Here is a 144179-nt window from a genome sequence, read left to right on the forward strand (position 1 = left end):
ATGCACTGGGACAAGAGAAATATCGTAAAGAATAAGCAAACCAAGAAAAAAAAATAAAATTAACTTGAAGATTTTAATCTTAATATAGAAAATAATTTTTGGACCATATATTTGGGATGTTAATAAATTTTCCCTTATGCAGGCTAACTTTAAAAGAATACAAATGTCATAATCTGGATTAAAACCATTCCTACTCGATCTGAGATATACATCTCATAATCAAGAACATCCAGGTCCCCCTTTCACAGGCACTGCTATATTCCCCAGGGGTTTTCCATACTGAAGTTAACTTATGCAGGTAGAAAATTTAGACACAGTGAGACTTGGAGCACCAACATGTAGGACAGGAATCTGCATACCTGAAAAATGGATTAACTCATTTTAAAACTGATTTTGCTAGATGCACGCTGTCTCTTTAGGGCTGTCTCCTACATCTCCTGGGTTCTCAGAGCTCTCTGTGAGTTCAAAGTTGGAGCTCCTTACTGGATAATCACCAAGGCAGCTTGTGATAAGTATCATGCACAGTGATGGAAGCAGTTCAGAGTTTCTGAAGGTAAGGTAAATAGGCTTCCATTAATTGGAAAGAGGAGTCTCTAATTACTTTTCTAGCCTGGACTAGCCTATTCTAATATATATCTTAATTCAGAATTCAGTGTACTAACTAATGTCTACAGAATTTTCATTACAAAGGGTGAAGAGCTAACTCTTTTTGGAACCAAAGATACCTATGACATTAATTTTAACAAGGTCAAGAATTCACCACAGATAGATAAAGTTATTCCTGACTAGCAGTCAGTGCTTGTGTGAGCAAGGGCAAGTCACTTCTCCAGATAGCCGTGGTCTTTCCCACAGCTTGTTTTTATACTCAAACCCCATTAGCACAGGGACTGTCTCCCAGATTTGTTCGACAGGACCTAAGATGGTGGGAAGAACAGTACACAAAAGGTCTCAAAGTGGTAAAAAAAGATTAATAAAAATGATAACATAAATCTAGTATAAGATTTCTAAACACCAGACACATAAGAGCACAAATCCCATCCTGGTATAGATGACAATCTACCCAGACTGTGCCCCGTTATGCATGTTTGGACAAGCATCAGGGATGCTACAGAAGCTCCAAGCTGGGCCTTGTCTCCAGTTTACCTTCCCAGCTTCCCTCAACCAGTTTTAAAGACCCTGTGAAGCAGTTTACTTCTGAAACATATGGTTTAACAACCACCACTGGACTTCAATGAATATGTCTAATTCTTTTATTAACTCATTTTTACTATTCACTATTTTACTCTATATTTTACTTTTCCTATTCTCTGTTTCGATTATGCACTGTACAAAAAGGGAAGTTTTATTTGTTTTAAACCTAATAATTCCACTGGATCATAAAAAACAGAGCCTAATTCTTTCCTAATCACATTCTCTGCAACATTAGTTGTATTATAGGCTTCTGTCATATCCCTTCAGTTCTTTTCCAAGCTAAAACTTCCAACTCTTTCCCTTTCCATTCTACAGAGTATGGAAGGCATTCTTGCATCTGGTAAAACACATCACATCTCTCACCATCACTTTCAGGTACCTTTGTCCCTTTTGAGACAGGATTACCATAACTGCATTCAGTATTTAAGACACAGAAATGTCATGAACATGCATGATTTTTCCCTCTACTATTTACCTAATTGTTCCTAATATTCCCTTTATCTTCCTTGAGCTGACCCTTTTCAACAAGTCTTACAAATGATTTAAATATTTCTGGTTGCCTATGCCATCCTGTTCATAGATATATGGACATCAAGAGACAAGGATTTCAGGGGGTATTCCTTCTTTATACAACTACTTTGCAGTTACCACCACTTAATTTCATTTGCCCACTTAAAACACAGTCTCTCTGGATCCTGGGGTACTTCAATCAAGGCTACTAATTGAATGATGGTCCAAAGTTAATTTTGGCAGATAAAACTTTTAATAATTTTCCTTTATAATAATTGATACTATTGTAACCATCTCAACTTCGAGTCATTCAGTAATCTGACAAAGTTGCAGAGTCTCACTGGAGTTCCCACTGAAAATGCGAAGTAATATTGATGGCACAATAGATCATACTGATGTAATCTTATAGGAGCAGACAGCATACAAGAAGACACAGTTGATGCTCCATGTGGCAATTACAGAACTTAACTGCAGCACTTCGGTTGAATACTTGTACCATCTCCTGATTAAATGATTCCACTTCACAGGACAGCCATATAGTCCTCTGATTGAGTAAATAAAGGACTGTACTGACTTCATCTTAGCAAAGTTTTTTCCTTTTCTTCTTTTCCTTTTGGTCTTAGATGATCCCTCTTCTTCTACATGTATCATAAGGTAGGAAATAAAGAATGGAAAGCAATCCTGAAGAACAAGTAACATGAGATGTTATAGAACTCAGTATTCCTGTGGTACATGTATTTTCAAAAAAAAGCCAACCAAGATATCCTTAATTAATTATATCGAGTACCGCAGCCTTCTCTATATCCCAAGTAACCAGGTCCCTGATTTCTTTCTGGAGAGGGCCTGAATTTTCCTTAGTCTTCCTTTTAGCACCAGCATAACTACAGAATTTTTTCTTATTGCCCTTCACATCCCTGGCCAGATTTATTTCTATCAGGGCTTTAGCTTTCCTAACTTGATCCCTGGCTGCTCATACAATTTCTCTGTATTCCTCCCAGGCTACCTGTTCTTGCTTTCACCCTGTGTAGGCTTCCTTTTTGTGTTTGAATTTGTCCAAGAGATCTTTGCTCAACTCTGCAGGCCTCCTGGCATTTTTCCCTGACTTCCTCTTAGTTGGGATGCGCCGCTCCACAGCTTGGAGGAGCTGATCATTGAATATTAACCAGCTTTCTTGGGCTCCTCTTCCCTGCAGGGCTTTATCCCATGGTACTCTAGCAGGCAGATCCCTGAAGAGGCCAAAGTCTGCTCTCTTGAAGTCCAGGGTAGCGATCTTGTTGTGCAATCTCCTTGCTGCCCTAGGGATCTTGAACTCCACTATTTCATGGTCATTGCAGTCAAGGATGCCCTTGTGTTTCACATTCCCCGTCAGTCTCTCCTTGTCGGTGAGAACAAGGCCCAGCATAGCACCTCTGCTCGTTGGCTCCTCTGTCACTTGGAGAAGGAAATTAATCGCTAATATGCTACATTTCTTTGCTTCTGAATAAAGCAAGCTTCCATTCTTTTCCAAAAATGAAGATATATATACATGTATATATAAAACTGAAGGAAAATATTCTTCCAACACTGAGCCAAGGAAGGAGTCATTTAGCATGTAACAGCAGGAGCTTGCTGCCATCCTTCTATAGCACAGGCTATCAGCCAAAGAGCACCACACAGCTGCAGTTTTACAGAAGGATTTTTGGAGTTCTGTGGCAATTAAAAAAAAAAAAAAGTTTTCTACTTGTAGTCTCAAGACAACAGAAACTTTTCTGACGTTTTATATTTATAAAGAAATATTCTGAGCTAACATATAAATACATTATTTTTACAAATACAGATGTAATAACATACATATAAAATATACAGTTATACTTTTATAGATACGAATAAGTATACAGGTATTCTATAAGGCCTATATAAAAATAAGGGAAATTATCTACTGTAATGTCAGCCACTAAGGGAGTTATGCCCATGATGTCCTGCTAATTAATAATTTTATATGGAACACATCAGATAGGCAGGTAGTGGAAACACATGAAGAGATCATAGTTCTCTAATTGATTTGGAAACTATCAGCACATATGACATCCCATCACTCTTGGGCCAATACTTTACCATGGAAAAGGTGTGAGCCAAATCCACTACTTCTGGAACATCACTGAATTGGATGATGTGTGAATTGCTGTAGCTTTTACTATGCTTGCACATCACACAAGTTTCCTACTTTACTGGCAATTTTATTTAAAACCAAGCCTCATGCTCTATTTAGGATGCATCAGTAATTGAAACTTTTAGTCCGTAGCCTGGAACTGGCTTTTGCAAATTTGCAAATTTACCTTGTAAATGTGGAGAACCCCAAAATGAGGTTCTCCTCCTCTGTTTACAGAAAAGAAATGACACATGTGGTTTACAAAATGTTTCCCCAGAAGGAGAGCTCTAAACATCTAAGTAAGGCATGAGATTTACAAATTAAAACCTATGAAAGTGGTTTTCCAAGAGTAGCAATGATTAACACAACCCGTCAGAGCTTTATTTATTAGTTGGTCTGGATGTTCCAACTCCAACCACAAACTTGGAGGCATGAGCACACGTGCACTCATACACACATGTGCACACGCACGCACAACGCACTTGTTGTTGCAACATGCTGTTAAGATATTTCCTTCCTTTTGTATAGAAAGCATTATAGAAGATAAACCAGCTCTCCCTTTTCTTCCCAGCACACTGTGATTCTCTAAACTCAGAATTCATGTAGCCCTGAAATTCAAACTAGAGGAGGTTTTCCTCAGTCTATGCAGATCAAAGGCAAAGAGGAAGAAAAAAAATAAAAAGCCTCATATACAATGCAAGGACCTCTTCATTTCTAAGTTATGTAGATGACCTCTCTGCAAAAATAACAATCTCTAGGAACTTGGAAGAAGAAACTGTAGTCCCAGTTGCTTTGACCTAAATAAAGTGTCTGTGTAATTATCTTCAACAGGGCTTGCCAAAACATCATTTTACACTGTTCAAATGCATATTCTAAGAGGGCATGGAAATTTGAGGGACAGGATGGCAAGCAAAGTACATTTTATTTCTCTGAACAATTAGAAAGATTATAATAATACAGCAAATAATGTGCATCCTGCCACTATGTGCCATCTTCCATCCCAAAGGATCTCAAAGGGACTTGTCACTAATTCCATTTTTCTCGTTCCAAAAAATAACATGTCAACCTTTAACTATTTTGTTCCATACAGTACAATACATACTTCAATTTCCTACTTCCCTTTTCATTCTCATGAAACTGCCAATGTGCATTTGTTTCAAGTTTTTTGTTGTGTTGTGGGGTTTTGTGTGTGTGTGTCTATTTTTTTTTTCCCCAGTGACTCGGAATTCCATGCAGTCTTGATAAACAGGCATCTTTGCTCATATACAAGCCAAATGTTGCTGATAAATCATACCTTCCTTCTTCATTGCAGACATTTTGCAAAAATTTTACTTGAATATTGGAGATGATTGGGCAATTTTAGTTATGCAACAACTAAACTGATAAAATCTTATTTTTAAAGGATTTGCATGGAAACAAAATCTCATTTCCATTGGTGAAAACTGAAGAAATGAGAAGTGAGTATTTTCTTCTTTTGATCAAAATGTCAATTAAACAAACAAAGTTATTTTAAATTGATAATTCATTAAAGGCTGGTGTAAGAGTTCAATATCATAACATCCTTTTTCATTATAGAAATACAGATTGATTTGTAAGATACATGCCCCAACAACTGCCTGAAAGATAGGATATATCAAAAAAACAGAAGAAACATATTTAACATTCCAAAACATTTTCCATTTTTTTAATAAAAAACAAAGTTCTATTTCCTCAAAATTTAGAAGAACAGAAAAAAGGAATAAACATCTCAGGCTTTCTTCTTCTTATCTTAAGCTGATATTTCCTCAACCTGACAAATTAAATTTGGGAGTCTTTAGGACTTGATTATTTGTAACTTCAAGAGGGATTTTTATAGACAGAAAATTATTCCCTGACTTGGAGTCTGGCCAGGGCACTGCAGAGAGTAGCATCTCGAGAAAAAGCGATTGGGTCAAAACAAGAGATACGCTCATGCTAAATTGTTTAATATAAAACCCTCCTCCTGAAAATGAGACAAACTGTCAGACACAACCACAGTGACCATCCCAAACAAAGCAGTAAAGCATTTCATCATGGATGTTATCCCACACTGTGTAATTTCAGACAATAGACACTAGTTTGTTTGCAATGAGTTTGTGCAATTTAGCAGGAAATGTGAAAGCTGGTCAAGTAGAGAAAGGAAAAAATTTCCATCCTATTACAGAAAACCTCAATGAGAAAAGAAAAGACAGAGAAGTTCTCTCCCATGTAAGATCTTACTAGGTTGATATCTAAATGCATGGATGCATGCCTATAGTCCCTTGGTTGTAAAAGCTTTATTAGAACTCACAGTAAAAGCATAAGTAAGACAAAAAAACTGAGAACTCCAAAGTTCAAAGCACACAATAGCTGATGAACTAGCATCATCTCAAAACTACCATCAGGAGACCCTGTTGGGATCAAATGTAATCTCAGGAGAAATAATATATTTGTGAGGAAGATGCGTGTGTTGATCAGATAAAGCTTCAATCATGTAGCACAGCAGTGGCTGGGTATATTATTCACAAATATCACAGATACACACTTATTACAAACTCAGGACATTAACATGAAGGTGGTACCGAGACTCAGTCAGCAGGATGTGGAAAGGAACATAGCAGACAATCAACCAGTTAACATCAGAACAGAGTTTCAAAACACCCTGCTAACAGAAGAACCACGTACAAGCCAGTCTCTTATCATCACAAGAATAAATTGCATTGGCACCAACATCAAGATGCCTGCAAGGTAAACACAAGACTTTGTACAATACTGGCATGAAAAAAGTAACTCTTAAACCCAGAAGAAAACACCTTAATTCTCCAAGCAAGTTGGAAGCTCACAAAAACTGTAAAAGAAAGAACTTGGTATGAAGCAGTGTTAAGTTACATAATTGATGAGAATTTTAAGCTTATAAGAAAATTCTGCTAACCACATTTAATGTTGCTATGCTAAGTACAGCAAAAAGCACATTAGGAAAGACACAGTATGTGCAGGAAGGATTAAAACCTGAACTATGCACTGTTTTGGCTCTCTCTTTTTGTGCTTGAACATCAAACACCAAGGACATCACTTCACTCTTAGTTCACCTTTTTAGCTTACCTGATAAACCTTAATACTTCCTTTCAGGAAAATATAACTTCTAGGTGCTGCCTATTCTCCTTTCTTCCCATGAGTGCAGGAAAGATGAAGGTACTAATGTCCTTCAAATGAAATGACAACAGCTGTAAAAGAGAAGGCATTGTCTGGGGTTCTGAAGAGAAATGTTACTTACCACTTTCTGTGTTATCTGTTAGTGCTGTACTGACTTATTGGGTTTTTTTCTCTTTAAAGTGGATCTCACATTTTTCTCCAGCAGCTCCTTTGGCTTCTGCAGGCCTTTGTTTTGTTGTTTATTTTGTTTTTATCTGCAGGAATAATGCAGGATGTTTTTCCCATAGCGTTTTTGTATACTGTGACACAAAATCTAACACTTTCATTTCTTATTACCTACAACTGAAAATTCCAATATTTTGAATTAACTTTGCTGTTGAGACCAACCTCCTCACAGCACAGGAACAATCATGCAGCATGTCTATATGCTGTATGTGGGTAGACATGAACACTCTGCCAGTGTGCTAAGCCAGGCACACTCCAGTCAGCTGCAGTTAGCAAAACATTAAACCTGACATAATGAGCCCAGCTGATAATGAACCCAAATATGCTGACTGCAAGAAGGCAGATGACTATCCCACTGCTTACCATGTCCCATTTTTTGCAGCTCAGCAGGGTTATGTCCTCCTACATGTCAAATGAGTGTGCAGCTCACGCACCATATCAAGGTACCCACCTCCAAGAGGAAGCCAAGCCAACGGATTCATTCCATGTATCTACAGCTACTAAATATTTGCAGTGAGCTAAAACACGCATTCACATTACAGCTTTCCCCTGCTAAGACTCGTGTTTAAATAATTTTCAACTTCCTTTTTAATTATGTGCCTTAGAGTCCACTTTCCAGATTGAATCTTTACACTAGGCAGACTGGATCTTTGCTCAGCATGTCTCATTTCAGCAGGTATCTAGTTGAAGACGTCACCCAGAAAGCCAGCTGTCTTCTGCAGGGGAGGATGAAACACAAGAGAACAAAACTGATGGGCTGAGGACACCCAAACAAGCAAATGTGATGAGCAGATTTGGATATGCAGGACATGCCTGTCCAGCAGTGTTCTGGTGAGTTGAGCCTCTGATTCTCAGCCTCAGACTGCAAGGACAGCTTGCAATGGGAAAGCAACTAGAGCTAGGCTCAGCCTTCTGAGGCCAGAACTTGCCCTCTCTCAACTCAAATTCAAAAAGATAAACAAGGAAGTTGCTGTGTCCTGAATTGTTGGTCTGTCCTTTTAGAACAATGTAAATCATGTGAGAAGGATCAGATGAGGAAAGGAAGGATACAGGCAGCTCCTGTGTTAACCAACAATCCTTCCCGGCCTTCCCATTACACATCTCCACAAACCCCAGCATGTGAGGCAAGACTCAGAGGGACAAAGAAATCCATCAATTGTTTTTCCCCTGAATATGTCACTTGTCCAGTGAACTACTCTCTCCTGTACACCCTAAAAAAACATAAAGTCAGTTTTTCAGAACCTGTAAAAAGTATCACATTCCACAATCCTTACAGTACTACAATAGCTGAAGATTGGATCTGATGGATCTGATGGTTATGGGCAGAAAATTCCAAAAACCCTTTATCATTTCAGTTCTCCCTGAGTGATTTACATGAGACTGTATTAAATGATGGCTGCTTGTTGTCTAAAGTTTAATTTCCAGGAGGATTCTCTTCAAAGCTCCACTTCCAAAAATCAACAAAGAAATTTGTTTTCCCTGCTGAAAACAGCTCCTAATTTTGGGAAGTATTGGAATTGTTTATTATTAATCCTTCTATGTGAAAATTATCTCCCACAGGCAAGTAGTCACATCAGGTACCAACAGACTTCAAGTCACTCAATGTGGAAGCAGAACTGAAGAATTTCTTCATTTGGTCACAATTATTTTTTCTTTCTGCCTATCTATAGCTTTCTCTGTAGGGAAAGTGATATTTGCTGTCACAGCTTCAGCCTTGCTATGTAAGTTAAAAACATGCCCTGTCTCCATTACATGATTACAGGCAGACTTTCAATTCTGATAGTCTATGAGCCAACATCAAGGAACATGCGCCAGCTGTTACAAAACAGTTTTCCTGGAAAATAGCCACCGGACCAGCAGTCAAACTAGGACATTCTACATAGAAGGAAGAATAAAATTAAAAAGCAGCACAGCAGTACAACACATGATTTTAATAAAGGCAGGAATGCCATGAGATGTCCAGAAGAGAACATGTCTATACTAACCACTAAATTTGATGATCCATGAACATTCACTGCAAGAACGCCGTGGCACCAAAACACTCACCCCATCATCTTCGCTCTCCATTGAAATCCGTTGCAGAAATTCAGGTGTCTTTCTGTCCTGTCAAAACTTGGATACTTGCCCATCTCAGTATCTGAGGACATCACATTATGAGATGTGTCTCACATCCATCACATGTTCTTTGTTCTCTCATCATCTCCCCATGGAGAAGGAGTATGTGGCGCCAGGCCTCTTGTTTTCCTAGGGATTTTTTTTTCTGGTTTTGTCTGCACATGTTGCTGCATACTGGATAAAGCAAGGTCACAAAGCATGTCTCACACTTGGAGTGGAAGGCTGTAAGGCTTGTGATGGTCCTTAGCTTCTTAGGATTTTATTTTAATTGATGGAGATATTTCATAAGGCTGTGTTTCCTTCACAGACAAGCTTTACCCAAATTTAAGAGTGCTCTCTTGAGCCAGAAGAGCAAAATTATCAGTGTCCACTACCAGAATGCCATTTATGTAGCTTTCCACAAACTTCAGTGGATAAAACCCAGATGTCCCCTAGAGAACTCAAGTGAGGAGTTGTGTCTTGTGTCCATTTCTGATTAGAAATTACTAAGCCTAACAATCCTCATGCTATGAACCATGAGAACAAGAGAAAATATAGGTACAGTAGCTTTATACAACACCTGAAGCAACCTCTGCAACAAAAGTACAGACCATTTAATTTCAGGAGAGAGTTTTGGTGACTAAGACTGAACTCCCATGTGTTTAGAGGCTGGAGGTTCAGAGCTAGGAGCCTGTTCTTCCTCCCAGATGCCCAGGCTCTTATGTCAGTTTCTTCATACCAGCATGAACACAAATCACACCAACACTAACCACAGACCTACTCACAAATAAGAATGAACTGAAGGACTCCATTCCCTCCAGACCATAATGTTATGTAAAAACTAGGAGGAGCAGTCTCAAGATGTGACAACACCTCATGGCCATGATTGCTGGCATGTATCATGAGAGGAAGGAGGATGTTTAGTCAGCTTGTCCAGGATATATTGATAGCTGTTGGCAGCCAGGAAGGACAGTTCTGGGCAGTTGTCAGAGAAATTGCAGATGGATTAAACATTTTGGAAGGTCCGGGTGTCTGAGTTGCAGGAGAATGAACAGCTGGAGGAGAAGAGGACTGTGAGCACTCTCATCATGGCTGGAAGGTGCTTCTCTGGGACAGTTTCCACTTGACTCTGTGTGTTTTGATGGCAAAGCAAAGCCATTCTGCCATGAAGAACTGACAGTGCAGAGGACAAGGCGCACAGGAGGTCATTGCTACTTGTTTGGGCTTAGCGTTTTGATTATTCTGTTGCAAATTACTCAAAAGAACTGATGTTCCTGGTGGCTGAGGCTGGTAGTGTGGGAGTGAAAACCTCAATCACAGGGAGAATGTGGGTGTAAATACCCATACTAGCTATCCTGGAGATTCAAAACAGAATTAATTTTTCTAGAAGCAAGAAAGCTTACATTTAAGACAATGAAAACAGTGTCAGGCCACCAAGAAAAAACATAGAATCACATGTTTAGCATATGCATATAAAGGTTTTTCATGTTATCAGAAGGGAAGCTCTTTCAAGAAATGCAAAGTATCCTGATTTGGCTTGAACACAAGTATTCCCTTAGAAATGCTAATCAGTTAGGTGGAAAATCTACAGTGAAATACTTTGTCCAGATCTTTTGTCCTAGATATGTGTGAAACAGGAATAATTTCACTATGAGGTATGTACTGTGTTCCCCAAACAGGGGGGCTCTACCCTCATCCATGCTAGCACCCCTCTTGTAGTATTTTTTCATTAATATGAGCATGAACATTTTACTGTACATTTCAAGCACCATTTCAAGGCACCATATTCATGTTGTGCTTCTAACCATGCACAGATATGTTTGAACAGGGCAATAAGGGTTAATTGTATCTTTACCAGTTATATATTGCAAACAAAACACTGACAATGAAACAAGAGACAGAAAATCAATATGGTGTCAGACAAATTAATTATCAATGGTATATGGAGTCAAAAATAATGGAATGAGATCATCCACTTAGTTATTTTCAATGGTCTGCCTCTCTGTGATCCTCTTTGGAGTTTAGAAAATTCTTCATAGGTCTGCAAAAGCAGAATAATTACATGTTCAATCAAGATCCTTCCTGCACCTGCTTCTACAATGAAAATTCAAACACACTTCACCAATGGCACTCAAACACACATCACTCAGCCCTTTGCCTCAGATCATACCACTTCCCACTTTGTCGGGACCCACTGATGTTCTTATGCCTTATGATCCCACTTAGGAAATGAGTAATTCCAGTTTCCAAACCTTTTCCCACTTTCTGCTCTCATGCCCAGCACTGAAACCCACCTAACCACTCTGTTAACCTTCACCTGCCACAAAGTCCTGCTCTTTCCCACTGCCTTCACAGTATCACAGTATGTTTGGGATTGGAAGGGACCTCAAAAGATCATCTAGTCCAATCCCCCTGCTGGAGCAGGAACGCCTAGGAGAGGTCGCACACGAATGTGTCCAGGCGGGCTTTGAATGTCTCCAGGGAAGGAGACTCCACAACCTCCCTGGGCAGCCTGTTCCAGTGCTCTGTTACCCTCACTGAGAAGAAGTTTTTTCTCAAATTTAAGTGGAACCTCTTGTGTTCCAGCTTGATCCCATTGCCCCTTGTCCTATCATTGTTTGCCACTGAGAAGAGCCTGACTCCATCCTCGTGGCACTCACCCTTTATATATTTCTAAGGTCACCCCTCAGTCTTCTCTTCTCCAAACTAAAGAGCCCCAGCTCCCTCAACCTTTCTTCATAAGGGAGGTGCTCCACTCCTGGATTTCTTTCCCATGCATTCCTCATTCTCTCCTTGTTTCTTTTGTTCTAACCCCTATTTTGCATCTTCCACATCACCTGAATCTTTTCTTCAAACCTGTCTGAAGGGCTTCCATAGCTCCATCCCACCTGCAGCTCCTATAATCTCCTTTGCTTCATGCCTTTAGGCCAGGTTTCCAACTTGAATGATACAGACTGTCCCTTTCCCAAGGCAAGAGCAAATGTCTTTGGGCCAAATCCTGCACAGATATGCATCAGCTCATCCCCCCTGATTTCAGGGGAAATGTGCAGGCTCAGAGTAGCTGAGCAGCTCATACACAGCTTTGCCCTAGGGTAGGACTGTAGCACATCACACTGGAAGCAATGGCTACGACTAGTCCTGCCTAAAAGCCAAAGACGGGAGCTTGTGTATTGTGTTTTTATAGTTGTGGGTCATTCACAGTTCTGTCAGATACATAATAACCACAACAGACTTTGTTTGGCTGTTTTCAAAAACTTGGAATTGCTTGGGGGAAAAAGGGTGAAAAGTAACAAAAGGACTTAATTAAAGCGCATTCACTGAGGTCACCAAGTTATGACACATACATTTGGTTAAACAATTACATTTTTGTTCATTGTTGCAAAAACTGGCAGTTCAGATTTACAAGGCTGGTTTCTGCCTGTTAACTCTGCTGGTCTGTCTGGAGTCTCCCCTAGTGTCAGCATGTGAAAGCAGTGGCCTCTGATAACCAACATTCATGCAGAACAAAATGTGATTTTTCAGGTCCTCCTTCCTCCTGGATTACAAGCCTTTAATTAACAGGACCTACAGGTCAATAACTCAGACTTTTTGCATTATGAGACCCTTTCATCAACAAAGTACGGCTCAGATCATGCCTCCAGGTGCAGCCCCCGGAGAGCAGTAGCTGATGGTGGCAAGTCAGCCCAGCAGCAGCCCTGGGAGGCTGAGGAGCTCAGAGACAGCCCCACCAGCACACAGTCCCTCTCCTGCCTCTTCTCTGGGACAGAAAGTGCTTTCTGCCACCAGCTTCCCCCAGCAGCAGCCTGTAGCCCTTCCCCTGGCAGAACAGCCATCCCTCCGAGCCACTGCCCACACACCTGCCCGTGGGAGAGGGAAGCAGCTGAGGAGTTCCACCCGCAGCGCTGCACACCTGGGCACAGGCAGGTTCACAGTATCCTGACTCCTCTGCACGGACACATAAATCTGCCCCAACAGGTTTCTCTCCCCAGCTGCAAAATGACTGAAATATTCCACAGATGATAGGTCTCTGAGCAAGATAAATGAATTAACAGCCAGGGCCAAACCCTCAGCTGGGGATATTTAAAGACATACAGTTTTGATCCAATATGGAGATTTGCTCTTTTTTTTTTTTTTCTATTGCTTTGTCCACCAACCTTCTTTTTCGCGCCCTTCTTTTTTACACATTTTAATCTGATAGCTTTTAAATAAAAAAATCAGTGCTTATATAACTTCCAGTGTGCCATCCTGGCTGACGAAAGCCAGCAAATCTCTAAGTAAAACCCACCTGAATAATGGTGCTACAAATGAAGAAATAGAAGACACTTAGCAGAAAGTTGCCAAGAGAAGCTGAAAGATGCCAGATAAAAGCCAGGGATTTATCTGAGGAAACAAGGTAACTGCAAGAGATAAGAAGGCAGATATAAAGATTTAAGCTCAAGAAATAAAGCAGATTTTTGTAAATCAGGACAACGATATGAAGACAAAGATGAGAGGAAACCAGGAAGAACAATATTTAATTTATCAAGACAACACTGAACAAACAAAACAAAACTTGAAAGTACAGTAGTAGGAAGAAAGCACAAGAGAGGCAAATATCATTTTATTGCAGTGCTGGGAAAAAGACACAACTCTGTAAGTGACAGGGCACAAATCATTAAAAGAACTGGAGTATTCTACAGAGACTGAGAGTCCTGCATTTAGAGCAACTAGCCAAGAAAAGAGGTTTTTGCCTTCAAAAAAGTACCTCTGAAATCACAAATGAATGAAACGCGTGGCCTGACTAAAGTGTACAGTAGGTCAAGGCACTGACAGGCAGTTGCCTTTGATAGTCCGTGGAACAGCCTGTCAGACAGCAGTGTGCCCTTTCTGATGTCCGTTTAGTGTCCTGTATAAAAGGAGATGTTGGTTCCCCTTGCAGAAGCTGTTTGTCTTTCTCACAGAAATTGCCAGGGCAGTTGGCACAACTGATTTTTTGAGCAGAGGTGCCGAGACCGGACATAGAGCATGTTTCTGTGTGTGTGTGTAATGTGGACCACAGAAACAGAGATATTCTAAATGAACAAATCCAGCATCACAGTTGCAAACATACAAGATGTCCTCAACTATGAGGGCTTTTGAAGATCGTTTCAGAAAATTTTAGAATGGTGCCATGAAATGCATACACCAGTCTATAACACCAGCCATATGGATTTTTCTGTAATCCTCTGAGTATGACCATAGGAGCAATGTGTGGGATCAGAACAAAGGTCTGTATCTTCTTTCTCCAATAGTGCCCAAACACAGGTGCATCTGAAGCATCTAAAATCAAGGCAATATGTACAACATTTCTCTGAATCATCTTTCAACCTCCAGCCCCTTGTGGCTCAACAGCTTCCTAGGCCAGAGGTGGTTTCTGTGTATTCCAGAATTCTCAGAAGGTTTCTCTTCTGCAAGCTTGCAAAGCATCTCCTTTAAGGCACATAAACCTGTAGAAATATACAGCAAGGAGTTCTGCAGCTTACCTGCACACTATATGGAAAACCACTTCTGACCTTCCCCAGCCAGCATCATTTCATCCATCCCTATCCACCCACACAATTTGAGACTTCAGGTATCTCTTTCACAGTCTGAAGAGACCTTTTCTTAATTGTCGTCTTTCCATATCTTAAATCTCCCCTGGAAACCTCGTCCAAATAAGAACCATGCTAAACCACTTGAAAAAGCAAGTAACAACAATGGTCTTTGTAGATAATCTGTGATCCAACGGAAGGCAATTTCATATCAGGATTAATAGGGGGTTTTTTAGACATAGATGGGAGTAGAATGGAAAACATTATTTCTTTAAGAAAAGAGGGCAGGTGAGAGTTGAGAGTACATTTAAATTCACTTATTTGGGCCCAACACATGTGCAGATATGCAATGCGGGTGTAAGGTAGTATTTCTGTAATAGAAGTGACCTATAGAACCAGAAGGTCAGAAGAGCTCTCTTCAAGCCTCTTAAAGTCACATGTCTCTGAAGCAGCCCAGCAGACCAGGCAGAAGGTGCCAGATGTCAGACCAGCCCTTCTTCCCTTCTGTCTTACCACACTGGCCCAGGTTGCCACTGCACCAATAGTCAAAGCCCCTTAAGGATGGCAGCAAAATGTCTTCCTCCTAATGAGCAGGAGAGCATTTCAGAGCTACCTGGGCTCCTCTTACTCTACTGTTAAATTATACTCAGGGGAGGTGATTTTGCACTGCCCTTGTCTTAACCTCCATTAAACCACCTTTAACCCTACAGTGACCCTTAATTTTAATAGAGATCAACCACAGATTAAGACACTATTCAGTCCAGAAGTGACACAGCCCTCCATTTTTGCCTCTAAGAATCAAAGCCTGGGAAACTATTTCACAGCTGATACCTGTTACTTCACTCTCCCAGATATTTAAGAGGCCAGACTATTTGTTTGTAATATTAATTTATCCTAGCCTAAGCAATCAAGTGCTATCCTGCCTGGGGAGCACAGCAACACTAGCAGAACACTAATGGACAATTACAGAGTAAAACAAGAGAAAACCAAGACAAAACACTTGCAAATCCTTATATCTTCTTTAACATCACCTACAACTCTCTCTCACAAATGCCAGGGTAATTGCTGGTAGTGTGGGTATGGGCTCCAATTAGGCAATCTACAGAGGGTAAACACTTGGGCCAGATCTTGGAACTTCTGCTGATTTTTAGCAGCTAAAGATCTGGCATGGGATCTGCTGTTTACCCACGACAAAGGTGAGAAAGAGTGTGTCTTATACATCCTGTTAGCATTCAAGCAAGCATCATGTTTAATATTAGAAGCCCGTATGCATGTGGTTGCTTAGGAATAAGAAACATCCCTTCGATATGCCCTTCGATACGCACTGGGTTGCTGTGGGATGTTTTTGTGCATTCTACTTGAGCAGTTACCAGGGTCTGGAGTCCACAGGAACATGACATTGTAATCTTGGTCATGTTTTATTTATGGGGAGTAGTGCAGCGAATAGGGTGTGTTAACAAACAAAGATGATTGCTTCAGGGGCACTCTCTCGTCCTGAGGTAATTAAGACAAAGTAGTTTCACTGGTTGGGGGATTCATACTGCAGACAACCTTTCCCTTGCTAAAATGATCTGCAGCAACCAGGCCAAAAAGGCTAAATCAGAAGCAACAGGGGTAGTATTCTATCTTTGCTTAAAGGTGCATCATTAAACAGCACTGGCATAAATTATACTTCTTAAAAATCTGTGTAACATTAAAAACTACTGAGAAGAAAACTTCAGGCTCAGAGACGTGCATATTTTCAACTGAAGAAATATCTGAAGAATTGTTGCTGTGGCCAGAATCTCTTTCATGGCCTGAACTGAAAACAGTGACTGCCACCAAGGCCACCCTAACCACAAACCCTGAGAGATGCTGGCCTGACAGAACATGTAAACTTGGAGTCAGGTTCAGCTGTCAAAGAATTTCAGCATCACGAGGGAAATCTATTCCACCATCAAAGGTCATAACTCAGAGACTTACGGCTGCTCACATTTGTCAGTTATTTGCAAACTGTACAGCTGTGATCACAACCCTGCAATACTCACTCCAGAGGAACTCACACAAATACACACAAAGCACAGCGCAGGTTTTCCAGGGAATACAGGAAGATCCTCCTTGTCCATCACCTCTTCTCCTCCGACTGCAGCAAGTCCAGTAGGAAAGCTGCCCCTAGCTCCTTCTCACTCTCCATGGCACGTCAGGCTCTCCCAGTGATGGACAGGTGTATTGGGTGGCTGAGGTCAGGCAGGACATCGTGGTCCAACACAGTTGTGCTGGGGTCACCCCAAAATGGGAAGATGGCCTTGCCCCTTGCAGTTTTTAGCTGACCCATTGAAACCAGTGGGAGATTTTTCAATGACTTGGATAAGTTCTGGGTGAACCTTGTATAGAAAAAACAGATTTTCTTACACCTTCAGATGTTGCTTGCCATAATAACACATCTACCAAAGAATGGATGTTCCTTTAGGACTGAGGAACAAGATCAAAATCCACCAGAGTTGGACTCTGGAGATCTGCACAAAACTTCTGGTTACTTCACAGAATTTTTTGTATAGCCTTGAATAAATAACTATTCTATGCTTCAGATCCTTATTCATAAAGCTACTGTAATAAATTGTTTTCTCTTACTGCTGCCCAAATATGTGCTGCCCAAAGATATTAAGTCTCTCACAAAGCTGGAGGTAGCAAGCTCTACTGTTGCTTTTCTGAGACATGTATAGGCAGATGGGATATTTCAGAGGCATCAACAATAAAGTATTTCCTTTTCAGGATTCTCTGTCTTTCACTAATAAGCTGCATTTGCTGTGTAGGATGCTTACAGCAGTGCTGCTGTCTTCTGTCACCATTAACCCAGAAGAGTGGCCTGCTAAAATGAGAGACAATTTGAAAGGAAAGAATAAATATACTTAATGAAACCTGACAGGTACCTTTCACACCTTTCCAGGGAACGACATTAATTGCCCCCTTTGCTTTTAACTGTCCTACGTTGATATTTTAAAATAGATCAATATGGTATAAAACCAGTATCCTGATTGCTGGAACTGTATGTTTAATTAGACTAATTTGCATTTTTCTCTGAGTTAAATTAAGGTCTATATTTGGGTCTGGTGGAAGAAGGAGGAACTCTTTCAAAGCTTACGATGCACTAGCTTACACCAGGTCTGAATATGGTCCACAAGTCTGTCTGATAAATCCTGGGTGAAGGCAAGTGTTGCCATTGAACTCCCTTGTTTAGTAAACATTTTTAAAGAATCTTTCCTCTTTTAAGATGCCAATCAAGGGAGCCATGACCACTGATTTGTGAGGAAAGGAATGGTTTTCCAATGAAAGGATTTGAGAGTGGCATAAGGTGAAATTTCTTGTGAAAGTGAAGTGGATACATTTCTTCTGCCAGGTACCATGGAGGCATACGAAACCATGGAGGGGGAGAACATCTTTACAACATGTTTTCTCCTACTTGAGAAGAGTTATCTACCTCTTTCACTTTGGCTCCTTCTTCTGGTCTTTTTCTTTGATAAACTATCCAAATTATTTCAACGTTTCCTCATCAAACATACACTGTAGACTCCTGACCATTTTATTTTCTCCCTTCAGGACAACCTTCCAACTGGTCTGTGTTTTTCTTGAATCATAAGAACTGAACCTACAAATGGACATCTAAAGTCCCCACCGATGCTGGCCAGAGTGAGCAGACTACATTAAATCTTTTGCAGGCTACTCTCTTGTTGATACATCCCACACTGCCATCCCACATCTGCCTTTTTTTGCAACAGCGTGGTGTTGTCTTCTTGTCACTTGTGATCCTTCATATCCTTTTTTTTTCTGACTAACAGTTGTTTAGTGAGATATTAAAATCACTTTGAACACCACCACCAACCTTCAACATACTTTTGATCTCTCCCAGCTTGGTTTGATATGTAAATATAATAAGTGCTATCTCCAGGCCAACATCTAAGGTTTTAATGGAACACTGCACATAACTACTCCCAGTACTGACCTCTTAAAACCTGTTGCATTTTGAGAGTGGCTTCTACAAGACAGCTTTGTTTCCATCAGCTGTATGTCTCTTTCTCTCTCTGAACAGAAAAGGTACCCTGAAGAGAAAATCAGGAGCATATAGGGATTCAAATAAACTGAAATATGATGTGTGGTTGGTAGGCACAGAGGCAAGCCAAACAACACTTGACTTGTAGGTATGCAGGTTGTTCTAGTGTCCTTTGTACCCAGAGGATCTGAATTCATTCTTGCTTAAGCTCCTGGTTTGCTTAAGCAGCTGTGGTACGGGAGAACTGCAGAAACAGATCACCAGTCCTCTGGGCCAGGAGTGTTTCACAGGAACCAAGAAACTTCCCTTGAGGCACAATCACCTCTGCAAATTAGTTCACATTAACAGCTTAGGGGAAGCCGATGTCAAGTCTTACTTGGCCAGAGGACGAATGACCAGAGCCTCATCTGTGGGAAAACAGCATGGTGAAAAGAAACATACTGATTTTACATTGAGGAATCACTCATCACCAGGATTAAAGTGGTAACATGAAATCACATCTGAATAGCAGCTAACAAAAGAAACAGTCTCCAAGTATGGAAAATCACGTGAGCTCTGTGGCCAGAGTTTCTGCATATCAAGACAAGTACATACTTCTTGGAAAAGTTGCTTCAGAGATTATGTCAGACTGAAATGACAAAAAAGCAACTTCATCCTGCTGGCTGGTCATTCAAATACATCACAGAAGTCTCTACTGACATGCGCAGTCTACTTAATTTACCAACAGTTACTACTTTCTACTACAATCCTTTTGAGGATTGACTTACTGGGGAAGTCACAAAGCAATCAAGGTAATTTGGTTTAAGACACTTCTCGCTTTAAAAAATGTGAGAAACATGTTAGACATTTTGAAAAATATATCAGATATTAAATCCATTTACCAAGCTGGGGTGGGTATAACAGATTTGAAATTAACTCTCAGGTGATAAGTAAGCCTATCTGCCATGACAGAGCAATGCTGATTTACATCAGGAAATGTCTCATTTTAGATTGTTCCCCCCACAAAGCAGAACTAGAAAATACATTTCTCTAACTTGCTACTAAAAAAAGAAATATGATTTCATATCCACATCTGGGAAGAGAATCCATCTTCATAGACATATCCCCATTTTCGCTGGTTGCTACCCCTGTTCTGCACTTATCTGCTTTGGAACACCATAGCACCATGGATGGACAAGACATTCTACAGCCATGGTCAAACATCCATTGTAGAACAAGATGTGCCAGTTGAAATTGCACTGCTGAGATACTCTCCTCTAGTCAGACTAGCCTGATCTGTCAGCAGAGAACTGGTTGATCTACCTGACTTTGCACTAGAGTAGATGAGGAGCATCCGTGTTATCTGTCCTGAAACTCTTTTGTAGAAAGGATAAATGATGGCAGAGAAAACTGCAAATGCTTCACATATCAAACTTCAAAACTGATACATACATAGAAACATTTTCATCAGTGAACATTTGTTATACAGAGACATGATTTTTGACTCAAAATGTGTTTTCCTGAACAAGAAAGTTCATGTTGTTTGTTGCTGGTAGTTTGGGCATTTTAAATAGCAATGATTTCATGCTATTACTTTGAGAGTCTTTGCAATGTGCCAAATTATAGAGCTAAATTTGAACGTTCTGTAGATATATTTCCACTAGGGTGTCATTCCAAGAGTTTCTCCATAGGACTACTAGAACACTCATGAGGCATATTGATCTGGAAATGATACTACAGTTTTCATACCTAGTGAAATGGTTAGACCGCCATCTTGGCCATGCACTGTTTGCCCTGAATTTCAGCTCTCTACTGGGTACAGTGATGAGCTTCTAGACCTGAAATATGGGGAGTTAGGAGTTATGTGTCTCTTTAGTAAAAATGTGACCAAGTCACAAACTGAGACAGCATGAGTCTGCCATTCCAATTTCTCTATGTTCAAAAGTGTTCAGGTATTTAAAGTAGTAATTTAAGCCACTGGAATATAAGCAGAATAGTATCTATGACACGAGAATTTTGCTAAAATAACTTTGAACCACTGCCTTATTTTCAAAAAGTCATTTGACAATGCAAAGCTTGTTAAAAATCAGTGGGTCGTAGAACTCAAAGTACATCTAAAATGGGATTTGAATTCCCATTTCACTTAGGTATTTTGAAATGTCTAACAGGCTTGATTCATCAATGATCCTCCAACACATTCCTTTCATCTGAACATTATTAACACGTTAAACATGATTTTCTCCCTTGTTTATATCTTTTAACATCTCCTTCCCTCTCCTCTTCTAATTCTGTAATTGTATCATTTCATTCGGTCAGTTATTTGGGGGTATTTTGGGGGAATGATGCTTTTCTCAGTGAAGCTGCATTATGTTACATCATTGCTAAGAATTCAAAGTATTCTGTGATAAGTACCTGGTTTCTGATTAGATTGCTGCAGTCACATCCTGAATAGAAACTACTATTGCTATCAATATCAATTTTCCCTGTTTTTGCAGATGGTTCACATTGGGAATATATCATATGAAGACTTTACTCCTCCGGACCCCTTCACTCTGAAAATTGCTCTCACTTTTACACCACAGAGAGTTAAATGATAAGAGTTTGTTCTAGAGTGTTTCCATGTCTGTTCAGCTTTTGTAATATATCTTAGTTTCACTCATCTCTCCACATCTCACTCCGGTGGGAAGACCCATGCACCATAATAAGTGAAGACCAACATCCCCCAAACACACAAGTAGTTAAATTAATCTTTTCATATAAATTAATAATTATAGTGAGTGAAAGAACTCTAAACATACCTCCTAGTAGTACTTAGGCACTGTGGAAATTCCACATGCCCTGAATTAGTCTGGCTAGTCACTGAACTTTATGATCTATTGGTTTCCAGTAAAAAACAACTTCCTAGGGATTTTAATAGTGTCTACTAGAATGTTATATGGACATTGCCCATATGCAATGGCTATTCCAGTTGAGATTTCTAGAGATGAAGCCAGGGGTCTTCATTTATCATTGCAATATCCATTTTATATCAGCTTTGCTAAAGCAACTGGCAGTCTTCAGGTTACGGTGCTGCGGTCTGAATGAGCTGTTACAGTTGTCTGTTAATTAGGAGAAAATCAAATGAAATCAATATTATATTCTAGCTTTCTAGAAGTACACTTGAAATCTGTATCTGAGTTACGTTCACAGAGATGTATACATAATTTTTGCACACTCACATGTATATAAATTTTTAGTCATTGGACATCCATCCTTTATGCTTAAAACATGTTTGAAGAGCCATGTGTATTTTTGTATTATTGCAATCCCTAGACAGTTTATAGGAATCACTAAAACATGATTGTTTCCCTTCACATTTGCATTAGTTTTTCTGTTCTCTGATGATACCTCTGACTTCTACCATAATCAGCATGGGCACTTGCCAACTGCACATGAAAACATGTAAGTGGTTTTCACTTGCCCAGGAGGTATTTCACAGATATCCTGACAGAAAAAGCAATAAATATATAGATATACATGAAAGGAAACCTACATGTAACTTTTGTGCAGAAAAAAGTAATATGTAAATCAGTGCATTGTCTGTATAACACAATGGGTTCCTGATTAGTATGGGAAACAGAAGAATTAGAACATTTTTTGGAACTATCCTCACCCTCAAACTGCAGTCCAACTAAGCCCCAAAGCATGTGTCAGTTCTTAATAAATGTAGTACCATATCATTATATCCTGTGATTAAATCCATGGGGAAATGGACAGTGACAAAACTGGATGAAGAATCTTTTCTTACAAGCCAATTTTTTTTTTCAATGGGTAGGTATAAAATTATATTTGATAATGATCTGCATAATGTCTTGCATAATGTCCTGCTTAGGAAATGTACTGAAAGAAATAGTCTTGTATTAGCAGTGGATGGGCAAAAAGAGTGAATAGGTCTTCCATCTCTAACATGTGTGATCCCAATAGATGCAGTTCTTAGGGACATGGTTTAGTGCCAATGATAGGTTAACAGTTGGACCTGATGATCGTGAGGGTCTCTTCCAACCAAAATGATTCTACGAGTCTGTCCCAGAGAATGGTCTGTCGTCTGTCAGACAGTGAAATGCATGTTGTCATTGAGTAGCTAAAGGTCAGTGTTTAGCTGAGCTGGGAGAATAATTCAGAGCAAATCAACTATTAGGCAAATGTTGCCTCTTTTTTGCTTACAAGTTGTCTGCAAATAGATCACAATTTTCTCAAATATGTTCATTATTCAGAATTATTTCCTGAATGATTTTGGTGTATAATTATTGGTCTGTTCCCAAGCCTTTCATTTTGAGTGCTCAGTTTTCAAGCTGTTTTAATTGGACATACAGATCACATGTTGGCTTTCTGTCCTTAGGGTAAACGTAACTCTTTGACTCCACTTTCTGGTGGAAACATCTCGATTATGGAGTTAGAGTTATGGCCACTGCTGTTCTATGTTCTTATCTTTTATGTACATGTTTTGTATGTAAAACCACTAAGTCAGAATCAATCCCATGGAATACTTAAGTAAATCAGGAGTAAATCTGTTGAATCTAAAGAAGTAATATGGTGTGGAATCAGTGTGAGGAATAAGGCCCTTGAGCAATTAAATCATCTTTATAACATTTCTTCATTATAATAATTATGACATTGACTTAAAGTACCTCTCAATTCATACCAAAGTTTGAAGTCCATTGGTTACATTTGGTTTTCACAAAGATTTTTCTGAACTTTTTTCCTTTACTGATTTTAATAGAATTCTTCTTGGATTACACAAGCATGTGTGAAACAGGAGTATCCAACCCGAGCTTGCTGCAAAGAGGCTTATTTAGATTTAGTTGTTTGCAGCCTTGTTTGTGTGATTTCTCACATTTCCCCTGTCAAAAGGACCTAATCCTTCTTTTTCCCTCATGCCAACTTGTGTGAGTAATCACAGCTCTGACAGACAAGCACTAGCTGATCCAGCAGTGATGAGTTAAGGCATTGTCACTTCCAGGAGGTCCATGCTTCTCCTTGCCAGGCAGATGCCACCTCCTCTTGCAGAAGCAATGCATGGAAAGTCTTCTCATCCTTCCAGATCCTTGCGGCCACAAGCCAGGATGCACAGCAGCGGCTGCTGCTGCTAAATCTTCAAACACCACATCAACATCTGCAAGGCCTGCAACGCCTTTCAGGCTGACAAAATGACACAGCAGTGTAAAGCTCCACTAGAGTGAAGTCATGTTTATGGGGTGCCAAAAACCACCCCATTCAAATACAAACTGTACAAAATTTAGAAGTAAAATGTAGCAGCCTTTACAGATCACTGCAGAAGGCATTCAAAATGAATGTGGCATTTTGGGAATTACAGTGTGAACTATTGCCCAATATAATTGTCAGCATTGAGTTCTAATTTAATTTTCACTGGTTTTTCATGAGTGCAACTTTTCAAAGCCTGTAACTTTTATATCACTCTGAAGCCTTGATCCAGCAAAACACTTACACACATACCTAAATTTAGATTGCAGATTCAGGGAGCCTGAGATCAGGAAGGGACCATCTGTAGAAGCTCTTCTGTAGCACAAACCACTTAGCTTCCCCTCCTGACTTCTGAGTTGAGCCAAAGATTTTAAAGTCCAGGAGCAGTTCCTTTGAAATGAATTTCAATCACCCACCTGCTCTGAATCACAAGCATGTTACATGGTTTGTTGGACCAGGGCCTCCAGGAAATCAGAATCTGGTCTCCAACACTCCGAATTTTTCCTGAGCTTTCCAAAATGGTTTGAATAACAATTTTCTCATTTAAGATTTCCATGCATTTGCTAACAGGTTGGTTTGATAGAGTATCAGGCCCCAGTGCACTGTCTGTAGCTGTCAGCTCTTATCCTCAGACTGCAAATTGTGCAAAATTCTGCCTCTAACTGTGCATGCCTTTGTCCCTAGCTGAGGAGGAGGAGCAGATGTTTAGCTGCAGTTACATTTTGGTCCTTCTCACATAATAATACATAGTCTGTGGCCCAAATTCAGCTCCTGGTTTAACTGCTAAGTGCTCTCCCTGTTTGCACTTTCATCCAAGAAGCAAAACACATTAACAAACTTAGGTTCATGCAGCACACAGTTAAGTTAATGGGGACGGAAAGAAACACAAAAGCAAAGTTCTCCTCACTGTCTTCAGAAAACTGTCCTAATCGCCACAAACGTCACACAATTTCGTATAAGAAATTTGACTGTTTTGAGCGTTATTCTACCATCTAGTCTGAAAACCCCAACTCAGGAAATACTTTACATACAAGGAATGTAAGTAGGACTTGAGCATCTGCTTAGCATCATGCAGGTGCTCATGTGTCCTCCTCAAACATTCTCCCTCGACTGGCTCCCACAAGAACTGACAGAAAATACGGCACAAGCTCTATCATCTGTACTGAAGCTTCAACTCCTCACTTCCTTCTTTCATCCCCTTCCCACCCACTCATTTCAATAAAACAGGAAAGACAAGATTTGGAGATCAAGTCAAATGTCCAATTTATTTTTATAACTTGAAACTGGAACAAACGTTGTTTTGAACGAGCGTACAAATGAAATGGTAGACACATGCTGAACTCAACATTGTGACAATAAGGGAAAAAAAGAGGCCAAAAATCTTGTACAGAGAACAAAAGGAACAATAAATATTTCACTAAGCCATATTGAAATGACCTCCAGCCATCTCAACATTTTATCCATAATTAAAAAAAAAGTGCTCTCGTTTTTTAAACAGAGCACAAATACCAAGCAATAATAAATAGTTCCAAACTTGTAGTAAAAGACAAAACCTCCAAGTAAACAACAAAAGCTCATACAATAAGTAATAGAAAAAGGTAATAAAAATATTTTGCCTTGCCGGTACAAATGCAAACAACTTAAATCAACGTTACTTTGCTTTGCAGTTCTAAAATACAAAGAGCACCATAAAAATGAGTTTGCCTGTGATAAACAAAACCTTGGACTGTCTTTTACGTAGGACTGGGATGAAATGCTGATTTTTTGACCCTTTCCTTAAAAAATGGTATTTTTCTTTCTAAAACTAGGTTCTTGGACCTGTTCTGTTGCCAAGGCAGTCAACCAGAGTTTTCCTCTGGACTTCAAAGGCAGCAGGACTAGACACAATGGAAGTAATAAATTCAACCCTAAAATAATAACAAAAGAAAATGTTTTAATTGTGAAGAGAAACATGGCAGCATTCTAGCTATTTTATATCTATGTTATATTGTGCTTATGGCCTAGTAAACTACAGTTCTTCTAAGCAAGAAGAAAAGGAGGGCCATTTCATTATCACTACAGTCCGCAGAAACACAACCCTTGTGCTTTTAGGTGACTTACTGTTAGTTTCAGTGATTCAAGTCACAAAAATTAGACAACTGCTGGTGTTAGCTATCCTGGATAATTAAAACCAAGAAAACTGGAGAACCTAAGCAACTTACACTAAAATGAAAGCTAAAATTCTTTCTTAAATCAATGAATTGTGGACTGAAAGTATGTGGTTAACTTCTGATCTTTGTTACACCAATGCATGTCCAAGGAATTCTGCTGAGTTCTGTGACATGATTCTGGATTTATATGAATGCCAGAGATCTGAATTTTCACCGAATTTAAAATGTGCCTTTAAGGAACCACATTCCAGACTCAGCTATGCCAGAGTAATCCTGGACTGAGTGCGATGAATAATTCCTGATTTATATCAGTTTAATTGAGATCCAGAATTTGTCCAGAAGTCTTAAGGGTACATTGTTCAAGCCAGGAAGACATATATCTATCTGTTATGTAGCTGGACAAAATTCTCCCTGTTGTCACACCCATGCGCCTCCAAATGCTCCAGCAGTTCTGCACCAACGAAAGTAGCAGAAGAATTTGGCATGGCAGTACTAGTTTTGTTGTTTGTGTTGAAGTTTTACTGCCATTTCCTGCAAGAGCAGTGAGCATTTTCTCCTTCTCCCCTTCACTAGAGCATCAGTGCCTCTTCTGCCACCTGTCTTCCCCTCCACCCAAAAGGGAGAGAGCATGAGAAAGAGAGAGAGAGAAAGAACAGTAAAGAAGAGAGAAATCAAAAGGCACAGGATTTCATCCCAGTCCCTCAAACATTCAGAAATTTATGGAATGTACAATTAGGAGTGAACAGCAGCAAAGCAGCTAATAACATGGACTGGCAAGACCTGTACACAGAGTAGGTCCTGTTCTGACAGGGAAGAGGAGGGCTGTGCCTGGACCAATTTTACTTCAACCTAGTTACAGCTGTACCACCGGCAGCCCATTTTACCATTTTATCTCAAGGTGGATGCAACAGCTCTCACTGTTTGCTATAAAACTACTTTCTTTCAGAGGACGCTGGCAGGGTGCTGGGAGCAGTGAGTAGGGGGTGGCCAGGGGAGGGAAGATGTGTTGGACATCTTCTTGTTTGGAAGGGGGAAAAAGTCTCCTCCTCTCTCAAATCTGTGGAGAAGTTGCAGGATGTCACCCCAGACACTTTTACAGGAACTGAATTTCATTTCACACAAATAGGCAATAACCATCCAGTCTGGTTCAACCATACCTGGTAAAACCTTGATGCAAGGGGTCCAGGCAACTTTGGAGTTATATAGGGCCCTGTGGGAACAGCACTTTTTTGTAGGCCATTTCTGACAAAAAAAAATATATATATACAACTAAAATTATTTGTGAACAACAACAGCAAAAATTAAAAATAAAAAAGCACTAAATTATTTTGTTTTGTTTCTTTTACTCAAAGGTCGTCTAACAACCCCCTTTTTTTCCTGTACAATAAGGACTTCACATACAAATTTTTTTTTTATTTTTGCAATATTTTATCCTGCCAAATTAAAAAAATATATTATGGCAGCCTGTTTGTTTGTTTTTATTTTTATTTCCAAATTCACTAACAAAAAGGTACATTAAATCCCTTTAAAAGGACAAGCGTACAGTTAAAAAATTACAAGCTTCAGTAAAAATACAGCAAGTGCCTACATCATATGAATCAACCAATATCAATATCCATTCCAGAAGGGTAAAGGAAGGGGGAAGGGGAGAAAAAAAGAGAAAAATAGGTACAGGTCAGAAACGTGATTTTTTTTTCTGCAAAGCAATAACAATATTAAGCACTTTTTTCTACATACTTTTTCTACATGGTGTAGCAATCACCTTTTAATCCCCCAATACGAGATTCTATACATTTTTTGAAATAAAAATTCAACACCCAAGGCAGAAAAAAATTTACTAAAACTCAAGACTTTACAGTTACAGTGACAAGAACAAATTTATAGACCCACCATTTAAATTTTACTGCAACATTTTCAAGGAAAAAAGAAAAGGTTTTTTTTTTTCTTTCTGGTTTTGTAAAATGCCCAGGCATTCTCCATTATTACAAATACTGGTCCACTTTTACAGTAATCAAGAAATTTTAATATATATAATATATACTAAAACCCCGTCACCAAAAGAAAACAATATACACATGGCCATTATGGCATTTTTTTTAACAACCTATTAAGCAAACTTTGAAAAAAAAAAAAGATTGCTCAAACACACATACACACAATTTCTTTTTTACCCTTGTATGTATTCAATACTGTAAACGTATTTTAAGACAGAGTGCACTAAATTTAACTTTTAAAAAAATTAGCCGTTGTTCCTGAATTGTTTTTCTCATTCAATGATAACAACTTGTAATTTGTGTCATTTGAGTTTTAATTCAGCAGTAAATCATTTCCATTCCATTTCCTAAGCAGCGTTGTCCTGAAAAAAAAAAAAAGGCTGAGAATAATTCAGCTAATGGATGTCCGAAGTTGTGCTGGGTATACATCTTCATTTGATTGGGTCTTATGGCATTTTCATGTCCACTATCTTCAACCAGTAATTTTTTTTTAAGTAAATGTGGCTCTTTTTTTCTAAAGAATGTACTTTTCTTGTTTTACTTTTTTTTTTTAAAGTCTTTTCATTTCACAAAAACATTTTGCATTTGTCTCAAGAGACTCAAATAGGAAGATCAGTTTTCAAGGCACTCACGTCAAATTGAATGGCAGTAGAAAAACTGTCCAATAAATTATTTTTATTTATTTTTCTTTATAGTGCCAGTATTGTGAATGCCATGCTTAGCAACACTGACACTTAATCTCAGCTGTTCCCTTACAGTTTAACCCACCTTTGGGCCAAGTAGACAAATATGATGTAATTTCTTGTTGAGAAGCCATTTTACTCTTAACAACAAACAAAAGATTTAAAGTGCGGGTCAACATAATTAAAATCTCTAACCATAATTGCCCACTGTTTGTTAATATTAGTCATAAAGGGCTTTAAAAATTTGGAATTTGAAAGCAGAGCAGGTGCATTTTTCTTTACTTTTTTTCTGGCTAATGCTTTTCTCTGAATACAATTCCATTTTGTTCCTAATTAAGTCAAGGGGAAAACTCTTAGTGACTTCAATAGGAACAGAATGTTGCCAAGACAGGTAAATCAACTAGAATTTATTTTTCCCTTCCTTATAATAGCATCATTATGCATCATATAAGATAGTTAAAATATTTCCATTCATAAACCAAATGCCTATGAGTTGAGGCTTTTCATTCAGAAATTCACACTTTCTCATCCTCTAGTAATTATTTTAACTATGGCAAATCTGGACTAAAGTAGATATCCTGAATTCATATTTATGAATTTGCAGTTTAAAAATAAAAATATGTCATTTTGCTGTTCTGAGGTTCGAAAAAAATCATACAATATTTAAGATGTACTGTTATTGTCTCTGGGAAGAGTGGCAGGAGGGGAAGAGAGAAGGAAAGACACCCCAAAAAGTGACAAAATAGCACCATTATGTTGCCATAGTTTTTAACAAGAGGAAGAAACTATCGAATAGTAATGCACAATTAAGAATGTTTCTGCTTTTTAATGTAGTTGCCTTCTTCACCTATGTCTTTCCTGTTGCCATAACTTCAGTGATTAAATCCATTTAGAAAAGGCCTCTATCGTCAGCGACATTGTCAGTGCTACATATTCAATCCAATTTCAAAAGAAAGTGCTCATTTTAAAGATTGTTATCCGCTGTACAATTTTGTTTTCCCTAATCTTCAAGATTATTTTAGAAGAGAAAAAAAAAAAATTAAAACAAAGGAATATTTCTGTTCAAATGCTGGCTTCTTCACAAGAAATTACACACGCTTAGCTTAAATTTCAACAAAGCAGCGGCCCAAAAATTATAATTTAAAAAGATATGTTTCTCCTCTACAATGCAAGTAATCTCAGGCTACAACTGGGTAAAATTAAAAAGGGATACCCAACAAAATTTAAAAGAAATTTAAACAGAATAAAAAAAAGTACCTGCACATGCCAAAAAATTACAAAAACCCAATAAATACAGAAATTATTGCACAGTTAAAAGGCTCCACAATTTTTACTGCCTTAATCAACCCTCGGGTTTAATAGAACTTTGTAGACACAGGTTATATTTTAAGTGCCCTAGTCTGGCACCTACCATAGTTATGCTAAGTTATGTTTACGGAGGCAAGTTAGGTCATCTTCTCTCAGTTGGCAATAGTTAAACTGTACAAATAAAATGTTACCTAGACCCCTGAAATTTAACCTAGCGGGGGCAGGGAGGGGAGGGGGGGCCTTAGCTTCTTTCTGCCTGCTCAATTTTGACGTCATTTGTCAGCAAATGTTCTCCATGCCACTTTTTCATGTGTTTCTCCAGGGTGCTGTAAACACTGAAGGGCATCTGGCAAATGTCGCAGCGGTAGACCTCCTTCCCTATCTGGCCATGCGTTTTCATATGGCGCGTCAGCTTACTGCTCTGGGCACATGCATAGTTGCAGAGCTCGCATTTGTAAGGCCGCTCTCCAGTGTGGCTCCGACGGTGCACCGTCAAATTGCTGCAGTTCTTAAAGACCTTGCCACAGTACTCACATGTATCGCTCCTGCGCCCTTCCTTCGAACTGGGTCGCCCGGGGCCGGGACCGCTGATGTGGGGGGTGCTGCCTCCGCTGGCCGTGCCGCTGCGCCCTGAGAGCCCCCCGTCCAGCATGTCCCCCGGTGGGGTGGAGAAACGCAGGCTCCCGTTCTCCGACGAGTGCTCGGAAGAGGTTGCGAAGGGGGATTGTCGGGAGTCTGTGAATCCGAGGAACGGATCCTTCATGAAGTGCCGTGACGCTGCATACCCTACCAGCCACTGGGAGTAAACGTTTTCGGAAGGTATTATCGTTGCTGGTGGCAAGTCCAAATCTTTCTCTACCTTTATTCTTTTAGAGGAATTGTTTAAACCAGGGCTCGTGATAGGTGTTGGCTTGCGAGGGAACAGGTTTGGGAAGGGTTCACCTGGGCCAAAGTTTCTTCCATTGACCGTCCCTTCCTCGGTGCGGTCCAGCTCTCCTACCACTGAGTCTTCATCACCTGGATCTCTCTGACAGAGGTCTCGAGGACACAAGTCTCGCTGGTCAGAAGACCTTTTCACGAAGCTACTCCTCTTCTGTTTTTCAGCTAGCATGTCATTATATTGCTGGATGGCACCTAGACTTACATTCTCAATTACTTTTCCCAGCACAAGGGATTTCTCATCCGGCAGCGACTTGGAGCCATTTTCTCGGTTACGACTCAGCTCCGAGTCCATACTGAAGCTCGACTCTGGACGGCTCTCATTTTCAAGCTCCTCCTCCTCCTCCTCCTCCTCTTCCTCCTCTTCATTGTCATGACCCAGGGAAGGATCGCTCTCATTCCTGAAATCTGCCTCACTGGATTTCAGTCCCTCTCCAGTGAGCTCACTTGTGCCTGGCTCAGGGGAACTGGTGGTGGACAGTCCATCGTCTGACCTGCCCGTCATGGAGCCAGCTTTATGCATATGCGTTTTCATGTGGCGTTTTAGCTTGCTGGCCTGGGAGCAAGCGTGGTCACAGAGCTGACACTTGTAGGGCTTTTCTCCTGTGTGACTGCGTCGGTGCACAATAAGGTTACTCTGGAACTTGAACGTTTTCCCACAAAATTCACAGGACTTGCTCTTGGCCTGAGGCTGGGGAGGCGTAGTGCTGCTGGGGGGCATGGGGGGCAGTGGTGGGGTGCTCAAAAAAGGTGATTTAGGACTTGGCTGGAAAGGATTCAATAGGCGATGCATAGGGTTGGTGCGACTGGGCGAGACTGGAGGAGGGGTGGAACTGTTTCCTGCCAGCTCTCGAAGCCTTCTGGAGAAATCCATCGCTGGGGACTCAATTGCCATGGGGTTTAAACGCATAACTCTGTCAAAGGCACTGGGATGCTGGGCAACTAACCCCATTTCTTCGGCACTAAGGCGATGTGGATCCAGATGATGACGAGGCGGTGGGCTGAACAGCGGAGGCGTGTTTGGGAGCCGACCCTCACCAAAGCCAGGGTGTTCACGCAAGATGGGTCCTGTCATCCGCAAAAGATTGAATGGGTTGTTGTCTCCAAGGAAATTCATCAGCGGGGACTGTGCAACAGTCTCCGGTCCCAGAGGAGGAGGGATGGTGATGCGTGGAGTAAGGGAACTGTTTGAAGGGCTTGTTTCCAGGTAGATGCGGAATCCATGTGTGTTCTGGGCATGCTGAAGCAAGAACCAAGCACTATTAAAAGGCTGCTTGCATGTTGTGCAAATATAGCTTGAAGGCTCATCTTTACCTATAAAAGAAAAACAAAAAGAGCACTGAAAAAAAATATAGTGAAGAACTTTTAAATACAGTTGGCATGTGCTTTATTTTGCTAACACATTTCCTCCTTGGCATTTCTGAAAGAAGAACTTAATTGCAATGTATTGACTGACATAAATTATTGAACAGGACATTTACTCACCACACTTACTCACTTAACATGTATGACAAATATCACACATATGCATTGGTACCATATAGGTTTATATCCTCTAACTCACAAATAAAACCTTCTTTTATGACGCATAAGGATGCAAATACTTTCACACATTTATTCTGTAAAAAGGAATTTGTTTCAAGGGATTTATGACTACAGACAAGAACTGAGGGAAATGCAGTGTGGTAGGTTTTACAAGGCACCTGCAAGGAGCTTCAGTGTCATTTTCACTCTTTCATTTTATATTTTTAAATACTCCATGTAGCAGTCCTCTGAGATCTTGCTGAATTTAATTTATACATGCTTCAGTCATGCCAGCACTTCCATTTTTGAAATACTATGTAGGTATTTAGCTGCCCAAGTCCTATTCAAGTCAACAGGAGCTTGGAAAACGTACCCTTGCATAAACCCCTTTGACATTCTTTTTGCCAAAACACCAAAAAGCCACTCAAATGAAACATCTGATAATCAAAGCCGACAACACAGTCGCAATTAACAGTAACAAATGTCGGGCCATGCTTGAACTGAGTCCCAAGAATTTCTGAGCCTGAGCCTGCCCTCCAATGCAGAAATGCTCACCGGAGCCAAAAACATTGTTCTGTTTGCCTTTCTAGCCTCTTTGAGCGGCTGCATAAAGGTGGAAAGCATTCCTTTAACCTTGATTCAGTTTTACATAAAGGACACGTGTGAACAAGTCTGCACTACAGTCATAATTTTGCTAGCTAGAAAATTCCAGTCCTGGGCACAATATAAACCATGTGCTACCTTCAAAAAGCACTTCCCCCCCACCTCCTTTTTTCAATGCCTCTGCAAGACTCTGATAAATTCATCAATATGTGTCAACTTGAAAATCATGATCCAGGATTTGTTTTGTTCTTGTTGTTTTTAAAAGAGGGGGAGGTTTCCTCAAAAAAAAAAAAACCCAAACACTACCCATTTTGGAAAATCTAAAATTAATTTCTTGCTTGTTTGTTTGTTTATGAAAGCACATATTTTGGCTAGCGATGGCCCCACTGCACCTAAAGGCACTAAACTTCCTGCAAGTTCAAAGCCTGCACCAAGCTTCCCACCCGACCCGTACCTGCGTAATGACTCAAACAAAGCCCAATCCCAGCCCATCCACAGGGCTCAGTTCCACAGCTGAACTACACAACTTCTTTCTAGATGGGGGGAACTGCAATTCACAAAAGACTGTTGCTTGAGCTTGAAACTAAAGAGTTTATAAGGTGAACTGAATCATATTATTGAAACTACTTTTGTAAAGAGGAATGACTCATAGCAGTCAAAAAAAAAAAAAAAAGAAAAAAGAAAAAAAATCAACTCAGGCACAGCAGCCAAAGCTGGATCCTTGCTGACTGAATTCCCCTCTTCTGGCTGTTGCAGGAATGGCTGCTGCTAACAAAACCTACAGAACCTTAGACAAGAAGGCTAGAAGATTATCTGCCTACCTATCAGCCTGTCAGTCTATCTAATCTTATCACCCAATGAACATCCATAAAAGTGTAAAGGAAAGAGCATCTATCAGATTAAGACTTATTTACAAAGGTAGGTGATAAATGTCGTGCAGCTCCTCACACTCCTATTGATTTAGTAAGGCTATTTCTGTGAACAGCAGCTTCAGACCCTGTTTTGGAGAAGCTGGTCCTCCACAGCCAAGAAAAAATGTTCATAACACAGCAGGGGTTTCTGCCCGGCTGACACAGGCCCTGTGCCCCAGCCCTGCACGCTGCATCATGCAGGACGTTGCTTTGATTAATCTCTAACAACCACTATTGGAAAAAGCACAAGTTTGGGAACTGTACTCAGCTTGGAAAAGGTGCCCGTAACTGCTATTGACATTAATGAAAGCCACATACAAACACAGAAAGGAATTGATACATTATCCCTTAAAAATCTACTCAGCACTGAGGTAGTTAGGGAGTTTCATGTCAGCTTTGCAGCCAAAGCAACAGTAAATGCTCCCATTATTACTTCAAATATTTAAATTTCTGTTTCAAACAGAAATATTATGAAAATGTCTAGACCTTTAACTTCTTGCGCGGCAACATGTGTAGTATAAAAAGTGACAGAAATCACTGAAGCAGACTAAAGTATATAACATACTCTGTCAAAAGCTTTTTTAACAATATGTTTTACCTCAGCTCACCCTAGAATAGATTTTAATAAAGCCCTTTCTGAAGTGTGATCTAATAGCCAATGAAGTGCAGGATCTTACAAGGTCATATATCTTCAAATTAAAGAGTTCTCTGCACCCTTCACCTTCATTTTATCCACTCTAATTAATCGATTTATTACCCACAGCTGTTCAATTCTTTCATTTTTAAAGTCACAGCATGCATTCTTTTTTGTTGTGGGTTTTTTCTTTAAAAAAATTAAGTGTGTTTGTGTGTGCGTGCATTCTCCTTGCTTAGCTCAAGAGTTGACAGGAGGAAGAAAGCAGCTGTATATTAGATGACAATGATAACAACAGCAACACATTTACTTCAGCAAAGGCACATATGTAAGGAGGAAAATTCCTGAGCAGGCTGAGGATCAAGGCCAATCTAAAACTGAAATGGCTGATTAAAAAAATTACCCTCAAAATGGCAGCTGGCTGGATGCTTGCTGCTACATGTTACATGGAACTGAGATCTTTTGTTTTGTTTTGTTCTCCAAAACTTCACCTCTGTGAAATTCAAGTGAGGAAAGTAAATCCTCCTCCTTTTTAGTTTTCTTTCAAATGGAGCAAATTAGTGCTATTAGTGATCTAAAATTTACAAGCTAGCAGTCACAAAACAGCGTTCTCTTCTGTTTTGTTTAGCTTTTGTGCTCCTTATCACTCCTCTTCAGGAGACCCCAACACAACAGCAAAATTAACTGCAGGCTACCTGGCTACCAGTCTCTGACTGCTTCACAAGTGTTTGTGTGTACATGCTTGTATATATATATATATATATACACATATATATAAACTTCCACAATCCTCAAAGACTCTCCCCAGACTCTACATTAAAAAAAAAAAAAAAAAAAGTAAAATAAAATGTTCTTTTCCACATTATCACTTCATGGTTATCTTGCCTAGAAGTTGCCCTGAGCAGTGTAGATGCTCACTTTTAAGAAGAGAACAATGTCAAAAAGTCTTTGAAGATCCACTCCGAACATTTTTATATTCAAAAACTTGCTAAATATTTTAAACATGCCCAGAAACAGCCACATATTGCTCAAGAATGATCCTTATATTAAATAATGCAGTGCACCTACACTATAAAACTCTTTGTTATAAGACTACTTTTGATATATGGCTATCTTAATCCCTTGCCACCTGCATGAAGTCTGTCTAAATACCCACTTTATGACAACTAGCTATATAGGCTTTGCCATATGTAGTCTTTATCACTTTAGTATGTGCTTGACTTCGAGCATGTGAGTAATCAAAATCCGTGAAACTTAAGCATGGGCTGAAGTGCTCTGTTGGATAGTGATGAAATTATTCATGTGCTTAGAGTTAGGCACAAGCCAAGACTTCATTAATACTGTTTAATGAACTGCATATGGATTCAACTCTACAATCTGTTACTAGGCATGATTTTTGGGGCTGATGGCTCAAGCTCAATTTTTTATCTTTACATTAGTTGGTAGATACAGTGTACATACTGAGGTGAGACATCCAGGCCACAAGCCCTGGGCAGTCAATGGCAGATTCAAGGTTGCACTAAAGCCAAACAGATACTACCACTGGAGTTCAGACATGAGATAGGTTTGTAGGCCTGGATCCTACTGAGACACAGGCGCAGAGGTTCAGAAGTATTGATGTGAAGGAGAGGAAGGACTGTGAAATTAAAGAATGAGAGGACTGGGATAAATCTTAAGAGTTACCTTTGTCCAATTCCTGACCTAAGGGATGTCTGTATCTATGCATCTATTCATATCTACGACAGATGCTCCATTATCCTACTTCAAAGTCCACCCAGACAGAGAGTCGACAACATTCCCAAAATCTACCTCATTCCTTCTCTCATTTACCATCACAAAGGTTCCCCAAATGCTAATATAAATCTTTCTTCCTACAACTTAAGATTGTAATATTTTCTCCTGTCTACATGTAGATGAAAAACACAGGAAACAATTTAAATCCACACCTCACATCCAGATATTATCCAGCCCAGTGATTTGCAGTTGATCCACTTAATGTCTTTTAGCACTCTCTTCCCAGCTTGATTTGGAAATGCCAAGTGAGAGAGAATTCACGATGTATAGGAGTAGTCTGTGGCAATGGCTGACTACCTTCAGTATCAAAAAACCTGTCTTCTGTTTGATTCAAATTGCCGAGTTCAACTGCCAACCGTTAGATCTTGTTATGTTTTTAAATGGTAGATTAAAAATCTCTCTAGTATCTTCTCTATAATCAGGTAATTATAAACTATGAACTTATTGAACACTCTTGCCGGTTTTGCGTGTTATGACAAACGATGGTCTTTTCCAGAAATATTAAAATGTGTCCCCTCCATTACTGTATGACAGATTATGTTCCACTCAAAATGTCAGAGCAATAATAAGCTTTGTTCTCTTTTGTGAACAGCACAAAACAAAGCTAAATTCAGATCCTGACTCCCAAATTGTGCCCTCACAGTGGGCAGTGACTAAAGACAGGTCCGTTTACCCAGCCCAGACCAAAAGCAGCCTGGCTCTGTGGACATTCATCCTGCCGCACCAGGCAGCCTGAATCCCCTAACTTATCTGTCCTCTGCAGTCTGACTTGTATCATTTAGTGATACGCAGATCTTCCTGGCCCAGTTGATACACGAGTTTCTGTATACCCTGAATGCGGAGCGCCTTTGCCCTGGAGATAAATTTTCCTCAAAATATCCTCAGTTATTCTGGATACCATCAAACAATAATCAGTGTGAGATAAGAACTGTTGAGAATTCATTATTTTCTGCTGGGCTACAGTGACATCCAGTGCCTTACGAATCCTCCCCTCAGCATGCCTGAATAATTCCATTAGCTGTAACAGAGAATGAACTCTCTCCCTTTTTAATCACCCACCCACAACCCCCCGCCAGAACTGCGGTGAGGATCTGCAGTCAGGTCCACATAACCACTGCCATTCTTTACCCCTAGCAATACTCTCCAGATAATGTTTCTGGTTCCCGTTACAAAGTTACAACAGCAGCAATAAAAATGTAAAGGAATTTTAATGCTGCTTTACTGCACCTTTAGAAGTTCAGGAAAAGTAGAAACTTGCAAGCTTTAAAGAAAGGACACCTTTTATTGTAGTGCTCAGGAACAGACATGTATCACGTTCCTACAGTCTTTCTACCAATGTTACTCTCTTCTCCACCGCTTGGTTTTTAATGAGCATTTAAATAATTACTCCTTGTTATTATGATGGTTACTCTAATAATACCAATAAAGGTAGCGTGGATGCTCCATAAAAAACAGAACTTTAATTGAATTATTATTAAATTAAAATGCCATAATTGAGAACACTAGTTTAACAAGTCTTCTTATAAGACCAGCTGACATTAAATAGAAGGGCATTAAATACTGGAAAGATTTAGTGTTTCATAGTGAAGAAAATATATGGTTATACGTGGTTTGACAGGTCACCTAGACAAGGGCCAAATACTTTCCAGGTGTCTGCAGTGTGGATCTGCAGTGTGAACTACATCGGTTCATACCCGATGCTGGATTGGGTATGCAAAAATATCTTGAATATAAGTATTTCTGCTGAAGAAGTTTTATAAGCTGTATTACCACTCTAAATTATCCAAGTTAGCAAGAATATTTACTTATGTATGTTTATAATTGAATAAACATTTGTTGAACACACCCAATATCAATAGTTATACTCTCTCTGGGGTGATGGGAAGTGCCGCTACCTCGATTTCGGAGGGACTGACAGGCTCAATAAAAAAGTCAGAAGTGTTAAGTAGTGTTTAAGCCTGTGTGAGGATCACCACTGCCAGTCCAACGCCAGTCACTAGCTTTAAACACCAAATGCAAAGGAACCATTTCACTTCATACGTCTCTTCATTTTAATTTTGTTTCAACGGCAGCACAAGTTGAAGATGTAAAACAAGCACAGCACTTCTATTGATACCCAGAGCTAAGACAGTGCATCCACCCCCGCACTGCCATGTCTAAAGAAAGGGCTCAAAAGAATCCTGCAGCACATCTTGCTGAGGGTGACCAGGACTATCCCTACCAATTCATAAAGTAAGCATCAACTGGCAACTAAACTTGGTGTTTTATGACTTAGCAAGGTGCTCGCAGTCTCACAATATAAGCACCTCCAGTGCAGTGCTACTCCTCAGTAACAGAATGCTGTTTCCTCCAATACTAGGCCCGGTTCTCTTTTTCTACTTCACCTCTTATTCAAGAGGTGAAGCCTATCTCCTCCAGTGCCATCTTCAAACAGAAGAAAAATCACAACCTCATGCAATATTCTTCTCCTACACACTGCCTCATCCTGTTTCTACTTTGAGACTGCAAGTTCTCTGCAGAGATTATGCAAGAAGTTTTATGCCAAGAGAACTTACAAACCCCAAGACACTCTCATTCCCAGCACTGATTTCAATTAATGATAAGAATATTCTCAGCAGCATTTTCTACCTGTTGAAAAAGATCTACAATAGCACTGGTTGACACTGATATTAAAATATATTAATATTACACTACTGTTAGTAATGTACTGTTAATTCTTTCTGTGCTAAAGACAACTGGCAAACTCTGCCTTTGGTGGGTTAAATGCTGCCCCATTTGGGAGCCTATTTTATTTTCTGAAGCTTTTCAGCGGTGTTCCTTTTCTGTCAGGCAGGACTGTGAATTGTCTGTTTATCATACTTTCAATAATAAATACATTATTTGTCAAATGAACTATCTTATCATACAAGTGGAAAACCAAACAGATTAATTACCAGTCACAAAGTTGAGAAGTCAGACTGTCATGCTGTCTGTCTACAGTCAATCCTTTCATAATTCCAAGAACAAAGAGCATAAATCCTTGAAAGACTTCAGAGATATCAACCTGATACCTTAAAATCATGCTCTTAGCCAAACTCTGATTTGAATTAACCTGCTAGGAATTCTAAGTAACTTCAATGACCACCATTGCAGACTTCAAATTTCTCCAGATAAGCTATACCAGGTTATGACAAAGAAGGATCTTAACTAGACTTATACAAATATACCAAGTTGCAAACTTTTTTCATTAAACTTTCCCCAGAAGCATTTTATATGTCCTCTCTGGCATTTATACTTAAAAAGGAGACTGTAGGCAGACTACAGCCATGCATAACACAAACAGATGCTTCCTGCTTCTTAATGGACACAGGCGACCTTTGGCTGAAGATGTAGCTTGTGTTCAATAGTCCCATTTTCTGTGAGACTTAATCATACCTCAGATCTGTACTGCCAGATTCACATAAACGAGCCAAATGCACAGCTCAGTTTAATTTCTAGTGCATTACAAAATGGCAATATTATATTTTTAGGTATAAAATGTCAATAGTCATTTTGAGCAACTTCCTTCTGGATGTCCAATTTCTCATTCCTTAAAAGAGCCTGTGGCTTACTGCAAGTTAATGTTCAGCCTACAGAAGTATAAGAAGTGCTTTTACTTAGTGCAGAAAAATAAAGAAAAATGCATAGCAAAAAATGGAACCCACGACACAGGGATTTTGACCCAGAAACGCTATTAAAATGGGAGATAAAAAACATGCTTGTCATCTCTGAACACCTTCTTCTAATTGGTGTTAAATTCTAAAATACAAAGGCAATTTATAAATCAGAGAAAGGGTGAAGTGTGAAAAGTAAAGAACAAACAGGAAAATCAATATTGAAAGATCAATAGTGAATGAGTTAACTTTTAAATTAGCCCTTTGTGATACAACAGTTTCAATTGACTCCACCTTTAGCATCTAAACAGCTTTGTGTCTATTAGTTTCTCTAAACCTAAGACATCAACTAGGAGACTGAAAGGATGTTTTACAAACCTGCTGCATAATTGTGAAGACTATCAGCAAAAATGGGGTATTTAACAGGGGGGGGAAATGTACCTACTCATGAGATGAAAAGACCGTAGGACTATCCATGGCTGGTGGTTTAATATATAGGATCCTACTTACGGCATTCACGAAAAACCCTTGTACTGCTCAAGGACACTTTTAGGCCTTTTCTTTGCATACAGTATTCAAATGTATTTGAAATAATGTCAGTCTTTTCTACAACATATGAAATATGCCAGCAGCTTCCCTTTAAATTGGTTTCCTGTAAGCAGTTTTGTTTGAAAACTGGCAAGTGCTGTGTGTTTTTTTTTTTCCCCACTGACTTTTTTAAGGTGCCATTTTCTCATCTTACAAGCAAGAATTATCAGTATCTGAATAGGAACGTAAAGGAGGATACATAAAGGAAATTGTCCATGTCATATAATGGAAAAATAAAGAGTAAATTAGGAAATAATAAAAAAGCCAAGGGGTGAAAACAAATTTTCCTGTTTTTTTTCCCCAGGAGTACTTCAGTCTGTTTTACTACAACTATTTCTTAAGGGTATTAGGTGCCTATTCATAGCTAGTAAATGAAATAGCATTTTTGTTTTAATTCATTACTTCTTTAACAAATGCTAACTCCCATTTCTGCTTCTTTAAATCCACAAAATCTCCACGTTCAGTCCTAAGAAGTATTATAAAGGCTGTAAATCTTGTTTTAATGGAATGTACATTTAGCTATGAGGAGATAATTGACGTTATGGAGAGCCTAGATGCTGAATTATATAGGTTATCTAATACAAAGGGGACTCATTACCGAAGCACTACAAACAAGTAGTAATATATGTATATTGTTCTGAGTGGCGTTATAGCAAAAGTGTTCGGGTCTGCAGGGATTTATAAAACACAAGAAAACAGCAGACATGCACTTGTAAATTTGTCTCATTTGTCTCTGAAGTTAAAGGTTATTCCCTTGATCTGAATTTGTAATAAAAACATGATAGACTAAGGTTTGTAGAGAATGTTTGAATATGTAAATTGTGTATAATGATAGGCAATTATAGGGTAAAAACTGGACCTTGTGAATGTTACAGAATTGCATGGAGCATCAAAGTATTTTCCTTCAGATGAAATATTTATCTTTTATGCATGTTATAAGCACTTTTTCAAAGGTATTCAGCAACCTATTTGAGTGGAGAGTTGACAAAAATCAAACCATTACAACCGACTAAGACTGTGGGCTTATGCACAGGAGAAGGCACAGCTTTTTACAAAATATACATAATAAATCTCTTGAACTAATGGTTCCGGAGATGGATCCTCAAGGACAAGTTCCACTGATTTTCACTCCCTTGGATGAAAGCTGATCAGATGTTCCTGGATTTTTTTTTTAAGAAGATGTGGGGGTGTGAGTGTGGGAAGGGAGACTGGGGAGTAACTAGGTAAGAATGTGAATTTTCTTGGACTGATTCAATGCAGCCCCATTTCGCCTTCAGTTCGTTGGTTGCTGTTTTCAGGAAATAATAATAATAATAATATTTAAAAAAAAAAAACAACACGCTGTATCAAGATAGAAAGGAGTGAAGCCAGGAGATGATACTGTAGTTTATGCTACTGAAGATAAGGTTTTCTCCTTCTCTGAGCACAACAGTCTGTTCAGGTTAACCAACTGCAGTGTTAGAATAACTCCAGCCGACTTGTCACAGAGTACAAAAGTCATCAGCAACTGAATGTTCTTTTCTGCACCGCAATTAAGACGAATCAATACGACGTGCCACAAATGGTATTTTACTCTCAATAAGAACTCGGGCTGAGTTTATTCAGAATATTTTAGCGCTTCCCCAGGGGATTTTGGTCCGACGCAGATGGCAAATAAAGTACTCAGCCTAGGGCTAGAGCACATTATGCTAATTCTAATGTCAGATGTACTTTAATATACAGCTCTATTTAATCACCCCATTATTTCACATTTCCATATGAAAAACCTGCGGCACTTCTGCAGAGCTTTCACTCTGCGACAATGCCAGCTTCCTTCAACTAGCTCACTGCGAAACAGAAAAGAAGACTGGTCATTCTCGCCAGTCAAAATGTTACAGTTTCAAAGTTTCAGTATTCCTGAATTTAAAGTGGGTCTTCCAGTGCAATTAGCAAATCGCTCTGCTAGAATGCTGATATGTACAAAATCCTAAGGAGGTGCGATTGAAAAAAAAATAAAAATAACAGCCCTCCCTCTCTACCTCATCTGCTCGCACACAGAGACATAGTCAAGCACACATCTCAAGTCTTCTTGCAGAATAGTAATAATAAAAATAATGAAAATATTTTCATATTGCAGTTCAACCAACATTCCCAACACTTGTCAGCACAACACTGCTGTTCCCAGCTGCATGGCTTCCGTTACTTAGAAGAACAGACATGGTTGGCACAGCTGCCAACCTACAGATGTCTCTAAATAAAACCTTCCTTGTGTATCAATAATTTTTGGCTACAACAAACTACACCTCTAATTAGGTTTAGAAGCTACATACCTTCAGCACAGACCACTATCCAAATTATCTGCAAATTTACCCTGATGTCTCATCTCTAGTGACTGCAGAATTTGAACCTAGGGATTTGAAGGTAAAATTATTGGAAACTGGATCTACATTGAAAGGAATGAAGGCAAAAACTTTGCTGCGGAGCTGTTTTTCAAGCCTTGTGGGCTCTCAATGTGCAGACAGGAAAAGCAGAAGCTATCCTTGGAAATCTCTTCAGCATCCAAAATTTCCCTTCAGAGTAATTCTGTGAAGGACTATTAATTCAGCATTTGTGTACAGTCACCAGTGAAATGAGTTTCATGGTCTCAACAATATCTTCCCCCAGTTTGGCACAATCGGGGCTCCAGGATAACTGGCACTGCAGGGGGAGCCAGGTCTGGACTGGATTATACTGAGCTGCTATTAGAGGAATGTACGAAGTCTAAGTTCATCATTTTTTAATAATTGCATTAAATCTACAACATATTTAAAAGAAAAAAAAAAAGTCTATTTAGGAAAAGACCTACTTTTTCCTCCTCCAACTACCCAATCTGTATCCTTTAAAAATTGTTCAGCAATGCATGCAGTAGCCAGCACCTGGGGCCAGATCTCACCTGCTTTCACTGTTATGCATCAACATTTAAAGATACAGAACTGTGCTGCTGTGCCTTGACACGGCATATGCCATAACTTCCACGTCCTAATTTAAACACAGCAGATGACATCCCTCACATTCAAGAGAGAAATGCTTACCTTTTCAAGCTTAATTTTTATATATATATTTATATATATATATATATGTGTGTGTCTGTGTGTATATATCAATATACACCTTTTGCTCTCTGTAAAGACTGGCTGTGAACACAGCACTATGAACAAAGGAGAAAGGGGGCTGAGTACAGAGCAGAGGTCTGTACTTCCTTAGCTATTCCAATTAGACCTTCAAAAACACAGTCTTATCTTGGGAGAATCTTATATAACAGTTTCAGGTTTTACCTGAATGGTAAATACAGCACAAGTTAATTTAGTATAATAAATTAGAATAACTCTAACATTTCTCTAAAGTAGAGAGTATCTCACCCTGAAAATTAGTAGTTAAATTCAAAAGAAGATGAAATGAGAGTTTGATATCCCAATACAAAGCCCAACAAAGTCAATATGAATCTTTTCACTGCCTTCAGTGGGCTCTGGGTGAGGGTCTTCTTCCACACTGGGATTTGTTAATCTCAAGGCACTGTCTTCAGTGTAGGGATAAATCTGGTTTGTCGTGGTGTAGCTAAAAGAAGAGAAGTGAGTTCACAGCAGCTATATGCCTAAAGAAGTAAGCTGTAAATATTTCAGAAGAATAAATGGAGATATACCTAGTAAAGCATCTTTTGTCTCTTTAGTTAAAAGAAAAACAGTTGAAATAGGATAACTGAAAATAATCTTTGACAATTCTATTGCTTTTCCTTATGCTGATATTATGTTGGGTTTTGGAAGGAAAAAAAGATAGTAATAATTCTGCATAGATCTATCCTATTTCATTAAGTCACTTTAGATAAATAGACTGCGTTCTTAAACTCTGTTATTAAGAATTCTTTGAAAAAAATGTAGCTGAGGCTAGTAAAATTATTTTTTTAGTAACATATTTATTCTTGGCAACAAACAAATTTGCAGAATCTCATTCAATTTCCATCATTATGGCAATTTTTTGAATGCCAGAATGTCTGCGGACACATCTTACACTAAAGGATTCATACAGGATTCAAAAGTCCTGTAAAGGAAAATCCCAGACTGGGTGAATGAAGCAGCAAAATGAGCAGAAGCATTAAAAGTCTAAATACGGGGCACGGGGGGAATAAGAGTCGGAGGAAGGTATAAAATACTTCATATGAAAAATAAAACCCATCAGTTACAGAAGGATCTTGGGGTTTGCTCTAGTTAAACAGTTGCATTGCAATCTATTACTATAAAGTTGCTGAAGATGAATTTCTGATCACACTTCCTGAAGTGCAAAAATAAAAATACAATTTTTGCTCCTTAAATAGGTGGCGTTTTATGCCACTATAATGTTGCAGAAAGTAATGCCAATGTTGGCTTAAAGGAAGATCCTAAAAACTTCATCTTTTATTTTTATACAATCCAGATTGATCACCTAAGAGAAGCATAATTAAACAATGCTAAACATCCCAACCCCATTGAGAATGTGCTGCTGAAAAATATTTTTAGAACAATCGCTGTAGTAATTCTTCTTAGTTGTAGAAACACTCCAAATCAGAAAGTCAATTTTTCCTCTATTTGCAGAAGTGTGCTGGTTTTCACTGGAAAGGCGCCTGTGTTTTGTTTGGCTGCTGTTCATATACTGCCTTGGCAGGATTTCCTTGGATTGCTTACAGTGAACATTGCTCTTGCATACAGTAGCACTCCCATTTTAACCGTCCCAGCCACACGTTTTCTAATAACACACGGAGAGCTGCAAAATCCCTGTAAGCACAGCTCTTTAGAGCAGCAACAGAAGGGGGTGGGGGCGGAGGAGGGGAGCGGGGCGGGGGGACTCTGCCCGTTCAAAATCCAGCGCTGCAAACAGAGCACAGTCCTTTTAAAAACAACCAATGTGAATTGTGTTTAAGAAGCAGCTTTCCAGGAAACGAAAAAAAAAAATCTCCGAGAAGAGGGCCCAATTCAGCTGATTCACTGAATGTGAGCTGCGCTGGCTGGACTCCGAGCATCACTGAATTGGGTCCTAAGTACCGCTTATTTTCTTTTTTTTTTTTTTAATAATCCTCCCCTTCTGAGGGGTGTGCAGATAACTTAATAATTCCTGATATTACCTTGCGTGTTTGAGACCCTGCACCTGAGCCCGTGGTCCTCGTGCGTCCCAATTTCCCACCCAGTCGGAGGAGGCTGGGGTGCACGGGGAGCACAGGGCTCCGCTGTGAGAATCAAACCTGCAGGCGAGACGAAAGAGAAGGACATCTATCTCACTGAAATGGTTGCAGGAAACAAATGCAGCATTTCTACCTAAGGCTGAGAGGGAGAGAGAAAGCCAATAACAAAACCGTTATTCAGCTCCGTGCCCTTTACAAATAGGAGTGACTTGTTAGTGGACAGCTGCGGCTCAGCCCCCCTCCATGCCATTCCAACTTACTGTCTTTGCCACCCGGCTTTTGGAGATCGGCAGCAATTTGCATCTCCATGCATCTCATTTCTCGTTAAGTAAGTTGATTAATTTGGGCGAGGGAAGTTGTCGTAAAAAAAAAAAAAAAAAAAAAAAAAAAAAAAAAAACACCCAAACACAAAAAAGGAAGGGAAAAAAAACACAAAAAACAAAAAACAGAAATTTCCACTGGCATTATTGCTGCCTTTCAAAATTCATCGACCTTCCCTCCCAATCCAGCCCCCACTTCACACCTCTATTTCTCCCTGTGCCTTTCTCCCCACTTCCTGCTCCCTCCCTCTCCCTCTTTCTCCCCGTTGTTTACAAAGGTTTCATTATGTTTTCAACTAATCAGAAAGGCCTACTAATAGACAATTAACATGTGACTATAAAAAAAATAGCTTCCAGAAGAAGGAAAAGTAATTAAGTAGAGAATGCTTTTCAGTAAGTGCTCGCTTTAACCCATCGTCAGAGAACAGTCTAGGTTAGTCCACAATGGATGGAACAGATGCCAAGGGCGAAATGTTAAAAGCAAATAAAAAAGGACATTATTTTCTTTAGGAATAATAACTATCAACACCACAAAAACGAACATCAGACTGCAGTTGTTTTTATCTGACCTCCTCTTTCCTCCACTTTTCTAAAGTGCCTTTTCTGTGTGTTTCATTAAAATAAATAGAAAAATAAAGGTATCGTTTATTGCATCTTTGCTTCCAAGGTGACAGGAGACCAAGTAATCAGCGTCATCATCGAAACAGCACAATGCTGTTATTAAAAAGATTTTACTTTAAAACATTTTAGGCTTGAACATACACATAAACTAAGCTCCCAGAGAAGCTGGCAGGAATTCTCCACAACCAACGGCAAGGGGTGCTTAACCCTCTGCAAGTTGTGCTTTGTTACCACAACATATAGGAATTATAGGAGACAGTTTTAAAGGCTGTAGTGTTTGCAGCACTTCAGTTATTAACTTTGGATCTATCTGCTGACACTGCCCTCAGCCTGAGAGTTGTCACACCGGTTGGCAGCCTAAGCATGCTAGCATTTATATAACACACACTATATATATGTGTGTGCATATTTGGGGGAGAGTGTAAATTAAAATGTTATCTAAATATAAATTAAAATGTTATCTAAATAGATTCAGTCTTTTTCTTTTCTTTTTTTAATCCAGGGTTTGTCAAAATATATCCAAATGCTCTCCGTGTTTTTGATGCATTCAGTCAACCTCCACAGCAAAAATGGTTCCCTTCGGAAAAATACATATTCCTTTAGATGTCTGTCCTTGGAGTGGAGTGTTTGAGATTTTTTTTTTTCTGTTCCCCTCCCTCAAATGAATTTTAAAACAAATAGACACTTAGTTGTCTATTTTGAAAAGCAAATGCTGCAAGGAGCTAGTGTTTTCAGCAGGATGCTAAACACCACTTTGGTCCCACTGAAATCAAGGGGGAGCTGAGGGTTGTTGGGAGGAACAGGTCCTCAAAAGTCACAAAGGATCGCATGCAGTAACAGCTCCTTTTCCTTACATTCCACCCCTCAATGAATTGATATTCCAAACTATGTATCACATACAGAGCATTTTTACTATCCAAAATCCCATTAGTTTCATTGGCACTTTAGGTAATAAGATTTGCATGGTAAAAATTTCATTCCTATTAGATTGGGTCCACAGGACTCACCAGCTTGATATGATTGTCAGAGGAAAGGGAGGATCTGTGGGTTTCGTACAATATGAGGATTTGTCCACACAGAATTTGGCACCAGTTTAATCAAAATGACTCCCTTTAACCAATACAAACCCCAGTGTAGCCTCTATTTCTGTCAGCTTAAAACTGGCTGTACCAGGAAATTCCTCACTGTAAATTTTTATAGGTATGCTAAACAGGTCAGATAAACTGGGGTGGCAATCAGTTAAAACAATCTATACTCTGAAGTATTCTGGATTATCTGTCTGAAAGACTACTTTAGTTAAACTAGTGGAAAATGATACTCAGGCCAGACCCAACCGCTGCATTGGCTTCACACAGGAAGCCTGTGAGGGAAATGATGGCATTCTGGGCTGGAACCTCCAGGTCTCTTTCAGGAGAGTGAAATCAGTGGGACCCCCACCAGCCAGATGCTACTGCTCTTGCTCTTGTAAGAACAGAAAATCCCTGAGTCAGGCCCATGTGCAGGACCCCATTTTCAATCATGGCCACCAGCAGAAGTGTAGGCAAAGAGCATGTGAATCAAGGTTGAAAAAAGTTCACAATTGACCCTATCCAGACCTCCCAGCTCCTAGCAATCAATGATTTAGAGTCTTTCAGTGCCAGGGGTTGACCCAGACCAGATTAGCATTTTTATTAACCACTCACCAACTTATCTCCTGGATTTTGCCTAATCCTTTTCTGAACCCATTTGTTACTTTTAGCCTTTGTGATGTCCTGCAGCAATGAATTCCACACCTCATCCACTCTGAGCGAGGAACTACATCTGTCTGCTTTAGATCTGCTGCCTAACTCGCGGTGCACTTAACGGGGACACTTGTACTGCCAAGTGCAACCTGAGTGTGTCACAGCAGCAGCCCATCGCTGCCATACTACCTACAGATATGGACAGCAAAATTAGGCTCTCTGCTTTCACACAATTCTTACCTCAGCCAAATCCCTGCCAGTTCCACAGGAGACTGTCTTCTAACTAACAGCTAATGGAAAACTTCAAGATTGGGCACAAGTCAGATATGGCAGCTCCTTCCCAAACCATCCTTCCATTAGTTTGTTTGCTCTTGATTTCTGATTGACTGAATAGTTTTTTGTTCTGTTCCTAGCCTAGGTTTAATGTCTAATATAGGTTTAAATGTCTCAACTGAAAGAGATGTATTCACCAAATGCTGGGAGATGGGTTTAGGAGTACTTCGTTGAAACTTGGCATTTTTCCACCTCTTAAGAACACTCTACAACTTGAAAATCAGTCATGGTCTGGAAGTTTTTCCTAACGCTGATTTCACACATAGTTCAGTTTACCTATTATTCGTAGCTCTCATTCTGAAAATGCACCTGGTGCGTAGCATCAAGCAGATGGTGAGGCCCCATTAGCTTCACAAACTTCATAACTTCAAACCTTCTGGAAATGGGGGGTTGGAGGGGGCGTCACACTACTGAATCACCCCCAACGTTCCTTGTTACTTGAATCATATTCCCTCTACCTGCTCCTTGTTTAACTTGCTCATATATTTTTAGGTTTTTTCATCTTTCTCTAAGAAACAATCCTGTCAACATTTTAATCGCTTTTGTTGTTCTTCTCTGAATTACTTCGAATTTGACAACACCCTCCAATTAGCAAGGTGCACAGAATTATACACAGTCTTGGGTTATTGTTTGGTGGAAAAATAGTTTCCCATTTAGTCTTGCTCTATGTATCAGAATCTGACTTCAAGAACACCCTGGGATGGTGAAACTGAGGACTGAATTTGGCCCATGTGCATAACAAAGACTGACTGAAGTGTACAAATTGAGAAGCAAAGGTATTTTCCACAGCTCATTGTCATTGTCCCTGGACAGTGATCAAGAACCTTTCCTGTTCTACAACCCCTGAGGCCAGCAGACAGAGCTGGGTGACAGGGATTAATTGACAACCATCAGTCTGGGCTGTTTTGCCTTTATCAATCTCAGGCAGATGCTTAACTCTGAGAAGTTATTTTCTAACCAAAACACCATGGCACATCAGATTTACAAAATAAATGCAATTGAGGGATCTGGGATGCAAAGAAGAAGAAGGGCCCTTGACACGCACAGAAGAGGGCAACCAGGCTGACTTAAAACCCAAGTTTGGCAGAAGGCTCCAGATAAGCATCCAGGAGTGTCTGACGGGACAAACAGTGAGGATGCCAAGGAATTGTTTGGGGGATTCCACTGGGGTATAACAAGAAGTAATGGAATTTAATAGGGCCAGTGACTGTGTAGGCTGATTATCAGGAAAACATTTCCTAAATCTGAGGCTGGCAAATCCTTAAGAGAAGCCCCAAGCCGGTGGCGTCTCAGACAAGAAAGAGCACTTGAGGGTACATGGCAAAAATAACGTTGCATTGCCAGAGTCAGGGCAGCATTATGAAACAAGCATTTTCTGCTTTCTAAATTTACAGCCGTGATTCACAAAAATGAATCAGGTTGCTCCAAGTACCCCATTTAGAAACTCCGGACTCAGCGTGAGCTGCACACACCCCCTCCAACCTCAACAGAGGCTGTGCCGTATGGGAGCCTTGGTGTGCTCTAAAAATGAGTGTTACCACTATCAGTCACCAAGAGATCAGGTCAAAACTGTTAATATCTTATCAGTCACGCGAACTGTACCTCTTTCCCAACACACACCTACGGATTTATTATTAGGGTACTTCAGCTCTTTTGTATTTTTAAATCAGGCTGATTCACATTCTTCAACATTCATTATACAATTAAAAATATATGACAGGAAAAGGTTTTTCCAAGTCATTAGGAAATACATATGATACATATTTATAAATTACATATTATCATCTTTCTAGACCTAATGATGTGAGCTTTCTCAGGCAAGATGACCTGTTACTCAGACTAACATTTTATATCTTCAAGCACAAGATATTTTTGTCTAAGCTTGGTCATCTGGCTCTATCCATAAAACACGTTCATTGGGTTTTGCTGGGAGGAGAGGTGGGAGAGAAACAAGACCGAACATTTGAGTCAATATTTATCCCTTTGTCAAGACTGATGAGGAATGGATAAATCTGGTGTATATGCTTAGTCTACTGAACTTGGCAACATGGACTCGGCTCAGCAGACCAAAGTCAACAAATACTCTCCCAATTAACTAATAGTGACTGCTAGGTACCAGATAAACAGAGAAGTCCTGACTGCTTCAATGAATGACATGAACTTTCATGATGATTAAATGAGCAGCTCTATCTGCTCCTCCCAGAGGTGAGATAAACACTCAAGGTCACTGAAGTTTTGAGAGAAACAGTAAACTAATTTTTGAGATATCAACTAAAAAACACCAGTTTCTAGAGCCACTTCCTCCATCGAGGAAGATCTCCTGCATTTAGTGGCTTTTAATTCTTCCAAGCCTCAAAGCACACAGCATTGTTCTCAACTGCACTTTTGTGTTTGAAAAAATAAATTGGAGCAATGCATAAACCTTGCCCTCCTGAAGACAAGAGATCATGAAAGGTAATCAGAGGTATTGCCTGCGACAAAGCCACTGGGCTCTGACATGGGAATTCAAACGGCAGCGTGGGTGACATCTGAAAGCTACCCACAGAAAAGGATGGTGGAACTCCATTGAAGTTACAGGGAGCCAGAAATCTGAATTCACCCCTTCAAATCTTATTGTATGATACACACACTGCATTCCTATTTTTTCCTCACTGATTATCCTTCCCTCCTTTGTCAACATCCCCTTTGTTTTACCTTCTGTCATCAAGTTCTCTTCTGGTGGCTTCTGTTTAATTTTTCCACTGCTGAAATACTAGTCAGAAATTAAGCAGACCAAATTTTGCCCTATTGTAAATTTACCAGAGATAAATGTAGCCCTGCAAACACAATAGGGTGCAATGCAGAGGCATATGGAGAGACATGATTTTCATTACTATAAGGATACAGACAATGTGGTGATTATTATATAGCCCACACCTCTATAATTGACAAACAGGAGTCAAACTTGTGCACTTAAGTAATAAAAGGTTTACAAATGGGCCTCTTCTATTAATGTAAATAGTCTTCTCTATTTTATTAAGATCCATCTACTGTATGGTGCACTGAGCTAACAAGCAATCTTCACTTGCCACCTCGCATGTCTGCATTGCATAGTACAATTCCTCCTAGATAAATATCTCAAGAGAAGCAGGAAAACAATTAAAACTAGAAGGTAATAAATGATGAAGAAGCCTATGAACAGCATGCTGGCCCTCTTCCCAGTCTTCATTCATGCATCAAAAAATCCCATAGCTCTGAGTCTTTGAGAGGGCAGCTGGGCAGTAGGGATGTCCACAGTAATATAAATGGGAATTAGATATGATCGGATGTGCTCATTGCATTTTCAACAGCACATGTAATCTTCTCCCCCCTTCCCTCCAGTTCCCCCACCTCTCACCCTGCTACCAGAATAGATGACAAATGATCCTGTAACCAAGCAACTGGGCAACTGAAGAGTTTCATAGTTCCAGTCCATGATAGTTTAGCTGTGATCATTTGGGTGATCAGGCTTTGACTGGAGATGCCATCCCAGAGTTAAATACCTTTGCTCTCTCCAGGTAGTTTTACCCTCATAAGGGTTTGCAATGGTTGATGAAGGTAGAATTTTGTCCTCAGAGCTTAGAAGCTCGGTCCATTACTTGTGCTGCTTCCTGACACACAGAAGCAAATGATGACCACAGAGGAAATGAAGATGCATCTACTTGACAGTCACCTGCATGACAGCAATGGAGGTAGCCAGGTTAATTCAGTCTTGATGATACTCCATTATTGATACCCCAATGAGATTTCATCTCCAGCTAGTGAGTGCTCATACATCGGTAGGTGCACGTAGCACAGTTTAATCCACCACCATTATTCTATTTCTTTGCATAATACAATAACATTATTTGCAATAATTAAGTCACTGAAAACATTTTTAAATATCTAAATCTTTTTTGTGGGTCTATTCTAACTGTAGTAGCCCTTTCCACTGGGGGATGAATTGTGAGATAATTGATTTTGATGCCACCACGTGCGCCCTTGTTTTAGACTCAGGACACATAACTCACGTGGAGGTCAATTATCTCATACTACAGTCCCCAGTGGCAAAGTCTATGGCTTAAAAAGATCCTATGCTAGAAAAAAGAATACCATTACCACAGACTGGCATTTGTTTCCAAACAAAAGTTCAATGATAAAATTGTTTATTGCCTACTCACCTATATGTGCTGATACATGTGTGTATAAAATATATATTAAATATAAAAGTAATATATTGAATGTATATCTATTTGTACAGGCATGTCTGTAACCCTCACCACTACAGTATATTTGATGTAGATGTAGAAAAATGTACAGCAAGGATTTTTAACTCTTGCATTGCAAAAAGAATGTCTATAGTAAGGACACTCAGTTCTACCAATTTGAATGAACAAGGCAGATAAATGTCTTTAAAAGAAATGCAGCCCAGAATCCTCTAATTGTTTTTAAACTCTGAGCTATAATAAGCCTTCTCAAACCCTTTAGTACCCTAGCAATACTGAGTCAGCATTCACATATCATCCGTAATTGTTAACTAGCCACCGCAGATGAAACCTGTTAGTAATAGAAGTCAGCCCTATTAGGTTGACCCAAGATTAAGTTTTCTGGCTGATCGCTGAATGGGGGTGGTCAGACATGCATTTGTACATCTCCATTTAGCAACAGGGGCCGAGACGAACGTGGCAGTATGCTAAAGAAAACTAGTCACAGGTAACTAAACCCCCCACAAAAAACTTGGCAAGCCATCAAGAGATCACGCTGCCAAATTCCAAAGTGGCGTGAGTGCTTTCCAATCCCCAGCAAGCATTCTGGTTAGACTCTTTGGTGAGGTAGAGGTTAAATCAGTATCAAGTAGAGAAAATCAGTGCAAACAGTGGCACCTTTACCAGGCTGGGATTCTAGGCTGCACCGTAAGAGGTAACTTGCAGGTAAAGGGATATGGCCGGAAAATCAATCAACTGGAAAATATCATATATCCTTTCTTCAGCCCAGCTCCTTGGTGTCTCTGCATAAGCATACTCTTGCAGTCTTAGATTTCAAGTCATGTCAAATTTCTGACCCCAGGTGAATGTTGAAAATATTCACACCTTACCACTTAGAACTCCATTTGGTTTTTACCACCTTAAACCCACAGAATCCAGCCTCAGCCATTTGAATACCCAGCCTCAAGTTCATGGCAGTCTCAGTGAGAGATTTACCAGAGGGACCTAGTTGTGCCTCAAAGTGGAGACAATAAAAGAAATTAGGAAGGCTATTTGGGGAATGTGCAACACTGAGACACTTTAAAGCTAAATGAGACCTATGTTCCTTTTCAAAGTCAGGCTGAAAATTAGCTTCAAGTAAGCAAACACACACTTTTGGAAATTAAGAGGTTAGTGCAGACGGAGTTTTTCATCACTACTGCTTGGTGTAGGTTTATTGGCTACTTTAAGAAAAGAATGCCTAGCAAAGATCAACTCCAGCATGCAGAGCTTTGAACCTGGAACTGTTAATATCCTCTTTAGGGTGAATAATTACAAATAATCAATTTACCCTCTTCATCCATGTTAGAATTACTGTGGCCAGGGATAGTGCAGATATGTGGGAGCATGGGGAGTAACCCTCCTCACAGCACTGCTCTCACTGAACTTAAATTTCATTATATCGTGCAGTAATTAGCAAAACAAAAAACAAAAAAAAAAAAAAGACTTAAAAAAAAAAATAGACCACAAAAGCAAAAGAAAAACCCCTTCAGATCTTGTGAACTGTGGGAGTGCAGGAGGCCAGGTCCCTGTAGAGTCTGGCTGGTTTAATAACACTAGTAAGAAAACAAGAGTGGTAAAAAGAACGATCAGAGTGTCAGAGTGTTCAAGAGCAGCGAACAGAATATCAATCACAGAGCAACTGTCAAAACGCTGCCCATTCACCTCCTTGCCGAGACACTAACTCCAAACAATTTGCTACAGCAAAGGAGCAGATTTAATGAAACAACGTGGCTGGAAGGTTTGCAGTGACAGGATGCCCGGCAGACCATGCTACATGGCACACAAACACCAGTGCAGGGCAGCACATGGGCTCCCACCTCCTCACAGCGTGCTGATTCCCTCCCCTGGTCCCCAGCGAGATGGCCGTCCCAGAGCAACTGTGCATGAGGCAGAGCCACAAATCCACCCACCCCTGCTTTCCCTCCACACTTCTCCTCAAAGCAAACCCCAGGGATGCGGCTCATGCACTCCAGAGCTAGGTTGGAGTTGGAAACGTTGGTGTGTGCTGAAACAGGAGAGGAACAGAGGACTCTACTGCTCACACAGTGGTGTTGGGAGAGGCCTCACTCTTGCCTTACAAAAACCATTCAGAAGCCTCCACAGATGCTGACTTTGCTCCCCAAAACAGCTTGCTGATGGTCAGGAAGACCTATTCCCAAAGAAACTGCTCCTTGGCAGCAGCCAGGATGAAAGAACTCCAGTCCAGAGAGCCCAGCATAAGTCACTGGAAAAATTTAATGCCCCAGCTTTTATCCCAAAGCGTGCCTTCCTAACTCTTATCACAGGTGACCAGCATATCCTACATCTACTATTAGATTTCTGCTTGATTCACAAACTGTTCTGTCTCCCTGAGTGCGCCCTGCACACTGCATGCCAAGCATCGTGGGCCCATCAATTTAGCATGACACAAATTCTCACAGTGGAGTGATGTTTTGCACCGGGCTATTGTCCACAAACCATTATTCGTCAAAAAACAAACAAAAGGAGAATGCTGGAGATACTTTTACATGATACTTTTCTGGTTCCTGAAAATGTGAGATAATGAATAAAAATGTTCATTACAGAATTATTCACTTTTCTCCATGATTCACGTCCCAGTAATTACCGTGACCAGCCTAATAAAAACTGCTACAAAACGAAGGTCAACTAGCAGTTAGAAGTGTTCATTTTCATTTCAATGTATTCATCTCTGGCTCCTAATGGCCTCATTTTCTCCTATGCTCTTTAATAAATACCACTGAATTACAGGTTAAATAGCTAAATTAAATTATTGCAATTACAGCGTGTGGAGCACTGAAACTGGTTTACCTTTCCCAGTTCAATTAGAGGGGAAGTTTCAACAGCCTGAGACTCCTGATTGCTGTCAATATTCTGAGTCGGTAGGAATCTGCACTAAAGGCCAGGTTATTTGGTTACAGACTGGGTAATTTCTACATCCCTCATCCCTCCTGTATAGAAAAGGAATGACTTGAGCTCTCTCAGCTAAAACAAAATGAGGCAATCAAAGTATTTTGGGGGAAAGCAACCACAATGCATAATTGATTCTTTTTGATTGAAGAGAAGGAAACCTTGAAGTGGCTCAGGCTGAGGGAGAGTATAGGAAACAACAACCTTCTTCCTCTAAAAGAGAGGCAAGTGCATTTTAATAAATACGAATGCTTAACCTCCCATCGGCCCACAATTATTTTACATGTAAAAATTAAAGATGTTCTTTATTATTTAAATATATTCCAGCATTTGTTGATGTTGCCCCTTCCATGGGCATAATCATTTAACATCCCTTCATAAGAATGCATATCTTAATAATAAGGACTGTTGGAAGATAAATTTGTTAAAAAAAAAAAAAAAAAAAGATTTGTTTCCAAAAGATCCCGGAGCATGCAGTGATATTTGTTGTGGAAGAGCTCCCCCTTACTTCTTCACTCTCATGTTTGCAAAAAGCACCAAAAAAAGCTATCAAGGATGGGGAATTCTTTTCTGCAATGATAACAGGGCATGAAACACAGGCACACTCAAATACAGTTAGAATGAGAGACTGAAATATTTTGACTGCTCAGCGCTATTGCTATTTCTAGCGTCAAAGGGAGAGGGAATCTGTTTGTCTTCCACCGAAATCCACACGTTCAAAGCCACATCTTCTGTACTGCACTTGAACAGGGAAATGATACTGTCAGTGAGAAAAGTGAGGAGGACCATGCAGCTAAATCGCTCACAACCTTGGATTATTCATTCTTAGGATACCTGCGGAAAGTAGCGAGAAAGGGAGTTACTTTGTGCCAAGTTGGGGAGCCACATTAAAACATCTCTGCAGCCAAAGTAAAAATATATATACTCATTAAAGTAATTGGGAGCATATACAAAATCCTGTTCTTTTATTGTCTCATCTTTTGCCACTACAAGTATTTAATCCCTGGTAAGCAACTAGGTGTAAGCAAGAGCAGAATTCAGCCAACACATCAAAATGGAGTTGGGATTAATATGAATGATCGAGAAGGGGGGCACTGATAGGGACACAACAACTGTGAATTAAAAATGTCACTGAGTCCTTGCAAGTGCCATATCAAGGCTGTAGAACATAAATAAGATTTTGCCTACTGGATTTTGGATTGGGGTTTTTTTGGATGTGGAAATAGGCAAATAGCCTTAACAAGCCACAATATTGCATTGGTGTTTGTTCTCAGTAGCTTGAGCATAACTGTATCCCTACCATATTTTCTACAGATTATAAACCACACTACTCATGAACTTGGACAGAGAGACAGATTCCAGTTGTGAATTACCATGAGAAGATCAAATCTGCAACGAGGTAACCTACAGTGCGGGGCAGCTCCTGAATGTTCTTTATAACAATGTAAGAGCTCATCAGTGGCAGAATTTAGAGCCCCGCAGGAGAGGAAGGACCTGTATAGAGCTTTGGGTGACTCAGCGGAGAAAGGCAGAAACACAACTAAAGTATTACCAGGATCACTGTATAGTCTTGAGTAAAGAATACTAAAGGGCTCAGTGCACGTGTGAGTAGAGGAAGAGGACGAGGAGTTCCGAAGGTGTGAATTTCTCAGACTCATCCCTCTAAGCAAACTTGAAGGGTTTGATTCTCCGCCCACCCTTCCTCAACCCGAGAGCAGGGTTCAGTTCACATACAACCTTGTGAACTGAACCCTGCGGGGTTTGAACAGTTCTAGTCAAAACTGCAGCAATGGAAATGAAATGAGTCTTCTGTGATAGCTGACAAATGGGGTTACATCTCTCCAACCGTGAAGCGCATCCACTCTACAAGGTATGTTTCCACTGCTTTCCTCCCAGGTCTAAGAGGGCATCCGTAACACCCCAGGACTGAGTGACCCATGTCTGGACTTTCAGATCCTATTGGAATCTAGCTGGGAAATGCAGGGCATGGAAGAGATAATTAGAAGGCTTTTCTTATGTCTATCACATTAAAAAAGCTCTTGGAGGGTAACTGTTCCAGGCAAGCAATGTTGTCAACGTATAAAGCCTATTCCTTTTCACAGGAGACCATAGACCCTATATTATAGATTTGGCTTACATGGTTAAAGTTGAAACAAGTTTTAAGACTATGGATTGGAGCTGCTCAGAACACTTTTACTGAAGATTCTTGACAGCTAAGATGACCTGTGTTAAGAGCTGAGTTTCAGTGAAATTTCATTAGAAAGACTGTGGAAGAGATAGGGACCTGCCCTGGTAGTCATGAGACCCATATTCAATTCTGTTTGTCAGCCTGCAAGTTTTCTGAAAGATGTTGAAACAACATTGATGCTGACCCAGAAGCCATTGGGTTTGAACCAAAATATCATGGTTTTGCCTAAAAAAAATGAAAACAAAATTCCATTTCTCAGAAATCTTTACATTTGGGTTTAAATCCAGTAGGAAGAGAAACACAATTTGAAACTCTGATATTGTTGCAAAATAAACATTTGCTATTCTTTTTAGTGCTCATGATACAAATCCCTATGAGAAACCTGACAGAAGTTATCATGAAGTTACTAGTGGGTTGAACAGACCACAGTTTCACACTTAGATCATGTGGAGTGTTTTTCAGAACACAAGTGCTAGCACATGAAAAGTGAATGAAGCTGAACTTTTCTGGGCAATTTCAAGCTTTTATATCACTATGAACTTCAAGTTTCCTCAGCTAGAAGCCAAGTAGGAAGGAATACAAGTGCATTATTGACAATAAAAGGAAATGTAAAATGTACTGCTTTAATTCCTTGAATTACAGAAACCAATCAAAGCTCAGACCTCTCGGAAACACAAGCCGATAACTTCTTTTTTACTCTTTTTGTTTTACTCTGTGAAGCATAGTTTGTACCCTCTAGGGTGAAACCTTTTTATACTCCGTAGGGAAGAAACATCAGCTTGCTAAAGTCACTCATTCTCTTGTGGCTGAATTGCCACTCCCTTCTTCAAGGTGAAAAGAAAGGGCAATATCACCATAAGGCACTGTTGAGATCTCAACAATTTCAAGAGGCTCCAAACCAACTCAGGGCTGGTGGTAAACTGTATTGCCTGAGGGAGGGTAGTGACAAAGTCTAGAGACTTCCCCAGGGCTGACAACTGTATCACTGCAGTCAGATGCAATTATGGACTGGAGCTGCTAGTAGTGAAGGGGATTGACAGTGACCAAGAGAGTGGAAAGGCCTGGGAGAAAGCAGACCAAATATTAGTAACGCAAAGTCAATGCCTAGATTGCTAAATCTATGCATTACACAAAGGACCTCCTTTGGCAACCGCTTCTCAAGATGACTAATGTTTGCTCATGCTGACTTCAACGAAAATGAAGTGCCTGAGAAACTGCTACCTAGGGTGAGGAAGGGTATGTCTACATGGAATCTGGCAGGCTGACAAAGGCTCACCCTGCCTGCACTCCAACCTGGCCAGACGCAAGCCAGCACTGATGCAGAGGACATGTAGCTGTGGTTAGCACAACCCCAAACCCGAGCGAACAAGCCCTGCAGAGAGACGGAGTTGGGGCTCCACATCCTCACCAAGCAGCTGAACGGCTTCCGGAGCAGGGCTGGCTTCTCTCCAGTTGGCTTGAAGCATGGGCAGAACAAGCTCATGTCTGCTTGCAAAATACCGCACACACCTACCTTCACATAGCTCTGACTTTCGCCCAAGAGGCTAAAGAAACGAAGAAATCCCACATAAAGCAGCCACTCTGGATTCTTGGCTTCTTCAAAACCCAAAGATTCACCCTGTAGAGCCAACCCCAGTTTGCTTTCCTAGCAGGCTCCATGTATCAAGTACTCAATCTCAACAAGACAAAATTAGTCGTATTCAAATCTTTCAGGTGCCCTCTTTTTTAAAATTTCTTTTCCTGTTCTCAGTTACCGTAAAAGTTAAAAGCATTGCAGATTCCATTATTTCACCAGAAATGCTCTGGTATCTCCATGCATACATTTTAGCCCCCCTAAGCAGGAATTTTAAATGTACTTTTGTCATACAATTAAATTCTGACTACCTTGGGCCAAAATACTCTTATCTTCTGCAAGACAACTTGATAACTGCTGAACTGGATGATGGGACTAATCCAAACCCAAAACAAATCACTTTCCATTGTACATTCATTTTATGCCTGTTGTTCATGTAGTGACATGACCAGACCAGATTTCTAGAGATCAGGAGCTTACTAACCAAGTCTGTGCCCAAGCCCTCTTTTCTTTCATGCCTGTAAAATGGTCATACTCACCTGTGAGAGCTGAATAGGAGAAACCACAAAGATGAACTATGCTGCATAATCTCAGGCAAGCTGCAGCATTTTTAAGGATTATTGCCGCATTTCTAAGCCACCAAAAGACTACACTTCAGAGAGCAGAGGCATCAAGAAAACTACACTCCTTGACCCCTCTACACAGTTTAAATTCTTAGGAATCTACATGTCAATGAAATGGCCACTATTCATAAGTAACAATCCTGGCCTCTGTGCCCTGGTGCTTTCCAATCAAATCAGATCACTACACCTATTGCCAAAAATAATGACTAATGAAATGACTAAGAGGGATGGGTAACTGAAAAGCAGAGACTACAGGAGTGACACAATACTGTGAAGTATTAATTCTGTCAGGAAGCCTGGCACTGTTTGAGTGTTTTATAACCTTTTTTCTTTGGGAACACAATGCCAACCCAGTCTGGTCATTTCATTACAAAGGAGAGGGGAATTCCTTCTTGCAGCAGGAATTTCATTGCTGCAAAGGAAAAAGTAAAGTAATCCAGAGGAACAACAAAATGTTAAAGCAAGCCTGTGTATTAGAGCTTAAAGTGGGACTCAGAAAGGCAGCAAATGACAACTGAACCAGAATCTTCTCCTGCCACTTACGGTTCACAGATATAAAAAGAGAGGCAAGTGAGACAGGAGCATGGCAACGGCAAAAATGAGTGGACTGTGCCAAACATTCTCTTACTATCCTTGCCAAAATGCCCTGTTGTCTCCTGAAATACAACTTAATGGCAGTCAGGGAGCAAGAAGCCTGATCTAATGCTCACCGAATCAATAGCAATTGATTTTTCTGATAACTCCTGTGGACTTCATCTATGTCCTGCCCTGAAAGAGTTCATTTGTTCCCTCACTATTTGATCGTATTTCTTCTTAGAGTGGATCTCCAAGGGTTGAATTTCTCTGAACATACAAGTCTATTCACAATAATTTTGTTTAGGTTCTTGCCCTGCTTGCTTTATCCACACACCTTTTTACTTGAGACTCTCATGTTATTAGCCCTTCCACATCCCCACTGCAGAGATACACTGGGGGGAAAGGGAGTTGGTCAGGTTCACAGAGGGGCTGTGTGATGGGGGCAGCAGCGAGAAACCTCAGTTTCCACTGGCTTCCCAGTTTGGCATTTGAGCCGCAAAACTATCCTTGCTGTAATGAGCTCTATTTTATTGTGTATTGCTTGCTCACTCTTCAAATTAGAAGTGCTCTGGGCTCCTTAGGATGGAAGGTTCAAGCTAAGTATATATTGTTGTTGATGTTGGTATCATTAAGATTATTCTCAAATGGAAGTGTCAAGGTAGATCCAGAACAAGTTCTGCTGAGGATCATATATCTTCCAGGCATCTATCCCTGCTCTTATACAGTACTAAGGTGTGAACAGGGAAAATCATGTACTCAGTCAGCCCTGTGCTTAAGTGGCCTGCCAATTCCAGCTAATCACCAAGTTATTTACTTCCAGTTTATTAGGCCGAAACTGCCACTAGCTGCTGGCAGCCTCTAATATTTACACCTTACTTTCCTGGGGTCTCTTCAAGCACTGCTGCAATAAAAAAGCCATTTCTTCCAGGTTTAGATGCTAGAATTAACACATAGAGCACCACACAAGACCAAGCCAAATTCTGATCTCAGTTACAAATGTGCAACCCCATTGATTTCCAATGGCCTAATTTGCAATGGTCTCGAGCTGCTGTACCTGAGAGCACAATTTTATCCACTGTTTTCACAGAGAGGAGTAACAGCAGTATCTCTTACACACTTGTGAGTATTTTAAATACAGTAACAGCTGGACAAACATCAGTCACCATCATTGGCTCTCAGTCTCATTTCCATCACATTCAGTAAAAACCAGGATGAGCAATTCCTCAAAAATTAGCTTAAATTGCTTTCACTCATTTTATATTCTTCTGTAGATTTTTATTATCTTAGTGTTCAAATCACCTCAGAAACTTTCATATCTTCATCCTCATAATACTCCCATCAGAGAGTGAAGACTTGGAATTCCTTACTGAATTGGTCAGAGACTTTACACAAAGAAATTAAAGGACTTCTCCAAGATTGCAGGGAAAATACAACAGAGAAACAAGGGTTGGAGTTAGTTTTCCCAAACCATAGGGAATAGAACATGAGATACAAGAATTTCCTTCTCTTATTAATACTTTTCACTGGATAGCAATAAAAGCATACAACAAATTCTGAAATCCACTTTTCAATCCATATTTTCCTTTTTTTAGCCAAATACAGGGTCCTTTCATTGTTATGATTGGGGAGCCCTGGACAGGAATGCTTTCTTTCCTCCCAGCTGTAAAGCAAGTCTGTTGTTGGTCTCATAAAGCTGCCTTTTCCAAGGAACACTGCCTATGTGGTGTTCTCCTTTGATTTTAGATGCATGATTAAAACTTAGGGCCGTGCCCTCAGTTGTGTAAGGCCAACAGAGTATCTGCCCATGCAGAGAAAACATGAGATTCCTGATGCTAAGCCTCTGATGTACGTTGAGCTATGTGCTTCCCAACCTCTTTACACCTTTGCACTGCCAACACAAGGGAGTTCCACAATTTGCTCAGGGCCAGGCACACCTTTATTCACAGGAAAACCTGCTAAGAAGCAGCCAAAGCAAACCAACACTGAGTCAGAACACATGTGTACTTGCTCAAGTGACCACTTCCAGAAACAATAAAATACTGTGGACAAGCCTTGTCCTGCAAAAATTACACATTCACAGCTCATTCAGCAGGCTGGATTCATTGCAATGAGGAAAGCCACCATGTTACAAAGGATAGCTTCCTTCACACACTTTCTCAAGGGTGTTTTCTCCTACCCCATATAGGAACAATCAGTCAGGAGACTACACCAAGAGAAACTCTGACATATTTTGCTGACTGCACTGCAAGCTGTGCCCCATCTCTTTACTTCAGTCCTAACTCTCCTGCACAGAAATGAAGTTTACCATGCACTACAGGCTGACCAGTGATGATATCACGCACATGAGTATCTCATCAGATTAATTTAGGATAGTTGTATTTGCATCAATTACATTTCTTCCCTATAAGAAAACTAAGCTAAGAAGAGAGTGGAGAAAGACAAGTAAAGAAAGGCAAAATCAAGTTTGGCGTTTTAATAACTTTAAAGTATGATCTGATAGGAAGAGAGCTACCATTTATTTTATTTTGGTACAATTTCAGATTTCCAGTCACTTTGTGAGTTATATCAGTTGGAAACTGTTGACATTATAGCAGAGTTAGGTAGATACAGGTCAGGGAAAATCATTTGAAACAATCTGAAAGGCCAGGTTTTACCCCAGTAGTTACTTTAATCATCTAACTGCTCAGTTCAGTATTGTCCACAAAACAAAAGCCAAGGATTTTAAGAAATAATTGTATTTTAAATTAATGAATTAATGTTGTTATAGTTAACCCCTAAATGGAAAAGACATAAATGTAAAACCAAGCTCTCCTCTGTTCTCACCTGTCTACTGGATACAGAGTCCTATTCAGGTACGAAAGGAATGGAAGGTCCTACTGACAGTACTCTGTTGTCATTTTTACACGACTGCAGCACAGAAGCTGACGCAGCCAGAGCTCTGGGATGCCAGTACCTGTCCTTCTCCCTGACTGCAGGTCCTTTCTCTGTACCTTTTTTTGTCCTTCTCCTCTCTTCTCTCTCTCCTGCCATACACACATATCACAAATCAGCCTGATTTATAGACAGCAAGGAAGATTTGTGTCAGTCCTTACATTTCCGTCTGTCCATCTGTGAGATGCTTTGCTCGTCTTGGTGTTATCTGAATAATGATTTAACAAAAAATAAAAATGCAAAGACCATTTCACAAAAAAAAAACCCAAAGTGACTAAATCTATTAATCTATTTTTTCTCTTTTGTCCACAGTCATACTGGTGAACATTTAAAGAGTCTAGGAAAGATTTTTAAGAGAGGTTTTAAAAAGAAAGATCTCTCTGTTTTTTGGAAACACTCACAATCCTATTGCCATTGTCAGAGATGCCTGCCCTTGGCCAGAATTTCTCCTCCTCCACTCTGACATGCGCTGGCTGCTAACCTGCTGTTACATACTGGCTGGGAAGGCGAACTCTGACGGCCAAGAGAGCACCACGTGTGAAAGGACTGTACAGCACCATGCATTACTAAACTGAAGAGCCCACGTGAAAAGATCCTGTTGGTACCTGCTTTTATATAAAAGCTCTTGCACTTACTGTGTGCGAGTGTACGTCAAAGTTGGCAGGATGTTACAAAAACTGATCTTGTGCCCAGGCAATTCAGTCTTTTGGTCGTTTTCCTGTCTGCTCTTCACAGTTCTGGATGAACTCAAGCTAGCAAACTCTGAAAAGCATTTGGTCTGGCTTGCCAGAAACGCTTGAGCACCTAGCCAGTCCACAAATAGAAAAGAGAACAGTATCAGCTTCGTAATTATTTTTATGGGTTGAATTAACTTCAGAATCAGCATTGTGCAGGCAATAGCTCTGGAAACTGAACTTACCTGCCCTGGGACAACACACTCCCTGAGTAAGAACTGAGACACAAAGTCCTGGTTATAATCAACTCACAGTGTACTCTCTTGAACTGGAGTTTGTCAAGTATTTCTGACAATTTGAGGATAATGCTGTCTTGTGTACAGATATTTCACAAGCAGAGAAAAATACTACCTGGGATACATTATTTGTTAACTGTTCACTTGGCTCATGATAGGTGTGTGACTCTGAACTGTATTTGGCATCTAACATCTCTCTTTTGATAAATAGCAACATCTTAGCAGCCTCCTCTCTGAGCCAGTGCAGACAAGGAATGGGCAGCACACGTTCATCAAACTAACATCTGCTTTCAATTCTCATTTATAGATGTGGAATCCTTTCAACTGGACATTAATCATTCTCTACAGCAGCAATTAGATACTTGAGACAGATCAGAACAAATCAAATTGCCCTTATTTATTAAACAAAAAAATCCTAACGAGTAAATAAAAAAGATACCAGACCATCCTGTGTGCAGCAACATAAAAAGAAAAATAAGATACTGACACACAGGAGTCTAAAAGCTTTCAGGTGCTAGTTTCAAAGCCTCAGTTGAAACCAAATAGCAAAGGGCTCTACTGCAGAATGCCTCATGGCTTATTTTAGCAATAAGGTATAATTGAAAGGATTAATGCAAATGTAATGTTTCCCTTCCAAAAATTCCAGGAATGCAAAAATTACTCTCATCTGCACTGTGTGACTCATGTTTTTAATGCTGGAACTTCATTTTCACTCATGAGGAATTCGAGCTCAGGGAAATATTACCACAGAAATCCTCATTCAGACGACAAAGGAAAATATCTTTCTCTTTCACTGCAGTTAAACAAAGGCTAAGAATCTTGTCTTTGGAGAGTCTGGCTTGGTTCATCGTCAGGTAATGAACACCCTACACACCAAGGGTAGATACTGCCCTCCCTGAGAGATCAAGTGGATCACGCTGAGGAGCTCAGATTCTCCAGACTAGCTTGAACCAAGCAGAGTAGCTTCCTTATACTGGGTTTCCCCAGCTTCACATGGCAGACAGCTTTCAGTGGGCAAGTTGGGGGAGACAGACATATTTTCATGGAGTTTAGTAGCAAACCCTTTGTAGATCAAAAGACAAATCTGGACTGGTCTAGGAGAAGTTACGTAGCTATCCCCCAAACACCTGATAATTCCTTTTTCTATCTTTCCTTCAATTGCTTTTTCCAAAAACTGCTTTTAGTTTTTAATGAGGAAACAAGATAACGTGCTTGCTACAGAAAACTGGCAATTCCTACCTGAAGAGTTCTCACAATCTAGATTACATGTATCAGCAGTATTTCAGAGTTTTTTTATAAGGAGGTGCTACATGTTAAGTGGGTAAGAAGTTTCATGCGAGAATACATCTGAGAATGGCGAGCAGGGTTTGGCCATCCACACACAAATGATCTGCCTGTGCCAGAGATCATGAAACCAATTGTCTGCTCACATCCAGAAAGCCTCATCCTACTCTGGGCTGCCTTTGCTGCTGGAAAGCGCCAGGGTGGGACAAGCAAGTCCAGAGGAAACGAGGTTCTGCTGAACATCATGAAAAAATTAGTTGCTTTATCACTTCTCCTCTGAGCACCTATTCAGGTTGTCCATGGGTGGGACGGAGGCTTGCGTGGGAAGAAGGAAGACACTTTTCCAGTGAAGGTGTCAGACCCAGGCAATTCAGTCTCTCCTCCTCTTCCTTCGACATACACAGCCTCCCATGCTGATCCTTCCCTCTCCCTTTCCCAGTGCCTCATATACCTGACTGTAATAACAGGAGAGATACCATCTGGGGTTAGCTCATGTTTATTACTCCTTTGTTTATTTCTTAATAAATATAAACTGTTGTTACCTGTGCAAGGCTGTGCATCTAGCCTAGTTTTGGTGAGCCTTAAAAGCCTCAAATTGAAAATAGCCTGAAGATGTGAAGAATCACAGCCAGCATCGCAGCACAAAAGGCAGCCAGTTAGCTGAGGTATGAAGAGAGAACCATTGCAACATGCAGCACCTAGGGATGGTTTTATATTTAAGATTTCCTGGCTTGGAGGTACTGTGTTAGCTAGTTAGATGTATTTATAAATAGAAGTGCCTGCTGACATTAATCACAATAATTTGGTGACGTGGCTACCGATGTCAAATTACGAAAGGTGCAGGTACCTTGCAAAGCTAAGACCAGTTTATCATTGGTCAGATCATTTATCAGCCAGGGAAAATAACCTTTCCTCCATGTTCTGTGATCTCACGCAAACGGGAATCTGAGTGAGAAAGGGAGGAAGGGGTCTTGGGTTTTTATTTTATTTGGTTTTTCGTTTGGTTCGATGTAACTTTAAGAAATATTAATCTGCTCCTTCATTTAATTTCATCTCTACCACTGGCCAAGCGAAATGCACTAATTTATTAGTTGAAGTAAGCCTTGAGATAATGTCACCCACCATTCATCCAAATTTGTCACTAGCATCCCATTAAAGCTGTAATTATTTTTTAATTAAAACTAAGGAAGCTGGCATGCGTGTGCCTACTTTATACATCTGTTATGGGTTAAAATAGCTTTTAAAAAATGTTTTTTTAGACCGCAGTCTTTTGTGGCCATGGCCTATGCCAAAGAAAACGCAAACTTGCTTATTTTCTCCATGGGGCGCAACACTGCCTATGTGTGCCTGAACAGATTCGACTGGCCGTGAAAAGAATTCTAAATAAAACACAAACATGGAATTTGGCAACGCCACAGAAGCAAGCTTAAGACTAATTCCAGCATGCGGACGGCTCTCACACAGCAAGTCTGGCTCCACTATAAATGAAACCAGGCTCTGTAAAATCGCCAGTAAATTTGGAGTTAGGATTTAAAGAGACAGCATTCTTATTCCAGAGTTTAGGGGAAAAAGCACACAGGCACACGCGCACGCACTGTCACATACCCCAGCTTATTAAGGAAATTCATGCCGGCCCAATAAGTCTGCATGTTGCAAGCTGTGTTAACTTTCAGCAGCCACTTCCACTTAAAAAAAAAGAAAACGTGTAAAATGCACTTGATTTTTAGAAAAATGCTGTCATTATTACTGCAGGGACCACTGGCAGAGACAGCAATGAATGAAGGACCTACCTGATGGCAAAGTTGAAATGATAAATTAAAAAAAGAAAGACACTGGGGCAGAGCAGGGGAAGGGAAAGGTGCGGGTGGGGAGAAACTCCATGGTCAGGGTGGCCAAGCACAGAGCAGCCTGTTCCTATCAGCCAGCCCAGCAAGCGGGATGCTGACTCACTGGGCCTTGCTGGGAGGGAGCTCTATGCAATACAGCCCCCGTGCTGGCAGGGAGGGGAGCAAATCTAACCCCGGGACAATGCAGTCCCCTGGTTAACACCTCCTCGGCAGCCCCAGCCAGCCCCAGAGGGTAGAGACATCTGCGCAAAAAGAGTGAGGAGAAAGTGAGAAACAGCATTCACTCATCTTTACCTATTAAGGAGAAAACAAATTTAAGATGTCCCAGCTTACAATCACAAAGTATGGCCTGGCAAACTTAACAGGAAAGGGCAAGGAGCAAATTATTTAACAGTGATAGTACTGTCTCCCACACATCCTCATTCTCCCTTACAGCTCTGGATGATATCAGAATTAAAATTAAACCACAGGTGCTAACCTCAAACCCTGACCATCAGTTTTTAACTCAAAACAGGGAGAAGAGAAGGGAAGATTTTCTGGCTAGAGGGTTCTAAATATGGGAAGACATTTATGAGTGTGCTCAACTGCACTAATGAATGCTGACAGTGGTGGTGAAGGCAGGGGCCAGCATCACTGGAGCTTTCACACTACTTGGCATGGAAAATGTGCAGAGAAAGTACGAAGGAAATTGGGAGGGAGTTTACAGCGATTTCACAAGATTTTGTGCAACTACGCTACGTATTTCTTGATAATGATAGCAAAGGGTTTGGTTTCAGTAGGCTACACAGTTTTTAAGATGATACCCTACCTCGACTTTACAATGGATGTATTAATACAGTTTAAGGAGAACACAGAAAAAATACAGAAAGAGCGTATTTTTTTTTAATTATATTTTATAAAGTTTTGCAGAAAGGTAAAGTTACTCAGTAATCTCATCCTCTCCGTAGCCAAAACCACAATGATCCTATTCCCAGTTTAATTGACAGTTCACACATTTTTATAAAGGTTTTTGATTAATCAATCCGTAAACACTCAAATGTAATTTTTAGACAGACTTTGCATTATAAGCCTGTCTGTGCCACAATAAATGAACTTACTCTCTCCCTGTTCAACCTGAAGAAAGAAAATAACCCCAGTTTCTGTTAGGAGATGCAAACTGAAAAAAATACGTCCCCCACAGGCAAAGGGTGCTGCTGCCATATTGAGGTCTTACTATGTCCCATTGATTTTTTGTTTTTCTCACTGAACACCATGGACAGTTTTAAATGGTACATCTTTCCCAACAGTACTCTGATTCTTACTTAAATTTCCATACATCCCTGAATTCCATAAATCATGTTCACAGCTAGCATAACAGTACAACACCACTGAAGTCAGAAAGCAGCTTCTAGAAAGGTGCTCAGCTAAGCATCCCTCGGTAGTCCCTAACCCATCCCTCAGTGCGCTGCTGGCATGGTACAGCATGCCCTGGAAGCACCATGCTTGTCACACAGGCATGGAAGAGATGTAAGGATCAGGTTTAGACCTGGGCCTCAAGTGAAGTAATCTAGGTCGATACAAGAGAGGTAAGGCAGCCATCTGACACACAGAAAGGGTAAGATGCTCCCCTCCCATTGCCAGGGGATGGACTGAAAATAATGAGTTTACAATAGGCTCCAAGTAGCCAAGTAACATTTAAACAAGCAAAAAAGCTGCAGGTATGTTCTGCAAACTGGCCTCTCTCTAACCAGAGATTCCTTATGTTAATAACAAAGACAAAAATTTAGAAAGCATTGTTTCATGGCATGATTCCAGTGCCTATGTCTCCCCACTGCCTTGCTTAGTGCCGGAGTTAACCTCATTCCAGAAGTCCCAGGACCTCTGACTCTTACAGTTAAATTCATAAAAAATGTAAGCCCTCGCTATGTGGGATTTTTGCCTGTTTCATTCCAAGCGCATGTTTTACTGACTCATAGAACCTGGCTTCTCCAGTTTGTGCTACAGCAGGTTGCGTTAGCTGGAGTAGGAACCCATAGCAATGGATTAAGAAAAAAGCAAGAGGGAAATAAGGATGTCAAAGGCACATACCATACTTTACCAGATTCCTATATGTGTTGCAAAAAGGCTTGGAAAAAGCCTGTCCAAAAGAAAGCAAACAGCATAAAAGCGTATGTTGCTAACAGTTGCTCAACTGTTTACTGCTTAGCAGAAAGACGGACCAACATGCAGCACACAGGAGCCCAGTGGGGCACATGCGAGGTGCATCAGCATGGCTTCTTTGACTCAAATTCCCTTCTGAACATAAAGCATCCCATCTGAGCACAGAACTCTTCCTTTCATCTATTTTTATGAAGCACTCAGAAAATAAAAAAGAATCCAGGTCCCCTGAATTAGGCAGCTCTGGAGGGACATAAGGTAATTTTTTTGCAGTTCTCTGGCCTGAACCTAAGACACCTCAGCAATATGTGAACAAATTCTTTTAAAAATTAAGATAAAATAAAGCTATTTCACTAAAAAATGTACTACACTTCACTGTTTTTTCCACCTTTCCCACTGGCTTGTGAATTAAAGAGCGGTTCTTATCGCAACTACCTACACCATACCCCATGGCTCGCCCTACTTCCTTTGACGCTGAGCATCATATTTGTGCACTAGAGATTTATCTCTGTTCTCACAAACTGAACAGCCCAATTCACTTCCTGGCTCAGACACACAAACGCATCCGCACATGTCTGACAGAAAGCGAGAAGAAAAGTGATGACAAAAAACTACTACTGAAGGGGCAGGAGAAAACTCCATCCTGAATACGCCAGGTGAGGCTGTACAAGTGAACTGTTTAGCATATGCTATGTACAAATGAATGGCAATTTACTGAAAGAATAATTGCAAACATTTATGCCTCGTGCATGGGTATAAAAAAAAAAAAATAAAAAATCAGCTCTTAGAAAGCTGGTGCGTTGCCCAAGCGAAAGGCAAGGCACCTGACAAACACTACCCCTACTTTTGTCGCTTTGTAGGTGATTGCTTCCTTCCTTCCTGCAGTTGAATTCTTCTCTTGGGAAGCGTTCACCAAGAGGCGTTCAGCTCCCTGAAAAGGCTGGGAAGGAGGTGGCAGCAGGGAGAGGCTGATCCTATCCTGCAAACCATCTCTGGTAGCTACTCTGCTATAGAAACATGGAAGCCATTCCCATTCCTTTGCTGAATACAAACATGCACCACACTACAACTTCAAAAATAGGTTTGCTCCTCTTTCGGACAACCAAGGTGTTTTTGTACGTAACGGCTGCCAAAAGCTATGCTGGTGCCCAAACCCTGCCAACTGCACCCCATGAAAGCAGTCTTTATTTGTGCTGGTGTCTCCTGGAAAGTATTGCACAAATGCCATGAAAGGAAAGACTCTGTGATTCGTTTGGGTTTTCTGTCAGAGCAGCAGGCGACTTGCCATCAGTGGTACCTTTTTGTAACCAAGTTACTCTCTCCCTTCCAAACTATTGATAGCTCCTAAATATTTACTGAATCAAGGTGGGGAAATGGGGCTTATTATTAATGGGAACAACAAGAAAGAAGCCCTGTAAAAAAAAAAAAATCCTCAATGAGATGAAACAGAAATGTCCTTCCTTTGCTTTCTTGTAAACCCCCCTTTTGCCTCATCTCCGACCTGATACCACCAAAGCTTGTTTGTGCTTTAACAAAGATGGATCACTTGCTGTGCAGTTCCCTGGTGCTCACCTATACTCTGAAGTCACCTACTCCTAACCCAGCCATCACTCAGCGAACTCTAAAAGGAAATAAATTCATTCATTCCAATAAGCAAATTATAAAATCACCTTCATCCATCTTGTTCCTATATTTTTAAATTTGATTGTGGCTAGAGAATTGCTGCCTGGGAATTACCCTTCCCCCACTCGCACATACACCCTTTAAAAATGCAAAATATAGCCCTCTATTTCAATATTTCTGATGTCAGTGACCGGTGTCGGCTCTCCCCACACAGTAACTGCTTTAAAGCGCTGCATACAGCACTGCATTAAAAATTAATTACACATGCTATTTTATTGATAGTGCATAATGTAATGAGCACCAGCTGTGCTAAACATCCAAACTCCTTTTTAAGACAGCTATAAAAAAAGAAAGAAACTGCACTTCCAAATGCTTCTCCTGTCAGAGGAGAAAAACAGCAACATCTTGGATGGATTTGAAACAGGATTCTTTGATTTAGCTCTCCATTTGGAGCGTTTGAAGAGTTCAGACTCTCGGGCTCAGCATAGTGGTATGCGATCGAGTTAACTCTCTCAATGTTGGAGCCATTGTCTTTACTGCAGGCAATGTTGCCTTGAACCCTTTTGTCCCAAGACTACCAGATTTGGTTCCACCCATTAATATCGCAATTAAGGGCTTTTCTTTTTTCCTGCGATGTCTGGAAATGACAGGCATCCACTTTAAAGCACCTTTAAATATCACTACTGCTCCTGCTGGTTCTTAACTTGACATAATTAGGACTTACAAAGTTATAGCAATCGGGTGTCTGTCTAGAACAAAGCCTCAGCCATGCTCAAATTGCCAGCGCTGCTGCCCCATGCAGCACCCTGGTTTTAGCCACTCTTTGCTGCCTTCAGGTCTCTGCTGCCTCTTGATAAACACACCATTCAGTCAGAAAATCAGTTCACGATCAGATCCATCTATTTTGAGTTTGGATCTGATTTTAACATCTAGTGAGACAGAGATCTGCATAGACAGACAGGTCACATATGATTTTAATCCTTGGATAGATGGATGAACACATAGATTGATAGACAGATGAAAAGATGGATGTATACACTCAGACTGATGCATTACCGTTTTCAGTATATACATCTCTCACACATCCCTGCACTCTGTAAGTACTGTCCACAAAGTCAATGCTATTATAGCATGCATTAAATATTTCACTAAAATAAATAAATACATGTAACCATGACTAATGGGGACATCTCTCCTGAATGCTAGCCAGTATTTAATGCAAACCTCTTCTTTATGCAGCAAAATAAAAAAGATACATTTACAAAGTGTCTCAGGGAAACTATAGGTCTTTGTCTTCCCTCAGACACATAGACCAAATTCCTCTGTCTCAAAAAAGCACCCACCGCTGATCAGACGTCAAGTTTTAGTGGATTTTTGTGTGTGTGAGAGATTATACTCAACAAAAAGTGAAGAGTAGAGTATCAGTCATTGTCCTGGGACTTGATGAGTTAGAAGGTTTTTGCTGGTTGAGTTCGCAATCTCTGGTCTTATTACTGTTTGGGGGTTTTTTTGTTTTGTTTTTGTTTTTTGTTGTTGTTGTTGTTGTTTGTTTGTTTTTTCCATTGATCCTCCTGTGTTAATAAAACTCAGTCTGGAGTAAACAAAAGCTTGCTTGTTGTTCTAGTAAGAAATGTGCCGAGTGTATACCATATCATTAACATAAAAGTTTTTGAAATAATACAGCTTTCTAGACAGACTCTATTAATTGTATCAAGCTTTTTACAGCAGGGTGGTCTAATCTAGCTCTCCTTACTGGCTGACTACAGTTATAAAGCCAACACAAAACGAATACGGTGATATAATTGAAGGAGGGGAAAGTATTTTTTAAAACCTATTATTTACTTACAGGTACTTCTTTTATCTTTATTGTCACCTTAACTTTCACTAAGAAAACACCAGACTAGTTAAATGATGCAGTAAGTAGAATTTCAGTAGCCAAGTAAATTTATACTAACTTTACAAGATGACTGTGTGATTTTCAGGATGTCCTAATGACTAATACAGCTGATTCCTTGAATTAACGGGAGCTTGTTCCAGTCTTCTGAGCTATAGCCCCATGCTTTCCTCTATTTTAGACCTTAAACTTCACAGCCCCGTCCATTAATCACTGCTGTCCATGCCCACTTGCTGTTTTTATATATGCAACTAAGTATCGTAATTGCTTTCCACCTCCTTTCATCAGCCTATATGTGGGAAGGAAGTAGTTTCACTGGTTAGTTGAATATATGTGTATTGGACAGATTTAATTATCTTTATGGAGGTATATAAAACCCTCACTCGTGGGCCCGGGTCCAAAGATTTTTGGATCAGGTATATATCTGAATGCGGGCTTAGGGGATAAATTATTATCCATGCCATTACAACCCACTTTGTCTTATCCCGATTATAATTCCATTTCTGGGGCTTTTGCACTGCAGGATCTTCAGGGCAGAGACTTTTTTCTTTGGAGAGCACATTGTAAAATGCCATGCACTTCTGCACTGAGATTTTCAAAGCTCATTTCTCGTTAACTTTAATGGGAAATGGGCATCCAAATCTCTTAGGCAGCTTTGACAATTTAAGCCTTAATGTACAATATTAATAAATCACCATCATAAAAAGAGCCTTATGAAGATGTATTGTGAAAAAGTAGCCCCACAAAAAGTATTGCCATGTATGTGTGCATGCATATGGGCATATACTTTTCTTTACATAATTACGTCTCTCAACAATAATTTGTGTGTCTCTGTTATGCAAAAAAAAAAACCTGTGTGTGTTTTACAGTTACTCTGAGCAGTTGCAATTCATTGAAAAGAAATAAAAAGCAGGCTCAAAAAGCACCCTAATCTGGCAAGGGGTAAAGCAAAATGAATGCTTTGCCCATTTACATTTTAGATGCAAGCTACACAACCCTGTGAATTTCATGACTCTATTCCAACTTCTAATTAAATAGGCACTAAAAACATTTAAACAGGAGAACCCAATTGAGTAGACAGCAACCTATGAGGCAAAAATAGATAAATAAAGAGAATGAGAAATTGTTCCAGTGGTGGAAATTTTTTTTTAATCACATGGAAAAACACAGACCTTGACTTGCAAATTCCTCATCCCGTAGTGCCCTGAACACAAAGAATTGAACAAAGAGAGAGGCAACAATGACCAGTATCAGCCAAGCAACACAGTGGACACCCAAGTGGACTTCCCAGCATCATTTACTGTAATTGAAACTACTCTCAGCAGCATGTCTTCTGAACATCGCAAATAGCTCTGGCTGAGGCAGGACAACTCCCCCTGTGCATGACCAAATACCACTGGGTGATCACTCTTATCTAGGCTGGAGATTTACAAATGCAGTTTTCACACATGCATGACCAAATCCCATCGGCAGCCAGAAGTTTAGGTTCTCCAGCAAAAAAGCTACTGGGACGCTTGAGTTTGTGAGTGCCTAGCAGAGATCTGGAATACCTGCAACTTCGAGCCTTTAGAGTCACAGCCTGCTTGAGAACTGAACAGAAAAACTCCAGGTCCTGACTTAAATGAATGCTGAAAAACAGGAAAGGTAAGAAACTATGAAGGAGGAGGAGAGGAGGGAACTGTTGATGGCTTTTGTTCAAAGAAGGAAACAATCCCTCAGAAGCAAGAACAGGGCTGACAGAATAAAAGGGTAATCAAGTCAGAGAGACAAGCAGATCTCTGAAGCTGTAGCAAGTGAGTGTTGTAAATGCCTGTATTAAAAAAGAGGGCATGATGCAGGGATCATCACTAGATTATTAGTCAACACAAAGAACCCACTTTTCTTTCGTTTCCACAGAACATTTCGGGAGCTAGAAAGATCCCGTAACCCTTGCTACATGGTTTAAACCATGCCCAGGCTCACACACAGTGAATATTACAGGAGCTAAGAAAGGGTTAAGTAGACATAATCTCCTTTTTCAAGGCAAGAAAATGATTCCTTCAAGTAGGACTTGACCAACTACTGTCATAAACATGTAGCATGCACTTTGATATAACCTATTCTCTAAGTGCCGCAGACTGCAGCAGTAATTACAGGAAGCCATGATAACAGGTCTCTCTCCCCGCAGAGCTGGCATCACTCTCCCAGCAAACAGAAAATTCTGAAAACTCACAGCACACAACTCCAAAGTGAGAACTCAAAAGTACGCAAAGTATAAAAGCCTCACCTTCCCACGTTCTTTAATAAGTCATTCCTTCCTTCCTTCCTTTTCTATATTTAGTTGTACTTGCTTCCCTCCCCACTAGCTGCTGGCATCAGAAGCAACAGGGAACCAGGGCATTCAGTTCACTGGTATAGCTACCTGCCTATCAAAGGCACCTGCCTGCATACTGCACCAGCAAAGAGAGAGAACAGTAAAACATGAGATCAGTTCCAGTTTCGTTTACTGGTTACATGCAAGAGGAAAGCAGGGAGGCAGGAGACTTCCTGACCCAGCGCTCACCATTCAGAAAAGCCCATGTCTACACGTCTCAAGCCAGTTGATCAACGTGCTGAGGTTGATGAAGCAGAGCCAGATTATAAGATCATCCTCCCCATGCTGTGTACATCAGCTCAAATAGGAAGCCTGACCAAATCCCCTGGATATGCTGCAGTGCACCATGCAGCACATCGCTGCAAGCCCGGTTCCTGAGCACAGGCTGAGCCTCTCCCAGGCCGTACAGGAGACCTACACACACACCCTGAGCTTCACCCAGGGTCGAAATAGAACCATGTGGAGTACTCACAGCCTCCTACTGAATTTATTCTGTCTTTCAAGACTGAGAGTTTCCAAGACACGAATTTAAATTTCTTGCAAAACTTTTTGTCTTGCTTTGTTACAACAATGAGAGATGTACAGGGTCATTCTCATGAAACACAGCATACTGCAGCCAGGTGGTACCACTGTTTGTAGAAGGAAAAAGCTGAGCTCAGCAAAGTTTTGTGAGCTTCAGAGGGACATGAGGAGACATTTCCCAGAGGCTTTACCCATGACAGTTGTTACTGTCTTTCTAAATCCTCTGGTACCCACACATCATTCTGAGAACTCCTATTAAAACTCCATGCACGTTAGCTGCAGGGTTTGGCCCACCACAGTGAGGCTCCATAAACGCTTGCGGATTTTGCCACAGCTGCATTTTCTTTCAAGCCCTCCCCATTTTCACCTCTCCAACCTGCAGTTCATCATAGATCAAATCTTGCAACTGAGCCATGCTCAGAAACACCCACTGATTTCAAAGAGATCGCTGGGTCTGAAATGATGGAGTCTGGCAACAATATGTCCATATCCTCTTTGGCTAGCCTGTTTGCCCTCATTTCCACATCACTTTCCCCTCCTCGTGGTGACAAAAGTCAGACGTCCAAAAGGAATAAAAGAAAAGAAAAGCTGACAAGGGAGAGGGAAGGGATGCGTGGCAAGTTACCAAGGATCATTTTCTCAAAGCAGGGGAGAAAATGGCATGAAGCACATACATCCTGCGTGCACATGGACACGGAGGAGAGCCTTTAATACGAATTATTGGGGGGGGAGAAAGGAAGGAGGAAAAAAAAATACCTCAGATGTTAAATGTTATCCAATTAAGCTTGAAATACACAGCTCAGAGAGATGAAATCTTGATACTGGGGTATCATTCTGTGAGGAGTCTCAGATGTTTGTTTACAACATGGCACAAGTGGCCCAGCAGCGGCTGCTGGTGACAGCTGAAGGTGGGCAGGAAGGAGGGCAGGAATGGGGAAATGGACAGAGTCGCAGGCCCTTTCCTGCTCCCCATCCTCCACCAGCATGGAGGGGGAAGGAGGAAGAGGAGGGGAGTAGCCTAAGCCATTTTCTCTGCCTTCCCCACACAACCCAGCAAAGGCAGCTCTCCCACAGCAAAGATGACATCACTCGGCAGCACTACTGACCTTCAGATAGTAACAAAAAAAAAAAAAAAATGTTTCTATTACCTGACAACTGACAATGACATCCAAATGTGCCTGACGTCTCAGTCTGAATCTCAGTCTGAGTCCCGCCAACTGAGACTGCACGTGCACCACAGCAGGGCAGGCTAAGGCAGGGCGGGAGGGAGGCCAGTGCGCGGAGAGGTGACGTGATCACGGATGTGTGAGGGTGGGAGGAGGCAGCTATGGGAGCCCCCGGCAGGTTTGCAGGCCTGGACGGCCCTGGAGAAAAAACAATAGAAAAAACTGTCAGTCGGATCTAAGTTTGAAGGGACAGAGGAGGCATCATCAGGGGAAACAGGCGGGGCAGGGGCTGGCTGCCTAACGCGCAACACGCTTGGTCTCATCCCCTCTCTGGGTCTGACTGAGGCTGGTGGGTTCACGCCGGCTGGGAGAAGAGCAAGAAGAGACCTGGGGGACCTGTGAACCTGAGCTTGGGGCCTGCAGAGGCACAGAGAGGGATGAGGCGGGCTGAGATGGCCAGCTCTGGCATGGAGCAGAGCCAGAGGCAGTGGACATCGCCACTGGCACTTGCTCAGGGACCAAATCAAAAGGAGGATTATTGTTTTACAGCTGTGTTAGTGAATTGAGCTGACACAAAACTCGGCAGGCTTTCTGCCCAGCCGCTGCTGAAGCGGGCTGCACACACCAGCCCGGACAAAGTGCGGTGACTTAGAGCTCAAATGGCTTCAGCGAGGTGCCAGGAGCCGAGCTCCCAGAAGCAGCATTGGCGGCCGCTGTGCTGCCTTCCCACTTGAGCTGCGGCCAGTTGTGCATTTTGCATGCCCCGATTAGCCAGGCTGCTTCCCTGTTGAGCCTGTAAAGAAGGGAGCAACCTTTTTCCTGGTAGCTAGAAGATGACATTGTAACCTCCAATAGTATTATTTATTTTCAACCCCTCTAGGAATCACCTGCCATTTAACAGCTGTATTTAAGCGTTTTCTCCTGCTCCGTTGGAAACGCTCGCTCCTCCTGGCTCTAGTCCAAACTGAGCACCGCAGCTTTGAAAAAACTAAGATGCAAGTCTTAAATATCGATATACACCTGCACAGATACAGATACAGATACACACAAACATGCACACATGCAGAACCGGGTAGGAGCCGCATTTTCGGCTGGCGCAAGTTGGCAGAGTTTAAATGGAAGATGAGTGAATAACACCACTTTACATCCACCAAGAACCCCATCCCCTTCATTTAAAACTATGCCTGCCACTTAATTATTAAATAAAGGGCAGCTACTAATCAAGGGCAGTTCCCAAATGAAGATATGTGGTGGAGTGGTCACCATTAAAAAGCTGCCATTTGCCAACAGTTACCGCACAGTGGTAGATCAGAAACCACAGTTTCCCCCTGTATTTAGATCAGGAAATATGCGTGTTAATTGTGGGGTAACTTCTGGCAAATGCTCTTTTTTTTTAATGGTGGCAATTCTGTCTGTGCATGCACATGCACCTTGCAGACACACAAAAACGCCATGGCAGCAAGGAGGAATATTTATCTGTGCTCCCTCCAATTCTAGAAAAGTAATATTTTCTAAGGAAGACTCTCCACCTTGAGAGTCCCAGTTAGGAAACAAGGCCTGCATGTTGATCTGACAGTTTAACATGTGAGGTAAACGTGGCTGCTTCATCCTTGGCGCTCCAATCTGCAAGGACTGCATTTGATTTTGTCATTTATCTTAAATGGCTAAGAGACCACCAGTGCAAAACATTTGTGTGAAGCTTTTGCCAAAACCACAAGTGAAGAGTCTGAATTCCCTGTGTAAATACTTAAGCTTCAAGCATCAAGGATAAAATTTGTGCTCTTTTTTGAGGACTGGTTTCCAATAGAAGACATCTCTGTGGCTTGTGGGACGAGGAAGGATTATTGGCAGGGGGGTGAGGGGGGGCACTCAGTTCTTTGGCTTTTGTAACAGTTTGATCTTCCTGGAAGTACTACACAAGCAGGTAATGGTAACTACTATTCACATCATACCTATGTTATATTTTGGGCAGGACTGTGTGCCAGGCATGTGGAATCTGGTGTCAGACAGTGTGCATACGAACCACCCTACTGTCACCGTAACATATATGAATAACAAGTTTGTTTTTTTTCAGGGAACAAGCCCAAAGTAACAAAGATTCCCTGAAATGACTTAACAATTGTATCTTATATTCCTAATATTATAAAAATAACTAGGCTATCATAGGCTATGTTGAGCTGCCTGGATCCTTGCTGGGAAAGCTGTGAGTTTGAAATCAGGATTTAGAATAGGGTCACAGGGCATCTACCTCTCAGGTCACATCTAGACAGGTCTGAAGCCCTAACATGACTAAGGGCACAAGTCCTGCAGTCACTGGGCCCTCTGCACTTCCTGGTACCATACTACAGGTTTTGAAGGAGCTCATCACACAGACAAACTATATGAAATCCATCAAGGGTACAATCCCTCAAAATGGCATGGGGTTTTAATGCAGAGGTGCATGGATCCTAGCACACAATGCTACCCTGAGAGCAACAGCCTCTCTTCTAGTCCTGGTGGGTCCTACCTTTCCTTTGACAATTAACTTGATACAATTTGCACAGCCCTGAGGAATCTAAGATGCTAAGAGCTCACCAAGTGGGTACAAGGAGGCCCTCCCTGCTCTTATCTAATACATCTCCTCTACAGTGGAAAGGAAATTAAGGTTTCAAACACGAGGTATCTAATTATTTGGGCAAAGGGATCCTCAAGAGCCTTCCAACAGAGGCACTAGGACAAGTCAGCAATCCACTTTAACAAGGTGCCTAACAAATTTACAGGAAGAACTATATGAACCAGTTGGTGGTAAGTGGATGGAACTGAACACGTCAGTCAGGTCTTTTTTCTATTGTTCGATGTGTATATGAAGAAATCTAAAAAGTTCTAACCTATTGTCAGAAAGGAACGGGATGGTAAGGGAGAGGAAGAATAGACAAAGAGAGACTCTGGCAGATGCTAAGGGAGTCCAATCACCACTCCTGAGTCCAACGTTAAGAAACAAAGATTGTAGGTCTACCAGACCAGGAGGCTCACTGCCCCAACAAGCAAAGTCAAATCAGGTGATACCTCCTCCTCTTTGCTGCCACTTTAGATCTAGTTTGTTTCTTTGTCACAAATCAGGACAGTCCTATAGAGTCAGGTCAAGTGACAAATCACGAAGAGGAAAATCGTATCCACTGGCCTCAAGGAAAGGCATGGAGAAAAGGAGTGCTCCACATTAGGTACGTGATACCTCTTCATATCTATAGAAAGAGTAACAGTGGTGCTCAGAAATGCTCAGTCTGTGTTTGCTAGGAACATGCCCATGTTTTACTTCTCCAGTTCTTCTCCGATGGGATTTTTCCTCATATTTAAAACTGAAACTATTTAAAGCTGAAAATATTTAAAGCTGAAAATTGAGACAGAGGCTCTATCATTCTTCAACTTAACTGCTACAGGTGATGGACAAACAAAAATGAACAAACAGATGAAAAGAAAAAGAGATACAGGTAAATAGACAGACGGTATCCTAAAGTGGTGCTGAGAGTTTTCTGCTCAATGCACCCAGCACCAGGCGAGGGAGGGGAGCCAGTCTCTGGAATCCTATGGCAAATCAACCACGTCATGTTGCACAAAGGTTTCAAAAAGTAAACACTCCTGCAAGCCCCTGACTGCCACAAAGGGCATAGCCACAACTGGCACTCAGGGAAAGCAGATCACAATAATTGTGCTGCTGTCTGAGAGGCAAATATCCCATCTGGCTGTGGTGAGCAGACACAAACACACAGTTCTGTGTCACTCGGACATCACTGCCATGATGGGTGAGGCTGGATTTTCTTCCTTGGTCAGCACTAGGACATCACTCACCTGCACTGCAGATCTCAATTATATATTCTGCATTCATTCTGTACGGATGCGAAGGGGAGTTTTACACGTAGCATGAGTGTGAAACATGCACAGGGACTGTCATCGTGTAAATAAAGGATCTGCATTGCTGACAATAAAGGAAGATTTTTGTCCTTACGCTTTAAACAGGTTCAGTGTATACTCAGTGCCTGTACATGGCAGTAGCTCACAGGTTATGTTGACTTCCAGGCACCACGCTCTGCTATTTTTAAACTTGAAAGAAGAAAATAAGGTAAATTGGACATGACCCTAGAAAATTGAAATGAATATAAGAGCCCAGATGAACACAACAAAAGCCACAATCAAGGCATAAATTGCATCCTTTTGTTGTCCCTCTCCCTAAGCCTAGGCATGACTGGCCATACGATATGGCATACCACACTCCTCTGGCACATCTGCAGAAAAGTCCCTGAGCAAAGCACAAAGATGGAGCCACAAGCAGCATTCACAATGTCCCACCTCAGCATGGTTCAGACCAGGGGACTCGATCTTTATAATTTAATTGATCTTGCTTTATGTCTCGTGTCGCGTGTAAATGCAGTCACAAGTAGCTATGTAGCTGGTGCATCCCTGGGGGTGTTGTGTGCTTGCTGGGGTGTGTGTCTGTGCACAGGCAGACAGGCGAGAGCACAGGCAGACATGTGAGCCACTTAACAGGGCACGAACCAAGTTTTTCTGTGTGTCTCTCTGTGCCTGTCTGGTGATGGAAAATCAATCAATAGCTGGTTAGAGACTAAAGCTCAGTTCCATTATTAAAAATCTCACTTTCAATGAAAAGAAAAACATCTGTTCAGTGTGTAGCTACAAATGCAGAGTGCAGACTGCAGCCTCATCCCTGCCCTGTGCCCATCGTGTTCAAGGAGAGTACTGCAGATGTTTTGAGATGGGTTTTACATGTACCATTGCAGCAGCCTTGAGCAGACATATCCAAAAGTGAAAGACACATCTATTCACTAATCTTTCCAAGAGATATTTTTCCAAGCTTTTCTTAAAAGAATTTGTCTCATCGGTGTTACACCCCCTTATACTGACTTCCCACCTGATATTATTATCTTTCTATCATGGTTTTTTATACAGATACCAACAGGGCTGACAAAGCAAACGTGCACATACACACACATGTACACACACATAGTGCACAGAGACACAGATGCACTAACATTTCGAACAGCAACCAGCAGAGCAAGGCATGCACACCCCGCAAGTGGCAGACATACACAGCATCCCCCAGGAAAGGCAGAAGGACACAATGGCATCGGCAGACATGCCACAGTACACATGCGTGGAGCCCGGTGCTCAAGCAGACACACCTGCACACCAGCCTTCACCTCTGCCCCCAGCACACACACATACACACACGGTAGTTTCGGAGCCGTTCCCCTGCACCAACTTATGATGCTAAGCTTAAAACTTTGCTCAAGCTGGAAATGGAAAGGTTGCACTGGGGAAAGAAGGAGGGTAGGGAAGGGATTTCTTGTTATATTTTGCGCAGGGATTTTTTTGTTGTTGTTCTGGCAGACAAGGATTCCGTTTGAATTGATAAATTTCTTTCTCCCAAGAATTTCAAATGATAATGCATAAATAAGTCATAGATCAAGAACAGCGACATGGTGAGCAAGAAGGAGAAAGAGTATGAGTAAGGGGCACTGGTACAGAAATTTGACAGTACCCCAACTCCCCCCCTTCCTCCCCCCATGCCAAGACATTAATTCTCACAAGTCGGAGAAAATTACTATGCATGAATGCAAAAAGCATGATCAGGAGTAATTAACATGGCTTCATATGCAAATTTTATTAATGCAGAAGTACAAAGTCATTATGCAAATGAAACTTACGTCAACTCTCTTGACAAATATTCATCTCTAAAGCTCAAGTTTCTCCCTTCTAATTTTTTTTTTCAATTTTTTGGTGTAAAACCAAAAAAAAAAAAAAAAAAGTGACAAGGACTGTTTGACAAGTTTGCAAAGTTGTTTTTCAACCGGAGAAATTTATTCTTGCATTGTTGATATATTTTTTGTGTTGTTGTTGTTGGCAGGTACACGACAGCTCATGGAGGAGAGCGGGAGGATGGGGGACGCGGGCTACCAGCAGCAGGCAGCCAATCAAAACGCCAGCGGCTGTAATGAGCGCGATTGATGACTGTTTGGCTTTACTGCAGGGTAATGAACTAGAATCCAGTCTGAGGAGGAAAAAAATATGAATATTCATGAAGCTGTGCTCCTGCCTTTGATGATTAAAGAAATTTTTAATATTCAAATAAGCGCTTGCCAAGTGATTAACAAAGAACAAGCACGCAGGAATATGGAAATGGAGCTGTGGAAGATTTGGGAGTCACAGTCTGTGCAGAAAAGACAGCACAAAATTTTATAAACAAGATAGGCAGATAACCTAATTCAAATCTGAGCAAATAACGGGGAAAAAATCCCCTTCTTTTTCATCAGTTTGAATATTGTATCAGTCACTTTGTTTTAGAATGAGAAGGAGAATAAAAGCAACCAATGCAATAAGATGCAGGGCGGGGGGGGAAGTCCAAACCCTGAGAAATCCAACCCAGCAATTACAAAGTAAGGATCCTGGGTGAGAAAGCGATAGGAAAATGATGGCTAAAAGTCCACCGTCTGCTGTGGGCTATTGCTTTTCAAAAGCAGGAGCCTGCCTGATGCTGAGAGCCTAAGGGCTACTGAGCACCGCCAACTTCTTGTATACAACAGGCAGGAGTCAAAAGTATCTCAAAATAACCAAGGCCGGTCCCTGTCGTTAAATCCCTTTCCTCGTCTAGAGGGTGCACCGTGGCATTTAACCACTGTCTGGGAGAGGAGTGAGGGAGTGCAACAGAAAGAAGAAATATTATTGTTGGGGAAAAAGAAAAAAAAAAGTGCAAAAGGAGGGTTAAGGAGGTCTCAGCTGCCCACTCTGTTAATCAGTTGGTAAGAAATGTGTTTTCCGTGTCTGAACCAGAAAGGTCCTCCACTCCCCACAGGTTTCTGAACAATGATGCGAAAATCCAGCCATGTTACAAAATGTCTGATAAGTTCCGGCTCTCACAGTTTCACAGCTCAACTAGGGATTCACACTGAAGCACATAATAACAATATTAGCTGCTAAAATGATTTTGCAGTTAAAATACTTCTAATTAGCAGCCAGCAACATCCTTTTATTTTTTGGTCTTTTTTTGAAAAACAGTTAACTTCAGAGCTACCTTATACAAGGATGAAATGTGGTTGAGCTCTTTCTGTTACTCAAAAGACAGAGTTAGGATGTCTTCAAACTCTTAAGGCATTGGAAAACCAACTCACCTTTTTTTTTTATTAGATCCTGTGGTTTCACAGGCCTGTTTGGCTTTTCTGCAGATCTTTAAAACCTCTGGTTAATTATTTCCTATTTTAAAATCTAAAGAAAGCATAGTCTAAGTGCCATTTAATAATTCGCTGGTGTCTTCAGAATGTAACATTTCACCTCTACTTAAAAAAAAAAAAAGAAAAGAAAAAAAATAATAAGAATAACAGCATGAGGACAATGCTACAAAACACACAAAACGACCATGACTGGAACCTTCAGAGCTGCCGTGAAAACATATCATGGAGCTAATGGGATTTTTCCCTCATATCTGCTCCTTTTTTGGAGATACAAAAAACCTCACTACTTACGTTCCACAGGAAAGAAAAGGAAAAAAGGGAAAGAAAAAAACAATAAAAAGAGAGAGAGAGAAGTGACGGAGAAAAATGGAGGGAAAAAAAAAGAAAAAAGAAAAAAAAAAAGAAACGACTAACCCTAAGTAAAGATAAGGTTAAACACCATGCAGGGGTATTGCTGGGAGTCTTCCCTCTGAATATGCCAAGCCCTTTGGAAGATGCCTGTTGTCTTGAGGTGTGTGTGGGCGGGTGAGGTGTGACATTACATAACGCGCACAGGCGGCAGCGGCTGTGCACAACCGCACTGATGCAAGCGCTTGACTGTGAAACTCAGCTCTCCATTTCCTGGGCTCTTCATAGCTCCTGTCAGACCCTTGAACGCTGTAAATGCTATCCTTTTTCTATGAGATGCCTTGGCTTTATTTTAATCAATGCATTTTCTTTTTTTAGTGACAGAGAAGCAACTACCAGCTCATACAGTTGGTTGCTTTGAAGCCCGTCTTAAATGGCAGTTGAGTTCTAGCACATAAATATGAATACGTAATATTTATGCCACATTTTCTCCCTTTCTTTAAAAGAACCCCATTTACATATTTCTGGAGAATAATGATACTTCAGCAGGGCAGGTGAACACACATTTCAGCATATGGAGTCAATAGGAAAAGGTATTACAAGTCAATATTGTAAAAGTCAGCCTCTAAATTTAAGTGGCTTGAATTGAGCGTGCAGCTGTGGTTGCCTGTCAGTAGTTAGATGCTGTAATAATAATAATAACAACAACAACAACAATAATAACAATAATAATAATAATAATTTGCCTTTCATTTCTCTAGTGCCTTCCATGCAAAGACCTGGAAGCACTTTACAAAGATAAGCAAACGGAGCTTGGAACACCCCGTGCGGTTAATACATATCCTAATATATCTAAATATCCTGTTTTGAGCATGCAAGTCTTCTCGCTGTGTAGAAATCCACATTTTATGTTGTCCACATATTTGCACATGGCACTTTGGAGGCTCAGATGTTGAGGACAAACTGTGGAGATTTTTACTTACCTAAAAGACCATGTGGATCCCCAGAAGCAGCCCACACTACGCCTACGAGACTGCTTATGCAGTGCCAAAACCCATCTTTTAGGAAATGGGTGTGTGGGTTGTCACTGGACCCGCTCAAGGGCTGGAGTGGGTAGCCTGTGGGGGTGTCTAGGTGCCACATGGCAACATTGGTAGCTCCACCATGAGCTGGGATCCTGTGGGGACTCCTGCAGGACCAGCCATCCCCCCTCCCACCTGATGTTCATCCAAACCTGCTCCCAGATCCTTGTCTGTACTTAGAACACAAAGCTAAGGGGAAAACTGAAGCACCTTGGCTCACCCCCATTAAACACACAAGAAAAAGGGCTTGCACCTCCCCCAAGGCTGCATTCATCGAGTCCTCCTGCCGTGCCCTCTGCCCACCCCAGTGATGCAAGGCTTTGCTCCTCTGCTATGAGAGCAACCAGGAGCAAGAGGACAGGAAACAAGGGCAGTACTGAGCTTAAAACATCATGAGGGAGAAGTAAATACAGCATATCAACAGATGTGATACAGGGAACCAGAGCATTTTGTTGTCTCAGGATGGTGGTCTTGCAGACAGGGCTCTGGGCTGGGAAAGGGGCCAGGGCACACACCCCAAGGCAGGAGCCACCGGGGGTTTGGCACATTCTCCCCCCAGAGCTCAGCTTTCCCCTTCCCACCCTCTCTGTGTCTGGTTTGTTCTGCCCCAAACGCTTCCGAGCAGAGCCCAGCTCTCGCTCCAGGGGTGCAGAGTGTCTCACACAATGGTGCCCCGATCTGAGCTGCAATGTCCAGAAGCTACCGCAATAAACTAACAAATAACAATAATCACCCTGATCTGTGGAGTTTGTTTTCCAAAAGGCATAAAGGGTTGACAGTAAACAGTTCATCAATTTTCCCAAGTTTGTTCCCCAACCCTTGTAATTAAGTCCTGGGGAGTTTCAATGGTTATAAAAATCCTTGTGGGGATTAAAATTTTTAGTCCTGATTATACCATGTTTCTATATACCAGCAAATATTCCTGATGTAATTGAAACCACCTCGGTAGACGATTGCAACAATTTAACAGGTCCTCAAATTAATAAAGGAACTCAGTGGATGGAAAGAGTTGTTTCCAAAGGGCAAAATATATACAGACAGGCAGCTAGGGAGAGAAATACCACTACAAATAATCTGAGGGTTTGACCATAAAAGCATGGTCAAGAGTGCTAAAATGCAGTAAATGAAGTGTCCAGGGAAGAGCCCGGGATAGGCAAGAGTCAGTAGCAGCAGCAAACTGAGTGGCAGAATCACTGGTAGAATTAGGCAGTCTGAGGCTTTAGCAGCTCTTCAGCTGTTTGGTAGCAAAAACAATTCCTGGAAGGGAGGGGAACTTGGGGAAAGAGGGGCAGATGAAGTCACCCTGCCTCTCTGTGCCTCAGTCTCCCCATCTGTGAAAACCAGCTAATGACATCCACCTGATTTCATTAAATGTCCTGGGAGCTGGAAAGAGTCTGTAAAAGCAATGTTCCAAGCAGCAGCACTGTTAACTGTTTCACTGCTGGAAATGTGAAGGACTACCCGGTGATGCTGATGGCCCTGCAAAGCACAGATGGACAAACTTAATACGCAGACACAATTAGCTCTGGGAGAGAATCACAGCTCCTGTTTTTTGGCTCACCCCTTGCCAAAAGCAGTACAAGTGTAGGCACTTATAAGTGCTGGATTTCAATGTGAAAAACAGTTTACCTGCCTAGCATGAATGCATACATTACACAGTAATATACACTAACAGTGTTGGGGGGGTCCCATTAACATGCACGTTTATAATTTGCAAATTTTTCCCATGCACGGAGGACATTCACGCTCAGCAGAGCATTTCACTGACACCAAGCAAACTTAAATAAGCAAAACAGGGCGAGCGATCATGGTGAGGGTGGAAAGAAACAGAGATTTTTTAAATGAGGATTTCCTTTGAGTTTTGGATCTCTCAGGGGAAAATCAATCCAGCTGCGGGTGCAAGCGGGTCCAAGTCTGATAACTGAATCTGTCAAATTAAATGAGCAGAGCAATCAGCTGTAGATGGTAAAACAATCCACCAACTGAGGGGAACCCTGAAGATCTAAAGCTTCAGTCTTCAATTTACTGGACACCACCACAACTGAGTAAATAATGCTCTCTGAATGGAAAAGAGGTTAGAAAATTAACCAGCTTTTCAGTAATGAAAGAAAGCAGACAAATAAACCAGCGATGAGGAATCTAGTTCAGACTATAATGTAGGTTAAAAAAAGGAAATAATAAACCGACGTTTCATTTGCACAAGGAAGCATGTTGCGCGCCTGTGCCCAATCCTGCTGCTAAATAGGACAATGAAAAGTTTCACCCAAAGACTTGGATCCAAGCAGAATTTGGCCAGTCACACGTACTAATTAGACAGGATAACTGAACCCTACACCAGGAGAAGTAAAACACAAATGCAGTATAAAAATAATCCCTTAACTCTTTTCAGTATGACACAAAACTGAGAGCAAAGACAAGAAACCAAAAACCATTCTGCATACATGACATTTTTTCTGAGGTATATTTTTTCCCACATAACTCCCAGTTCATCCATTTATTTGTACAGACTGGCATGTTTCTCCGTAAAAGTATAAGACACAAAAAGGCTTTTGATTATCAGATCTGCTTGAAATGAAAGCTGAAGTTGATTACCTAGGAAAGCGTATTCAAAAAAAAAAAAAAAAAAGAAAAGAAAAGAAACAAGTACAGAGATACTGTGCAAACCGAGATGAAGCAAAATAACTTCTTCAAACATTCACGGTTAGGATGAGACAGCGATACTAAATTCACACTTATCACCCCGGTAAAATAAAGGCTAGTGGGTTTTTGTTTCATATACTCAAACAGCAGCTTACTGCTGTATATCACGGTCTAACCAAATCTTTCTATAACCTCTTGCATTACAAGCAAAATCTCCAAAATGTCACCAACTAAAAAACTGAACTAGTCTGTAATTAGTTTCAACAAAGTAGTCCTTTTAACCCTAATTTTCTAGATGTAGATAGCATATCCGAAGTAAGCATTATGAACCTTCCTTAAGGACAAGCGGAATCAAATTGTAAAATCATAAGCAACGATCTAATAGGTCTTTCTCTAAGCAAGCCTTTTATTTCTCTATAATAAATTCAAATCCAGTCTTCAGTCTCTTAATAGGTGATCAGAGAAAATACGCACGTACACCTAAACCACTACAACAAACCTTATTTTTTAAATAACACTTCAATCACTAATATAATAAGGACTGTTATAACAGGTTAGCACTGGTATCATTATTCCTTATGATTCAATATTCTAATGACTGACTGTAACAGAGGTTTATGTTCTGCCGAGGTTTATACCACTACTTAATGTAATTAAGCAAACTGGCAGCCAATGCCTCTGTGGAAATATCATTTCTATCGCAGAGTATTCCCACCAGAAATTCAGAGGAATCATAACATACAAACTTTGATTCTGTTTATTTTTTTCCCTTGTTCTGAAACTGATCCGACATTTCTTGGACTTAGTAAAGTGGAAGAAGGAATTAATTTGCCTTCTGTAGACATGTTATTATTGACAATACTAATAATCTATGACAAATGGGCCATCCCTACTCCTCTCTTTCAGCAGGCATTGCAGCCTGCAACAGTGCTGTGCAAAACCCCAGAGCTGGACTTTCCTCCTGCCAGGAGCCCTGTGAGCGAACCAGCAACAGGGTTTTAAGTAAGCCATTAAAATGCTAATATTCAGCCTGGGCCAGATCCCTGTTACCACTGAAAGCTGAACTAAAGCTTCTCTGGAGACAGGATAAGGCCCTTCCAATGTGATCAAAGAGTAAATACATGCAAAGCTCTGATGGGAAAAAGGATCTTTTTTCTAATTTTAAAACCAAACAGGGAGACTCCACCAGCCTCGTAATCCATGTTACAGTCACATTTAGGATCACTGGAGTCTGGGATTAACAGCAGCAAGGAGGATGGGTCCAGGTTAAAAAGTTGCCACCTGAGGTCAAAGAGGAGCACTTAATACCCAGGTTTTCATGACAATGGAATTTGTTACGTTTGGGGCTACACTCCCCTCCACTTGATGTGGCTCTGCAGACAACAGTAGATGTGCCACATATGTATATACAAACATATCTATAACTACACATACACATATAGCTGTGCATAGTTTTGTCACATCGACACTCAGCCCACCTTGCAATGGGAGCTCAGCCCCTCCAGCAGCCCTCATCCAAGCTGGAGTTTTATGGGGCTGCCCAGGAGTGCAGGGTCCAGAGCAGAATTTGGTTTTGATAGCCAGAGTTTACCCAGTGCCTACAATAGCAGACCTCGTGAGAAGACTTGGTTAAAATAAAGGCTTAGTTAACTCTCCCTCCAAGCCGTAAAGCTCTCTGTAGAGGGAAAAAAAAATAATAACACTGAAACAAAACCCACATCCATTCGGGCCGGGGGGGAGTGGGACAAGGAATGATAACAAGAAAGGGAAAATGTCTGGTTCCTATTATTGCTATCTGCAGTGCTTTCGCTTCCACAAACAGCTTAAGGGAGTGCTTCTGGAACAGAAGTTTAACTTTCCTTAATCTGGGCTCTTAAACTGCCAGGATCTGGTTACATTTTCTCCCTCTCTGTATTTTAATGCTTTTATTTTATATTCTAATATGGGAGGGAGGAAAGGGGAGAATCTCAGTGTCACTGTAAGAAAGAAGTCACCAGGTTTTGCGATCCAGCAGCTTCCTTGGCTCAGGGAACTGCTGGTTGGCATAATCCACTCATTTGACAAAACTACTATTTCTGGGCACAGGCTCAAAAACAGGTAGGAAGCAAATGCTGAGAAATAAGGAAGTAAAAACAGCCAACAGATTTTTCACTACCAAGAACGCCAAGAGTAAACATGATTTATTTAGCTGTGTTTAACATGTCTCTTCTGCACTAGACTGCAGAAATCTGCTTGCATTTAGAGCAGGAGGAGGAGAAGGCGGGGGGAGGGGATGAAAAGGGAATCCATTACGGCGCTCCACTGGTACTTTCTGAATTGTTCAGTCACACAGTTTTATTGAGTACAAGTATTTTCTAGCCCAAAATATATTCATGTGTCAGAAGAAAGCAGCACTAATCTGCTGTTAATTAACAAGCTGCTGCTAACAAAAGATGAAGGACCCAATTCATGCAAACAATATTTACGTGGGTGTCGCATGATTTTGTCACAGATCTTTTATTTTTTCCTCTCCCCCCCCTCTTCCTCCCTGCGTCCTCCTCTTCCTCAACACCCCATTTCAGAGATGCAGTGCGAATGAGTCCCAGCTCCTCTTGGGACTGGCACTCACAGCAGTGAGGACACGCATCCTCATCCACCCAGCCAAACTCAGACAGAATCTCGCCCGAGGCACCCAGCTCTGGGGCTCGCATCTCCCCTCACCCAGAAGGGCCCTATCGTACACTTGCAAGCTAAATTTCCTTAGATTCTTATTCAGTTACAAGGCAGAAGCTATCTTCTGGCGCTATGCCCACGGTGGCACTGCTGCCGAGGCTCCGAGAAGTGGTACGAAGACTCCCCATCCACCACTCATCCGCACCGGCCACGGGCGGGCTGCGAGAGCATGAGATCAGGGACAGGTGAGACCGCCGTACCCCCACCCCCCCGTGTCCTGCTGGTGATTTCACATTTGTTTAATCAAACCTTTTTACTGAGGAATTTGGGGAAGGGGGAAACATGCTAACAGCATGGAGACCCGGAGGGATTTGGCTTGTTCAAAAACATCAATGCATGCACAAAAGGGTAGGGCTACGAGCAGTGAAGCAGAGGGCAAGCTCTCCCAGCGATAGCCCCACTGCCACCACCCGCTCCCTGCTGTCATTTTGGACGATAGTGCTTGTGGCCTCATCCAAACGGGTGCTGAGCACGGCAGGCTGCCCTGAGCCCCTGCCGGATACAGCCAGACACTTTGGAAAATCAAGCCATTCACATCTTTTCTGCATCATCTGAGAAATGAGAGTGCCTATCTGCATATCTCCTGTGGGCGGTTTAAAGCTGGCGCTGGCAAAGAGATGGGAGGGTTAAAACCAACAGCAATGAGCACTAAATATTCCTGGACTTGCTCCACTCCCGGGAACAAAGGTGGGGTTGCAGGGTTAGAGAAGCGCTCATGGTCTCCTGTGCTTTACCCACCAAGCCACACAGACCTAGAAAAGGGTTACGGAGGGTTTAGGCACTGCTCAGCACTGCCATCACACAGTCAGGACTGGGAGAAGTGTAGGGACAGAAGGGTGGGAAACAGAAGTATTGAAGGGTATTGGAAGTGTCAAGGTTCTTCCGTGATGGCACACTGGAGTGGCATTTCTGCTAGCACAGTGCTCTGCCCAGCCCACTCAGTGTTTCACCCCCAAGACCACTGTTTCCTCAGTAAGAAACAAACTCCACGGGAGCATACACAAGTCTGTCCCTCAGGGTTTTCCCTCTGTACCCTTACCCTGTTCCCAAAAGCGTGTTTTTTTTCACTGCAGAAGTCAGGGCACCCTCACCAGCACCCAGTCCCACTCACAGCTGTCCTCTGCTGCTTCCCCCCTCTGCAGGACCTACTCTGGGCTGTGCCCTGGCAGGAGAGGGACCTGCCCTGAATGTAAACTAACCCTGACTCTTCTCTGCATCTTCCCCTCTTCATGCACACCCAGAGTCACCTTTGCCATTTTTAGACCAGCATTTGAACGAAGTCCTGGCCTGTGCTTTTTCAAAGACCTATTTTTTTTAATGTGTTTTTTTTTTTACTAACAGTGATATTTGAAACACTGACATTCACCATTTGAAAAGCAAAGCAAACACATTTAAACAAGCGCCTTAAAAGAGCTAATGAAAGAGAAATAGATCCATCTGTATTGCGTTCTCTACCCACTATCATTCTAAAAAATAAACCTTTCCAGACAGCAGGAAAATCTCCCTGTAGGGAAGACAATAGGAGTTCCCAAGCTCCCCTCCGAGGGAGTGAGGACAAGCCACCCCCGGTGCACAACCCCACCCAGGTAACACCTGCCACAAGCTGCTGGTTGCCTGGCACAAACCCCGGCCAGAGCATCAGCCAGGCTGCAATGCCAAAGGACACCTCACCAATCCGGTTCATCAGTCCTTCCAACACAAGCAGGTGCCTTTGCTAGGGGTCCCTGACACACCACTGCACCCATAACCTCCCTCTGCTTAAATATTTCTAATGAACGTTCATTGTCAGATAGGGAGCACTGAGGACTGAATGTTTTTCCTCATCCACAGAGCAGACATGGTAAGGATGAGGCCAGTCTAAGACAACGCATGGTCAAAAGCCTGAGCGATGGGTGCACATGGTGGGTAGCAAAGACATCCTTAGCTCCTGTGTACAGTGCTGCTAACAGAAAACTACCTTGTACATCTCTTTCAAGAAACAGCTCTGATTAGGTATGCTTGATTGGTTTCAAAAGCAAAAATAAAGTGCATCATCTTAAATTATAAACTTTGCACAATGAGGATAGCATCCTTCAGTGGAGTCTGAGGGCGCCAAAGGGAGGGCTCAGGGATTTTTCTAGGGAGGCCTGGGGGTGACCGTTTTAACTTCTTTCTGCAAGAAATCCCTGTATCATAAACATTAATCAAACACTATATTCTGCCTTTTAGTCTTGAACAATTATGAGTACAGTTTTGTGATCTTTAGCCATATTTACTGATACTCAAAGGCAGATTCTATCTTGTTAGATTGTTATAAATGGGACCCCAGGGAATCGGCACACAGGCAGAGGCAGATGTGAGAGAGCCTTCTCAGAGCTCGGGTGTGCTTCACTTTTCTACTGCTGAAATTATGAATATTTTGGAGCAAAATAAACAACTTTAGATTCCTCTGCCAGATCATTACAAAGAGCTGTCCGTAGACTAAAAAAATAGCGCCTTTTTGCTGAACTTAGAATTTTTTAAAGTTAACTGTTAAATTTCAAAGTGTGGTTTACATGTGCTGGCCACTTGTATGCACAAAAGTTTCAGAGACAGACACAGAAAAGATTTCTAGTTATAAACCATTAAAGAAAGAAACCCACAAATTCTGTCTCGTTCTCTCTTAGTTAAATATATTGTCTCTGCTCCAGACCTGTTTTATAATACCATAAAATAGAGGCATGTTTCCGACACTAGGTTTGCGAAGCTGTCACATTAAAGGTAAACTTTTAATCTGGTATAGACAAACAGCACACATTTTTTATTTCTCGAGTAACAGCTCTGGAGAAATGTTTAAACAAGAATTTAAGAGCCTTGTGGTAAAGCCACATATAGGGGTCTCAGACAGCTACTGGGTTTGAGCTTCTTTTCTTTGTTGTTGTCCTTTTTAATTCTTCAAATAACCTACTCTGAAGTAGACTTCTAGGAGCAGAGTAACCAATATGCACGGTAAAGTGAACCTCTAGGCTTGCTTTAATTACTAGTTAATAAAAAAGAAACGTTTAAACTGAAATGCAGGCCTGAATTTCTAGTTATTTATCCTCATCTTTTTATTTTCTTGGGACGCACAATCAAATACTTTTAAGAAGTTAATTGTGTCACAATTAGTAACACATTAGTCCTCCGATATTTTTAATAGCAACCTAGGTTTTTCCCCAAGGCACTTAAAAATGGCAGGCTCGGCTACCCGCTCCTTTTTTTAAAACTCCCATGCGCTTTCTTCTTTAAAAACCTCCCACATGCATTTCACTTGGTCTGAAAATACCAGCACAGATCTTAATCCTGCCAACGCTTACAGACATGCTTAACTTTCTGCACATCAGTAATCCCGCTGACTGCGAGGACGGCTGGCGTACCTACAGCTCGGCGCCAGCCAGGGATGAAATCCTGCCCTCACTAAAGCCAGTGGCAAAACCCTCATTGACGTCAATAAGGTTGTGCTTTGACATCCAGTCTGTTACAGGATTGGGACCATCCTCATTTCAAGGTACTTTCCCAAACTCTTTTTTGTTTTGGTTTGGGTTTTTTTCTCCTTTTTTTCCTTCCTGCTGTTTCTCCCCCTCACCTCCCACACTCACTCTTGTGGGGCCCCGTATTGAGACCACTTGAAAACTTCTACCTTTCAAATCCCTCCGCAAGGGAAACCCCCCTCGCTGAGACGGGAAACGTCCTTTGCAGGTAAAGCTGAAAGAAACTACTTTGCCCTGCTGCGTGCATTTGAGTAAACTAATTAAAACCTGGGAACTTGGGTTCCAAACAATGCCAAGAAGCAATTGTTAATATGAGCTGAAGTGAAATGGGAAGCTCCAGATGTTTAAAATTAGCTGTAGGGGGAAAAAAAAAAAAGGAGAAAGTTTTTTTCATAATTTTACCATAAAGTCACGGTGGTGCAGCTTGGGCTGCACGGGGTTAAAATGAATTTGGGGGCTTGCGCTACAGTGAAGGGGGCAAGTGGAGGGGGAGGCAGCGGCGGCCGCTCGGAAGTGCTGCGGTGCTGTGAAGAGCAGGCAGAAGTGAGCAAACCAGCTGAACCGCTTGCAGAATTAATCAGTAACAAAGAGGCTGGAGCTGTTGGCGGGCTTCAGCCCTTGAACCTGGACTCTGCTCTATAAATTTCAACTTGGAATGGCTCTCTACTTGTTGAAAGACAGGTTGGCTCCAGGCCAAGCCATAAGGAAAAAAAAGGCCAAAAAAAGAAAATTCCTTCTTGCTCAGGAAACTTCCCTTCAGCTTCTAACTCTTTTTATGAGCTAGTAATAGGGCACTCTAGAAAATGGGAAACGAAAAGCGGGTATTGAAAGGAAAAAATGAGTCAGGATTTGGTTTAATAAAGAAAATAAAACAAGTAGGTGCTAATATGAAATCTGGATTTTGCCTGTGCACAAGTACATCAGCTATAATAGATTTCAGAGCGCCTCACCAATAATTCAAAGGAGATTTTTACAGTTACAGGTTTGACTCTGAAAATAATAAATGTCTTAAAAGAAGAGAGCTGTTTAATACCTGTCTGCAGTCTCATCTTGTTCTCTCCTCCCCCACCACTCCACCTTGTTTAAATGACCATTACACAAGCAGCGTGGTATAAAAAAATATGTAAAACCATCATTTATTCAGCAGCATCTCTTTCCTCTCTTATTTTTCCCCTCTTTAAACAGAAGAATGCGGGAGAACCGACGCTCTCCTCAGCCTCTGTTCATTGCCAAGACAGTTTCAGCCACGAACACCTCGCTGCCGTGGTGCTTTTCCAGCTTGAACAGACAAGGAATGGGCTGGGGCAGAGTGAGGGGCTAGATTGTGGAGGGGGGGAGCTGTCAGAGTGGGAAGAAAGAAAGCAAACATCTATTCAGGGGCCAGACGCGCAGAGCAAGGTCAGCTGCCGAGACACAGCCCTGTGCAGCAGCAATGCAATTACGTCCAAACTCTGCACAGCACTGAGAGTCCCACAACCTGCACGCAAGGGTTGGACCAGAGGGTCTAGGGCAGCTGGAAGAAGGGGTATAATGATTTTAATTGCTCTTCCGAGATGCTTAAAGGGTAGATGAGATGCTCTTTAGCTAGTACAGGGGGCTGCTGCTCTATGCTGCTTGCAAGAATACATGCAGATAAAATACCCTAATGAGAGAGTGGAGAGAGAAACATGGTAAGTGCCAGACATGATCAAAAGGTGAAATAAAACATCAAAATAAAATGCAGCCTAATCAGAGCATGGAGGACAGGGATAGACAATCTCTTCACCAAAAGTGGTTGTTAAGGTAAATTAGATTAATCACTCCCACCTCCTTTCCTTCCCTTCCCAAATTCCCTTGTTTTTAATGAAGGGGCTTACTCCTGTAAGGCTGAACGCCATCCAAAGCTGCTGGACATTTAAAGCTATATATGTAACAAGCCTGCGACAGACACACATCCTGTACTTCCACTTTCCAAGAAAACCGGGATCTGCTACTTGGTAGGTCTTTTCCATCTGCAGCTTTTATGACCCTGCTGAGGGACCAGTGAGCAGTGTCCTCCTTTTCTCGTTTGAGAAACACACTACTTAATCCCAGAAGAAAGAGCAAGTTTAAGAGCCGTTGGGCTTAACAGTGGTTTGTGCTGATCGCGCTCGAATCTTTCTGCAAAGGCATACATGCAAAGAGGAAAAAACAACAACCGCTAAGTAACCACTTCACATTTGCCAGTAAGATCATTAAACTCCTTACAAGCGGTATCTACCCCACCTTCCCCACTACACACAAACATACACACACCCCCAAGCTCTCCAACATGGCAACTAGGAGCCAAGACAGATCTCCTTTCCCCACTGCAGCAACCACATTCATTCCTGTTAAGGGGTTAACGATTCGTTTCCACTACTTCTCTCGAGAAAACCTACAATGAAAACATTGGCTCACGAAAGCGTTCTCACTGCCAGAATGCCACAGCGCAAGTGAAAAGTCCGTTTTGTTTTCATTACATCTCTGGGATTTCCGGCTTAACTCCTGAGCTTAGACACCAAATCCCTAGATACCCCACCCACCCACTTTTTCTTCTTCTTTTTTTTTTTTTATAACATTTATACTGCTCGGCCCACCAATTACCATTTGGAGGGTGGGAGGGATCGGGGAGAAGGAACCATGCTGAAAAAGATGCTCTTGCTGGAGTGAGCGCCTGCATCTCCCCGGCTGAGAGCTACCCAGTTTTTCCAGGTTTCCAGGGCTCTCTGCTGAGAAACATAGTTTTATTGCTATGCCTGGCCTCCCTCCTCTATTTCTCACCCTCTGGGCTCCCATCTTCCCACTCAGCCACTGAAGCCAGCGCTGAAACTCAGCCCCAAATCTATGCCCTTTGAAGTTATGTGACATGACATAGAAATCCAAGCCTTTCTTGTACAAAAAGTATGATTACTTCACAAGGTTTTTTTTCTCCAGTTATGATAGAAAAATGTTCCAATCTCCAAAAAACCCTAGAAAGGTTCAACCTTTATGTCACAGCCGATTTGGTCACTGTGTATATAGGCAGCGCAGTTCAAACACGGGCTGAGACAGAAAAACAATCTATTGAAAAGACATGAAGGGAGGTAGCCTCATGCTATAGCAGCACTTCTGTCCTGCTGAAGCAAAGGAACAATTTCTGTGCCTTTATGTATTTATTCACCACAGGAGAGGAACAGCAACTTCTTCTATCTATATAGGAGCTTTCCTGTTTCATAGTACTTCTATGGAACTAGCTTTCCTTCAGTTACATCCCAGTCCAAAATTCCCCTGCGAATGCACACAAATTCCTCTCTTGCAGTCAATACTCCACTGAGCACAAGCCTATTGCTATTAGTCACACCAAAACAAATGCCAAAGCAGTCTATAGGATGGTTGGGCACTACTTTTACTTTACTCCTAACAGTTGCTCACAAAGTTGTCAAGCAAAATGAGTAATGACTAGCTGACCAGTGCCTTTTCATCATTTACCATTACTGTTGTCTAAAAAATCTACCAGTCTTTCCATGCTAATACTAAGCAGAGATATACGTGGTTTCTGGTCTCCCACACATGACCCAACTAATTTCACAAGAGGACCCAAATAAAGGAAAAAAACCACTTTATTGGGTGACATTTTGACTAGACTCTACCTCTGAGGAAGTCCAGAGTCCTTCCACTGAATTAAAAAGGGAAATGGTAGTGCCAAGCTGGTGCAAACAAGCAAGTTTTGCTCTTAACAGAGTGACTCCCGGTACATATTCACCCCGGAGCGAGAAGGCTCTGGTCACATTTATTGAATGACCTTCTTAAATCCCCTCTCATCAGCCTGCAAAATGGCACTTCTGTCCAAAGAGTTTTATCTAGCATTGTCACATGTAAAACCAAAGATGACTGTAACTAAGAGTGATTAGAGAGAGAAAATAACAGCAACAAGCTCCTGTTTCACAGTTTGGTACCCTGCACATTAGGGGGCAGGTCCCAGCTTGTGCCGCCCCATCCGTCTGGCATGGCACCACCGGTTTCAGGGGAGTTACCCCAGGTGAAACCAGGCTCGACCACTTGCTGCTCCTCTGGCATCGTCACCTGCTGTCCTGGCCTCATGGGAGTCCAGCTCACCACACACAGGGCACAGAAAATAATTTTGAAAAACAGGATGGCGAGAGGAACAAAACAAGAAGCTGAAACCAGCAGGGAGAATTGAGGGCATAATATTCCTCAGCAGTTTTTTGGTCTGCTTTTAAAGCCCGGTGTGATTAATTTCACACTTGACTCTGGCGGATGCTGGGAAAGCCTCAGTGCCTGATGGGGCCACACCCTGGGAAGGACACGGCTGGGGGCAAACTGAGATGGGTGAGGGGAGAACGTGGCTGGTGGCCCCTGGGCCGGGCTGAGCAGAGGCTGCTGGAGCCACGCCACATGGGTGCGGTGGAGTTCAAGCAAGGGGAAGAAAGGGTTTCATAATTGCAGGTTTCTCCCCTTTAACTCTTGCTGGGATCAGCAGGGTGCTTACCGCTGCCTTGGCAGTGCCAACAGCCGCAGCCCTGCCCTCTCTCACTGCCAGCTGGGGGCCATGCCAAGAATGGGGGGCTGCTAAGCCACCACTGAGCATCCTCTGCACCAACCCCCCTAAAGACCCCTAAAAAGAGGGATAACATCCTCTGGAACACCTCCACCTGGCCTCACGTCACCCTTAAAACTTTAAGCCGTTGATATTTCAGCAGCCCCCCTGTCATGCCTGAAGCTGCAGTGAGCCAGGGGAAAGCAGCTGCCAGTGTCCTGTCCCTCAGAGGAGAGCCAGGCTTCCCAGCATGCCCCCACCCTCCCTAGGTGCAGACAGGGTGCTGGGTCAGATCACATGGCTTGTTTTTCTCCCCAGAACCTAAGCCAGGACCTCAGCCGAGGTCCCTGGGGGCAGGAGACTTGCTTGTTAGCCCTGCTCTCAGGGAGCTGCAGCTGACACCTTCCGTGTGTGTCCCCCCACCGAGCTGCTCAGCCACACCAATTAGCAAAACACATTGCTAAATACTTGGTGAAGCTGCAGAGGAGGAGGAAGAGGAGGAGGAGGCCAGGTAACTCATCTGTGCTCAGGGAAAGCATGGCAGATGCGAGGGAAGAAACATGCCTGGAAAAGCCTCATGAAAAGGATTGCAGCTACAACCCAGGTTTCTCAGGCACTGTTACCACACACTTCTGGAAGCCTCTTCTTCCCCAAGTAGTGTTTTCCCTGGCCTGGCTTTGACAAGTCATTCCTGCAAGACCCACTGCCCTAAGGAGGTGCTGGCAGCAGGACCCGGTGCTGTGGCAGCCTCTGGCCCCCGAGCCCTGTGCTGGCTCGATGCTGCTCAGGACATCTCTTCCCAACCTGACCAACATCGACATTGTTGCCACCAGCCTCGGGATGTTTCAGCTCACGTTTTCCTCCCCTCACGTGTGAAGGCATCATGATGGCTGTCTGAATCCTACAGTTAATATGGGTGCGCAGGTCCATAATGGTACATTGTAAGTGAATGTCTCAGGGTAGACAGCAATAATAATTAGCTGTCATGATTTGAAAAAAGGATAATCCATGCCATTGAGTTAACAATCACTCACACAACACACATGGATTTAACTAATCTTAATTTGGAAAAAAATAACAATTCTAAATATATCAAATAGCCTATTTCATGGCAACCTGCGGCGGTGTTTATCTCTGGCTTCCAGCACATGCGAGTTATTTAGTTTCTCTCACTGGCAGTTTTACCATTCAAAAGCCTGAAATGAACATTCATGGAGCAGGGGTTGCAGTTAAATCCTGTCTCTGACAGAGAGCCTTTTTTCTCGATGCACATCTAGTTCAAGTACACAGTGTATTGAGGCCAGCACTGGTGGCCGGGATGGGATACACGAGGAATTCCAGCCAACCCCCTCCCCATTCCTACCACCATCTTTGCAGAAATTAACTATGCTGTCTTAATGAACCTCTGCTTCTGGTGTGGTTATCTGTCTGCAAGGGTATGCTGTCTTGAACGTGTGGACCAGCAAGTGAAGCTGGAGAAGGTCTGGTCCAAGCGGTGCCTGGCCCGTGGAGGCTACCTCCACTCTGCTGGGGTTCTCTGAAACCATCCAGCATTAAAAACAAGCTGTACATTACTTTTTCTTTAATTTGGATCATTTCAAAGAGCCCTGGTAAGAAACAGCCTGATGGCCCCCGAGCCCAGCAGGGCCATGAGGAGGACAGGAAATACCATCAATCAAAGGACAACATGAGCTACCTCCCCAGGACCTTCTTCAGCCAGGACAGGTCACCTGGTTATGCCCAAGATCTGATAAATATGAAAGATAAAAAGAAGTATAAAATACAACAGCGGTCTAATTGTTTCCAAAATACCTGCCAGCGGTGAAACGAAAGCAGCAGTAACTGATAACTCCTAGCCAACTCATTGGCCTGCCTGTGTTTTGCTGTGCAGCAATCTGGTACATCTGTTTGATACTATCACACCCTCTGTACAAGAGGTAGAACTGATTTTCAAAAAGGTCAGCCGATTTAAAACAAAACAAAAAAACCCAGAAACTTTACAGGACACACTGCTCCTAAGCAAGTCACATCCTTCCAGTGCCAGTAACATACTACCATACACCTCAGGAACAGCCGTAACTAAATGAAAGCACCTTGAAAAGCTTGAATTTGCAAGTTGCCAGTCAGGAAAAGATGACAGACTTCATTAACAGGAGGTCTTTAAATGCTGATTGCAAAGATAAAGTTGCCTTTGTCTCTACTGACACCTAGAAATGTCAGTTGGGATGTGTGTTGCATGCATGCAAATTCCTGCAGACTCCTGAGTTCTACCTGCCTCCTTTGAAACAGCACAAGGTCTGTTGTGTGGTCAAGAGACATTCAGTGACCACAGCAAACAGAGTTACCAAGAAAGAAAGAAAGGAAAAAAGAAAGAAAGCAAAAAAGCAAGCTAGGAGGAAAGACGTCTGCATTCTGAAGCATCCTGCATCAGGGTGAACACTCGGCCTGGTGCTGCATCCCAGCATCCTCACGCCCAGAGGGAAGAGAGATACAATGGCAGAGCCAAGCTCAGCGCTTGACATACCCTCCGTACACTCAGCCATGTTAAGCTGTATGGTTTGGCTGCTTAGTCACATCACAGAAGGCCACACAAATCATTTCGACCAAATAAGAAGGTCTACAAAAATAACAGAAGATCAAGGAGAGGAGCTGAAACCTATTTGAGGCCAGCAGCAGTGGCAGCATATTTCAGGGAGCCAGAGTGGCAAGTGGGTGATTTCTGGTTTTCCTCTTCAAATATAAAGACTCAATTATCTTTGAACAGCTTGCTTTACACATGAATTGACACATTTATTTTACAATAAATAACTGAAAGTTATCTATGTTTCCTTTACTGTTAATCTACACAAAGAAATAATAAACAGAGCTTGTCTACAAAAATGCAACTACTGCAGTCCTCAGAATTCAATTAAGCTAAAATAATTAATGCTTCCACCATATTAAATTACTTTGTACATTTGAGTCACTGAAGTTTTTTTATTCTTTAATCTTTTTTTGCCTTTTTATTTAATAAAAAAAAAAAAAAGTTAGTTTCAAAGTGGGGGGGCTGACTAGGAGGGGGAAAAAGAGCATGATTTGCTGTTAAAATGTAATGGTCTCCTTTAGCTGACACAGCATGTAGAAGTGTTTTGTGCCTTTGATTAAAATAACATTTTAAATGCTTTGAACAAACATATCTCCCCATACTTCTAAGGGATTATTTTACATATTTCTTGGTGGAATAAAGAAATTCATTCTTCCTGTCGCAGTACAGAAAGGCTAAGAATATCTTTCGTCACATATAAAGTAAAAATACTGTAGGCTGTTGCATTATTACCAAAAAAATAAAAAAATAAAGAGAGGGGGTGGCGGGGTGGGAGAAAGCTGCCTTAGAGATTAAGTTTCCCTTTTATGAAATCGTATTTAGTCTCTTTTTTTAACAAATCTAACAACAATGCTCTACAGCCGCTCACTGGGAAATACCTTTAATGTTAAATGCAGATTCTGATTTTCTTGGCTAATGCAGAAAGCCTTTCTATTGAAATATAAATAAGGGGTTTGGTATATCCCACTAAAGCCTTTCCAGTGAATGACTTCTGTGGGTTTTTCATGGCTACCCTCCATGGCTGTAATGTGAGGCTTTTATCCTACTATTGAAAACTATCCGCTGCTATTAAAAAAATATGGAAGGACACTGCACCTTTTTATCTCGGAGCTGGGCTCCTAATTGAGAAAGCATTCTTACTGCACTATTTAGTGGATGTCCCTATCTCCATGCACTGCTGAGAAAATGCCAATCAAATGATAAATCCTTTTATTTTTCTCAGTTCAAAATCTTTCCTACATATTTTCATTTGATATTCAGTTTCGTCTGAAAGAGATTAGGTGCTGCAGATTGGCTTTTAAATTTTTTTTCATGCCGTTTCCATGTGTGAACACCCCCATCGCCCCCTCCCCCAGCAGATTTTCTGCATGGCAAAAGCGTTAGTTATATTGATGCTGACCCCCAGAAGCTGGGATGGGACAGCAACCTCCGCACTGGGTAAAGCCATTGAAGTATCTTGCTGTGGACTGAACTTGGGCATAGATTAGTAAAATGTGAGATCTGGACAGCAACAACAGCGTGGGTCTCCTGGACCAATCTTACTAAGCACTGAGCACTCTCTGCAAGGGGCTGAGCACCATCAGCTATTGAGAGAGCTCAGCACCATTCAGGAGGCCTTCAGCAGACTGGAAAAGAAGGTCCTGAATACGTCTCTGCTGCTCCCACCAAAAGGGAAGGAAATACAGCCCTCAAATCTGCTACAACATGAGGTAGCTATTCACAACTGCAAAAGGATGGGGAAAGTTGAAAAAAGATGGTGAAAGGACAAGGTCAGGTCTTACAGCAGGGTTGCTTACAACGCTACAGCGCAGGCTGCCACTGCTAATGCCCTCAAAACTACCTTGCTAAGATGGTGACTGCACCCATAAAAGATTCCTAGAGAACAACAACGTACTCAATGGGTGGCATGTGCCTATAGATCATCTGGAGGTGTGAAGACTGAACAGTTCAAAGCCCCCATCTTCATTTATATGATGACCAAGCCCAGCAGGTGTGCTGGGGACTGATTCAGAGACCTCCAGTGCAAAAAGCGGGACACTCTGAATCTTCAATTGTAAAGATAGGAGCCTCTCACAAGTCCTCTGGGGACACCCTAATGGCAACATCTCTACTACAGGCAGGATCCTGGACAGTCAGATCTAATCCCATAGGACAATTCCTAGAGAAATTGGAATAGTGGCAGCAATGACAATTTGCCACTGGTTTCCTGTATGGAATACCGCTGATTTGAACAAAAAAGGCCCATTTGAGGAAAGATCCTGCTGTGTAACCTGAAACTCCTACGCACTAGCCGGGAGCAGAGCCTTCCTTTCACTGCTGCAGAGGAACAAACTGCTGCAGAGAGAAGAAACGCCCAGCATGTCGGAAACAGCCCCAGACTTGCTGCACAGCAGCTTGACCAGGTGGGTTCCATCACCCAACTACCTGCCTCTGAGCTGGAGGAGTCCGCAGAGCAAACGTTAACTGCACGGTGTTTTAGAAAAAGACATGCCTGTAGTTCACCCATCTGAGCCAGCCTGTGCTCTTGTCTCCTCATTCAAAAAGCCCATTTGGGGTGTGCATGTGAATGCAGGCATTGCCCACCCAACTCCAGACAGCTGTAGAGACCCAGGATAGGCAGCACAGGCAGCAATGCAGACCAGAAGCTGATGTCTATCCCCATCAAGGGGACAAGCAAGGATTTAATAAACCCCTGCTCTGGCAACAAAATCTTCTTCCCATTGCAGGCAGTGCAGGCAGTGGGAAGAGGATTATTCCACTGTCTTCAGTGGAGTCAGGATTTGGTCCTTCCCAGTGGGTCTGCGTGTTACAGAGTGTCTGAACTGGACTGAATTGAGCATCTCACTAAAGTCACTTATCCCTCCACCACTGCTACCTCTTAAAGATGCTCCTGAAATGGTTTCTGACCACCGCCTTCTGCTTTTTCCTATGTGTACAGGTTGCCTCTGGGCTCCTCGGGGAGATTAAGCGTTCCCTCCCTCCAGGAGCTGGCCGTGGCAGACAGCTACGCTGAATGAAGCGTGGGATGGACAGCCCTGCTGAGCCCTGCAGAGCCGTGAAGATCCTCCAGACCGCTGGTTCCTATAAAGATCTGTTACTGAAGCTTCTGTTTCATGGCACGTTCTAGAGGGCTCTCGTTAAAAGATTACCTAGGCAGCTGATTGAGTGTAAAACATGCTGTACCTGCAATGTTCTCCTGCTTGGGGCAAATTCCTTTTGTAGGCGTGAGAAGACGGTCTTCTTCATCGGGTGTGACTTGGATCCCGATTTCCACTGGCTCTGACACTTTCCTGAGCTCGGCGCGTGAGGAGGGGGGAGGGCTGCTCTTATCCATGCTCTTTTCATAGCAGGCACCAACAGTGCCATTGCACTGTTTTCTCTTGTGCTCTATAAAAACCAAGATGTCTCCCAGCGGGAAGTTCATCTGACACTGTCCACAGGTTAACAAGTCGGGGTCTGTCCCACCTGCGGCGATGCTGATGCCACCCGGCTCTGCTATTGCCAGGCTCTCATCCTCGTCGGCGAGTGCCGGTTCCACATGGTCAGCCTCTGCTTTACATGGACAAGGAGAAAGAGGGAGGAAAGGGATGAGGGGAGAAGAGAAAGAGATTGCTTTGAATGTTCACACACTCTGAAGGATGCATCATGAGAGGCCCAGCCTCCCCCCACCCTCCCAAAGAAGCCAAGCCTGATTAGATCTTTCTTTTATTTTTCAATTTTTCTGCTCTCCCAGATTTCAATATATTTTGCAACCAAGCTCTGCCTGAAAAAAAAAAAAAAATGGAAAAGCTGACCTGGCATAGCTTTTCTGACAGCTCTTTCCCACTGCTGCCAGCACTACAAGAATATCAGCAAAGAGCCATTTCGCAAATGTTCAAACCCCAAGTCACTTTCTGAAATAGTTCCTCTCTTTTTATCCCACCTTCTCATTCCCACCATATCTCCCAGCCATCTGGCTAAGGCCCCATCCAGCAAATGTTATGCACCTGAACCTCTCCTCCTATTTCAGTGTGGGGGAAAGCAAGGAGGGAAGTGCTTGTGTGCTCCAAGCAGGAAGGATTGGGCTACCTGTGGCATATGAAATGAGTCCCACTTTGCTCCATTACAAAGATACCGGCAAGGTTAAACAACCACCCGTTAACACAACTGCAAGACTAAGGTACGCAGGATATGGTCTCGTGAGAAGTTAAGGGGATTCAAAAGTGTGCGCAGTGAGAAAGAGAATTAGGCACTTATTTAACATACTGGCATATTGGCTGAGCCTGAACTCTTCGACTCATACTGATGTCAAATATGTCTGCAGTTGCTATATAGGTTAATAGAAGTTTTTTGTTTAAGTCTTGCACATGGACCTGATGGATTTCATACCATTACCCCAAAAGACTGCGAAAGCATTTCTGAGTGACCTGCATCAGTTTCTAAGAAATAAGTAACTTCTCATTTCATAATTAATAAAACAGTGCATTTTTAATGAGCATTTTAGAGATGACTCTTACATTATAAAATAATTACAGATCACAATCCATTTCTAGGGCAAAACGTGCTTTTTTGGTTTGTTTTCTCTTGTTCTGCCATGTAACTGCCAAATCACACAAACCTTGGGCTTTACTCGGGCAAAATTTCCACTGACTTTTGCCTGAGGCTGTTTTGCCTCTGCGAGGACTATAGGATTTGGGCTGAACAAAACAGAGGAACCAACAGTATGTAAATCAGCAAGTGAGACCTCTAATCGAATCAGGATTAAAGGAAAAGAAGGAAAAATGTTCTCTATTAGCCTGAGTGGTTTGCTTATGGATTTCCTGGGGAAAGCAAGTCACACAAATATCTCAGGGAAGTGGGACTGAGATAAACAGATGTTACAATTCAGATCTGGATTATCCTCCTGATCAAAAACAAAAGGACTTTTGTCTTCAGAAAATTGAAAAAAAAAAAAAAGAAAAAAAGTAGGAAAGGGACAAGGGGTAGAAGGTGAAATGTATTACCTGGATACAAAAATCATTGAGCCTTGAAAAAGGCAGTTTAGAAAAAGAATCACCCCCTCTTTTTGCCTTCCAGAATAAATAATTGATCGGTGTCTCTACCAGATGTATGACAAGTTGCATCGGAGCTCACAGGCGGCGAAGCAGAGAGCAGCCGCAGCACCAGCGGCAGCAGCAGGACTGAGACCCCAGCGAAGTGTCCCAGCACGGGCTGTCCTGCCAGAGCAGACGATGGGCACGGAAAGACTTCAGTTTCCTAACCCACATCAGGCTTACCAAATACACAACGCAATACTCGTTCTGGAAAACATTAATTACCTTTTCCCCTTAATCTAATTTTAAAAAGAGTTTGAAGACGGTGCTATGTAATTAGTCCACCAATTTATATCGTGAAAAGATGCCTCCTTGCCCTAGCGAAAATGTAACCATCACCCTGCACTGAACAGGGACTGCTGGGAAGGCAGCGGATGCCTGCAAACACCATGTCACGGTGTAAAAGGTAATTATTTAGTGCTGCAGTTCCCTTTAATGGTCCAACACTGAGCAATATTGTTTATATTGAAGAGAGCTTGCACCTTTAATTACCAATTACAAATACATTGTTTTAGAGCCAAAAGAAAAGGACTGTGAAAAGGGTCCTTTAGAAATGCGCACGCTATTTCTAGGAAGAATTCCTATTAAGGGGGAGTAGAGCGTCAAAATATTAAAAAAAAAAAAAGCATGCACACACAGAGGCACAGTCATGCAGATGCACTCACATGACATGGGACAAAGAGCTGGGAAAGACAACACAAAAATAGGAACTGAACCAAGGGTTGTAAGGAAAAAAGGTAACAGAGGGGGAAAATGCTTGTGACTAGTTGCACCTAGCATTCCTGTAAAGCCTTTAGATTAAAGTCCACCTCTCAAATTACAAAGGCTGAATTTTGGCATTTTTGTACATATAACAAACAAAAAGAGAAGCACAGATCTCAGCTTTATTATCTTTTTTATGTGAGGATTTTTTTTTTGCCTATGATTTAAATTGTGCTCGTCAGAAAATATAGCAAAACTGCGGTATTTGGTAAGGGTGTTGACCGGGTGCCTGCGATACACGAAGGAGGTTTAAACAGCTAAACTGTTGCGAATTCTTTCTTTTCTGTCCTAAACTTCATTTGAATATTAGTTAAATCCAGATATGCCTATTCACTTACACTCGCTCACTCTCTCTTTCCAAGGACTCTGCAATGGCACTTTTTAAAAATTACATCTGGTATTCCTTCATGTTTTGGCAGTCATCGCATTACCAAAAATCAGCTTTTCGTTTCCTTGGTATGCCGAGCCCTCATGATCAGTAGTAATTGGGTTTCAAACTGTCAAAAGATTTTTTTTACTCAGTTCTATTTCTGATTTGAGCTTAATACAAATCATCAAGCATGAGACCAGCCATAAACCCAACAATACAGAAGCTATATGACATCCCCTTATTTGTAACACAGAAAACAGACAGAATCAAAAACAAAATACTGAATAGATCTTCAAATGCATTTTATCCATGTCAATTTCCATTTTTTTTTTCACTCAGAATAAGAAAAAAAAAAAAAAAGAAAGAAAAAGAAAAGGAAAAAAGGCTTCCTATTGACAACTCAATTAAGCCATTAAAAACCTATATTCAAGTAACATTACAGGAGAGATTTAAAACCCACAAAGGAAAAGAGAAAAAAGCCTACAAGTCCAGCCCATAACACATCGAGTCATGCCTAGTTAATACAACAGCCAGGATCTTAGGCTGTTTAAGGAGTCCTTTAATACCAATGGAGCAATTTAGGCCGGTCTCAATCTAAAGTTCTGACTCCACTGGTGTCTGTGGGTTTCCAATAAGTCGCTTCACATTATTTGAATTTAACTCTGTGGTTTTATTTCTGTTTGTTGGTAGCTGGGTTTGGGGGAAGGAGGGTGTTTCCTCACAAGTATTTATTTAAAATTATTTTTTTTTGAGAAGGAGAAATCAAGCCACACACACACACACAAACAAACGAACAAACAAACAAAAAACCTCCCTTACTCGAGAAAAGGAAAAAAAAAACCTGCAAATGAGCTATTTCCAGCCAGGAAACGTGCCCTGGTTCTTCCAGGTATCTTAAGGTGTGCCCAGTAATTTTCCTGCACCCAGAGACTCCTCCGAAGAGGATTGCCTTGGCATTGCCTGCCGAGGGAGCACAGCGAGCCAGGGGTGGGTGATCTGCGGGGACGTGACTGACACTGTTGTTATCCGATGGCTACAGGAAATTAATGCAACCGGACAATCTAAATCATTTGCTTTGCTTTGAAAAGCATTACACTTGCTGTCTGGAGTCTAAGCAACATCTCCAAGCTCTCTGGCTGCCTACCATGCCAAAATACAGTGGACAAACTATTTAATTTCATAAAGGCACTGTCGCAAAACCACCAGCGCTCCTACTTCTGCGTGGTGACATCATTAGAGCATATGTGCCCCATACAAACAATACTCTCGTGCCCAATATTAAAGCAAATGCACATGTTAACTACTTTCTGCCTGTCAGATGTCTCAAAATTGTACCCATTAATAGCAAAAAACACTGTGTTACTAAAAATAATTTCCAAGGCCTCAAAGGACAAAACCATGGATGTTTGTTTACGGGGTTTGGGTGAGGCTGGGTCCAGGCAGCAGTAATTTATTGCACTGCAGGACCAAGGTAAGAACAGCTCTAAAAGTTGCCAACCTATTCTCTTCTGTATTTTTCCTGTCCCACAGTATCAAGAGGAGGCAGAGGAAGGGGGAAGAGGGAACAGTTTGGTGCCGGGCCAAAGCATTGCATGTCAAACCTCCCTTCCGCGGTCGGCTTCTGCACAAATCGATAACGGAGGGTTAAGGCGAGCGCTGCCAGTGCCTTTGCTGCAGATGGTGGGTGAGTGCTCTGCCTGCCCCGGCTCTCCTCCACAGCCACTGCCCATCCTTCTAACCAGCCGGGGGGCTAAGCTTGAGCTACCTCAGGGACCACCTGCCTCCGGGACAAGCCGGGGTTGCTTGGGGTCTGCCACGGTGACACAGCTCCTGGTGCCCAGGCATGGGAAGCCACCCGCAAGCCTGCCTCAGTGCGCAGAGCATGATGTTCTCCACACACAGGCACTGCTGTCTTGAAGGCACATCCAGAAAGAGCTCAGCCTAGTTGGGAGCGAGCACAAAGGAGTGACTTGCTCTTCAGGGTGTTGGCCCAAAGCAGGTCTGAAAATGATGTCCCTTCAATCAACACCCACATGTCACATTTACTGTAACATCAACATGCTTAACGGAAATAGCTCAGATCACACGCTCTCTAGCTGGGTTATCGCCGAGATCGGTGTCAGGATCCTCGCTGCACAAAGACTAACGGCTGCTCGAAGCAGGCGACGGGGCTCCTCGCCATCTAAGTTTATCAATAACCTGTTTCTAGAGCGTCCCTGCAGCTCCCTGCAGCTTCAAGGTGCAGTGTTGAGCTTATGCCTATATATTGCATCAGCATCGTGCTCAGTGGTGCTAGGCACTGCTTATCTGCCATCAATTTTTAATTTTTTTCTGAGGACTGAAAAACAATTGTTCAGAGTGTTGGTTTTTGTTGCGTTGTTTTTTTTTTTTTTTTTGTTAATTAAAGTCTGAGCCTGAGTTGGCCAAAAGAGACAACTTGATGGGGAAGCCCTAGAAACACAGGGGCCCGTAGCTCTGCCGCTCTTTCCGAGGAGATCCCAGGCATATGCCAAGTGCACAAAGGCGGCAGGAGCAGCAGCAAACCTCCGTCTGCTGTGTCATGCGTGGCCCCGGTGCAGCTGTCGAGCCGCTGCTGTCCGGTCCCTGCTGCCACACACCAGCCGCTGCGTCCCTGTCCGGTGGTGGCAATGGTGGCCAAGGCGGGCTGGGCACTGACACTGGCCTGCAGCAGTGGGATGGAGCCCCCCCGAGCTTCCCCTGCTGGGTACCAGCACAGAGTGGAGGGGGACCCTGTGGTGTGGGGTGGGAGGAGGAAATAATCGGTTTCACTCCAGCGCCTGAGTGAGCCCCGTGCACAGCTGAGAGTGAGAGGGTTCTCCTGCAACACCGGTACATCAGCCACCTTTTGCAGAAGTATCCCAAATCCCTGGGAAAGCAGTTTAACCCTCCGTACACACCTGAGACAGAGCAAGCCCAAACACCCCCGCAAAGAGCCAGGGTTTAGGGAAAAGAAGAAGGAAAACAACACAATAACCACACTGGACCCCAACAGGACAAAAGCCAAGAATATCTGAGGATCCACACAAACCCCCAACACTTGTCATATGTTATTTTATCAGAAACTACGTACAGTGGTAAAGAAGGGAGTGATGTGTCTCCTCTTAAGTAAACTATACATTCATAAAAAATATTTACTGCTTTAGAAAGCGTAAAATGCATAGGCTCTTCTGTAGACTGCGGCAGCTGTAAATCTCCACAGATAAAATGGGATGTGATGATGTGATATAAAAGCATGCTTTGTTCCCCAGTGAATACATTTGTTTTATTTAAAACTAAACGACAACCAAGAAGAGAAAGGAGTGCTCGGTGCCACAAAAGGAGAAGGAGCAGTATTTGGGTGCAAGCTTCTAAGTGGCGTAGAAAAGGATATTGGAAGCACAGATTCTTACCCAAGGATTTTAAAGGCATGATCAAAACTGAGTAATTAGTTTTGAACATGTATTAAACACACAACAGCTCTGTTCTTTTCTTAAATATCAGGCTCAAAAGCAACTGTGTTTCTCAATTGTGTACGGCACACTGTTGCTCATATGCAATTTTCTTAAGCCTTTTTTTTTACTTTCATTGAAACATATTCATTATAACATTCAGCGAATTTATGGCTTCTTCCAGTGGCTTAGTAAAAGGGGTCATAAAAAAGTTAAGTAAACCAGCGTGTTTTTTCCTCTCCCTTAACTTTGGATTCCTTTTTTATACTGTGCTGCCTAGTGCTTAGTCTTTGGAAAGTACCTTGGGCATATCCAGCACACACACAAATTATCAGCTGCTCCAGGAATAAAAAAAATTTTAAAAAAAGGAATTTCTTGCACTGAGGCAACTACACAAAAGACTTGCATACGTCAAAAACACAGAACTAAGTCCCCGTGAATGCTGCACCATTAATCAAATCCCCGATCTGGTGTCACTTTTGCCAGTAAAATGATGATATTCTCTAACCTGCTTCTACTGGCGTGTGCCTGCAACGCATGAAGTGTGTCCCTCTGCTTTAATTTGTTTTTGAATAGCCTGCTTTAGGCATTTTTTATATATCCTTTGGAAAAAAAAAAAAAAAGAAAAAAGAAAGAGAAAGAAGCTACTACTTAAAGCTCCAACAAGGGTCTACAGTACTGAGCAAGAAACAGCATTTTGGGAGGGAGGGTGGACAGCAAGCAAATTTAACTGATGTTCGGGAGCCGAACACACAGCTGCTTCTGAGGCTGTAGCCGTGGGTGCTGAGGAACGATGTGCAGCCTGCCCAGATACATTTTAAGAAAGTAAATAAACATGAAAGAGGAAGATGCTGTAGTAAGAGCAGCTGAATGAATCATGCATTTATCAATGCACGCAGTTATTGCTGTCGTTTCCCTCCCTCGTTAAAAAGATACATATATATAAATCCATCTACAGCCAATGCTGATGCTTCACCAAGCACTTTTATGGTACCACTAACTTTAAAGCAGGCGGTAACCCCCAGCCCTCATTTATTTTTCCGACTGCTTTCTCTGGAGGTTACCGAGGGGAGACCAAATTCAACCAACCACTGCAACACAACCCTGGAGAAACAAAACTGCGATCAAAAAGAAGGAAAAGCGCCATCAGTGAAGCACAGAGCCGTTTTCGGGTAGCAGGTCTATGTGGGGAGACTTTTCTACCAGACTTCAACCTGGGGGAGTGGGACGGGTGGGAGACAGAGGAGGGAACAGGATGAAAGGGAGTGTGGTTGTGTGTGTGCTGGGTGGGCAAGAGCGACGGGGAGGAGGAGAGGGAGATTGCTGTTTCTCTTGGTGAAAGTTAACAGTCGTGGAACGGAAGGAAAGCCATCGTCAGAAAAGTTTGATTTTTCAGGAGGGGAGAAGGGAAGGTTTCTCCTGCGGCTGGGGAATGGCAGCATCAGCAGCGGCCCGGGCACTGTGCTCTTCAGCTTATCGGTCTGTCAAACAAGCTGGCTGCTGTCTATATGCTTCCAACTAGCTCAATTCAAACATAAATGAAGTAGAGAAATCATCAGATAAATTGCTGGCCCTCACTACCCAAGAGTGAAGGGGTTTTGTACAGCCGATGACAGCCCTGATCTTTTGTCTGACCTAATTTACTTCTCTTTCAGGTTAGAATAAAGTGCACTTTCCTGTCACAGGATAACCTCCATCCACATATTGTACCATAAAAATAAGAAGATGCTTGTGCTATGTTGGCAATACCATAATCTGATGAATTTCTAGGGTTGGGTGAAATAAACATTCACCGATCAAAGCTTCCCATGTGTACGCCACAAAATTATATGTTTGGGCAAGAAAGCGTCCCGCTAAAGTCCATCCATGAAGCACAAGCCGACTGCAGCAGAGAACAGCACAAGACCAGCAGAGCAGTCTGTGAGCTGCTCAGCAGCAACTTCTGCATGACAGATGTGATTTTGTGTTTATTTCTCTAGGAAAAAAAAAAAAAAAGGAAAAAAAAAGAAAAAAAGCTTATTTTCGTTTGCAGGAACTGCGGATTTTTTGCTATAAGGATCTGATGATGAAAGTAAGGTAAACTATCTAATGTTAAATCCTCTCGGCAGGGATACATGTGGCTTTCTGACATGTAATCAACACCAAATTATGTACATGTATGTCTGCTTTATTGCTCTACACACCTTCCCTTAGAACTCCAGTTTCCCCGCTCTGTGTTTTTATGTCCACTGGAACAAACAAATGGGTCTCTGTGGGTTTTTTTCCCCCCACGCACAGAGACTTACTCATGTACAGGTATAATTAGCCTGATTGCTATCTGACAACAACAAATTGAGAATTTAAACATCGTACGTTGACGATAAAAGGCATTGTTAAAAATAATTTGAATTAAAAATTCCTGCCCGCCTGAGCCCATTACTCAGCCACAATTTAGCTAAAAATAGATTTGTCTCGCTCACAGCCCCTCTCAGCTAGCGCTGTATAGATCTTCGCATGAAAATCAATACCACAACTTTACACCGAAAACATTTTGCAACACCGTAAACTGCCTGAGCCGCGGCTGTGATTTCCCCGAGCAGCGCTTCCCGTCCCGGGCAGCGGCCCCGCCGTGCCGCGGGCCGGGAGCTCCCCCTAGTCGTCATCTCCCGCCACTGGCAGCCGGGCCACCAGGCAGGCTCGGGAGGCGAGCAAAAAAGAAGCCTGCAAAGTTTATTTTGGAAAGTGTTTTTCCATCAACAAACAGCACGGAGCGCAAAGCGACCCAGGTAGGAAACGCGGAAGGGAGGCAAAAGTCTTGCACAGAGGCAATTTTTAAGCGAAAAGATTTGCCAGCAGGAAGCTCAGCCCCGGGAAGAGCCGCTGAAGAGGTGTCAACTGGAGTCGGTAACCGGTATCAATAATTTGTACTACTTCTACGAGCGCAGACTCCTCTAAGTCCTAATTATTGTCAAATATGCCACAAGACAACCCTTTGTTCTCCAGATAAACATACATTTTGCGCAAGACAAGGGCTTCAACCACTCCTATTAAAGGTAGCCAGGTTGAAAAATCTTGAAGACTTTTATTTCTCAATATTTAAATCAGCCTGACAAAATATGCTCTGCATCTGCCGACCAGCAAATAACATAAAATCCAAAATAATTTCCCACCCGCTGTATATCTATTTAAGCCACTGAGCACATCAAACAAAAAGGACAGTACAACCTAGATCCTCAATCTAGTTACGCTGCAACATTTTTTAAAAAACCTTTTAAAATACCAGAAACGATTAAAATGTGCCAGTATTTTTTTTTTAATCTCACAAGTCTGGTACAAATACATTCAAATGAACGGCAAGTGAAAGTCAACAACATGCAATTTTTTTTCCTGTCCTATTTAAAGCCAACACATGTAATGCCTTTTAAAAACGTTAAGCTTTTCGGCGCACAGCTATGCAGGTATTATGAAAAAGTCAGCTACATCCAAAATAATAATAATTTCCTCTCTAATTCTTTAGTCACAGCTTACATTCTCTTTGTATTAGAATTTATTACCTTGGTGTGTTTTGTTGTTTGTTGGTTTGGGTTTTTTTTTTTTGTTTTTCTGTAGGAAAAAGTGCATTAATTACACTAAATCTAAATGCATTTTAAGAGAAGCTCCTTGAAGCAATTTGGAAAACTTTGACATGCAAAAACTTGTAGGGTTTTATTATTATTATTGCTAATGACTACATACAAATACAAAGCAATAAAGGAAATTATTACTTTTCCTAGGGAACCTGTTGACTAGGTACTGAAAAGCCTCCTTGGGAAACCTGGCTTTCTACCTGGAATTGTATGACTTTACTGAACCTTTCCCTCACAGTCTTTACTTCTGCTCTACAGAAATGTACTTGCTTTGCCGCCTTCTGCAAAACTGCTATCAGCAAGCTTTTTACATGCTCTCGCCTTTCACATTTCCTTCAAATACAAAATGCAGGACTAGTTTGAAAACAGATTTCTCGAGTTAAAAAAAGATGTTTAGCTGGAAAATCAGCAATTTGAAACAAACCAAAATAACGTTTATTTGCATAAAGCAGCTCAACAGCTCAGCCTTCTCTTTACATAATCGCATCTTTGGCTTTGTCCACTCATCTAAGTGAGCTCGACTACCAAGTTTGTTCTGTCCACCACGGCTGAATAAAGGTCCAGAGCTGCTCTTCTCTCTCTCTAAGTGTTTTCCTTCTTTTTGCCCTGCACATGCATCTATTACAGGGCTGCCTGAGTGAGCCTGGCAAGGACAAACAGGCCACCCCATTTTGTAGTTTTAAAGACCACTGTGCTAAAGATACACTGCAACTCTGGCGCACAACTACATTTCAGCCCCTCTGCTTTTTGTGTTTGTTTGTCTTACACTCAGGATCTAAATGTTTCTCTGAACACCAAGAGCATGAAACCAAATAAACTCCAGCTGAGTAGTGTCAGAAAACCCTTCTCTCTCTCCCCCCATCTCTCTCCCAATCTCTCTTTCCTTGCCTGGCACAGACCTCCAATCCATCCTGAAATGCAACTTTCCTGACAGATGCCAAAAAGGGAGAGTGAGCCCAAGCTGAACATGACATAAATGCAAGATTTCAGAAAACAGTATCAAACCATCCCAGCTTTGGGGGCTTGGCTTGGGGTTGTCTTTATTTTGTTGTAAGTGTTTTGGTTTCCCATTCTATCGCCCGCTACTTTCCAAACTCTCCCTTGCAAAGGACAGTCTCCCTGGCTGCTATTTCCCCAAAGAATGACACCTTCCCGGGGAGAACGGGGATTGCGAAACCTCCTCCTGCAAGCCTGCAGCTGAGGCTCCGCGCCTGTGCGCTGAAATGCCTGCGCTCCCTGCTCCCCCCAGCCCCAGCCGCAGCGCCCCCCCCCCCCGCCCCCGGCTCCCACCTCCTCCTCCCCTGAATACCTTCATTTTTTTTCTGCCACTGTTCACTATGCAGCCTGATTTCTCCGCCAGCTTCCTCAGGATGGAGAGACAGATAAATACAGGAGGGGAGGGAGGGAATCTGCGTACCGCTCTGCTCTCCATTCCTCCCCAGCCTCCTCGCTAAACCCATTGTACACGCAGCTCCTCGGCACCTTCTCATGCTCTCCTGCCTCATTATTTACTTTCAAGTAAAGCGATCAGAAAAGGAGATCAAACTGGAATAACAAACCTACCTGTCTCTCTTCTCCACCCCACCTCCCCCCACCACCAGCAACATCAGCGAGAAAATAAATGTTTCACCCCTTTAAACAAATTCAAACGTGCGCAACAAACCAGATTTTCCGCACACCCCCTTTCAACACCACACATATCCTCGGAACTGAAACAGAAAAGAAGTGGGAGAAATTTCACAGGGCGATTTAGAGGGGTTAGGTTGTTGATGCTTTTTCTTAAAAAAGAATAAAATAAAAAATTAAGAAGCCACCAATAAAAAAGGAAATGCGTTTTCCAAACCGGATGGTTAAAAACAAAAATGCAATTAACGAAGGGGAGGGAGCTGAGGAGGGGGGAATCCACCTTTTATGGTGATGCCAATCTGGCTCCAAAATAACAATGAATTAAAAACAAACCCCACAGAAAGAACTGAATATTAGATGCATCTTCATTTGTGTTTCAACAGCTGATGGGCTGGGGGGGGGGGGGCGGGGGGGGAGGAACGGGTTAAAAAATAAAGGTGCACAAAAAAAAAAAAAAGAGAGAAAGAAATTGAAATTTCGGGACTCAAACCGCCCCCCCCCCCCCAACCCCTCCGATACGAAAAGAAAAAATATCTCACAGGAGGTGGAAAAATGATAAACACATAGATATCTCGATTCCCAAGGAAATCTTACAAACAGAAATTTATCACCGGTAACAAAGAAAGAGGAGCTCGCAAGCACCAAATGCTCCTGGCAGATGGCTCCTATTCTTGGCTTTCAGGGGAGGGAGAGAAGCCGGGGGAATATTTTATTTATTTATTTAAATTCTTTAAAATCTCAACATAAATATTCGGATCCACCGCGGCTCCGGCTCAGCCCCGGGCTGGCTCGGTGCGCGCCGCCGCCCCCCGCAGCACAGCAACTTGCGGACTCGTCTTAGGGGAAAGGGGTGTCCGGCCGGCCTCCCCGGCGGGATGCGGGGCCCCATCCCGGCCTCCGCTCCCCCAAACCTCGCCACGGTGTGCCGGGAATTTTCTACCAAGCCCCCCAAACGGGTTCCATGCTATAGGAGGGAAATGGGGACCTCCTTGACCCCCCCGCCGTGCCCCGGTGGTAGCGGAGAAGTGGGGACCGCCGGTGGCCCCGCGCCCCGGGAGGCGCCCCCACTCCTTCCCCCCCCTACGCGGCACAAGCCCCGCGGGGACGGGAGCGGCGGAGCAGCGGAGCGGGGCGCCCGGCGCGGGGACCTGCCCCCGACCGTGCCTGCAGGCGCTCGCCCTTCTCCCGGGGATTTAGGGGTGGAAACGGGGAGGAAGGGGGATGCTGGAGCTGGAGTGGGGTGCCTCCTTCCCTCCCCCCACTTTATCTTTTCCTTCTCTATTTTTTTTTTTTTGGGGGGGGGCGCGGCGGGCGGCTATGTGTGTGTTTTCATTTCACAATGGGAGCTTCGACAAAGTGCAGCATCCGCTCCCGCCCCGGCACCCTAGCCGGTGCCGCTGCCTGGTCCTCTTTTCGTGCCCTCCAGCCCTGTCCTCCACCTTGGCTCTCCCGCGCTCCATGTCTCCTACAGACACCTCCTCCCGCCCCCGGCCCCTCTGCACCCCCTGCCCTGCCTCTAGCCTCAAACAAGCTTCTCCTGCCTTCCCCCCCACTTTGGAGGAGAGTTATCTCCCCCCGCCGGCGATGGATTTGGGGCGGGCAGGATTCAGCCGGCCCATCTACCTGCCCCCGCTCCCCGCGCCGGGGGGCTCGGCGGCCGCCGCTGCCGGCCCGCGTTGCTCCGTCCGGCCCACCGCCTCCATGTGCTTCTCGTTAAGACCCCCCCCCCGGGCAGCTCCGCTTCACCCCTCCTCGCTGCGCACCTTGATCCGCCGCCCCCCCCCCCGCCCCGGCCCGGCTGTCACGCCGAAGCAAGGCGCTCGGCCAACTTTTCCCACCGCTCCGCGCTGCCCGAGGAGCGCGGAACGAGGAGCGGGGCCGGGGGCGAGCGGCGGAGTCCCGGCGGGGTCCCGGCGGGATGGCCCGGCCCGCAACTGCGCGCCCCGCTCCGCCGCCCTCCGCACACGCACCCGCTCCCCGGAGAAGCCCCGCGCCGCCCCACGCCACGCCGCGCTTTCCCCGCCGGCAGCGCCTTCCCCGCTCCACGCCGCCTGCCTGACCGCCTCACCTCCGCACCGCTGCAAAAACGCACGGCAAACTTCGGGCTTCTCCCCCCCTCCACCCTCAGCCCATCCCCCCTAGCCACACACCCCCCTCCCCTCTTTAATTCCCTTCTCCTCTCCCTCTCTCTGAAGTCATTTACCAGCTTTGGTTGCTCTTGGAGTCTTTGGAGTCTCCCCCCCCCCCCCCAGCCGCTTCCTCCCCTTCCCTAATTTTGCTTCTCGATTTCGGCTCAGTCTGGTTCCAAGTTCAAACTTACGTGTGATAATCTCTCTTTGTGACAAGTGCTGCGGGTTTCCCTGCTTGCGACGGGACATTGCCCTGGCATTTACACTGGCATCGCCTGGAGAGCTGCACTGGTTTGGGGTGATGTGCTGGGGGGGCGATCCTCCTCCTCTTTTTTTTTTTTTTTTCCTCTTTCTTCTTCTTCTTTATCGAGTTCTTCTTCTTGGGAAAAAAAAAAAAAAAGGAAAAAAGCCTCCTTTTTGTTGCTGCTGTGGTGCACTGGATGGGATCCTCTCTCAATTAAAAATCATCATCAGGAAAAGCTCTTTCTCGCTCTTTTTTTTTTTTTCTCTGTTTCACACACTCTGTCTTTTCTCCACTGCTTCTGGCACTTGGACTTCCAGATCTCTTCTTGAACTTAGGAGGATAGCACCGCCAGTGACACTTTTCTCTTTCCCTCTTTCCAGAGTGCTTCGCAAATTGGCAAGTGCGCTTTTCCAACAGGAGGGTAAAAAAGGAAAGAAAAAAAAAAAAAGAAAAAGAAAAAAAAATTAAAAAAAAAAAAAAGAAGAAAAAAGAAAAAAAGGCAGGAATGTATATTTTAAAAGTACTAGAATTGGGATTGCCCAGACAAAAAAAATTGCCAAAAAAAAAAAAAATATTCAGAGCTTGACCCTTGCTGGGTAGATATATAGAGAGAATTTTTTTGAAAAGGGGTAGCCAAAACTGTGTCTCCTCTTTCCCAGTTCAAGTGGCACTGCTCTGCCCTGGTGCTTTTGGATTGCCAGTGCTCCTGCACCACTTTGCACTCTTCCCCCCTCGCCTGGCACTGGGACTGGAAGGAAGGAAGCCCCCAGTGCAGCTGGGCTGGTGCTGGCTATTACTATTATATATTGCAATGTGAAGATGGCGGAGTCCTGGTTCTCTGGGAGCGCTCTGTCTCTCTATGGCTGGGGCTGCCTCTGTACAATGGGATAAAATTCAAGTTCAAGTGCGGACGTGACGTTTAATCTGCACTAGAGACAAAAAGACCCAGAGAGTAGGAGCACTGGGGGCGACTAGCGGTGGCTTTTTAACATTGTACCCTGCAAGAGAACAAGAAACGCCACTCGCACACACCGCACGCACCCGCACACACACACACAAACTACAGCACATGCCGGGCTCGGGAGCCGCTCCGGGCTTTGTGCAGCGCTGCTCGCTCGGGTACGCAGAGCGCCGGCAGCGAAGGAAAGCGGAGGGGGGGTGGCTAGGAATCGATCCGCATCCTCACGCACGGCCAAACTTCCCCGCGCCCGGCGCCGGCCGCAGCGGGGGCGGCTCGAGCGGGGGCGGCGGCCCGGCCCGGCCACGCTCGGGGCGGGGGCGGCTGCCGGAGGCCGCGCTGCTCCGCGCCCGGCGGCGGAGGGAGGCGCGGGTCTGCGGCGCGCTGCCCGCCGGTGCCGCCGCCTCGCCGTTACTCATTGCGGCGGCCGATCTCCGCCGTCCGGGCCCGGCGCTGGGTCGTGCTCTCCGCCGTCCGTGCCCGGGAGCGGCAGCTCCCGAGGGGTGTCGGGCTGCTCTTCCCTCCTGGTACCGCCGCAGCTCCTCGGCGGCGAGCGCGTTCGCCCTGCATTTCTTTCAAACAGTTTTACAACAACAGAAATATCTGTGTGGGTTGGGGAGAGTTGTGGTGGTGGTGGTTTGCTTTTTTTTTTCCCCTCCTCTCTCCCTACCCGAAGTGTGATGGTAGCGGGACACGCGCGCACAGCCGATCCGCACACGCACACATGCTCCGACCTTCTCTCACTCTCCCCCACCCCATTCCCTTAAAATACTGACAGAGAGTATTTTTCCTTGGAGGAATTAAGTCTTAGCCACGAATCGAGAGACGCCGGGTTCCCAGGGACCGCATCTCAGTGCACTTGTCCTTCTATTTCACACGCAGGTAGATGCCCACAACTGCGTGCGCTTCTAACTTGCGAGATTCTTGGAAACCAACTTTTCCCCCTCTACCTCCTCTCTCTCAGCCCATGTCCTGCGATTATTTGTCTTCTCTCTCTCTCTGCCCCCCAAGACAAGGAAATTTTTCGGTGCAAATAGCTTTTCAGCACCAGGTCTGGACAGGGCGAAGGGAACGGCGAGAGGGGGAGGACTGGGGGCTTGAAGGCAGATGGAGCAGAAACCCAAGAAACCTAGCCTCCACCCGGAGCACGCTAGGAGAGCCGCTCTGCAGTCGTGTCATTTACTTTCCACTTTAAATTGATATTTTTTTGTATTAAATCGCATGAGAGCCTTGAGGGGAACAGAATTCATCTCGATGCCCTTAATCAGCTTGGAGTAGAATTTGGCTAAACAGCAACGCTCTCGCCTCCTACAGCAAATCTGCCTTTTCCTCCCCACACCCGCCCGCCCGCTCACAGCCCGCATTTCGGCGCTGCCAGCCTCCGAAGCCCGGCCCGACGGCACGCCGAGGGCAGCCGGGCCCCCCACCAGCTCCCAGGCCGGGCAGTGGGCGCCGGGCCAGCCTTGCAGTGCCCTACTCTGCCCCGGCTCGACCCTCCGCCTTTATTAACGCACGGCAAACACGTAAAAGACATTTAACGGCGCTTAAGCTGTTTAGATTCTTCTCCGTGTGTTTTGGTTTGTTTCGCAGGGTCCTGGACAGAAAAACGAGCGTGATGATGGCAGAGGCTACGCGCCGCCGGGCAGGGGAGGGAAGGAGCCGCGGCCCCCCCCGCCCCGCGGGTGCACCCCTGGGGCCGGCCCTGTGGGGTAGCGGTGTCCGAACATGCGGGGGCCGGGGTGCGGCACCCTCGCGGGGCAGCAGAGGGAAGGGGGTCCCCTCTGCCGACCTCCGCACCCACGGGGAAGGGGGCCCGGGCAGGTCAGCGGGGATGGGGGCTGCCCTCACTGCTCTCCCTGCTTTGATCCTTCCTCTCCTCCCGGCTGGCGAGGCCGAGAGGCTTTGTGTGGCTGTGCCTGCCGTGCAAAGCGCGGCCCGGCCGCAGGGCCACTCCACGGGGCTGCGGCCGCGGTCACGGGGGGTTGTGGGGGTGAATTTCCACTCTCGGGAGTGCAAAGTCCGTCTCGCAGCGGCTGCGGCCGTTTCTCAGCAAGCTGCAGGAAGCTGCACCCCTTCGGAGCGCGGCTTATCGGGAAGTTACTGGGCATCATCTGTTGATTAACCAGTGTCTTCCAGTGGGCACTGAGCGCAGGAGATAAGGGCCGGCAATGATTGACCAGGCGGGCGCCCCGGCTGCCTGGGGCGGTGGGGCCGCCGGAGCCCCCTCAGCCCGCACCGCCTCGCTGGCTGCGGGCAGGACTGCGGGGGGTGAAGCCCCAGCCTGCCTTCTCCTCCTCTTTCTCCGAAAATACATCCCAATAGGGGGGAAAAAAAAAAAATCCAAAGTGATTTCTCAGTCTCCTCTTTCCTCCCCTGTCTGGCACTTGTGATCATTAGCACTGAAAGCTGTTAATGTCTTGTCTCACAGCTCCCCCTTTAGTCTCTCTGCTCTCCCTGTCTCGCTTTCAAAGCCAGATCAATAGCAGGCTCTTTCTAACCTTGACCTATCCCTCGACCCGCCTCCATCTGCAGCTGGCCCCGCGCTGGTGTCGTCCCCCCGCCCTCCCGCCGCAGCCGGTGGCAGCCGCCCCGCTAGAGGGGCCGGGGTCCCCGGGGGCTGCCCCGGGCGGCGGCGGCGGCCCCCGACATCGCCCCGCTTTGTCCCGGGTTGTGCGGCCGTGGCGGGCTCGCGCAGCTGGGTAAGAGGGCCGGTAGCCCCGGCCCCTGCTCCGCCGTCCAGGGTCTACGGCACAGCACCGGCCTCCCGCCACCGTCCTGCAAACCTGGTGCCGCAGCTACCCGGAACAACAAAAAGCCACAAAGTAACAGCAACGAAAACGTCCCCCAAATAAATAAAAAAACTGCAGGCAAACCGGGAACATAATCTGCAAGAACAGAATAAGCTTTTCACTATCTCTAAAGGTGCTATAGTCCCTTGGTTTAAATTAGAGGGGGAAAGCACGCTTATGCACAAGATATCTTGTATTAAGGTAATCATAATTTCTGTTTTCATAATAAAACAGGGATTTGAGGAGTTCTTTTCTAGAAATACTGTCTTTATCATAGGGGAAACAAAGCTAATATGATGTTAAATATTCAGTTTTATGCTATAGACAACAAGGCATGCTGAGTCAAGAACTCTGCACACACATGTTCAGCTTCTGTGTTTCTTTCTTCTTTTTTTCTTGAATCGTACCATCTCTTTAGCTAAAATTTGGCACATCTATATGTACATAAATAACAATGGCTTCAATATAAAGAGGAAGTCCTAGTATCCTCATGGAGGATAAGCTTGTCACTTGGACACATTTTGAATGCATTTCCACTTTCTCCCCATTTGCTCGAATAACTTTTCAGTGGAAGAAAAATTGGAGCTGCAGATTCAGTGTGATGTGATTTTAGTTTCTTCCCAGTCTTTACTGAGAAAGCTCATGCTAAGTTAGAAGTAAATTGTTTTTGATACAGATCTGAGAGTTGGGGGTGGGGAGAAGAGAGGGGAGGAAGAAAGGAAGGAAGGAGGTTTGAGACAATCTTGACATAAATGAGGCTGTTGTCCTTATTTTCTTTGAATCTTTAGATGTTGCTACTTGGGGGAAAAAAAAAAAGCATAAAGATGGGGAGTTGATCTGATCAGTTTAGTTAGTCACTCCGCTCCACCTTGTGAAAAGACACAGAAACACAGGATCTAACCAGATCATATTTACATACATATTAATAAAGCTCCCGAGGTGGCAGTTCAGCCTTCACATACAGTGCAAGGATCTCTGCGAGTTCTCATTTTAGACCCATAAAAAAAGATAAAAAGAGGTCTTTTGGGCTTCCCTGAATATTTTTCTGCAGTGGTTTTATATCATTTCTGAAAATTACATAGTTAAGTGGCATCAAATTTCTGGGTGATATAATAACTCAAAATGTGTAATTTTTTTTTTGTATGAAATCACTTTGCAGCCATAAACAGAGCTTCAGAGCCTCAATCAGAGGAATGATTTGGTGGGGGTTTTCGTTTATGGCAAACAGTAAAATTGTTCTTGTTATCTATTCAAATATATATAAATTGCAACATTTATTCACTTGATTTTCTTTTCCATGACACTGGTATGTTTGAGAGTGCAATGAAATGAAGGCTTAAGCAGATAATGTATTATCCCCTGCCCCATTCCCAAGACTTTTTGGACAGAGGCAAAAGTAGTGCAGGTTTTGCTGTGTTTTCAAGATATTGGGTGTCCCCTTATTTTTGGTGGCTGTCACTTCCTGATGTTTCCAGGAGTGAATTTAAAAAATGAGATTTCCTCAACATCTACATTCTAAACCTTCCCCAGAGTCCCCCGCTTATTCAATGGTCTGTGGGGTTTGGTTGGTTGGTTGGTTTGTGATTTTTGTTTGTTTGTTTGTTTGCTTGTTTTCCTGCAGAGTCCATAATTTTTCCAACTCTATCCAAGTGTTAAAAATATTTGATAACAGTCCAAATGCTGGGGCCCAGTTTTCTTCCACACCTTTTTTCAATTAAAATCAACAAAATCAAAACAATACCTCTCCCTTCACCCCACAAAAAATCATGGAACCAGCAAGCCAGAGCAGAAGACAAAACACTTTTTTTTTTTTTTCAGATAAAACACAGAATTGTTTTCCTTCTTCAGTTTAAAAGGTGAATTCCTAAAGGCAGAATTTGGTCTGTTTAAACTTCAGCCCTTCCGACAGTAGAAATTCAGTGGTGTCCCCACCGAAATCACTTGCAGGACCCTGAAGGACTGCAGTGAAAGACATGCCCCTATATTTGTTACTTGAGGATCTCTCTAGAAGTCAGATAACAATTCTCTCCAGCACCTTCTCTCATCCTGTGTTCACTGCCTGCATCTGTGTGCACATGCTGACATGGAAAGAAAGAGGGAACATGCTTTACAAGCATACAGAGTACAGCAGGAGACAAGCATCCCATTTACTATATATATGCTCAAACCCACTAAGAATGCTACTCGGGCATCCACTTAACACCTGGGTTAGGAAAAAAAAAAAGAAAAAAAAAAAAAAAAATTCCTCTCTTGCCGGGGAGGCTTTTTTTTTAAAAAAAAAAAAAAAAAGCTGGTACGTATTCCCAGATGAATTAAATCCAACGATTGTTTGTGTCTTCAGAAAACAAATGCCATCACTGATTGGTACAAAAGGCTGAGTTTTATGAACCAACACTAGTTTCGCTGTAAAAAAATCCAACATACATATATATATATATATATTGGTTTGCATGTGGAAGGGACAAAGAACTCCTGCTCCATAGGTGCTCTTCAGAATTTATACAACCTGAAATTTGGGATCTGTACATCTCTCTGCTGCTTTCAAGTGCAAGTTTCAACCAATTTATTCCCTTTCACTTCACAGATTATTTTAAGAGGATTTGAAATCTTTGGATTGTTTAAAATAACAAAGACCTCTAAGCTCAGAACGTGGCAACGAAATCTTCAGCTTGAACTCATGACAGAAATGTTCCAGCCTGTCTCTTATGAATCATGAAAATCCAAATCTGAACATCAGAAGAGAACAGCACCTCATTCATTCTTGTTCTTTATTCCTCTACATTCTTCCTTCTTTATTTTATTTAAATAGAGTATATCCATAGTAACCTATTAGTATTGTTATTATTATTATTTTACATTATTTTAACTTGGGCAACGACACTCAAACAGGGAAATTTATCAGTTTCTGGATTCAGTACCAGCCTCTGCAGTTTCATTATTCCTGTTGACGATTACAGATCGTAGAAGTGTCGATGCCTGGCCTGGGAGCGCCGGTGTATTGCACCCAAATTACACATTCCTGTTCATAAAGACTGGAACAAAGTATGAATGTGAATGTCATTGCTCGTGTCTCAGGCAACTACTCACATCTTAATTGAAAATGATCAAATAACAGCATTCCCTTCGACAAACGAATGACAATGTATTGTCACGCTCATGGAAGATGGTTGAGCAGAAAAGCCAGGGGAAACAGCCGGTGTCGGCCCTAACACCCTGAGAGCACACATGTGTGTGCTCACACACATCCCCCAGACCCAGATTGTGTTCCCTTCCACCTTGGTTCCTTCAAGGATGCCGCTTCTGTCTCCAGGATCATGCTCACCACTTTCCCAGGTCTGGTTTCTCTTTCTCCCCAGGCATCTCTCTTTTGCTTCTGCATGTGAGCTGCAGATCGGTGCCACAGTGACAGAGGGGTAGTTCCTCTCACCCCCACTGACACTTTGAAACATAATTTAGGATGATCAGGCAACCTCGGCGCTGGGTAAACCAGAGGTTTGATAGCACCCTAGTCAAAAGCCACAGAGATGCAAAGCATTTACGGAGCAGCAAATGAAGTCTTTTCTGAGCCAACTGTTCCACCTGGACCCCACTACAAATTATTGTTTTCAATTACCACCTGTGTACTCCTTCCCATGCAACTTATTGATGTAAAATTACAACAACACTGGTATAAATAAGTTATGCTGTGGTTGTAAAATGGAAGAAATTTTGTTGTAGCAATTATGTTCAGCAAGATGACAAAATAAATTTCCAGTGCTGTGCTTGCAGTAACCTGGGGAATTTAAACCTCATAATTTCCATTCATTTCAGATAATTTGGAGTAATTTCTATATGTAATAACTTTGTAATGAAAAACACAGCGGTACTGAAGTGATTTTAACTACTTTTTCTTCCTATGGTATACATGGCACAAAATAAATAATAAAAATAATATTTCCTTTTTGTATGTGTTCGGTAATTCTTTCAGCAAAATCATAAACTAATACCAGGACTAAATCTCTGTCCATGAAATGAAAAATAAATTGAGTTAAAGAAAGTGAAAAAGTATGAAAGGCCTTGGATGTTTTATTGTGACTTTATTAAATTGTATCATCTCTATGCTCTATGGTATCCCCAGGGGTTACTGTTCCGAGGAAGGGCAGGGAGCTAGATAGGTACATGTCCCTAGATCAAAAGCAGAGATGGTTGGAAGAAATTCATACAAAAGTGTTTAATTCAACCCTTTAATTTTTAAAATGGAAACTGGAAGTAATAATAATAATAATAATAAAAAAAGAGAGACGCGTGGGATAGTACAGGACAAAAGGCACAAGTTGCTTTGGGGCACTGATTTTCATTAGTGTATTTGGTGGTAAGTTACTTAGAGACGGTAAACATGTGTAATCACAGAATATGTTCCAATACAAGGGAATAGCATTTAATTAAAGATAAGAAAGAGTACTGTACATCACTGAAAAGCTGTATCTGTGTCCTACTTACCATCACAACACAAGGCTATTATTACACAACAAACAAGGAATCATGTGCTCTGCTTTGTGGAAAACAGTGATTTCCTTGAGAAAAAATAATATTACAATACCAATAATATTATTTTTGCATTTATGTCTCACTTGCCTCTCCAAGTGATTCGTGAAGGTGGGTAATGATTGAGATACTTCTAATAATGAGCAAAAGGAGGCATAAAAGGTGTTCCTATAACCTTGAAAGGTTAACCAGCCATGCTGTGGGACAGAAACAAAAATGCCAAGATTACAAAGGCTAAAAGTCAGTTCTCTTAACCGCTAAAAATCCATCTCCCCACAGCATCACTACCTCTCTTTTCCAACAATACCAATATTTATACATCATGTTATTACTCAGTGTTAGGCTACTGAGCTGTACAAGAAGGTTTGATTAAGTTACCTCAGTGTCATCTGTGGATGCTGCTCAAGGTTTGCGCCTGTCCCTGCACAGCCTTAAATTTGCAGCTGCCCAGTGATCGCAGGGTCTCACTCCCTCGCTGGCTTCCCCACGGCCCATGCTGTAACCCAGGCTGCCTGGAGATAACATGAAATACAAGAGGACTGAAGATTTATGACAGCCCACAGAAGACGTCCAGGGATTGTGCAACAGCAGCCATGGTCTTCTCCAAGGGGAGGAAAGAAAAAGGCACTCTAGAAGAGACACGGATTTTGAAGGGGACACATCAAGCCACAGAAAAACTAATGCATGGATTCTCAGTTTGGGGCTTACCTACTACCAAAGTCAGTGGTTATTAGGTGTCAAAATAATTCTTGAGGCACTGCTGCCGATTTGGTCAAGTCAGGATTTGCCATACAACAGCTCATGACCGGGGTCACCTGGATATGTGCGTCCAGAGGCCATACTCCAGCAGATACTTTGGACAATTCAGATCTAGGAACACAAGAGGAAATGTAAGAGAGGTAAAAGACAGCCACAGTGCAACAGCACACAGCAGTTGGCACCAAAGTTTTAAAAATACAGATTCCCATCCCCAACCTTCACACTAAAGAAATGAAAATGTAAACAAAGTTCTAAAAGCTAGGTAGAGGTCAACAGCAACATGTAATGGCAGGGATCTGAAAAACTCTGATCCCTTCATCAAAAGCAGCCTCAAAAGCGAGGAGCAAAATAGAACCCACTTGTGGCCACAAAGTTGAGGGGCTACATTTGAATCGTGGCTCCTGTATCTCTGTATCTTTGTGTAATGATGTTGCAGCTACTGAGAAGAGGGAGCTGTCTGCTGCTGCTCGAAGCCTCCACACCAAAGTCCAGGAATGCTTTTTGAAATCTATTTTTTAAACATATATACGTAAGTATATGTGTGTGTGTGTGTGTGTGTAAAAACATATATATATATATATATACTTTTTCTACCTTTTGTGAATTTTCTGATCCTCCCTCAGAATTACAGGTAATTGTACTGACTTCCACTAAATTGCTCAAAAATTCAGTAGATGTTTTCCCAAATATAATTTTTTTAAGAGAGTGAGTTAATACCTATAAGCAAAGCAAACAATCATTTGTGGAAGTATATACCTAAATTCTTCTGAGTCAGGTTAGGACAAATCTTTCCAAATAGCAATTTCCTTGCATAACAACTGCTATTTGAAGTCTGACCCCTTCCTGAGCCTTTCCTGATAGAGAAGGTGTCTTATATTAAATCTTAGCTGGGACAGTGGATTTTATTTGTTTTACTAAATATATGTAGATGAGGTTAACCTCTAAACTGAGATTTTACAAAAATGCTATCTTTTCTGTATTATACTGAGCTTAAATTAGCTATCCAGAAGCAGATGTGTAGTGAGAGGGAGAAGTAGAGATGACGACAAAAGCAGGTGTCATTTTAAGTATATTACTAAGTCCTCTTGCTTTTTAGATTATTCATGTGTTTGCCGAACCAGGACCTCAGACTAAAGTACATCCAAGGCCACTTTTGCCTATTTGCACAGCAATGAGCACACTACCAGCGTTTGCCATGCAAAGGAGCACATCGAATAAGAATAAAACAATGCCAACTAAATCCCCCTCACCCCATGCGCAAATTAAATTCATGATGAGCAGGCCTGAGGGAGGGAAGCAGCAGTGGAGGCCTGGCATGCCATGTTAAACTGAATCTCCCTTCTGCCTACTCCTCCACCTCTTTCTTTTCCTCCTCCTCGCCATGTGGCATCCTACTCTCCTGCTGCTTGCCTGCTACGCCTCTGCATCCCCTCCATGAAGCACCGTACGGTAGCAGTAGCAGCAGCAGGAGCACGTTGCCAGCCCCTGCCTAATCAGCCCCCACCAGGAAGACCTGATCACCCCCTCAGCCTCCTGTCCCACCGATCATCACGCAGCTAACTGGGGGAAGTCAGGCACTAGCGCTGCAGACAGAGCGCTCGGGAGCCTTCTGGACTCGCTGCGGTTGTGGATGCAAGTGTTAGGCAGCTGATGGATGCTCTACCCCTGACAAAGACCCCACTAAGGCTGTTGTTGCCTCCACAAATGCAATTATTGAGCAATCTGGAAGGGGAACTCAAACAGCCTCCATACTGCAGTTGGAACTACTAACCCCTGTCCTGTGCAGCACCCTGCTGGGATACTGAACTGTTCTGTGCCCTTTTTCAGGATGAAACCTCACAGGCACATTCTTCAGAGTGGATTTTACTGTGATTAATGCTGCGCTGGTCACCCATGTGATAACTGTTGCTTTATCACCCTCTATCATGGCCACACTGCTCGGGCAGTTCCTGGTGATGGTGGGTGAACTTTGCTGAACTTCCCTCTACTTACCTTTGGCTGCAGTGAAAGTGGAAGGAGGAGCCGTGGGATAAGTAGGAGGGGAGGTGGGGTGCTCAGGACCAGAGCCACAGGCCAGTGACACTGGTGATAATACTTTTACCACTGACACCTTATCTCTGAACCTAGGTACAGCGTATCTGTTCGCTGCAGGCTGGACATTGCTCTAAGATGACCAACCCATGCAAATCCATTTACAGTTTCAGCGTGATACATTCTGCTGATATTATCAAGGATATAAAATATGAACACAGTAAAAGTCTCTGTGTACATCAACTTTCCATGGACAAAACCTGCAAATAGTCTCACCCCTGTATACACACGTTCCTTGTGTTTGCAGAAGGGCACTCAAACATGTTGTGGAGGGCTGAGAGCACCTGTGAGCTCTGTGCAGGCTGCTCCTGCCTGTAGGTGCTGTGCTGGACAAGCATCGCTCTTCCCAATGCAGGGCTGGACAGTCCTGCAGGAGAGGCAGGGCTAACCAGTTCAGCCATCGACCCTTCCAGACCCAAACTTCTGGCTCGTGAGAACTTAAAAACTCAGCTTAGCAGTGGGTTGGCAATCTCTTTTATTGGATGGTGCAAACCTGCCCTAGAAGCTGTAGCCATAGCCTTGCTATTGTTTCATTGCTGCCACCTTTAGATTTTATTAAGATTTGGGCATCTTTTTAGTGAAAAAGTTCACAGTTAAATAAAGAGCTTTCGCTAACTGCAGAGAGGAAAAAAAAAAAAAAAAGTTAAGTATGCCAAAAGCCCAAACTGTGCCAACCAAAAGGCTTAGCATTCCAGAGAAAAAAAGGACACTTTGCTAAACACAATAAAAGGAACTAAACCAGCAAATGCTGCTTCAGTCACACGTACAGGCTTACCTCACGAATCTCCAGTGCCTGTGGTTACCATCTTGGTCTTCTCTAGCAGCTCAGGCTTTACATGCTTTCAAGAACATGAACCCTGACTCCGTTCCCCAGCGGGCCAGCATCTACCAAGACAGAAATCTGCAGAGCTGGGGGGTTTTGGCTGGCCAGAAACCATCTTCTGGGACCCGGCAATTAAGAGCACAGTAATGAAACTGCAGTCAGAGACTGATGAGCTCACCTTGCAGAGTTCAGCAGGTGAGCTTCAGCGCAGGAACACAGATGGGAGGCCAAAGGCTGGGCTGATGCACCTCAGCATTGAACTGTCTCTGGCTTCTCCAGCTATTTGCATTGCACAGTGCTGTGCAGAATGTCTGCTGCTCCCTGACACAGCATATGTGTGCTTGTACGTTGCTGGGCACCTCTTGAATTTAAGCATGTGTCACCACAGGCATATTCCCATGTGCTTGAGGTCTTAATTTTTCTGATTAATATAGTGAAACATTTGGATTCCCCAAGGAAGCTCATTTTGTGGTCATTTGGGACATTTGGTATTCAAATTCCCTGTCTCTGGAGCACGTGCAATTCAAACCTTTCAACTTTCAGAGATCTGACCATTGCTCTGGAGTGCTTGGGTTAGTTGGTTTGAAGGCTAGAGGCCACTCGCATCATAAAAGCAGCAGGACCTCACCCAGGTTTTAAAGCAACCAAACCCATAGCTCTGATTTCAATTGCAGAAAGCCACCCAGTCTTGACTAAAGGACAAGTCTTTAACAATCCTAAGTGAATTGTTGCAATAATGTATTGATTTCCCTGTTAAAAAGTCAACGTACCTTATTGCCAACCAAAATTTATCAAGCTTTACTTCCAGCCAACTGATCTCGCTAGCTGATCCATGCTAGCACAGAGAACTGAATCCTTTTCCCAATATCAGTCATTTCCAATTTCTGAACATGAAATATTGGAACTTTCTCACCAGTTGTGAATCAGTTGTGATCCCACAATATAAGGTGCAGAATCTAGAATCCAAACCACCTCCTTAGCTCTTTTCTAAACTTTTTCCAGCACTCACAAAATACACAAGACTTCCTTTACAGGGCTCAAAATAAACAAATCTGGTGTTCTCACCTTGTTCACAGAGCCAAAGAAATCAGTCATCAGGAACCAAAGTAGATTTATTGTACATAACAGACCTAAAGAGCTGTTTGTAATTATTTTAATGGATCAGTGAAGGAAGGACGTTCAACACCCATTTTAGAACCAGAACCATACTATAACCAGTCTGCATCAAAGGCAGATTTACTGAGGAGGATAAAAAAGCTTAAGCCTCATCCTCCCTAATCAGCTCTAATGAGTGAGAGATATTCCTGCCACAGGGTAAGGGAATTGCCACATCCCTGCAGAGCCCCCATAACGTTATCACTGCTGTCTTGCATCCTGGTGTTTTCACTGTATTTACCCTTGTCTTTCTTCTCCTTTGGTTATTATCTCCACTTCACTTCAAACCAGAGGATGCCCAGTATTTTTCTATTTCTATTGAAACAGATTTCAACCAGAAACTTCTGCCCTTTGAAGACTCCACTGAGGTGTTAATTACATTTTTAAGGGACATGTATAACTTTCAAAATCCTGCTGGCCAGAGCATGAGGCTAGGACTCATGAGAGTCAGGTACAGTTAGTAACAACCACTATCCGTATCAGCATCCAGTTTAAGAATCTTCCCTTTTTCTCCCCCTTAGATTCTATCTTAAATATTATTTGGAGTGGGATGAAGTGACTGTCCTCAGTACACGAAAAACTGGTTTCTGCTGTGTAAGCCCTTTCTGCAAGGGATTGTCTTCTTGGATCTTGCTTGTACCTTGCCAACACAAAAAAACCCACAATTCCCCATTGAAGAATATTGTGAAGCATAACTTTCCAGGGATAATTAAATACTGTATTTTTGTCTACAGTTGTTGCACAGATGTCTTATCTCAAGTTGTGCTTCAAAAATTATGTTTACAAAAGAAATACATGTTTAAATACATGTTTTATGCTTTACCTAGTATGGGTTGGAATAAAAAAGCAGATGTTCAACAAGGCTGTGTTTTAAAGTTAGGTCATCTGTGCTGTCTTATATCTCTTGAAGAGAATGTCCAGCTTAAAATGTCTGCCTATTCCTCTCCTGTTATTTCTCAATGATTCTTACACAGACTTTAACACAGGTCAGCTGAGCTATTTTGAGAGAGACAAACTTCACATAGGTAAAGTTTTATTACTCATTTTGATTAAAAGAACAGCAGAGTTGATTCCTCTGAAATTTCATCTGTCATAAAGCCACGATTACTGTGAAAGTTATCTTTTTTTTATTGATAAATCTAGCATGTCAGTTACTTTGAAATATATAGATACCTGCAACTGCGTAATAAGTGTCAGGTATTTATATACCCTGATACCAAACAAAGAGGCAGTTGGTCCCACTGTGATTGCACTTGAACTTGTGTGGACAGAATTACTTCAGCTGTAGGATGGCGTCACTGGTTTTAGAATTTGATCCCACAGGCTGCAAGGAGGTGTGTGAAAGCGTGTAACCATGTGTCAGGCTCTTGGCACAGTAAGCAAACCACAAATTTAGCCACCTCTTAAAAACACAATCTGAAGAAATAATTTTGATTATTATATTTTATAAATTGGCAGTGTGAAATCTGTGGTAAAGTATATCCTGCACTTTCTGAAACAGGAACATGTAAGCTCTAGACCTGATTCATCTCTGTCTGATACATTGTATAGGCATTCAGACATGTCCAAAAATGAGTGTCCAAAGCTATCAGGCCTGGATAGAATATTTTATCCCCCATTTACCCTTTATACATGATGCACGGGGACACAGAGTCAGGAAGTCACTGATCACGGCACAGACAGTGTATTGGCCAGATTCTCTGGGCGATGTTATCCTTACTGACGTTGCACAGGGAACAGATCTATGCCCTTTAGTCCTGTTCGAATCCCGGACGTGACCCACAGAGACTGTCTCCTTGTACAAGTGGAGGGTTCCAAGGGTTTGTACTGTGACCAGAGGAAGGTCGTGCATGGCCCTGGTGCTCTGCCCTGGGTGGTGATCCTGAATGTCAACTGTCATAAACTCTGAGCAATAACATCTCTTGTTTCATGGATTTATTACCGACATCCTGCATTGGCCATTGACCTCAAGGTGGTTTTATTGTACATCACCATTATGTGGTCAGAATTGCTGCTTATCACTTCTTTCAATGATATCACAGCTTCATGAACCATCTGGCTCTGACCTGGCTGTTGATGTAAGGGCAGATGCAGGTCCTGAAAGCTCCACAGGGTGTGTGGACCCCAGGGTCCCTCCTGCTGCTGAAGCCATGCTACAGGTATCTGAGAGGCACTTAGCTTTTTAATTCCCCACGAACCTGGAGGATTGAGGCAAATATTTTGCTTCTCCTCTTCTCCTGCATCTTTGCCCTTGCCAGGCATTTTTCTTTCAGTGTTTCTTGTTGTTTCACTACAAAGCTCCTACACTGGCCTCTGCTGCCTACATTATTGGTAGGCTGTTCCGTCCCATGCTCTGCCTTCCTTTGCTGTATTGGTTTGACCTTTTCCTGGGAATAGCAAGCTGTTTCCTTGCTATCTGGAGGTGTTTCTCTAGGGTTAGATCGCTTCTTTTTATACTTTCCTGTAAAGGGAACTCGCTGTCCTACAGATGATCTTGGCTCCATTTAGGGAGTGTTTAACATCTCCAGAGCTATAGATTTTGCAGCTCTGCAAGGCAGGTGCCTATCTCAGATCCTGCTTCTTGGGGTGGGGTAAAAGATACAGTATTCCTCCAGAGTCTCTGTCTGCAGGGTCACGATTCTAATCAAACACCTTTATCAGCTGTTCCAGTGTTTCAGGCATTATTCCTGGCAACAGCATCTCACATGCTTCTTGTCTTCTAACTCCCAGTGAGACAGTAAAAATCTTTACCTTCATTTTTTCATCTTTATCTCTCATGGTCAGCTCTGCATACAGACTTGGTTCTGGCTTCCCTGCCACTATATGTGAGGGGTTTTTGTCTCCCTTCATATTACTTGTTTGCTCTCTTCCTAGCTGCTGGTCTATAAACTTGTTCTTCCTTGCTTGCTGTGGGTTCCCTACCTGGATTCATGTACCACATGCTGTGTGATCCCATGAGAGGACTGTAGTACTTGTAGGTGTGGCTCTCTATTAGGACAATTTCTTTGTTTATGCTGATATGCCACAGACACTGGCTTCCTGGTGACTATAAACTCTTCTGTCCTGCAACTCACGTGTCCCTGTTTTTTTCCTGGGGGCAGCTGGAAGCGTCCAGCAAGATGTTGTCACTCACAGCACCCTGAGGGGCTGCTGGAGTGGTGAGGCTGGACATGCAGGGACAGTGACTCTTTTGGTCTTTTTTCTCTACTGGAACACAATAAGGTGTCTAGATCTTTACCAGACAGCAGAATAAAACTGGCCAGACACGATGGGACTGCCCAGATGCAACAGGCAGGCTTGGTACAGTCACACATACATACACACACACATTTGCAGGGTTTGAACTCTGTCATACCTGGGGAGAAACAGACACTTTATGGTGCATTTCATCTCAACCTAAAATGCATCCAAATAATTACTTCCCAAAAAATGCTTGTTTCCCTCCTTCCTTTATCAAAGGAGCAGAATAGCTCCAGAATGGAGATAGTATAAGGTGAGAGTATTTGGGAAAGAAGAAAGCTTAGAGAAATGACCCAGGGAAGAATATTGATTTTGCTCTGTTTTGCTGGGAGAAAAAGGATAATAACTCCTTGTTCTTTTGTACTTAAAAAGGAAGAAACTCTTTCTGCTGTTTGCTGTAAATATTCAGGGTCCAACTCTTCTCTGCTGCAGCCTTTGATGTAGTTGCTACTTCCCTTTACTCGATGCAGCTACCCCAGTATAAGACCAGCAGCAGAACAGAGAACCAGGCCATGTTGGGTTTTTTTTTTTAAATAGATGAAAAAAATAGATGAATGAAAAGCTCTGCTGTCCTGGTGTTAATGGAAGTCTTCTTTGTATTTAGTACTGTGGAGAAAATTTGTCCAAGAGCAATTCAACCAAATGTAAATATTGCCCCCTACTAGTACTGCCAAGATCAATGAAAAGCTGGATTATCTACCTCATAAGTGCTACCATTTATGTGAGATCAATGCTGGGGCTGGCTACATGTATGCACCTGATTTTCCAGTACTTTTCTTTTATGATTTTTTTTTTAATTATTATTATTTTTTGTCATTTCCTCTTATTGAATGCAACACTGCTGAAAGCTGTCAGGTTGAGATCTTTGGAAACTGAAGTCATCTGGTCATCAGCACAGCAGCCTCAGATGTGGCACCAGCCTATCCCTGGGGTGTTTCCAGGAGATACCCCCCCAAGGTAGCTCAAATTTGATGCCTTCTGGGCTGTTGATCAGTCTGATGAAGACATTTATATGAGTATAAACTGCAAGATGTGTTCATACCTCATGGTTTCCTCACTCACCTTAATAGGCTGCAGAGCTTATTTCTCATTGTTCATGTAAGCTTAGGTCTTTGTCGTTATGTTGAGTTATTTGGTGAACACAATAAAGAAGTGGAAACACATTTTAATTGCATACTAATACATTTTTATTCATTTTCCACAAACATTTATAAAGGAAATGTTTTTGTTTCCTCCTTCCAAGAGCATTCCCAGAAAGCTAAAGTCTTGCAGCATCTACCAAGAAAATTGCACCCCGATCCAGCAAAGCAATTCAGCATGTGCTTAAAATCATAAACTATTCCAGGGACTGAAGCATTCTGCCAGAACCAGGACATCTGTCTCAGGTCCTGATTTTTCGTTTTGTGATTATAAATTATCAAAGTAACGGAAGACAAGACAGTGACACAGGGTAGGTTTACAACACAAGTGCACGTGTCATCCCACACTCCATAAGCAGTTAATCAGGACCTGGAAGCACATTTGTGCTTTATATCATTTCCAGACCCAAACTCTCACATCCACTTAGTGCTGACCCTCTGGCCTCCAGCTGGACCCAGGGAGCTTTACCCAAGCACCCCTGGAAGGCTCAGACCTCATGCTCATGCCCATAAGCTCCCTACAATACAAGGACTTTCTTTGAGTGAGGTCCTACACATAGACCAGAGGGAGATCAGCACCTATTCTTCGGGCAAATTCCCATGGCATGGGTTCCTACAGCTTCAACACGTCCACAGCAACATTTTTGAGCAGCTCTGGCAGTGCCAAAGCTTTACAGGAAATATGCACTATGTGGAGCAAAAATGGTTCAGGACACCCTGAGGAGCCTTAAAGCAATATGACATTTTGTCAAACTTAATCCAATTCCACATATTTTGCCAGTGCTTTCCAAACTTCGTTGTCCTACAAATTTGGCAACTCTTCCTTGTCTACCCTTACAAAACAGGATCAGCTTTCAAAGAGAAATGTGCCCAAGCAAAATCTGCATCCTCCTTGCCAGCAATTACGGGAACATTTTTTTCCATCTTCTTTACCTTTCTGTAAGGGCCTTCTCTCTCCCATGCAGAATAGCCCCTATAGGACATTCAGTCCTTCACCCTGATCTCCTCCAGAAGGACTTACTAGCTAAGGAATTTCCTGAGTTTTCACTTTTGGAAGCTGAATGTCCTTCAAGAAAGTGAATACAGTTTGGAAAATTAATTTTTATTCATTGCTGAGACAAAATATCCATATTCTATAAAGGTGATGAAAAGGTAGTATCTCGAGGGTAAAATAACCCAATAACCTTCATACAGTCCAATAATAACTGAAAGAGCAGTGGGCTATATCCATGCACCCTCACAGGTGGATTCATACTTTGCCATCTGCTGAGGAGAACCTGAACTGGAAAGCTGTGTTGCCTAAAAGTGCTAAGAATTAAAAGGAATTTTCCTTTGGCTCATGTTGTCTGAGTGTTTGTCCTGAGAATTGGAGAACTAGGACCACTGTTGTCACAGTATAGCAGCAACTCTGAAGACTCAGTGAGCCAATACTCTTGCAATAATTTGCATTTTTAGTGCTTTTGCTTGCAGAGGTGACTTTTTTGTTTGGTTGGTTGTGTTTTGGTTTTTTTTTTCAAATGAAGAGATTAGATGGGGTAAGGGGAGAGATAACTATCCAAGAAAGTAAGAATATACATCTGAGAGTCATCACTTGTCTTAACAGACCAGTCCTGAGAGCAAAGAGTGCTATAGAAATGTCTATTTTAGTCCAATAGGAAAAAAAAAAAAATTTGGAGAAGTGAACATTTCTGCACAGATTGTCACTACTTTTGTGAATACTCACTGAAAAAGCCATGAGTCTGGTACAGCTCTACAGCAGACAACTTTGTAGGAAAGCTTGTTCTCCGGCCGTGAATTATGCACAGATAATTATACTGTTCTTTTTTGGCAGCCCACTCTGTGGTTCCCATCTTGGCACATCATCTTCTGTTCCAAGTCGTACACCCATTAGCTCAAGCCTGAGAGCCCTTCCCCAGGTCACACGCACAACACCCTCTGAAGGAGTGGAACCATGATGACAATTTGTCAGATATGATAACTAACAAATTAGTGCCTCACGTCGCCGTCAACGTTTGGGGTTTCTGATACAGTGCATGCAGAGCTATTCATTAGGCATGTTTGACAGAGGGTGGGAGTGGAGAGGTTGTTTTGTCTTCCTTCGCTTTTAATTCTGACAATTGCAAATACGCCGCAGGCTTCTCAGCTCAAACGCTCATTGCACTATCCTGGCTAAATCCTAGTGAGGAGAAGAAATGAGCTCTCTTGGGTGACCACTCCAGTGTGTAGGAGTGAAGCATCCTTTTCATATTCTGTCAGTGCTGCAGTAAAATCAAAAATCTTTCAAAACATCCTTCATGTATATATTCAGATTCCTCATGCTTTTATACCACTTTAGGAAAATAAGATCATTGGAGACGTCCTGGTTCTAACAAGTATTGTGGAAATACATTGTCAAAACCTTTTAAAATGTTCCCTTAGATACCTCGTCTTAAGAGGCAGGCAAGCTTTCAGCAGCTGTGAGGTACTGTAGTTAGCTACAACTGCTACAATTTGTTGCAGCTCAGCCTCCTGGAATAATTCCTGTCAATGAATCATTATGGATTAGGCCATACTTAAAAGGTTAATTTATATACAACTGCTGGAGCTTGTATTGACCCTTCTTGCACTGGTCTAGGGCGCTGAATGTTTTATTGCCTCTCTGTATAAACAAAAGTTCCAGATAACTGTATATCCTCGACAAGATGTTCTTAACTCTTTCAGCGGTGGACAGCCTTTCTGAGACAGCTCTGAGAGGACACCAGGAGCAGCGCATTAGGGGACATATTGACACCTCCTGGTTAGGGTTCCCACTGTGTCTGCAGAGGCCATCCCATTACATTACAGCAGTGCCAAACTGAAATTTGTAGTTTTGCATCCCTGATAAAAATATAAGAAAGGAAAGCTGTGCAGAGAGAGATAAAATATTTCATTAGAGGAAATGATGTGACTTAAGGAATATGCTTATTGTTTGTTGCTCTTGCTTTTACCTGGAGGAAGGAGTTGTGCGTCTGGGAGGTTGTCCATTTCTTTCCAAGTCTATCACCTTTCTAACAAAAATATGATTCATCCTTACAAACCTCACATCACCTGATCCATGGTCAGCCATAGCACAGGTAAATGTTAGAGCCTTAAGTGTTATTCGTTAATAAAGTTAACCATATGTCCTGGACATTTCTCCACATCATAGCCACAAGACAACAGGTAGTGCGTAGGTACCCAACGTAAGCTGTAATCTCAAAACATATATGGTGATAGTATGGCTTGGGAAAACCGTAAAAAACACACACTGCAATAAAAGCTCAACAGTGTTTTAAAAGTCTGTGGTTGCTTTGTGCAGTAGAAATTGTGTTTGCAATCCTTCATGGCCCAACCATATGTTATGGGAACACAGGCTGATCTCAGCCATCTTCTCTGTGCATCAGCTGCTACAGCGCTGCAACCTGATCCTCCCATCAGAAATGCCTGTCACTACCGCAGCCAGGACCTCCGCCATCCTGAAATGATTGTGGTGGAAAAATCAGATGAGAGACTCCCTGGGCTGCATTCACCATGGGCATTTCAGGTTTCCAGATGCTACTGGAACCTGCAACCACATCCCAGCTGGAGTACCCCTTGTAACCTCTGCTCCACAGCTTTGTGTGCTACACAGACTGGGACTCTTCAGCACACTACATCATGTGCCTCGCACAACATTTGGTTTCATTGTATGTATAGCGCACATCCACCATGCACGGTCAGCCATCTGTTAGTCAGGCATCATCTACCCACATAGGAAAGCATTCTCCTTGCTGCTGTTCCTCTTTCCAAGGTTTGAGAGGCAAAGAAATGGGATGCAATTTCCAAGTTTTTCTAGATGGAAATACCTAGCCCTTTTGGAGCCATTTCAACGATGTTTGCCAGTGATTTTTCCATCATCTCTTCCTTCTGACATGGACCAGGGTCACAACTGTAATCTACAATTTTTTCACAACTTAAGATGTTTTTGGTGGAAAAAGGCCATCATCTTCTCTTCCCAAAGGGATATCAGCCAACACAGTAAATAATCTTGCTGCCATGGGTTGTGTGGCTATAGCTGGGTGCTGAGGTCTCTGAACTCCTGTGAGACACGTGCTTCAGGGTTAGTCTGAGGAGCCTGCAAGCCGGTCCATATCCTTCTCTGCATGTCTAGGCAGTAGTACAACAGGCAACCCAGTTTCCCGGGATGGCAGGAAATGCATCTGCACACATACAGCTCAGAGCTCAAACTGAAATGATCTTAACATCTTGGGCTACTCAGGTTAAACTGAGCTACCTTATCAGTTCTCATAAAACCTACCCTCACATATCTAACAATAGTCTTCCCTTCTCCTAGGACAGTAGAGCATTGTTCTCCAGATACAAAGGATATAAGCAAGACCTCTGTCTCTTCTTGTCATGTATCCAGAGAGCACAAACACACAGGCCTTGCTCTAAAATGTAAATACCATCCCTTGCACACAAGTAAAGACCTTGTCCTCTTCCCCCCACACACTTGCTGAAGGTATGAAAAGGTTTTTTTTCTCTTCCAAATTTTTTTTTTTTTCCCAAATGCTGTGCTAAGAAGTTTCCCTCCTTCATCTCTGAGGTCACCAGAAGTCTAAGGGCCTATGTCTGCAAAAGCCGTATGTCAGACCTACACAGTGGTCTTAAGCCCAACACCAAACCTCCCTGGGCAGGTTTATCTGTACCTCTTTGCTGCTGTTTGCACCTGTATCTCTCCCCTGTGTGGAGATCCTCTATCTGTCCCAGGCTAAAGTGAGGCTGCAGCCCAGTGTTGTCCTTTCTGGGGCTATTCACCCATGTGAACAGGGAAAATTAAGAAACCAAAGGGACCTCTCCAGGTCTTCAGATGTAAGGAGGTGTCCCACCACTTTATATCAAAACTTACATTTAACATCAGCTGTTCACTTAGATCAGATAAAAACTGCCAACCTGACTTAAAAATAAATGCAATACCAACCTGGACAACAACAAAAACAATTTCACATGCCTAGGGCTGTTGTGGCACCTTGCTGCTGTCAGACCTCTGGCAGGGCTGGTGGTTGGCGCAAGCATTTCAGAGGTTTTGTCATGAGAGTGTGACTGAGAAAGCAAAAAAGTGCCAATTAATCCTACTCCTATTCCTGCATCTACTGCTCTGGCTGGTGGGGACATGAGATGCCTGTTGGGGTCAGTTCTGCTTAGAGAGGGTTCACTTATTGCTTATTGCCACATCTGTGCCCAGCTCTTGGGCACATTGGGCTCTTGGGACTCATTTGTGATGCTCTGGGTTATTTTTACTGAAAACAGAGATATTTCTGATAGGAAAAGAACATGAGTTTAACTCCTGCCCCACAAAGGTAGACAAGGATCCATCTCTGTTTGAAATTGGGGGCTGCTTTAGAAGCCTAGAGCAGGTCAGCCTTTTCTTATAAAAGCCATGTGGAGAGAAGAAAAATATCTCCTCCCATATCCCCTGGATAGAGATGCAACACAGAAGGGGAGGCTTACTTTCCTCTTACCATCCTGCCTGAGCTCAAGGCCACGCTTCCCCTGAGAAGAGGCCAAATCCACCATACACTGTTTTCAGCAGCAAGACATCTCTTGTGGAAGCCTTTCCACTTGTTGTAGATAATAAAATATTTATTTGCCCAGAGACTTGGACCTCTCTCTTCCTTATTTCACATTAGTGTGCTAATCTCTGGCAGCCCGGTAAGTCTCTCTCCCCCTCACATGTGTGCAAGTGCTCTCCTCCTTCAGTTTTTGGGGGGTTTCTTTGGCAGAGGGTTGGTTTGGGTTGTGTTTGTTTGTTTGTTTGTTTTTCATTTGAAGTAGACTAGCTGGAAGACCAGAGTATCAGTTTACCTGGGGGCAGGGCATAATGCTGAGGTGACATGCAGCGAGCAGGCAAAGAATTTAAAAGGTGGCCATCGTTTCCCTTTTTTAATATTGTGCTCGCCATAGGGCCAAATGGGACACCTGTATGTCTTAGCAGTCTTTTTAACCTAAATGGAGTGGGTATCTGAATAGTTTCAAATGTAACTCTGTTCCTCTGAAAGGACTTCCTTTAATGTTGAATTTACTCCTCTGATAGAACTGAAGTCACATTTGGCTACTATTCAATATTTTTCCTGAAAAATGGCATGGAGTTTAGGGATGATGAAAACCCAAAGGCACAACCACATCCTTATCTCTCTTGGCTTACATGATGCCCCTCTTCAAAACAGAGACATTTCTAACACATTTTTTTATCTGATCCAAACCTTTTTCTAAGGAATTGCATTATTTTTTTCTGAGAATTTCTGTCACTGAATTCTTGAGTCCAAGGTTGGCACAAAAATAAGTTCTCAAAGACCTTTCTGAAATTTCTCTGCATTTGTGGGCTTGAAAATAAACAGAAATCTCAACTGTGTCACAAATGCTGTGTTCTCCTTCATACCCAATAATCTTAGAAAGCCTCATGGGACCACTTACATGTGTGGACAATTATAAATGCAAGCAAGAAGACCGCAGTTTGTCCCCTAGAAAATCTTTCAAACTTTGATGAAGGGCAAGTCCTACCTCTTATCACTCTTCCCCAAAGAAATCTGCCATTGTAGCTACCTTGAATGTTGACTGTACCTAGAATGCTACTGAGAGCATTTTTCCAACATTGCAAAAAAATCGTCATGACAACATAATATTAATAACTAAACCTGCTGCTGTTCTTCCTCTGTGGCACCAAAATGCTAGAAACTACTTAAAGCAGGAGAGATAATAATCTGTCTAATAAACATGTTTGATTGTGGGAGACAGTGCTTCTAAAGCTTTTCTAGTTGAAAAATAACTGAATCTGTATTAAAACCAAAGAACAACAGGGGAAATCTAAGAACTTTTGGGAATCATGTACATTTATTTTTGTCAAACTCTACTTTTGGATTATTTGTGAATGGGAGAAAGCATATATTCAATAATTCATTTTTGCAGTATGCTTACAGTATGCCTCTGAGCAGAGTGGATCAGGA

General features: G+C 42.5%; 1 protein-coding gene across 7 annotated transcripts; it reads right to left on the reverse strand.

Annotated features, from left to right (window-relative positions):
* Window positions 1–25332: 25332 nt before the first annotated feature.
* Window positions 25333–120720, reverse strand: BCL11B (BCL11 transcription factor B). Of its 7 annotated transcripts, none has more exons than XM_065839223.2 (4): window positions 119669–120720; window positions 105648–106016; window positions 77836–78051; window positions 25333–32482 (listed from the first exon to the last, which is right to left on the reverse strand). In XM_065839223.2, exons 1-4 carry the CDS (start codon window positions 119724–119726, stop codon window positions 30471–30473), a joined length of 2655 nt encoding a protein of 884 aa, XP_065695295.1. In that variant the 5' UTR covers window positions 119727–120720; the 3' UTR covers window positions 25333–30470. The 7 variants fall into 7 exon arrangements, with proteins under 7 accessions (XP_065695295.1, XP_065695296.1, XP_071665732.1 ...); XM_065839224.2 differs by having other exon boundaries at window positions 105648–106013; window positions 119669–120719; XM_071809631.1 differs by lacking the exon at window positions 119669–120720 and adding an exon at window positions 117032–117225.
* Between the last annotated feature and the right edge of the window lie 23459 nt (window positions 120721–144179).

This window comes from Patagioenas fasciata, chromosome 5 (assembly GCF_037038585.1).
Source record: "Patagioenas fasciata isolate bPatFas1 chromosome 5, bPatFas1.hap1, whole genome shotgun sequence".
Taxonomy (NCBI): Eukaryota; Metazoa; Chordata; class Aves; order Columbiformes; family Columbidae; genus Patagioenas; species Patagioenas fasciata.

Bases quoted from the DNA above. Each gene is read 5' to 3' on its own strand.
- BCL11B (XM_071809631.1), bottom strand. From the start codon at position 117,212: ATGAGAAGGTGCCGAGGAGCTGCGTGTACAATGGGTTTAGCGAGGAGG. The intron at 106,017-117,031 runs GTATTCAGGGGA...GTCCATGTAAAG, and splicing joins GTGGCAGAAAAAAAATGAAG to CAGAGGCTGACCATGTGGAA. The intron at 32,483-77,835 runs GTAATAGAAACA...TTTCTTTTATAG, and splicing joins ATGTCATTGTCAGTTGTCAG to GTAAAGATGAGCCTTCAAGC.